A 118,956-nucleotide genomic window follows, 5' to 3' on the forward strand; every position below is an offset into this window, starting at 1 on the left:
CTAAGCAACAAAGTTCCCAGCGGACAGATGCTTCTATACCTTGCAAGTCTGTTATGATCAGAGCTCACCTTGCATGCGCATCATGCTTTCCTATGCTGCTTTCAAATTAAAAAGAGATTTTTTATATTTCTTGTATTTTTTAAATTCATATTCCTGCTCTATAGCGCCATGGGGTCAAATGCTAATGTAACTCTTAATTTATTGGAGACTTAGAAAAGCCAAGTGATTTTCTCAGAACATAGCATGAGGAAGGGCCCTTTTGCAGCATCTGGGAGCAAGCCTATCAACGTGCTAGTCAACCAAGAGCGGTGTCATGGTGCTCCAGCTTCCCTGGTGTTCCCTTTGAGGTTCCAGTGTCACTGATCTTCAGGTTTGTGGCCTGAAGCCAATGAATGATCTTGAAAATCCCTGTGAAGAACAATATGTAAGTGAAGAGACTTGGCTAGATGATGAGGGAGAGAAAGGGGGATAAGTAGCAGCCCCCATGAGGGCACCATGCCTTCTTCACGTTCCAGTTTACATTTCCAAAGGTCAAAATATTCTGAAACACCCAAACAATGGCAGCAAATAGAAGCTTCTTTCAAAGGCAAACATTCTGCAAAAACTAACACTCTCTAAAAGTCCTTCAAGAGTAGAATGGATTCATAAATGGTGATTTCTTCATACAATGGGATAATACTCAGCAATATAAACAGAACGACCTACTGGATAAAACTTAAACACTTTGTACTGAGTGAGAAGATAGTGAGACAAAAGAGCACGTGTGACTCCATTTCTATAAAGTTTTCTCCGAACCATTTATCTGAACTGATCTCTGGGGGAAAGAAAGTCAATCAGGCTTACGTGGGAGGACGGGGGGTGAGATAGCCTGCAAAGGGCACAGGGGACTTCCTAAAATGATGGGAATGTGCTGCATCTTGGTTGGGGTGATGGTGACATAGGTGTATACATTTGTCAAAACTGATCAAGCTGTATACTTAAAATCTGTGCATTTACTGTGTATAAATTTTACCTCAATGAAGAGTACACATTACAGCCTTTCTCTGTGAGGCGTTCTAAGTGCTCTGCATGATTTAACTTATTTAATTCTCACAGAAATATAGGAGAGGAGATATGTTTATTTGCATTTTACAAATGGGGAGACTGAGGCACAGAGAGGTTACCTAAATATCTAAGGTGATGGAGCTGGTGTTTAGGGCGAGAATTTGAACATTAACAGTTCAGCTCCAGAGCTGGACTCTTAGCTGCTGAGTTATACTTCCACACATGCCAGAAGTAGCCACCAGCTTGTGGTTTCCTGTTTCCTGTTAAGAGCTTTCCCAAATGTTATGAGACAATTGCCCATATAAGCATAAAATTCTGGTTATTTAAAATACACCTATTTATGTCGGATGTGGGATGCTTTTAAAGATTCTATTTAGCTTTGATATAGACAACACTACTAAACTGCAGGCTGGCTTCATAGACGATCAGGAAGGCCAGTCTCCTGAACTGTGTTTGCTGATCACTGTATAACACAGTTAATGTTATAGACAAGCAAAATCACATGGCTGAGGTTGCCAAGAAATGGAAGGAGGAAGTGATTGAGACATTGGGCTGGAAAAAAGACTCATCCACTCCAGCTTGATAGTTGTAGCTTACTGTGTTGTTTATAAGATGTACAGAAAAATTAGTAGTGACACCAAAGTGTTAACAGTGGCCAACTACGGGGAATGAGATTGACGAGCAAGGAAGTTTCCAAATTCTCAATTATTTGCTTGCATATTATTTGCAATTTTTATTATGTGTATGCATTTTAGATGAGAGTTTTAAAAAGTTTTTAACAGTGCACTAAGTAACTGTTCCTGCTTGTGTGAAGGTTGGCCAGATTGCAATATTCACTCATTCATTCACGGAGTAATCATTTACTGAATGTCCACCAGATGCCAGATCCTAGGTACTGGAGACAGATAGCAGTTAGTAGTCTAGTGGTGAGACAGACATATGGACAATTACGGAAGGAGGCAGGCACTCTGCAGTTGAAGGGATTCCGATTAGACCCAGGGACTCTGCCCCAGCTCTGCTGTTAGCCATGGGTTTGGTGGCTCTACATGACTGGGTGTTGAGAGGAGCTGAAGCATTTCTGAATGACCTAGGTTTCTGCCATCCTTTTATTTCATGAGTATTCCAGAAGCATGCCCAGAGCACGGAAGATGTAAGGCTGATTCTCCATGTTGACATAGCTTGTAAGTCATCAGTTTTTTTCCTTATCCTAGTTTCTCATTGTGAAGCAGTTGGTTATCACCTAAAATCAGTCACTGTCTTCGCATTTTGCAAAAGGCATAATGTGTAAGAGGGCTTTGTGCAGACTCTGTTTACTTTCTAGAGTCTCTTGAAATGAAATTGCCAAGTAGCCCACCAACAACCAGGATTGAAAGCAGTCCCCCTACATCCAGGGGGCAGTCACACTGCATTTGTAATGTAAATGAAAGGATAATTATTATCATAAGCTCCTGCTGTCTTTAGAGCCGGAAGAAGAATGGGTAAATGTGTACTTTTCTTCCTGCTCTAGCATAAAACAAGGTTTGTTTTTTTTTTAACTTTTATTTTTTTAATTAAGTAACAGTGGCAAAAAGTAGCTTCTCTCAGGACCATATGGGTCATTAGCTCCTCTTGGTGCCCCGTACCAGGTGTTTCTTCCTTAAGTCCTGCGCTCCTGCCTGTTTGAACGTGCGTGGTTGCCTCCCTTCCCCTGCTCTGGTGCACTCGGGTAGTTTACCCCTTCCCGGCACACTGTCCTGCAGCACCTTCCTCATGAGCGTGCCTGATTCTGAATTACTCTGTATTTGTATGTCGCCCTCACTGCACGTGTTAAGCTCTTCACAGTGGCCTACCAGCCTAGTTAGACTACAGAAATAGAGGAGCAATTAGTTGGAGGCATTTGCAAAATGAATGCATGTTAGTGATGTGTGTAGTTACAGAGACCTTCTCACAGAGATCTAACTGTGTGGATGTGCTGATTTGACCAATAGAAAAAAAATCAAAGAAAATTCTCCACATCCCATGACTCAAGTCTATTCTTGGCTGAGACTTAGAGTCCCTACAGGGTCAGAGAATTTGTGTATAACTATGGTTTCTGGATTTGGGAGAGAAACGCCACTTCTGCCTCCTTCTCCTTTTGCAAACCAGTGGAGAACAACAAGGAGAACAGAGGCAGTAAAGAAACTTCCTTCTTCATTGAAATTTGGAAAACATTGCATCTAGACCCATAATACTATGTTTGAAAAAGGGTTTTCAGATTAGTGGAAACTGTACCAGTGTGAATATAGACACAGAGAGAAGGCTGGGGGCTTCAAATGTCATGGGCAGACTAGACACATTACAGAATTCTTCAAAATAGATGTCACAACCTTGCCTTTAAACAAGGTCGGGGTGCATAGATGGACAGCAACCTGCTGTCAGCCCTGACGACCTCAGACAACAACCAAGCAAACACACAGGAAACACACACACACTCCATCTTTGCCATCCTAGGAGATGATGGCACATGGGTGGAGGATGAACTTGGGGGAGGAAACAGCCCTCCACCTTCTGTGTCTGCTAGAGAAGAGTGAAGACATCACCACCACCAAAAACCTCTATCAGGTGGTTTCACTGGGAAGAGGGAAACTTCTAGCCAGCCCAGAGCCACTCACAACATTCACAGGGGATTGAGAAGGTTCTGGAGGCCACAAGCCCAACGTGTTCACCAGCTCACTCACTTGGTCCTTACCCTTACTATCTTTTCATATATGGCTCAGGAATAGTAACACCATCCTCGGCTCAAGGATGGACAAAACTAAAAAAAGAAATCAGCATGGGACTTAGGTGATCATTTTGCATTAAAAATATCAGACATACACACAGAGGTACGTGAATAAAACACATCAGAAAGGTTATACCAGGAAGCAGATGAAAATTAAGACAACATATTTTTCTAAGAAGCAATCTGACAACATGTATTAATATGAAATATCTACACAGACATCAATTCACCTAGGAAATCATGCTGTAGAATTTCACCGCCCAATATGGTAGCCACTAATACTTGAAATATGGATCTATTTCATATATGGAACTAAGGACCCCAAATTTTAACCTAAAAGTGATACTCATTTTAGTTGGAAATGGAAGTTTCCAGTGGAAAACTTTTAAGTATGTTTGGAACAACTGGGATATGTAAATTTATTTTTCGACTGTAAATTTTATGAAATCTAAATAAAAATCAAGTATTGCCAATGAAAAGTTAGTCTCAACACATGCTTTGTATAAAATATGTTAGGTTTTATAGACTTAATAAATAGAATGTAAAATATCTTATTGAAATGATATCTTGGATATATTGAGTTAAATATACTGTTAAAATTAACTCTACCAGTTTCTTTGTACTTTTTAATGAGGCTACTAGAAAATTTTAAATTGCATGCGACTTGCAACATATTTTGATCAGACAGCACTGCTAAATAAAATCAAAGCAGCAGTATGTACAGTAAATGGACAAACTGTTCAAAGTAGCCAAAAAACAAAAACAAACTGGAAACAAAGTGGATCCTTGTGCACAAAGGACCGGCTCACACATATACATACACCACATGGGCTGTTATGAAGACTTTGAAAAGAAGAAAGTTTTGCCAGCAGACTTGACTATCCACACAGTATTATTATAGAAGAAAAGTAAACTGCACAGAAATGTGAGTAATCCCAGGACAGATGGTGCCCTCCAACTGAACGATGGTTCGAATTGTGATTTTTTGGCTTTATGATGGTGTGAAACTGATAGGCATTCAGTAGAAACCGTACTTTGAATCTTAATCTTTTCCCAGGCAAGTGATACTCTATGTGGTACGACACTCTCTTGTGATGCTGGGCAGCTGCAGCTCCCAGTCAGCCCTGCGATCACGAGGATAAACCACCGATACACATACAACCGTTCTGTGTGCATAAACCACTCTGTCTCACTTTCAGTACAGTATTCAACAAATTACACGAGATATTCAATACTTTATTATAAAATAGGCCTTGTGCTAGGTGATTTTTCCTAACTGTAGGCTAACGTAATTGTTCTGAGCATGTTTAAGGTAGGCTAGGCTGTTATAATGTTCTGTAGGTTAGGAGCATTAAATGCATTTTTGACATGATATTTGAAACTTACAAGGGGTTTATCAGGATGTAACACCATTGTGAATTGGGGTAGATCTGTATTGTAAAACTACCATCCCAATCCACAATAGATCGACATGTGTGTAAAATACCACCTGAACACCAAAAAGTAAAGAAAAAAAGTGCAATGACTTTAAAAAACATCAAGTTATTTAACCTGGGTTACCTGTGTGGTGGGCCAGAGGCAGGAGAGAGGAAGAGGGAAGCAAGTAGAAGGACAATAAAATGTCTATCTCCCTCCATCCCCAGCTTGTATATTGTCTCATTTATGTAGAATTGCACACGCGCACACACACACACACACACACTCTCTAGGAGGAAGGGAAGGATAGAGCTAGAACTATATATAACGACTTATAGGAATTCCAAAGTGTAATGCCAAGTGAAAAAAAGTTGAAGGTGGTACATAAAGAGGCTCATTCTATTTGTGTAGAAACAACAAATTCCTCATATTCTTACATAAGTTTGGAGAAAGATGCACCTGCTAATTAATAATAATAATCTAGGGGTGTGTGGTACTAGAAAGAACTGAGGTGAACAGGGTAGGGAGAAAGGTGTGTGTGTAAAACATTGTTACTTTTTATTAAAAATGGACATTACTTTTTGATGAAAAAGAAGAAAATAGTAAAAAAAAAAAGGGGGGGGCAGTAATTAAGTTTTCCTTGGGAAAAAAAAAGAAACAAAGAGCTCAGAGCAGAGCTACAAACATCCAAGGAACAGTAATGGCAACAGACAGAATTTGAAAATTAATTGGCCAGAGAGGCCCACTAGAAACAGCAAAGAGATTTTCTCAGAAAGAGAGTTTTAGGAATAAAACAGAGTAGAAAAAAGCAAAGAGTTAAAATGAGAAAGAAAGAGTTAGAAAAATAACAATGATAAAAGACAAAGGAGATCCAATATGTGAATAACTGGCATCCCTGACACACTCTGCCACAGGCTTTAATGAAGGCTGACGCCAGAGCACTGAGAACAGAGGGAAAGACAGGTAAATATATTTTCCTAAAACAAAGTCTAAATACTGAAAGAACACATTGAGTTCCAAGAAAACTTTGATACAAATGATCAATAAGTAGAAATATCCTAGTACAATGTACTTCCGAGATTTAGCTAAATCTTTGGGCCTTAGCTTCCTCCTTCACTACCACCACCACCATCACAAAACAGAAATCAACTATTTACACATGGATTTAAAAAAATTACTGTTGTGCATGAACAAAAGTGAAAAATATAAATAAATTACTTAAGAGTTTCCAAAACCTTTCTCACATGCATTCTTTTGTGTGAATCACCTTTTAACCCAGTCATTACTGTATGTGTTTTCTCACAAAATATGCTCTTTATGCTTTTAAGGGCATTGATGATGAGCATTAAAGGGCATCCCACCATTGTTTCTGGAACTTTCTTCCAAAACACACTAAGTCTCATAACCCGTTAAGGTTCTTCTTTGATACCCATTAAGCAAGTTGATGCTGATGCTCTTCTGGAGGTAGCAATGGAAAGTTTTCTTCTTCAAGTGGTCCTTACATGGCTTCTTGACTAATGAGTAGCACCATTTTCCAGTCTTGTCACCAGGAACGTAACCAAATTCCCGCATGAATAGGCTTACAGTTATGCTGTATACCAGGTTGACTTCTCAAAGGCAGACATGGATATTATGTACGCATGTGGAATGTCATATTATTTCTTCAAAATATTCTCTATCCCTCCCCACGACAGTATAAATCATCTGTGGACGTTGACTCACGCTTGTCACATGACTATCCTTGGGTAATGTAATGTAGTGAAAGTGAAGGGTGTCACTTCCTAGCAGAAGTTTTAAGAACCATAAGGTGGTCCTCATTTTTCTTTTCCCTCTCCCATAAGACCAACATGCCCCACATAGGGGCTGCTCCTTTAGCCTGGGTCTTGGAAATGAAGACAACATGGAATATGGCCAAAATTAGGCTTCAATAAACACATACTATGAATAAAAAATAAACTTGTAAACCACCAAGATTTTTGAATCATTTGTTACTGCAGCATAGTTCAGCTTAAGGTGACTGGTATAACCTAAGCAAACGGCATTTAAAACCTAGCTTTGGAATGGTCTAGGCGCTCTCCTGAAGGACTCCTGATTTCTGTGGGACTTCCTCAGGGCAGGTGATGAGTGGGTGATATGTGACTGGTCCTCCTCCACCTGAGATTAACGTTAAGGCTATTTCAGCTCAGCCAGGGTGAAAGCAGAGACCTCACCTGAGATGTTCTTAAAGTGGGTCACTCTGGATTACTCAGAGACTCACACTGAGTATGGCAGAGTCACAGCCCAGTTGTTGTCAGCTGTCATTTGTACCTGCATTCTGGTTAAATGTCCTGAAATTCTAAGGTCAGAAGACATTTGCGGGACTGGAGACAACACCTCACTTTGGGACACTATAGTAGTTCTCAGCGGGGACGGGGCTGAGGAGGGGAGGAAGATGCTCTAGATCTGAAGGGTGCACTCCTGTGTTTCTTCTTTCCAGGTAAAGCTGACTCCATGATGGAAACACCAATCTGTGGAGAATAACTTTTTTTTCTCCCCCAAGCGGAAAGTTCAGCATCTGCACTTACAGTTCTGTTGGAGAAGTGGCTGAACTCAGAGTTGATCAGGGATCCAAGTGCAGTTCAGTGTTGATGGCTTCAACAATTCACAGCAGGTCTTCAAAGAAGACAGGCTGTGGTACCCTCCTGGGATGACCTCCCCGGGACCCACGGCAACAGTGCTGGTAGAAAGTGGAATGAAACAGTTACCTGAGCCTTAGAAGATGGAAACAGTAGATGAGCAGAAGATGACATATTAAAAATAGCATAGGACAGGGAGCTGACTTCCCCCCTCACATTCTGGCTAGCGTGGGTTAAGGACAGAGGCCCTAGTGAAATAGTTTTGACTCTCAAACCCTCTTGGCCTCAAGGACTCTCCCTATATACTCCAGAATAAACAAATAAAGCTAGAACTAATCCTTATAAAACCCTTGCATGTTAAGAAGGGCAGATGGGCTAGGGGTATTGATTTTGCAAATAGAAACTGTACAGGGAGGGGGTGGCCAGCATGCGGCACTGGCAGCCCCTCATCCACCATGGCCCATCACCATCACTGTGTTGTCAGGACAGCCTGAATTGCTTGATCCCCTTGAAAGGGAGGCAGCACCTAGTAACTAGTACTAGAGTACTACAGTACTAGTTAAGGGAATGGGCTCTGTGAGCAAAAAGACCCAGATTTTCTTGGGTCTTTCTGTCTTGACTGTGCTTGAGCTCATTTTGCTTGGGTCAGTGACATAGCCTCCCCAAGCCCTGATCTTATATAATGCTTAAAAAAGCAACAGTACCTAACTTACACTGTATCTGCAAGGTGTGAGCGAGCTAATTCACACCAAGTGCCCAACACACAGTGGGGTCCTGTGAAATGCTTGAGTGACACTAGATGGCTATGGGTCCTAGTCTCAGCCGAGAAACGTCAAAATGAAAGGTGGTTAGATTGCCACAGAGGTTCTCATATTTAAATAAAGTAAGAGTTATGAAGTTTAAAAATAAGTAGAAGGGGTCTTTAGGTCTAATTTTTAAATTAATGATGGATACAAAGAAGTTATGATCAAGAATATAATACCTGCTCAGTAGGCTCTGGCAACACGACACCACGTCAGTTGTGTTTTGAGATAAGCCAGAGGCAAAGGTGTTCTCGAAAATGTGATGGCAGGTGATGTCTACAGGAGTGCTGGAGAGGATGCCTAGAAGTGGAACAGAGTGCCATGGATTTTATTAATTCACGAGGTCACTGAAGTCTCTTTCTGTTCTTAGCCACGCCACCATGCTCCACACATTTCACTTCATGACATGCTTAACACGGCTCTGCCTCTCAGCTCTCTGCACAGCATATGCTGAATGTGCAGGTTAGAGGCACCGCCCCCCTGAGAGCTGTGGGCACAGGGACACAGGACACAAAGAACAGAAGAAGTACCTGTGATGCAGGCGGTCATGAAGCAGGCGATGTTCCCTGCAATCAGAGCTCTCACTGCCCCTGCGGCGATGTCACGCTTCCTGGAAGGAGCCATGGATGCTGGAAACATGGAAGCAGATATGAGGTTAATGTTGAGGCTTATTGATTAGAATTCCAAATTCCCCACCTCTGATAACTATTCTGGGACTAGATTCTCAGAGCAGCTGACTTTTCTTTTTTTTAAACTTAGCTCAGAAATTCATGATTCAAGAGCTTAGTGATGAGTTCCATGTCCAGAGAAGTCCTCTGGTGTGGGAGGAAAAGAAGATTGTCCACACTGAAAGGCCCAGAGGCTTCCATTCTCCACAGAAGCAACAAGTCCTAAGGTTCATTCAAAGGGTGCACACAGCATATTGAGGGCACAGCAAGGCAAATGCAACACAAGGGAGGATCCCAAACATCTGCAACTCATCTGCCATCCACATCTGTGCCTATGGCAGGCATCACTCACTAATCACAGCGTTTTCCCTCTTAACTTCCACTGGACCTCAGAATCCTTCTCCACGTGGCTGTTATAAGTCTACTGGAATTGGCACGTGAAGTGAAAGCCATGTGTCACCCCTGGCTGGAGAGGCACCTGTGCATTTGGGCAGATTCTTCCCGATGTTAGCTTGGGTCTAACAGGGAACTGCATTGCAGAGCAGGGATAACAAATAGACCCCAAAGGATTACTGCTCTTGCAGCGCCTTCTTTTCCTGACATGAATAATGTGACAGAGCAACATGGAGATCTGAAGCATGTTCACATCACATTTGTTGTTGAAGAATATTCTTTTTACTTACTGAGAGTGCTGATTGCTAATCCTAGGAAACTGACATTGCCAAAGCCACAGAGAGCGTAAGTGGCGATTGTCTCAGAACGAATCTGTAAATAAGCATAAACACACAGATTCATACATGGTGTGACCAGCTTAGTAAATCTGACATCCTAACCTGTTTTTCTATTCCGATGACAGAATCAATAGGGAAAAATAAGTGCTAAGTGCATGGTGTCAAAGACCTGTTGCTTCCTAGACCCTTTTTTCTGTTTTCCCTTGAATTTAGATGGAGAGGGAGGGGCTGTGTGGATTCAGAGACTCTATAAAGGACTTGGAATTGGTAATCTTGGCCTTTACAAATGCTACTTTCTGCTCAATGACAACTTTTAATCTTCAATGTGACCTGGACACCTGCTACAACGTGCCAGGCACAGGACCAGCTGCTGAAGACACAAAATTGGCCCCAGAAAATATTCATATTTATTTCACAAAGGACTTATTCAAAATGCAATAAGAACTGTTGTAACTCAATAATAAGAAAAGTGCCTAATAAACAAATAAAAAGATTTCACAAAGGACACGCAAATAGCCAATAAGCACGTGAGTAGATGTTCAATAATATTAGTCACCAGGGAAATGCAGGTTAAAACAATGAGATCCCACTACACATCCAATAAAATGGCTGAAAACATGGACAATACTAAGTGTTGGTGAGGATGTGGAGCAACTGGAACTCTCATACATTGTTGGTGAGAATGTAACCTGACAGCCTGTTTGCAAAATACATACATACTTGACAGTTTCTTATCAAGTCAACATCCACTGCATGCATGACCCAGCAGTCCCACTCCTAATGAATTTTCCCAGGAGAAATAAAGACCTATGCCCACAAGAAGACTGTACATGAATATTTATTCCCAACAGTCCCAAGCTGGAAACAACCCAAATGTTCTTCAACAGACAAATGGATAAACAAATTGTGGATAACCATAAAATAGAATACTACTCTGCAATAAAAAGGAAAAGAACTAATACATGCAACAACATGAATGCTAAGTGAGTCCATTCATAGGAAATTCTAGAAGAAGCAAAGGTAATCTATCGTGAAAGAAAGATCAGTGGCCGCCTGGGACTGGGTTGGGGTAGGGGTAGGGGCTGTTGACAACAACTGGCCCTGAGGAAGATTTTCTAGGTGAGATGGAAATGTTCTACATCTTGATTGTGGTCGTGGTTACACAGGTGACACATTCGTCAAAACTCACATGTACATCAAAAATGGGCTGTTTTCTATGTAAATTATACTTCAGTAAAAATGATGTAATGTAAAAGGAATGCTATCAGTAGAAAGGATTCTACAGCTATCACAGGAGTCCCTTCCATCTGGCTGTGCTTGCCTTTCTTTGCTCCTCAGCTCTGAGCAGCCCATAGGAACATGAGGTACCCCTTGGAAGTAGGAAAACAGACTGTCCTCTCACAGGGCCTCGAGAGGATGGAAGGTGAATTCGTCCAAATGTGAGCACGGCCCTCCGTCTCTATTCTGAAGGCAAGAGGTGCTGCTCAGGCCAGATGGTTCTTTCTCAGGGTGAAGGACTGACTCCAGAGGCTTGGAAGAGCCAGGGCACTTCACTATTCACCGGAGGCACAGCCAATCTGGCAAAGGCACCCTCACAACTGAGGCAATAAGTATTTTCCCCCAAATCCTGAAAAATCTATGATTTGGCTCAAAAGATAAACCAGGCCAATGCTACATGCAAAACTGGTGGTGTCTTTTTTTTCTTTCATTAACTGGATTTTTTAAAGCTGTCATTCAAGACTCAAGTGGTCATAGTAAGTTTTTGTTGGTAAGGGCCCTCGTATTTTCATGGTTTCTGAGAACTCCTTTGTTGATGTTTTCAATCAGCATGCATATAGCAGGCAGGGAAAAAAAAAATCTTTCAAGCATCTGAGCAGTCCACTGTTTCTGGAAAAGCTCATCCTCGTCCCCTGCTCTGTCTAGTGCTTTTCATTTAGTTCAATTGGCTTCAAAAACAGGCAACTTTTTAGGGGACCATCGGGAGGGAGAGGGCATGAAGTGCTTGAGAGTCCTCTTTCTCCTTTCTGGGGATCTGCGGAGGGGGGCACACAGATGGGGCCACGTAGGGTTTTATAAGAAGAGGAAAAGGAGGCTGGGATGATTCCACTTTGTCTTTGCCCATAAACGTGCAAGACTACGTGATGGAAAGAACTGCACTAGGAGATTAATAGTACATCCTACAGCTCTCCTGCACATGAGCAAAGATGCCATATGTACAGGGACAGTCATTGTAGCACTACTTCCAATAGAAAAAAATTAATGAGTGTTCATCAACATGAGACTGGCTAAAATAAATTATGGTGTGCTTGTACATAGAATACGATGTCTCAGGCACTGATACGGAAAGGCATTTGAGCTATGTTGTTAAGAGTAAACAGCAAGGCTAAGAATAGTGAGCATAATATGGCACAGGGAGAAGAGCTAAGTGCCAGAGAAATAGGGAGGATGACTCACTTTTCTCTCTATACGTTTTTGTACATTTTGATTTCTGTGCCATGAAATATATTACATATAAACAAATGAGCAAACATGCAACGTATTATCTTAACTCTAAGAGAGAAAGAGAAAATTGGAGTAATAAAGTGTGACATATACAATCTGACCCTTACATCAGATGGAGTCAGCATTGAGCATAATTTAATGGATAACACGGGGTTTTTGCCTCATGGATCCAGATCTTAGACTTCAGTCATGTGGTACCTTTTCCAGGAGACTACGGGGACACCCCCACCAAATCTTGGTTGATAAACAGAAATTGCAGGGACTCATCTCCATTTTGTTGATTAGAAATAAAAATGTGGACAAACAAAATGCTTTTCTATTGTAAGCCATCAATGACAGAAGCCATTGAGCTCATATTCCTAAATGTCCTCTGTGCACCTGCCCCTGGTCGGGCTCACCCCCAACCCAAATCAGCTCTTGGCCTGTCTCTCTCCTCTTACTAACCTGCTCACAAATCTGCTCAGCATTGCCAGACCTGTGAGCCTGCTTTGCTTGTTAATAAAACTACTTTCTCCTGGCAACCAGCAGTTGGGAATGAAAAACATTTCACTTAATTGAACCTACAGTTTACTTTTGGCAGGGAAGCAATCTGCTTTGTGGTGGCATCCAGACAATGAGGACATTCGGCCAAACCCCGTTGTGTGGTCAGCTGAAGAATGAACACTTGAGAAAAAGGAGACCTACAGAGCCACTGTGCACATCAGATGCATGGGGCAAATGCCCTGATTAGAACATACAAATCAGCACTGTCCTTGGGTATGCTGTTATTTTGTGTAACACGTGGGAGTAAATGTGCATGTTTGGTTTTTGGGAGGCTGGAGAGAGGGGGCTGTTCATAGGTGGGCCGTCTCAGGTAGAAGCGTGGGCAGCATGCTTTCCCTCCCCTTTCCTTTTAAAGCCCAATATGTGCCTAGGACATTAATTCCAAATGGATTGTCTCCAGGAATAATGGTGGCGGTCAGAAATGTTCACCATTTCCCTGGGAGTTTCCCTGTGTGCCAATTCTGTTCTTTAGGAAAATAGAAGTTGGAGACTCAGCTGCAAATATGGCCCTAGGAAGAGCCTCACCTGAGCTCCCTTATCCCATCCAAGGCCAAGGGGACATGAGCATCTCCTTGCAGGCTATTGACCTGAAGTCCTGACATAGTTCTAGGGTGCTTGTCTCAAAGGTTCAGCCCACAGATCCTGCGCTGTTTCTCTTCCCTCATCTTTGTGGAGAGCAGCGATTGTGTCTCACTACTTTGTTAGGATGTTCGGGCATTAGGTTGCCTTTAGGCAGTTTCTCAGAGTCCATCGAATTCCTTAAGCTGAAAGGGAGAGAGCTTCCTGATCATTAGACTCTGAGCCCCACGAGGGCAGAGACCTCATCACTTGTTCAATGCTGTGGCCTCAGTTCCTAGTGCATTGCACACAGAAGGCACTAGATAATTGTTGATGGATTGATTCCAGTCCCAGTTCACATGACTTTGGCTTTGGATCCGGGGTGCTCAACAGTAAATGATTGCAGTGGTAAAGATTAGCTGTGCTTCTACACACACACACACACACACACACACACACAATGATTAATTCAATATAATTGAAAATTATGAGGTTCTATGTTTATTATGAGCTCCAGGTTTTGGGGTCTGTTTTGTTCTTTGATTTATCCTAAGCGCCTGGCCTCACACAGAGGCACCAGTAACTATTTGATGAGTATGTGTATGTGATAAAGAAGGGCACTGAAAAATCAAAATATTTACTCACCGACATATATTGCTGCACACCATCCACAAATTTGGGTCCAGCCTCTTTCCTTAAATCCACCAATTTTGAGAGGCGCTCATAGGCCACAAATTCAGTGAAGAATGTCTTATAACCTATGAGTTTGGCAACCATAAAACTGTCTTGCCAGTCTACGCCCATCATGAAGGAAAACGGCATGAAGATGTAGGAACATATTAGCTACAAAAACCAAAAATAGATACTTTATTAAAGTAGTGATTTGCTCCCATTCTTCTGCCTCACCCTCCTGACGAGATTGTTCCCACCCCCTCTGTGTGTCCTGCAGGCATTGAAATCCCTTCACATGCCCTTGTCCATCTTCGTTCATTAGGAGTCAAGGTTGGAATTAGTCATATGATTTAACCTGGATTTTCGGGATGGAGAGAATGACTGTACATTGGGGGAAGCAGGGTGACAGGAGACAGAGAAAGAGCTGTAGGAAGATAGGGGACACATGTTAGGTTTGTGCTGGTGTAAGAGTGCACTAGAGGCAGTTAGGGAAGGTGATTCACAAATCTATTTTATGAATTTTAAAATTTACTTTTGGTGAGGAAGATTGGCCCTGAACTCACATCTGTTGCCAATCTTCCTCTTTTTTTTTGCTTGAGGAAGGTTGTCACTGAACTAACGTCTGTACCAGTCTTCCTCTATTTTGTATGTGGGATGCTGCCACAGCATGGCTTCTTGAGTGGTGTGTAGGTCCATGCCTGGGATTTGAACCCACAAATCTTGGGCCACTAAAGCAGAGCATGTTAACTTAAACAGTATGCTCCCAGGAACACCCAAACCTAATTTGTTTTTAAACAAAGATGAACAGAAACAAGATGGAGAAAAAATGTGATAGAATATACCTCAAAACTCAGTTGTGGATAGTCAAACATGTTTCCAAACCAGGACAGAGCTGCATTGACAAAAGACAACAGGGCCAGGAAGGCAATCATATTCACAGCGATGTTTGCCACCAGGGAGATGGATGACGATGTTCCATATGATGCAGCTTCTAGGAGATTCCTCGAATCACTTTATCAAAAAATAGCAATGGCAGAATTACCAAGGAGCTGTCAGCAGATGGACATCACAGGTGCAGATATGGGGTAATCAGAGCTCATTCGGATGGAGAGACAAACTCTCAGGCCCACGCTTTGGTCAAAGCCCTCACCTGGATTCCATGAAATCATGACGGGATGTATAATTACTGAGTGTAGGTGATAGGCTTCTGGGTATATAACTGTTTTACTACTCTTTTAATTTGGGGGCACTTATAGTTAAAAAGTTGGGGAAAGATAAAATATTATAGGTTTTTAAAATTATATTTAATTAAAAGTAGCTACCAGAGAATATTTATAAAATATTCATGGTATAAGCTCTAATAATTCAAGGAAGGCCTGAACATCCATCACCTAAGAAATGGAAGGTCACCCTCACCTTTGGGCCCCCTCCCCCTCAGTGCCCTTCCTTAATCTCATCCTCTTTAATCTGAGGTAACTGGCTCCCTAGAAGTTGCTTCTCATTCCCTTTCTTTTCAATTTCCCTACATGTCTGCATCCATACATAATATGTCATGTAGGTTCACATATTTGCTAACTTTATAAGCGGAATCATACATATTCCACATATATATATATATATTCTTTGACAACTTGCTTTTTCATTCATGGTTATGACTTTACCCACATATAAACAAGAGGTGAATCTCAGAAACATGTTTGTTGATGGCTTCTGTTATTTAAGGAAACGCTTTTGAACATCCTAAATCCCTTAGTCTTTTCCACCCTTCTTCTTTCTTCTGCACAGGGCAAAAGAAAATGAACTAAAGAGGGATTAAGTATACCTATATCACACCTTATTTCTCTATCATATAAGACACTTCCAGAAATAGTCATCCAATGGTTTTGCAACAGTCTTAAATCAAGGCTAAATGAACACCACCCTATATTTAAAATAAAATATCTCAGTGAAGTCCAGGAAATGTAATGACATTCAGGTATTTAGAAAGGTTTTCAGCCAAAGCAATCTTTTGAAAGAAGAATAAAGCTGGGGGCATCACATTCCCCAATTTCAAACAATACTACAAATCTATAGTAATCAAAACAGTATGGAACTGGCACAAAAACAGACACAGAGATCAATGGAACAGAATAGAGAGCACAGACATAAAGCCCTGCTTACATGGTCAATTAATCTATGACAAAGTAGACAAGAATATACAATGGGGAAAATACAATCTCTTCAACAAATGGTGTTGAGCAAACTAGACAACTACACACAAAAGACTGAAATGAGGCCACTTTCTTACATCATACACAAAAATAAATTCAGAATGAATTAAAGACTTGAATGTAAGACCTGAAGCCATAAAACTCCTCAAAGAAAACTTGGGCAGTCAGCTCTTAGACATTGGTCTTAGCAATATTTTTATGTATCATCCGTCTCCTCAGGCAAAGGTAATAATAACAAAAATAAACAAATGGAACTACATAAAACTAAAAAGCTTTTGCACAATGAAGGAAGCCATCAACAAAACCAAAAGGCAACATAGTGAATGTGAGAAGATATATGCAAATGATATATCCAATTCAGGGTTAACATCCAAAACACATAAAGAACTCCTACAGTTCAATAGGATACAAACAAAAAATCCAATTAAAAACTTGGCAGAGAACCTGAATAGACATTTTTCCAAAGCAGACATACAGAGGGTCAACAGATATGGAAAAAGATGCTCAACGTCACTAATCATCAGGGAAATGCAAATCAAAACTATAATGAGTTATCACCTCACACCTGTCAGAATGGCTATTATCAAAAAGACAAGACATAACTGTGGGCGAGGATGTGAACACTTGTACCCTGTTGTTGGGAATATAAATTGGTGCAGTCACTATGGAAAACAGTATTGAGATTCCACAAAAAATTAAAAATAGAAGAACTATCCAATTCAACAATTCTAGTTCTAGGTGTTTATTCAAAGAAAGTGAAAACAGTAATTCAAAAAGATATATGCAACCCTATGTTCCTTATAGTATTAGTTACAATAGCCATGATATGGAAGCAACCTAAGTGCCCATTGATAGATGAATGGATAAAAATGATGTGTAATATTATTCTGCCTTAAGAAATGAAATCTTGCCATTTGCAACAACATGGATGGACCTAGAGGGTGTTATGCAAAGTGAAATGTCAGACAGAGAAAAACAAATACTGTATGATTTCATTTGTATGTAGCATCTAAAAAACAAATGAGTAAACAGCAAAACAGAAATAAACTCATAGATATATAGAACAAAGTGATAGTCACTAGAGGGGAGGGGGGTGGGCAAAACAGGTGAAGGGTATTAAGAGGTATAGTCTTCTAGTTATAAAATGAATGTCATGGGGATGCAATGTACAGCATAAGGAATACAGTCAGTAATATGGTAATAACTGTATGGTGACAGACGGTTACTAGACTCGCTATAGTCATCATTTAATAATGTATATAAAGGTCCATCACCATGTTGTACACCGGAAAATAGCACTGTATATCAGCTATATTTCAATAAAAAATGGTTTTCAAGGGTTGAAACAAGATTTTTTGGGGTGAAGTCTAATAGTCAGTGGGAATTAAATTCACTGTAATACCATAATTCACTGTGCTCTTTGTCAATTCTTTGCTGTTCTTTGAAGTTGGACCTGTTCCCCACCCCCCTCAGCTTGTATAGTCATTAATGAGGTGAATGTGTCTCACTTACCCCATTTCCATTTTCATGGCATCCTTCAGGGTTGTTTTAGGTGTTTCTGTCTCAGGCCAAAAGAGTTTAGCCACAGCCAATGACGCAGGCGCTGACATAACTGAAGCAGTTAATAAGTGGGCAGGTGAAATCTGTGATTTTAGGAGAAAGAAGGCCAACTTAGGTTTAGCTTTTCTGTTGTGTTCAGGAAGAATGGCCCAAAAGCCTCACTAGGGAAGAGAAGGGCAGGAACTGCGTCTATGCCAGAAAACACTGTTTCTTTGGAGGCTTGGAGGAGCTCAGGGAGCCAAGCTGGCATCACCATGAGACTCAGAGGGAGGAGGTAGGAATCTGTGAATTGACCACATCCTTGGGGAGAAGCACAAAACCAAAGTCAGATCATGTCAGAAGAGGATCCTTTGCTGTAGGAGCTTTCACAGATCCCTCCACCTCTCTGTGGTCCTTTGGAATGTTCAAACAGTCCATAGAGCCCGTATTTCATCACATCATTGATTTAGACGGGGATGTCTGGGGCTGCAGGCATGGATACAACCCTCTCCGTCTTCCTTGTGCTCTGCTGAAAGTTTGTGCCTTTATGTAACACTCATTTACGCAGAGTCCCTGTGATCTGTGAGCATCTCTGCTCTCCTCACTGCAGGTCCTCCTCACCCCACACCCTTATTGGTTCTGGATCCTCTTTCCTATCTTTTCAGAATTCCAGAATCAGCACCCCCTCCCCACGCCCATTCCACCCAGCCCATTTCTGCAGGTGGTGTTCCCACAGTGGTGGCAGAGTGGATCATCTGGGGATCCAGTGACAGTGCTGTTCCTGAGGTCTCCTTCACCCTTTTCCTTCTTCCCTCTTCCTGATCATCAACGTCCGAGGCCCAGGTGAAGTCCTGGAGTGAAACTCGCCTATCCTGTAAGAATGCCCAGTCGCCTGGGTCACCCGGCTGCTACTGATCTCATTTCTCCCATGGGGGTTACATCTATGTGTGGCTTGTTGTCTCTGTGCTTGGGGCACATGCACCAGTTACCATAGGCTCTCCATCCCTATGCTATTGACCACCAGCTCTCAACGGTCTGTACATTGGAATCTGAGGAGCTTTAAAAAAATGCTGACGCCTGGGTCTCACCCCAAGTGATTCTGGGTTAATTACTCTGGGGGATGGGCCTGGGTATTTGGGCTTTTAAAGGCTCCCAGGTGATTCTAATGTGCAGTAAGATTTGAGAACCACTGCTGTAGATCAGGGTCAGAAAACATTTACTGTAAAAGAGCAGAGAGTAAATATTTTTGGGTTTTTGGCTTACATTTACTCAACTTTGTAGCATGAAAACTGCCATAGAGAAACAAATAGGAGTAGCCGGTTTTCAGTGTAACTTCAGTTATAAGAAAAGAGGAATTATCTGGAATTGGCCCATGAGCCATACTTTGCTGATCTCTGGTTTAGATTACCTTTACTAGAGTAATAGGTTGTTTCTTTGCAGATATATATTTTCAGCCAAAGTAGCCTCACAATGTGATTGTATTCTGCTGTGGTCGGATAGGATTCACATTTAGGTGGCAGGGATATAAAAGTGAAGCCCCAAAGCTCCTTTGGGCACTCCATTCAAATGCCAAAGGAACGGTGACCAACCATATAGCAAAAAGGACACTCTTTTGGCCTCCTTATCCAGCAGCAATGGTAAAGAAAAAAAATGACAATAGCAAAGAAAGAAGAGGTTGTATTTCCCATAAATTGGTACCAAAACATTCTCACCCCAAAAGAAATGTATGGGCCTAAGACATTTCCAGCGATGGTAGCGAACCCAGCAGTCATGATTGCATGGAGTTCAGACCTGGTGGCATGTTGTATATACGGTTGGACCAGCAGTGGAGACTCCGTCTGGAAACACAGAGTGACCAGATTAAGCATTCCCTTTTAAGTCTTAGGAGGGTATGCCAATCTATTCAAAATTCCACCCTCTAAAGCAGTATTTCTAAGAGAAGACCTGAGACCAGCTCCATCAGCATCACCTGGGAACTCCTTAGACATGCAAATTCTCAGACTTACTGAATCAGAAACTCTGGGGGTGGGGCCAGCAATCCTGTTTTAACAGCCTTCCAGGTGGTTCTGGTGCATGCTGGAGTTTGAAAGCCTACACCCTAGCTGTCCGTGTCATTTGAACTCTAGGTGAGTGTGTGTGCAGAATCATGCATAAAGTTTGCAGAGTGTGCAAGGCCGATTCACACAAGGCCCCCACTTAGCCTGGGACTGGACTCTGTTGGCTGGGGACACTTTTCTAAGGTTGGAACACCATTGGCCAGGTAACTCTGCCCAGTGGCCTGGCCTTGAGAACTGGGGATTCCCAAGCCTCTGTGATGTCCTGTCTTCCAGCTTCATCTCCACAGACCTTAAACCTCTTTGCTGACACCACAGGGAAATAGAGACATGAGCAGAAAAAGCAAACAAGGACAGGTGTCCAGAGGCCTTTTCCTAACTGAGACTCACTCTTCCCCTTTGAGTGTAAAGGAATCAGGTAGAGTGCTGTTCTAAAGGCTTGAGTCCCCTCAAGTAGGGCAGGCGGCCTGCAGCCTGGGGCTCTTCATAAATAATAGCTGAACTTTAGCATATTAGGTATCAAATTGAGCATGTGTGCAATTTTACAATTTTCCCCTATTATTTCTAATTGTTCTACAAGAGTGAATGTGTTGAGCGTCAATTTTTGGACTGAATAGAAATTCAGTACTTGAGCCCTCTTATCCCACAGGTAGGAGGAATCAACTCAAGATTGTGCCCTAATTAGCCTGGAGAGATCTTACGACTGTAATTACAACAATTTGAACTCCTACAGAAGGAAGCATGGTCCCTGCTCTGAAGCCCGTGCTCCAGGTTAGCAAGCTGGGCTGGCCGATAAGAAGGCTCAGCTGTCTGGAGCCAGTCGTAAGCCTGGGATCTGGGGCCATGTGTTTTTCGGGGCGACTATTTTTGCTTCAAATCCAATTTCCTTGGGCAGCCATGCTAGCGAGCCGTCACACTTGGTTTCCTTGGTACGTGACTCCATTCTGCATGAAGCTCCATGTGCGGAGTGATGAGGATGATTATGACTATTTCTCACTCATCTGCCCCTTAGGAATGCGGCTGTTTTGAGAGACACCCCTTTTGCATCACATTTCTTTGCTTAAATGGACTTCAGGCAAAAGAGCATCTAACCATGGGATGGATCAGGGAGTGAAAATGCTTTTGCTCGTCAGCATTGTTCTTCAGGCTCAGCAAAGACAGACTGTTGGCCAGTTCAGACAAGTTGAGAATGAACTCAGGTATCTATCTATACAGCTGCACGGTCATCGGTGGGAGCCTTTCCTGGTCTCTTTCATCGCCCCAGCCTTACACTACAGCAGGTGAGGCTGCCTGCTACGGGTTTGCAGGCTCGAGATAGTGGTGAGCTCCATGTGAGTGAATGAGCTGCTCGCCTCTGAAGGGTGGGCCAGAGGCCTCAACAACTCTATAAGCTCAGAAAGGATTGGTTGAGCATCTATGCATAAGTCCGATACTTTGACAAAATGACTCAATCTTTCGTCCTCTCCATCAAATTTCCAGAACCCCAATGCCGCGTTCTTGCACTGAGACTCTTGGAAGGGATCTCTCTTTCTCTCTTTTATTTTTCTCTGGAATCTGGACTTTGTCAATCCTGAGGGCTCCTTATTTTGCCATACTGTCCTCTACACTAAAAGAAATAAAACCATCATACATTTTTATTCTACTTTGAGGAAAGAGAGTCCATTTCAGAGCTGTTTTGTTTTGTTTTTTTTTCTTGATATTACAACTTACATATCCGACGAATATATTGCCAGCAGCAACTACAGATTCAACAGGAGATGATCCCATAGTAACCAGCATGAGCCATCCAATCTAGACGGGGACAAGGGACAAAGTCAGTGAAGAGCTATTTATATACACAAAACATCACAGTAGGGACAAAATCTTTGCAGGAAAACGCTGAGGCTTCAATAACTGTGGGCACGCCAGCAATGTGCTAACTGTGAGGACATCTTACCTAGTCCTTAGAGCAGGCCAATCACACCCTCCTATGGGAGGGCTAAGTCTGAGTCATTGTACGTACTCTCAACATCATGCAAATGAATTTATATTGAAACGTTGTGGATGAGTTATAGTTTATAATAATTGCCAACAGTCACAGCAGGCTTATTGCATTCCAGGCAGTTTTGAGACCTTGATCTGAGTAATGCTTTAATCCGCACAGTAACTTTCTTTGAGGGAGGTCCTATAATTATACCCATTTGATAGAAGAGGAAACCAAGGCACAGAAGTTTAGTTGTTTTGTCAAAAAACACCCAGCTAATAAGTAGTGGGGTGTAGTTGGCATTTGGCCTTTTCTACTTAACACTCACTCGAACATGGTTTATGGTCCCACTTTTGCAGTGGCCCCTCCAACCGGAGACTGTGGTGCCCACCTCAGGATGGGGACTTCCTGTGACATTCCCTCTCCTTAGACATGAGCACAGTAATTCTGAATGTTTAAACAGACAATTGGAAAATTATGGGCCCTGGTGCTCTTGCTGAAACTGTGAATTCCACCAGTCTTCTGTTCTTTCTCTCTCTCTCTCCATTTTCTTTATTGACAGGGATCAAAAGATGTTCCCAAACCCTGTGTGCACTGTATTGCTCTCACGCGCATTCAAATTAGCTTAAAAATTTAATAGGTTTCTGATCTAATATATGACTGTAGGACTGATGGTTGCTGCAGCAGAAGAAATGATTTTGGCTTTTTAGACATTTAAAAAGAACTTAGTTTGCTTATAAAACTCCCTCAGGGGAGAAAAGCAGCTTCCCCTTGTTGCTCTGATTCTCTAGCAGCATCCAGACCAGAGTGCCCCCTTTTGGAACCTCCTGTGGAAAAGAGTGACTCTGCATAAGGCACAGGGTGCTCCCAAGGTTAAGGACAATGCTGTTTTCCCCGGCAGGTGTGGGACCTGTGGGAGTCAATTCTGTGGCTAAAGAAGCAATTGCTAAGGTTTCATAAAGATGTAAGTGGGTTGCAAGTCAAAGCCCTGTCAGAAGTCCCTGAGATAGACTTCCTTCTAGGGACACATGTAGGATTTTTGGGTATGAATCCAGTAACTTGGGGGAGGATGGTGAGTCTTGGTACGAAGATAAGGCACTTTGGAAAACCCTGAATAAAAGGTATTTAGGACTTTGTCCCTGAAATAATCAGCTCTACAGCTGTCACCCATCCCTCTGGTCCCGTACCTTTCTAATGATCCACTGCATCAGTCCAAGGTAGTATAGCATGGACGTGACGGCACTGAAGAAAACCACCATTGGCAGGAACTGGAGGGGGAGATGAAAGCAATCATGGGCTACCGTTGGCCTCAGGAGTATTAGTAGGTTTCAGATCAGTCTCCTTCTTTCTACCTCCTTTTCCCCTCTGAAACTTCATAAAAGTACTAGAAACTCCTCTGGAACTAAACAACACTTTATCAGGCAGCTGTTGCATCTACAGTCTCTTACTCTAATTTGCTCTGGATAAGCTTGAGTATATTTCATCAGAAATGACATTTTTTCCCCCTCTGCTATAATCATCTTTTCTTCCTTTAGTGTCTCAGAGAAGGAGTGAAGGTTTGGAGGAATTTGTAGTAATTAGGCTTATTAAACTGAAGGCCACTGGCAGATGTTCTTGTTCTGATATTAAACAGCCATTAGCTTCACCACTTATCCTTTCCTAGATACTATTTTCCTGATGCTCTTTGGGTGCCTTCAATGCAGGCTATGTGTCTACAGGGAGCCGTGTCTCCCCTGCAGAAACCACACAGAGCTGTGGTCTCAGTCCCTCCCCACCCCTACCTCTCCACACCCCTTCCCCTCTGCTCCCCAGCTAAATGGCCAGGGACAAGCTGCCACCAGAGACTCAGAATGACAGAGGACAATTTGTACAGGATCCAATTTAGGAAACTCTATTAGCACTATATGTGAAAAGACTTTCTGCGCCATCATTCAGAGCTCATGCACTTACGTGCTTTTCTTGGCTTTAATAGGCAGGCGGAGCCTTCCTGAAAGTATCAGGGAGTCAAAGGGGCTCATCTCTCGAATGTGCCCACAGGGATTCTGTGCTGGCAGAGAGGATGGAGGCTACTGCCCTGGGGGGAGTGGGAGGGGGGTCTGAAGACACTGGTGGAATCTGGGCAGCAAGTCACGCCTTCTTTGTGACTTTAGTTTTTTCCAATTCAGGATTCAGATCACAATATGAGCATATTTCCAGGTCAATATGTAAACACTTGACCTTTCAGAGATGGCTTAGTTATCTCAGCACCAAGGCATCAAAACAGCAGTTTAAGAAAATATCCAGCCTATCAGTTGGCCTAACTGAAACTGGGGTAATTTGGAGGTAAATTGGGAGTACCTAGGTGGGAAGACAGTTTAGAAGTGTAGGAACAATAATACACCTCAAAAAGGAAAGCTGAAGAACAAGCCAAATGCATCTTTCTGACTCATCGACCGGCATCTGTAGGGACTTCCCAGAGGACAGTGACTTCCTGGGGTTTGTGGGATCCTCAGGGGGGCAATTGATGAGGCCCAGGCACGGGGCAAGTTTGGCTTTCCTCTGCAAAATAACATCCCTCTTTGGCTGGGAGAAGGTCCAGCCCCCAGGCCTCCCTAGGCAAAGGCTGTGCTGAAGGAAAATGGGAATGGTTTAGCACGAGGATGGTTCTGGAAGAACAGAGGCTGATGTGGGTGACCAGCTGTCCTGGCTGGCCTGAGATTGAGGGTTTCCTGAGTGCAGACCTGTCACCGATCCTGGACCTGGAAGCCATTATTGGCCATATGCCTGTTCATGGCCAGGTATCTAACGTTCTTTTCCCTGAAATCTCAGATACTGTTGCCCCATATGACTTTTCATAAGTATCTCATACAGCACTAAAGCCCTCCAAAGGTATTTGAATATTTCAAACTCCTCCACATGTTTCCCTTAATCCTATAGTAACAAAGCAATATGTTTGCAATCCACCGACTTCAGATAAAATTGCAATGAGAACGGACAGTGGTGTGCTGTGCACCTATCACATGCCTAGCAGCTATACGCCTGGTTTCTGGTTGTTGGGTTCCATCCGAACATCCATGAAGACTGAGAAGTTACTGAAAAGGACGTGACTCCATAGAAAAGGGTTTGGCTTTACCTTAAATGCCAAGTAGTGGTCTGTGTAGTTCTCGCCAAAGACAAAGGAAGCACCAGCGTCAGTGTGCTCCAAGAAGGTCTGACATAAAGGAAGGGCAAGAGGAGACCATTATAACCCCTGAAGCGGTGGTTAATGTCCCCAGGACCCATCAGGCTCTACAGAGAGTGAGGACCCAGCAAACTTGTTGGATAGCCTTGGAGATTTAATTTTCTCAGCTTTTCTCCCTCCAGTGGGTGGCCTGGAAGTGTATTTTTGAACTAGAACTGTGCACAGATTTCCCGGCATTTCTAACATTTAATGTGACTCCAGGGTGCTAAAGAATAAGCTGGGTGTGGTGATTTGCACCAGAAGCAATAGGTGGCACATGGGTGTCACTGCTGACCACTGGATGCAAAGAGAGCTTGTGTCTCTGTTTGTGGAACCTCCTTAGAAGTGTGCCACCCTTGGGCAGGATGAAGGGGGCAACTGGGATGGGGGAGTGATGCAGTGGATGGTATGGGTGAGGGGCAACAATAATATTAATAAACTGGACAGATTAACATTTTTCACATAAAATTGTTTGTCTAACTCATGCCATGATATTAAAATTTGAGTCAACTCAAGCAGACATACAAACCTATTTCCAACATATATTGAGGATTATATTCAAATGTTGAAAGCACTATAAAAGTAAGATGTTCTTTTGAACCCAACTTACGTGAACTTGTTTGCCCAACCACTGAGAAGCCCTAAGTCCAGGGCCAGTCCTTAGTATTAAGAGCCCAAGAAGAAACTGTAACCCAATTCCCCAAAAGACAGGCCTCCAGTGTACCTATGGAGAAAGATGGAGAGAGACGTATCTTGTTAGAGGATGAATGCTGACCTGAGCATAAACGCCCAGAGCCTCACTGTTTCCTTGGAAGCTTCTCACACGTGGCCTTTGACCCCCCTTATCTGGGAGGCCCAAGCAGTCTTGATCAGAGAGTCCCTTGATAGATTCATATGCAGAAATCTCAGGGTTGTATTCCCTCTTTCTAAACCTGAGTTTGAAGCCATCACTCTCAGGGGAGTATGGAACCATTATGTAAAATGACTCAGACCCAAAGAGTAGTCTTAGCAGGGCCATAAGCAGGAAGGATCTAGCCTTGATGGTCATGCTGTAAATATTTGATACATATAATTATTTGCCCTTCTGGAAGATGGAGAGGCAAAATATGACTTCTCTGTGCATCCTAGGTTTGTTGATCTGACAAAATGTAAGTGAATCAAGTGAAAGAAATTCCACCCTGTCGAGGGGTTCTCATTTCACTGTAAAAGCAACCAATTATCTATAACACATACCCAGGAAGAGCAGAGTCATGGACAATCAGCTTCTTTCATTTTTGGTGCAGAGAGGAGCCTGCTGCAAAGAACTATGGGATTGGAGGCATAGAACACAGCGGAGATCTTCACAGGGCAAAGAATTTGGATCACATTAGGTGACTTTGGTCTCTGACTAATCCTTGTTTCGAGGGGTGAAGCTTTCAGCCAGTAAGTCTTCCAGGATTTGTCATTATGATTCATATGTGAACAATCAATGTCTCAGAATTTTGCCCATGTATTGGGTTACTGACTGACAGAACAAGGATGAGAAGGGAATTTAATGTGAACAAAACTGTTTAAGGACAAAGTTTTGGAGTAAAACAGCCAAAATTGCAAAAGGAAATTTGATAAACTGAAGGATCCAATGGTAGAATATTAGATTATTTGCTGGTGGGGGAAATCTGGACGAAAATGGGTGAGTTTTCTTTGAATGTGTATTTGACGGGGAGAGGAGGGTACAGGAGCAGAAATTGGACTTGGCGGACAGAACATCTCACTGAACGTGTGACTGGAAAATTACTGAGAATGAACAATAAGAAAGTGACAATTCTATGAAAGTTCAGGAAGAAGGGCCCCCTAGCCACTCAAAATATCACAGCAAGGTAAGAAAAATACTGAATAACAATTAAATTCTCTCACACTCATTATTTAGAGCAATTTACACATGAGAAAAAAGGGGGAAAAAACCCAAAAATATCAATTTGATACTTACTTTGGTTGGGTGCTTGGAAAATAGAAATAGCAGGATAACGTACACTATGAGTCCACCGAAGGACACCAGCTGCCATTTCCCCAATTTGGCGGTGTCAAAGATCAGCCAGAAAACAACTCCCAGGATCAGAGAGCTCCAAATCACCCTGAGAGAACCAGAAAGGGGGTATCATTTGTTGTATTTGTGGCAACATTTGTCACATTCAAGTACTAGCTTGAAAATCATAATCAGGTTTCAACTAACAAGCAAAAAATATTACGAGTAACAGACTCTGGCACCAGGAGGTTATGCTTCTAGAAATTGCAAGAGACCCTCTTTTGTTGTGGCTATAAAGGCAAATAGCCAAAACATTAAGCAATGTGTCCCCCTCATTCCACAACCCTTGGGCCCTTCAAGGACATCTAAAGGGGTCAGAGAGAAGAACGGATGTTTGGAAAGAAGTCTGATGATTTCTTTGAGAAATCTATGGAGAGTCCTCATCTCCAGTTTGGAAGATGGGTGAGGCGTTACTTTCTTCCCTTTAAGGGAGAGCTTGAAATGCATTCTCTGCAGTTGGGGGACCTCACCTGAGCCCCAGAGAGTCAAGTGGGTCTTTAGATTGGATTCAACTCCCTGAGGAATCAGGTGGGCATGACAAGGCTGATTCACAGCTTGGATGGCAGAACCAGAAAGGGTGCTGTGTTGGGATGGCACAACCCTGGTTTATTAGGCCAAGGATGTGTGAAGTTTCCTGGTAGATCCCAGTTGGGCAATGCTGGGGAGAATGGGTCCTGGGTCCTACCCAGCAGGGCCACCTGGAAGGAGAGGAGGTCCCACAGACAGAAACTGCTAGAAAGCCCTGAGTGGTCACCTGCAGGCCACAGGCTCCTGTAGGAGAGGGTTGACTTTAGTAATTCACAGACCTTTCCTCCCAAGGAAGCCAGCTTTGTGCCTAGAGCAGAGGGTTACCTCCCCAAGTGAGAACCATCCCATCCTTTGGAGAAGATCTTATAATTTAGCGGCACTTGAAATTAAGGCAGTTTGTAGGGACATTTGAACATATCTCCAATGAGTAATTACCTTATTGAGGCCTTGATTCCTGTTTGCAAAATGAAGGCATTTTAGCAGATTATTCCCTAGGTTGTCTCTAGCTTCAATATCCCACAAATGAGGAAGCAATTTCAGAACACAGTTTTGGAAGAGAGTTCAAAAAGTCAAAGATCCCTCTCAACGGCAGTAAGAGAACCAACTGCATTTACCACTTCAGCCAGAACCAATGGCTGTCCAGAAACCTTCTGCCAGGAGACAGGAGCTCTTCAATTCGATGATCATATTTGGCCATAAAGTGATCCCAGACCACAAAGAAGATGGCAGCCACAGTGATCACGAAGAGAGGAAGGGCTCGGTGAAAGTTGAGCCCACACGCGGCGATCACCATAGCCAGGTAACCTGCCAGGAAGCAGACACAGGTGGGGACCATCAGCACCAGCTGGAGACCAGCCACAGCACCAATCGGCTCCGCCAAGGGGAGGTTCAGTCAAGGGAGCATTGATGGCGGGAGAGCTCATGATAGGGCTATGGGCTCCTCTGACTATAAGTAGTGGATTTTGGGGGCTTCTGTTGTTTTTCCAAGCAAGTCCCTCACAGTGTCACCATGAACGCTAGGAGGACAGCATGCTAGGTCTTTTTCTCTCATAGAAACTTCTGAGTTCTCGAATCCTGACACTTCATCACCGGGCCTCTCACTCAGCACTAACCACTTTTTTCTGGCATTCAGACTCGGCAGGCGAGCTTCCGTCAGAGAAAGGCCAGGATTTGAAGCAACCACTGACTAGAGGTATGGATTCTCCTGGTTTGCAGCTCAGGTTTGGCCTAAGCTTGAGCAGGAAAACAGGCCCACCAACAATCTCTAAGTGTCCCGGTATCTCTACAGGAAAGGGAACGGGGTGGGGCAACTACCAAGGGGGCTGCTTTTGAAGAGGAGGTTGTAGGATAAGAACAACAAGGTTTCCTGTTAAAGGTCAGCAATAATGGTCCGAGGTTAAATCTGGCTGCCACATGCTTTATAGGTGGCAAGTACAGCTGTATTTGCATGTTTGTATCTGTCTTCTACAAATAAAGTCTCATGGGGACACAGCCACACTGTCTGTGTGCTTTTGTCCCATAAGGTAGAGTTATGTGGGTTTCACCATATTGCGTGCAAAGCCTGAGACACCATCTGGCCTGGGACACAGATAGTTTATGGCTGATCCCTGTTCGTGCAGTGTGAGCACCAGCAGTCCCACTGACCTCAGGGAGCAGCGGTCTTGGGTTAACATCTCTGGACTTGGGTGGGAGGGTCCCACCTTATAGACATGAGTGCTCTTTAAAATGGGCTGCAGATCCCTTTGCTTGGGAGGGAGAAAAACTGGGGACCTGTTCATCTGTGAGGACAGTACAGTCCTGCCTTCAGGCAAGAGGAGTGGGCTCCCTGGGCCCAGGCTCCCCCTCGTGTTGTGTTTGCGTAGAGCATTAATTGCTTATATTTCCCCTACTCTTAGGTTTCTGCCTTGTCATTATCACCATGTTTTCCACTTACCTGGATGTGATGAACCAGCCCTCAAATCCACACCACAGTCACAAAGGCCACAGCAGTAGGGAACCTAAAAAGTTAGCTGCTGGTACAAAAGCTGGATAGGGAACCCCTCTGAACAGGTGTCCCACGCTGAGACGCCCCCCCACCCCACCCCACCGCCCCCGAGGGGCTTCCTGATTGATTCTCTCCCTCTCTAGATGATTCCATGAAGTCCAGGGCAGTGGGAAGACTTATTTTTCTTTCCACAGAAAGCTCTTATTTTGGGAATCCTTGAAAAGAGACACTCGATCCCATCCCCTTTGCTACTTACCAGCTAATAAGGTGCCCCAGAGGATGTACCGAAGGGTGGTTTTGTGTTTTTGACAAAAATCCCGAACTGTACCATAATTCCTTTCCAGATACCTGAAAGAAGACAAAAGCAAAAAGGCAGGCAGAAGTCAACACCAAAATCATGAAATAAACTGGCAGCTAAGGCTGGATGGGGCATTGTACATCAAGCAAGCAAACGACCAAAGTCATGAAGTGCGTGTCCTACAATATAGAAATGGGAAACTCATTTCAGTTTAGACTAAAATCAGCCATGTATTGGATCCGTCTTTGCTGAATGGATGTGATTTGGTGAATTGCATGTGCCAGCCCTTGAGGGGTTACAGAGATGAGAAAACGTGCTCTGTGAAATGGAGCAGGGAGATGGAGAACTAACCAAAAGCTGAAAGCAAATTATAGGACAAGGGTGTTTCTCACTGGACTATGAGGGCCTCCATTAGCTTTTAAGACACTGTTATTAAATGTTGATTTAAAAAAAAAAGTAAAAATCCAATGAACTATCATCTCTTCTGTTTCCACAAAGTTCGAGTAAGCTGGTGGTTCCCTGTCCTCGCTCACCATACTTTTTAGCGGGAGGCTGACAGACTTCACTAGGTACTTGAAACATAAAGTTGAGAACTATTAACTAGTAGGTTGTAACATAGCTTTCCCAGAAAGTTCTAGAATTGTTAGCATGTCTTTGTTTCTGTGCAGAGTTTTGTTATGGGATGGTGGGTATGTTACTGGACAAAACATGTGTCCCCTTCTTGGCAAGTTAATCAACCTACACCAGAAGTAGTTGTCACACAAAGCAGAAATTTTGTTTGTGGCATGCAGGAAAGAAAATGGAGACCATAGGGAATAACTCACAAAAGTTATGATTCCCTGAGTATGGGGAGGTGGGTACTTTTATTTGGCGTAGGTGATGAATATTCAAAGGGGAAGTTTTATCATCACATGTAGAGGTGGGCAGAAGCTTACACATGCGTGGTTTGAAATCTTGCTTTTACATGCATCGCATGATCTCAAAATGGCTGCTTTGCCCCTCCAAGAGGAGAATTTACAATATAAATGAGAGCAGGTTACTTTAGTACAACTCTTCGCCTCTTGGCATAGGTGGAATTCCTGTGCTTGCGGTCTCCGCCGGTCTGGTCCAGTTCAAAGTGGTTGGGTCCAGGGTGGTTGTCATTTAGAGCTTCTTCCTCGTGCATAGCTGAAACCACATATGCTCAAGACCCCAAAGTTCTTGGAGAGAAGAATGTCTGTAACTTTCAAGATGACAAAAGAATCAGGTCAAACACAAAAGATTAGAGTTTAGGCAGGACAAGAAAAGCGGGTTCGAGTCCGTGGCTGGTGACAGAATCCCTCCTCTACTTTTACCCTGCTCCTCACTCTTGAGGGCATGGGTCAAAGGTCCGTATTCTGTAATTACTTCCTCCTGAGCATGGGCGTTGTCATAGGGGCTGGTAGAGGAGTAGAATTTTTCCCGCTGGTCTAAGGTAATTCTGTGGGTCACCAGCATGGCTCTAAGTTGTTCATATCCCTAACTAACAGAGAGGTGGCAGTCACAGCTCTCAGGCATGGAGGCTGTCTTTTTGCCACGGTCTCTAGCTGCTTTGAGAAACAGGCTATCACTCTCTTTAAGGGTCCCAATGTTTGTGCTAATCCTCCCAGAGTTATCCCTTGTCTTTCATGAAGGTACAAGTCAGATGGTTTGCTCAGGTCTGGAAAGACCAGTGCAGGTGCTTCTATTAGTAAGTTTCTAAGCTTATTGAAAGCTTGGTCACATAGCTCATCCCATTCAGAGGGGTCCGTTTCTGGCCCCTGTAATTTGTCATAGAGAGGCTTAGCAATCAACCCCAAATTAGGGATCCATGTGTGGCAGAACCCAGCCATCTCACGAATTCTTATAGGGGACTACATGTTCTTGGTAGAGAAGTTGATATATTACCATTTGCCTCTCTGAGGAAGGTGGTACTGCCCCTTCAAAATAATAAACCCCAAATACTTTACAGTCTCTTGAGATACCAGAGTTTTTCCCTTAGACACTTGATATCCCTTACTGGCTAAGAAGTTCAAAATGATCACCGTGTTCTCATCAGAGATTTTCTTAGAAGGACTAGCTGCTAGGATGCCATCCACATACTGTAAGACAGTGCTTTGTTTTAATTTTAATTCCCTTAAATCTTGGCCCAGGATTTCCTCAAAAATTGTAAAGGAATTTTTAAATCCTTGGGCTAAGACAGCCCAGCAGTATTGTTGATTCTGGTGGGAGTCTGGGTCCTCCCATTCAAAGGCAAAAATCTCTTTGGACTCAGGGTCCAATGGGACATAAAATAAAGCATCTTTTAAATCTAGCGCTGTATGAAACATGCTGTCCCAGGGAGATTAGCCAGCAGGTATAAGGATTAGGTCCTACAGGATGTGGGTCTTGGACTGTTTTGTTGACAGCCCTAAGGTCTTGAACAAATCTGTACTTCCCTTTTCCTGGCTTTTTAATGGGTAAAATGTGAGTGTTACATGGGTAGCTACATGGCCCGATTATTCCTTGTTTTAGAAGTTTCTCAATTATAGGAATTATATGGCTTCTGACGTTAGGGGGCATTGTTATGTGAGAGGCCAGTGGTCTATCTACTTTTAGTCCACCCCTACAGGTATGGCACCAGCTGCCTGTCCCATTTGTCCTTGTGTCCATACCTCTGAGTTGACTCAGCTTAGAATGTTTGGGGAATTTCTTCCTTTTCAGGTACTGGTGCGTTTTCTAACGAGGCCATGAGCTCGACCTCCCGATTTTTGGGAACTTGGATTTCTATTTTGACTTGTTCCGAGTTTATTGAGGCCCCTAGTTTTGATAATGTGTCCCTCCGAGGAGAGGAACAGGGCATTCTGGCAGATATAGAAAAGCACGTCCTAATGTTTTGGATCCTATTTCACAGGTCAAGGGCTCCAGAAACCTTCTGGTCTCTCCTCTACTGATACTCCTTTTATATCACACTTTCTTTTTTGAAAGGGTTCCTTTGTTGGGTGTTTAACACCAGGAGTGTGGCCCCAGTATAGAGCGAAAATTCAACATGCTCTCCTCCCACTGCTAAGGTTACCCAGGGCCCTTCTGGGAAGCTGAGGACTGGTTGCCTGGAGCCAACTGGGGAGCCCCATGGCCCCATCACATATCATCTGTAGTCATGGGAAGTTGCCATGGCTTGGTCTTGTCTGATCCCTTCCCTCTCTTGGGTTGGTTCGGACAATCCCCATGTCCCTCCTGTCTGCACTTGCCACTGATTAGGCCCCAACTTCATTGCTGGCCTTCTGGTCCCATGGTAGGGGCTAGGGTCACTCACCAGTAGCATCTTCTTCTTCTCCTTCAGGTGACCTCCAGCAGACTGGAGGGTCAACCAAAGCAGAGTAGCTTGCCTCTGCATCTCTTGGTCATCTTTCATTTCTTCTATCATATTTCTGGTGTTGGGCACCCTGAGGGCCACCTCCACTAACTGCACAGAACTGGTATCAGGCCCTATTGTCAGTTTTTGGAGTTTCCTACAGATAAATCTGGAGCACTTTGAGAAGTGAACAGGTATCAAGAACTACTTATATCAGTGACATTTACCCACATAATATAACCTATAAAGGTTTATTATTATTTATTTGATAATTTTGCAAGTAATTTAATACACGCAATAAGCCTAACTAGTCTAAAATCTCCCACTTTATAGAAAGAACAAATTCTTTGAGAAGTCTCAGAGTCCCACTGAAACCCCCAAAAAGACTTTACTTAGGATTTGAACCTTGGGGAAATTAGCCAAAAAAACATCAAGAGGTTTTAAAACACTTGGTCACATTGGAAATAATGTTTAGTTATCCATTTAATCAGGGTGATAACAGAAATTGTCACAGACAGAGTGGAACAGTCTAAAAAGAAGACTCTAAAATAGGGAATTCAGCCTCCTTAAGCGTAGGAAATTATTTTAACGAAACATAGATTTTCTGTCTTGTGAGTAGACTCACTCAAAGATAAACAAAAAAAAAAACCTTTCATAATCTCTTTGTCAAGAGTAGACCAAAACTTTCAGAAGATTATCCTTTTAAGAGAGAGAAAGCCAAATGTTTAATTGTTTTAACTTACTTTTGATATAGAAACTCGTTTATTTAATCAAATTTATTTTAATCTTAGTCGTCTTAACTATGTATAAAACTCTTTTATCCTAGTTTTTACTTTCACAAACTTTCTGTCACTTGCTTCTTAGATTTAGAATTTGTTTTATGTCTCCCTTCGTTTTTTTTCCAGTACTGTAGAACAAATTTATCTTTTTTAACAAAACAAATAAAAATATCTCTAGTCTTTATGTCTTCTTTACTGAAAACATACATTTTACTTTCCTTGAATACAAAGAAGTTTCCTTAGTAACTTTTAGTAGCTTTTTCTTTTTTTGGCCAAGGAAGATTTGCCCTGAGCTAACATCTGTGCCAATGTTTCTCTATATTCTCATATGAGGGACACCTCCACAGTGTGGCTGGTGAGCAAAATAGGTCTGCCCCTGGGATCTGAACCCATGAACCTGCACCAGCAAAGTGGAGTTTGTGGAACTCTAACAACTCAGCCACAAAGCTGGGCCCAAATTTAATCATATGTATTAATAGAACTTTTAGCAATTATGGACTTTGACTGTGTTTGCAAAAACTAAGAAGTAAGTAATTATATACTATCTTTTACATTAGTATTCTGTAGGTCGGCATATTTATAAATACTTTTTATAAGATTTAGGAACATGATACTTCATAGTATAATCTTTTATAACATAAGACGTGTTTACTAATAGACCTGAAGATCTTTTAGTTGTTTTGTAATAAGAAGGCAAAAGTAGATTAACCTTTATCTGACATTTTATCTCTTTTAGAAATTATCTTGCTATTTAATGAATTTTTTATCATTTAATTTAATCGAGTAAAACTTCAAAGTTTTAACTTACAAAAAAGATTTTGGAACTATTCTAAATACATATGTTATAAAATATAATTATTATTAAAATTCTATCCATAAACTCTTACCTCACTTACATTTAAGCCATTTGTTTTTAACAATCATGTCCAGATTACTCACAAAGTCTCTATGTGACACCAGAGCAGTTCACCATCATTTTAAGTTGTTGTATGTACGTATATTAAATCACCATTATTGTTAAAAGTTCTCCCCAAAGCTTTTACCATTTTACATCTATTTATTTTACCTGTTTCCAATGAATATTTAGATTGCCTATAAAAACCTTATGAATTAGACAAAATTAGCTATTATTTTAAGTTATTAGTTTTGTTGACAAATTCTGTAAGAGAGACAACATGAGTTTCTTTGACTCATAAAGGATGTATGTTTATATGACATCCTATGTTGATAACTTGTGGACATGTCTCTTTTAATGAAACCAATAGACTTAAACAAGTTTTTATTTACCAAAGATCATTTTAGATCATGTTAACTGGAAAGACATCTGGGCTAGTTTTTATCACATTTAGAAATAATTTACGTAAGTGCTTATTTTAAGTCAATTAAATACACCTCCTTTAGAAATGACACAATCCAGACACACAGACAGAGACATTTGGACAATCAGAAACAGAACTTTAAAAATTTCAGCCATGTCTCAGGAACAAAATATAAAAAATGCTGGATCCAAATTGTGACCTCTTCAGATGGCTAAAGATTTGTCTTAAAGATTTTTTTCTTTTTGCTCTAAGGATCCTTTTTTACAGCTGGTTTTAAGGTCATTTTCTCTTTTAGCTGCTTCTGTGTATTAATCAAAGAATGCATGCCATTGTAAGAGGTTTGGAATCCTCGCTTTTAAGGTGGAATTTTCTGGAACAAAATTTTCCCAAAATAGCCATTACAATTTTAAAATATTTTAAAAGTTTACCTATTTTCACTGCTTAGTTTCAGATATGGAATTTTGCGGAAGTTGAAGTTGGGGGGCCCAGCAAGAGAGGAGGGAGGAGCAGCAGATTGGGTCTTCTTTCCCCAGCACATTTGTTTATTTACTTTTGCTTAAAGAGGCAGCATGGGATTTTTTTTCTTGTTTAGAAGCCTCAAAAATCAAAATAGGCACGGCCAGCCTGGTGGCATAGTGGTTAAGGTCACATGCTCCCCTTTAGTGGCCAGGGGTTTGAGAGTGTAGATCCCCTGTGTGGACCTACACACTGCTTATTAAGCCATGCTGTGGTGGCATCCTGCATATGAAATAGAGGAAGACTGGCACAGATATTAGCTCAGGGACAATCTCCCTCACCAAAAAAAAACAATTTAAATAGACTTCCCATTGGTTGTTTAATTTTTCATGGCCCGCTTTGTTTCTAATTACATATGCAAATACACCAGCTTCAGTCAAATGAGCTTGCCCCATTTTGGCCAATATAAGGTGAGGTCTCTCTTACCATGGTTAATTAGCATTGCCTGATGGGTGGATTTATATGTGCTCACAATCCCCACAGTCTAATTTAAAATATAATTAGGCAAAAGAAATGTAATCATTTTAAATAAAGCTCATCATTTTTAGCAGGTCCTGTTGGAAAAGGTTAGTGCAAAGCAAAAAACAACAAAAAAACCCTGACAGATCCAATATCCAGTAAAAGAAAAACCGGACCAAGTGCTAGGAGGGCAAGTACCTTGGCCCCTGTCATGCACGAGTTCCGTGACTCACCACAGACGTCTTCTCAAGTTCCGAGCCTTGTTTCCTCCACCAGCAAAAGCCAAGCTGCCCTCTCGAGGAGGACGGTTAAGGAGACTAAGGACCCCAGGAAGGTCCAACCTGGGAGAGGAGAGGCCGACAGAACCTCTCCAGCAGGAAGTGAGGGGGAAAGAAGAACAGGGGCATCGAGCTTCCCCAAGGACGGCTGGTAAGGAAACTGAGACAGAGAGATCCCAGAGGCCTGGAAGCCTGTCTGTTGAGGAAACAGAGGGTTATGAGGATCCTCTGCTGGGTGTGGCCAGCTACTTTGTTCCACACAGCTCAAAGGTTAACATTCAGACTGTAAGGACCTAACTCCGCCTTGTTCCAGTTACAAGATAAGACTCAGTGAGTCTAGAGACCAACTCCTTCTGTCACTCACAAAATACAAAACACCAAAGGGCCCTCAAAGGGGCTTCAAGTCCCAGCAGTGACAAACTCAAATGGGCTTCAAGCCCTCACTGCCCAGTGACTAGTTAGCAGGGATGGCTCCTGTTGGCCAGAGCTGAGCATCGGTTCTTCCGGGGTGGCCAAGTTGCACAATCCTTCCAACCACTTTGGGACTCCACTTTCCTGAGCCAGGCCACCTCCAGACAAGGACCTGAACCCAGAAGCCAGGCTCCAACACACAAACCTTGGGACTCGAACCCAAGGCTGAGGCTGCTTTTAACCCAAGGTTGAGGCAGCTGACTTTGTGAGACAACTTAAAGAAATAATGCTTATAGTTGTGCTGTGGGGTTGGTGCCACTGACCTCCATCAAGAGATTCTCGGAGCAAAATGCTCAGAGTGGCTGCTGGGTCTCCTGATGGGGAAGCAATGGCAGGCTGGCAGCACCAACACAAAGAGGAGAGTCCCTCCCACTGAGGCTCAACCTCCAGGATCGTGAACATGTTCTCCATCTGTTGGAAAACGGATGTTTGCAAGAACAGGGGGACAGAGGTCCCATCTGTGTCGCCAATTTGTACAGGTAGTGTGGGAGCAATGTTTGCGTCTGATCATTTCTTCCGGGAAGAAAGGTGTCCACCAGTAAGTGAGTATGGAGAGGCCACAGGGCTGTACCCACAACGATTGTCCTCTATTTCTCTTGGGATGCTCCTCGTCCCCTCCACACCTGCTCTGAGACCTGGCTTCCCTGCAGGTGCCTCTTTGCTCAATGACACATCTAACAGAAGCCTCTCCTTCTCCTGCTAGAGGCTGGATGGAAGGAGTTTACTTGCACATTTAACCATTGCCACTTCCAGGCCACTGGACAGCATTTATAAAACAAGCACTTCTCATCCCATATAGAAGATTCTCAATCTGCAGGACCTCACAGGACCCTGGCCCTAGCTCAGACCACCCCTGCCCTTGGTTAAGGCCTCCGGTCCCCTCCTTCCCACAGTCATGCCCACATGTCCAGGTCTTAGCTCCCTTCAGGTTTCAGGGCACAGCTCAGTTCTTGCTTTCTATGACGCCTTCTTGCATCTGCTCAGGCGGAGGCATCTTCTGCACTTTCTTCCTACTGTCTTCTCTGATTGCGTTTTGTTATGGAGACTTTACTGACTACAACTTCCTGGAAAATGGATGTGTGTGAACCCTACAGCACCAGCACGTGGAACACTGAGGATGCTTGACAGGCATTTGTCGAATTACTGGATAAATGCAATGGGAGTATACATTGCTTTTCTGGAACAGTATTTTACAGCTGTCGGTTAGGACCCCTTAGTGGGTTATGAAGTTACTCAGGGCATGATAACCCTCATTAAAAGGGAGAAGAGGACATCTCAGAGGGTATCACACAGAGTGATGGAAGGTATACTTCATGAAACTTTTGTCATTATCGTGTGTGAATCTGTACTGAGAATTAGAAACACTATTCTAGAAGATATTGAAGGAATATTAGTGTAATAAAGACTAAGTTTTTCATGGTCTAATTGAGGAAAGGCTGGTGATGCATTATCCTCAGTCGTGGACATAGTGTTAACAAGTAGCAGTGGTGAGGGCAACATTTAATAGGGCGCTTTAGGGTGGATGTATGGGATTTCTTAATTGCAGGGAGTGTGTGTAGTCCAATACAGCAAGCTGACACTGCATAAAATAAAGTAGGCAGAAATAGACACTTGGCCATTTGGTTTTCTAGGCTGAACACCTCCCAATCCCGTGGGGGTTGTTTCCATCCCATTGACATTGGTGAAACCTGAGTGCCTCTGGACACCCAAGAGAATCTCTCAGGCCCCAGCGTTAGAGACTCAGAAAGTCAAGTGAAGGATGAAACTAAGCTCAGGTTTCTGAGGTGGTAAGTATTCTTGATGGTGTATATGTGATAGGAGAGTTCAATCCTAATTCTGACCAACTGCAGAGATATCTTCTGATACATGAAAACAAAGTTCCTCAGACTTAGGAATTAAATCAAATTTAAATAGGAATTTAGAATATTGGCAAATACTTTGGTGTTATGGTAGAGTACCAGACAATCTTGCACTAGGAATCAGAAGCTGAATTGTAAGTTAGCTTTGTTCCACTCTAGCTGAGGAACCTTGGGCAAGTCGCTTCTCTGAGCTTCATTTTCTGGTCCAAAAAATAAAGACAATAATTTTGCCTCTCCCACTTAATGAGTGATAAGGACCTGGAATACCTTCAGGGTACTACAAGGGAAGAGCAAGTTTGTCGGGATTTAAAATGGACTGGGCTTGGAGAAATTACTTGCTTGTTGATTGACACTGATAAGATGAATTAACTACTTTGTATGGACTGGGGCAACTAGTTGTTACTTTATATTTTGTACCCTTTGACCAAGTTCACCCATTCCCCAACCTCCCACCCCACCCTCAATCCTGGCAACCACCAATCTATTCTGAATCTATGAGTTAGTTTTTTTTTTAGATTCCACAAATAAGTGAGATCATGCAGTATTTGTCTTACTCTGTCTGACTTATTTCCCCTAGCATAATGCATTTAACCCTCCTCCAGGTTGTCACAAATGACAGGATTTCATTTTATTCATAGCTGGATAATATTCCATTGCATTGAATATACACATTTTCTTTATCCATTCATCCATCAATGGACACTTAGGTTATTTCCATGAGGTGGCTCTTGTAAATAATGCTTCAGTTAGCATGGGGGCTCAGATATCCACAGATATATTCCCAGATGTGACACTGCTGGATTAATGGTATTTCTGTTTTTAATTTTTTGAGGAACCTCCATACTGTTTTCCATAGTGGCTGCAGCAGTTTACCTTCCAGCCAACAGAGCACAAGTGTTCCCTTTTCTCCACATCCACGCCAGCACGTATTATCTCTTGCTTTTTGATAATAGCCATTCAGAGAGGTATGAGGTGAGGTCTTATTGTGGTTTTGACTTGCATTTCCCTGGTGATTAGTGAGGACTGATGTTGGCAACAGACTTGTTGCTTAGCTCTCTGCTGCCTTCTCTCTTGGGTTAAGTGGACTTCTCAGGTTTAAAAGGCCTTCAGGGAAGGACTCCCTCATGTCAGGTGTCATGCAGACCACTTTTGTGACAATCCCCTGACTAGCATTGCTCTGCCAAGGCTAACTGTGTTTGTATCATATCCCCCAGGATGAATACATCAGTCAGTCAGTCTACAGGATAACAAGAGAAGATTTTTCTCTCTAAACTAGGAAGAAAACTGCCACCCAGCACGGCAGGATGGACAATCACTTCTCTCTATGTCCATCTCTGCTCATCTCTATCACTATCATCGAGATCTAGGTCTACCTCCCTCTGAATCTAGTTTTCTCTGCAGCAAGGCTCAAAGGCTTATTAACTTGAGCGCCATCACAGAAACCAGGCAATACTTCCTGGTGTCACTCCAGGTGTGGAACAGAGAGAAAAGAGAGTGGAAAATAAAGCAAAAGCCTCAGAAATGGGGTAGAATGGCAACAAGTGAGGAAATTGGGAGAGCAGAGAAAGGAAGCAGAAGGAATGGCCATTTACTGAGCCACTGTGTGTGCACTTTACACACATCCTCTCATTTAGTCTTCACACCAGTCCCATAAGGGATGAATCATTTTCTCTCACTGTAGAGACATGGAAAGCAGGACTCTGAGAGTTACTGTATCTGTGGTTACCCTACCTATAAGCAGCACAGCTGGGGTCTGAAGGCAGGTCTGACTAGCAAGCCAACTCTGCCAGCCTGACTCTCAGGGAGAGAAGGGAGGAAATGAAAGGCAAGGGAGGAAGGAGGTATTAGAAGAGAATGGTAAGATGCCAACAAAGATAACTGACTGAGTGTCAGGGTCATTCGTATCATACATTCTGAGCTACATCTTTTCTAATTTTCCCTTGTGTGAGTCATACTGATTCGGAGCAATTAATAAAATTTAGTTAAGATCTCAATGTGTATTGATTAAGTGATGTCACTGAGGCTGTTATGTGTGTCTTTGGAAGCTTCCCGTGGAGTTGCTGACTTCCTGGAAAAGTCTACCCATCGAATGCTCTTGAAGAGAAAGAGAGAGGGGAAACAGCTCTAATATTTCCCAGGTTGATAATCACTAACCTGGGATGGCCTGCTTATCACCTGAAGAATAAGAAAGTTCAAGGGTAGCTCCATTATGTTGATGTTTAAGGATGATTTGGGACAAATTAAGATGAGATAAATTTCAGTTGTATTCCACAGTACCTACTCTGAAGAACCCAGAGACCAAAACATTGACCAATTATAAAATCTAGTTCCAAAGGACACAAAAAAGAAGATATGTTTCTTCACAAAAGACACAATGAATTCTCAGTCATCATTTTGGAGGGAAGAGAAGTGGTCATCTGAGAATCTTGGGAAATAAGTGATCATTTTTGATGTGAAAATTCTTCCATCCATGCATACACACAAGCACACAAACACTCACTCACACATTTTTATTTATTTATTTAAAGAATTTTTTTTTCCTTTTTCTCCCCAAAGCCCTCCGCACCCCTGGTACATAGTTATATATTTATTTATTTATTAAAGATTGGCACCTGAGCTAACAACTGTTGCAAACCTTCTTTTTCATTTCCTGCTTTTTCTCTTGAAATCCCCCAGTATATAGTTGTACATAATTTTTTAGTTGTGGGTCCTTCTAGTTGTGGCATGTGGGACGCTGCCTCAACATGGCCTGATGAGCAGTGCCATGTCCATGCGCAGGATCTGAACCAGTGAAATCCTGGGCCACTGAAGTGGAGAATGTGAACTTAACCACTCGGGCACGGGGCCGGCCCCCACTCGCACATTTTTAATCTATGAAAGATGTAAGATTTGTTAGAGAACATATCCCCCTAGTATTTCAAGCTATCTTGTCAATAGAAGTTTGCAAAGAAAGTCTTGATAATCAACTGTAAATGAAGAAGTAAGAGAAAAAAATAAATGAATGAAGTGCACACAGTAGGCAATGAGTGGGTGCCAACATTTAGCTAATGTAAAATTATAGAGATTCTATTTTGAGCAGGAAGGGAGCCCAGATTACCCATGAGACCTTATCCAACACTGTAATACCATGAACCACTTCAAAGGAGACTGATTTGTTGTGTCTTTCCCTACACAGGCATTTTGGGAAAACACCAGCCTTGTCATTCTTCTTGTAAAACCAGCAATGGACCTACAACCCTGTGAAATACATGTCCAAAAAGTTTGTTGGGAGCATGACAGGAGGTGGCCGAGGCCAAACCAATGCATTGTGTCATGTATATGAGCACCTTCACTTAAGGTGTTTGTAAGAATTGATCTAGTCCCATCACGTGTTCCTATCACAGTGGCCACACTCTGGAGAAACACAGAGACCCAAATACTGACCTATAATAAAAATGGGCTTTCAAGAGACCAAAACAAAAAAGAAAAGAAATATTTCTTATCTAAAAGTATGATGAAATTACCAATTGACTTGGCCACAGAATAAGTTAGGGTCTCTGGGTACCTGACATTTCTAGAGGTTCCATTGTTCTTTTAAAGTGCATTAGCTGAAACAAGAGAACTTAAGGTAGAGAATTTAAGTGTGGATAAACAGTCTACCTGTTACTTCCTTCTTCATTTCTGGTACTAAATTTAGGGGAGAAAAAACCCATGAGCAACAACTTAACAGCTCAACAAATTAATTGCTTTATTGTCTATAAAACAAAACATCAGAAATAGCAACTTTCTTGAATTAGAGGGATATTTTATTAACATGTTACATTAACATAAGAACTAAGAATGTTATACTCTTTCTACAATAAGATGTTAAGGCTGTTATATATGAACCTTGTGGTAGCCACTGACCAAAACTCTAATAAATACACAAAATAAAGAGGAAGGAATCCAAACATAATGCTGAAGAAACTTATTAAATCACAATGGAAAAGGGCAAGAGAAGAAAGGAACAGCAAAGAACTACAAAAACTTCCAGAAATCTATTAAAAAAAAAGTCAATAGGAACATATCTTATTACTTAAAATGTAAATAGATGAAAAAGTCCATTGAAAAGACATAGGGTTGCTGAATGGATAAAAAAAAATGCTGCCTATAAGAGACACATTTCAGATCTAAAGACATTCAGAGATTGAAAGTGAATGGATGGAAAAGACATTCCATGCATAAGTAAACAAAAAGAAAGCTAAGGTAGCAATACTTACTTTAGTCAAAATAGACTAAAACAAAAACTGTAACAAGAGACAAAGAAAGGTATTACACAATGATAAAGAAAAAAATCCAACTAGAGGAAAAAAAACTGGCAAATATCTATGTGCCCAACATAGAAGCACCTACATACATAAAGCAAATATTAACAGACACATAGAGAGAAATCGACAGTAACACAAACATAGTAGAGGACATTAAAACTCCATTTACATCAAGGGATCATCCAGACAAAATCAACAAGGAAACATTGCCCTTAAATGACACATTATACCAAGAGATTTCATAGATATATATAGAACATTCCACCCAAAAACCTCAGAATACACATTCTTTTTGAATGCACATGGAACATCCTCCAGGACAGATAACATGTTAGGCTGCAAAACAAGTCTCAGTAAATTTAAGAAGGCTGAAATCATATCCACCATCCTTTCCAACCACAATGGCATGAAACTAGAACTCAATTACAAGAAGCAAATTGGAGAAAACACAAAACATGTGGAGACTAAACCACATGCTACTGAAGAACCAATAAGTCAAGGAGGAAGTCAAAAAATACTTTGAGACAGACGAAAACAGAAACACTATCGCCCAAAATCTATGAGATAAAACAACATCACTTCTAAGAGGGAAGTTTATAGTGATACAGGCCTATCTCAAGAAGCAAGAAAAATCTCAAATACCCAATCTAACTTTATACCTGAAGGAAGTAGAAAAAGAACAAAGACCAAAGTTAGCAGAAGGAAGGAAATAATAAAGAGCAAAGAGGAAATAAAAGAAATAGAAACTAAAAAAAAAAATCAGAGAAGATCAATGAAACTAAAATTTGATTCTTTGAAAAGATAAACAATATAGGTAAACTATTAGCCAGACTCATCCAGAAAAAAGAGAGGGCTCAAATTAACAAAATCAGAAATGAAAGAGGAGAAATCACAACCAATACGACAGAAATACAGAGGACCATAAGAGATTACTACAAACAATTATACGCCAACAAATTGAACAACCTAGAAGAAATGGATAAATTCCTAGAAAAATTCAATTTTCCACAACTGAATCATGAAAAAATAGAAAATTTGAAGAGACTTATTATGAGTAATGAAATTGAAACAGCAATCAAAAAACTCCCAACAAACAACTGGCCAGGACCAGATGGCTTCACAGGTGAATTCTACCAAATATTTAAAAAAGAGTTAATACCCATCTTTCTCAAATTGTTCTAAAAAATTGAAAAGGGTCACTCCCAAACTCATTCTATGAGGCCAGCATGACCCTGATACCAAAACTAGACAAAGACATTCCAAAATAAGAAAACTACAGCCCAATATCCCTGATGAACACAGATCCAAAAATCTTCAATAAAATATTAGCAAATCAAATTCAACAATACAATAAAAGGATCATACACCATGATCAAGTGAGATTAATTCCAGGGATGCAAGGATGGTTCAATATATACAAATCAATCAACATGATACACATTAACAAAACAAAGGATAAGAATCATATGATCATCTCCATAGATACAGAAAAGTCATTTGATAAAATTATATATCAATTTCTGATAAAAATCCTCAACAAATTGAGTATAGAGGGAACATACTTCAACATGATAAATGCCATATATGACACATCCACAGCTAACATCATACTCAGTGGTGAAAACCTGAAAGCATTTCCTCTAAGAACAGGAAAAAGACAAGGAGGCTCATTCTTGTCACTCTTCTTCAACATAGTGTTGGAAGTCCTAGCTACAGTAATCAGGAAAGAATAAGAAATAAAACGCATCCAAATTGCAAAGGAAGGAGTAAAACAGTCATTGTTTGCAGATGACACCATACTAAATATAGAAAATCCTAAAGACTCCACCAAAAGATTATTAGATCTAGCTAATAACTGAATTCAGTTATTTGAAGGGTACAAAATAAATATACAGAAATTGCTTGCATTTCTTTGCACTAACAATGAACCATCAGAAAGAAAAATTAAGAAAACAATCCTGTTTATAATTACACCAAAAAGAATAAGATTCCTAGGAATAAATTTAACTAAGGAGGTGGAAGACCTGTACATTGGAAACTATAACACATTGAGGAAAGAAAGTGAAGCGGACACAGATAAATAGAAAGATATACTGTGCTCATGGAGTGCAAGAATTAATATTGTTAAAATGGCCATACTACCCAAAGCAATCTACAGATTCAATGCAATGCCAATCAGAATCCCAATGACATTCTTCACAGAAATAGAGCAAGGAATACTAAAATTCATAGGGGGCAATCAAAGACCCCGAATTGCTAAGGCAATCCTGAGAAAAAAGAACAAAGCTGGAGGTATCACAATCCCTGACTTCAAAATGTACTACAAACCCAGAGAGATCAAAACAGCATGGTACTGGTACAAAAACAGGCACACAGATCAATGGAACAGAACTGAAAGTCAAATTCATTTTAAGAGATTGGTTGGACAAAGTAGCAATGTCTTTGTTCTTCAAGTGATCTCCATCGTGGTCCCAAAGCTAAGGATGCCATTGTGTGAGGAAGCTTGGTCTTAGCTTTCATCTGGTTACTATTCAGTTCCCCCTCTTCGACCTAAACTGCTTCTTCCTCAATTTTCCCTTCTTAAAATGACATTAGAAATATGACTTTTATTCACCCCTGTCCTATTTCTTCCTGACGCATCCAATACATTTTTGTTTACTGAATAAACACAAGAAATTAATGACTGAAATAGCGGTTAAATGGATGTGAATGAGTTGATTAAAACATCAAGTACAGATGCCGTAGAGGAGGAGCCCCGTACTGGCTCTAGGATTCACAGAGGACTCTAGGAGATTGAGTTATTCCTTGCAATTCTTCACCCCTCCCTGCAGCCCTGCCCTCTGCCTGTAACTTTGCAGCACCTCCCAGGAGAGGTGGAATGGCCTTCCCTGACCCTTGGCTGTGGGCTGGGCTGTTTGATTTGCTTTAGCCAATGGGATGTTAGCAGGAGAGAAGCAGATTAAAATGTGTTGGCCATGTTGAACTTGCCCTCTTGTGCTTCTGTCACAGCTAAGAGAAGAACATGCCCCAGTGGTCCTCTGTGCCGAGAGGATACAGGGACGTGAAGATCAGACCCAGTGTGCAGCTTGCAGTCAGGCCTCCTTCCCCAGAGCGCATGCCTGAGTTCTTCCTGTACAAGGACGTGTGCCTCTCTGAGTGCAGGCTCAGCCTAGTTCTGCCTACCCACAGATACATGAGTGAGAATGAGTTTGGGGTGTTTTCTTGCACAGCACTCTTATGGCAACAGCTGAGAAATACAAGGAGAATGATAGAAAACATTTGGACTAGGTACCTATGATATCCGAAGTCCATCTTCTCTAAACTGGTTTATGACTGTCCTGCTTCAAACAAGCTCTTCTCTTCAGTTTTCCCTCCAAAGAAACATCGTCTGTATGTCCCTCATCTTTCAATTACATTTGAGAGGGCTGGGCTTTTTCATATTTACTGTGTTCACACAGCAGGGAGTGTTATCTATAGTGTGACAGGTCAATACACATACAGTCCCCACATTCCACCTGGAAGAAAGTCAGTCACACAAATACAAACTCCACTGACAGGTGCTCCAGATGTGGTTGATGCTGTGTGTAAACATTACATGTGTGTTTGAAAGAAGCCATCAGACGCTGGCTCAGAGCATCAAGAAGCAAAAGAGGTTCCCATTTTATAGGGCATTAAACCTCTTGAGGCTTTTAACAATAATTTTTCTAATTTGTTAAATTTTTCATTATAAAAGTATTACATTGAATAAAAAGCATTTTCTACTTTAACCAAAAAAAAAGTAAAATGAAAAACAAGAGACAAAATAGGGAAATCAGAAGGTGACTAAACTAGATAGGCATTAACACGAGTTGTTTCCAAACAAACCGAATTTCCCAGGATGACACCTGTCCCTTTCTTGATTTCTGCAGACGTGATCTCTTACCACACTTCCTCGGGAGATCCAGTGGTTCGTCTGGGTCGACAGCAGCAGCAGTTCGTGCTCACAGCCCTGACTCCTTTGCCCCCAGGTGGGAATCATCTCCTGGGCTGGAGGCTTCCCCAGTTGCTGTCTCCTCCCCACAGGGGCTTCTATGCAGAAGACGGCACCTGTGAATGCTGCAGCTCTCCTTGCAGAACATGTGGAGGAAATGCCACCAACAGCCACTCTTGTGAAGGGGGCCTCATCCTGGACCAGGGAGGGGGACAGGAAACCTGCTTCAACAGTCACGTGGCTGTGGAGGGGGTGTGCAAGTGTTGCTCAAAGATGTGTCAGGACTGCACCCACGAGAAAACATGCAGAGGTAGCTGGGAGCATCCCAGGGGAAAGCGTGGCTCTGCAGAGCCTCCCCAGCTGGGGGCTGACTCTCTGAGGGTGGGGTGTCCGAGCAGAACTGGGGGAACCAGTCTCCCTACCTTCACAGAAATGTGTCCATCATTGTGTACATCACTGAGGAAGCTGAGGAGGAGAGAAAGCCTTTCCATTGTGGACTCTGCAGGTTAAGACAGACAAGAGCCCCTTTTTGCACGATTTCTTCCACACATGTGTACTGAGCACTTAGGGGTGCCAAGCGCTATCCCAGGTGCTGGGGGAAACTAAGACTCTGAGAATAGTGCTCTGGCTAGGAACTTTCTCTCTGGAATTATCTCCCAAGAAAGGATGGCTAATTTCCTACCAAGGATAAGACTGACTCATAACTGGTGCTGTCCTATCCAAGGGATTCTCTTGGTCTAACCAAAGTGTTTTCTGGAATTCTCCCCGAAATAAGAGAATGAACACAAAGAAAATATACCTACAATGCATTTATCATGCTAATCAACTATGCATATTTCATTGGTCTACCCTACCAGTGAATGAAAAATTAACTAATCCAAAAATTCCTAAACTGCTTTCCCTACTAAAAAGAGCCTAAGGGGCTCGGTACAACTTTAAAAATCTGTTACTGCTTCTTGGGATTTCAGAAGAATCCCTCCAGCATCTCAGCCCTCACTCATCTGCCACAGCACCACAAGTTGTGCATCTCCAAGGGGAAGATCATTTCAGGATGTAAACCCAGCACCATGCAATCGGGCCACCATATGTGGTCTCCTCTCCCAAAGCAGGCCTGTGCCACGCGGAGGAGGAGCCCCAGCAGGGTGGGGAAGGGGCAGATGCAGGTACACTCGTGTCTGATGAGCCAAAGTGGGGAGGAGAGGCCAGCCCTCTGCAGAAGGAATGAATTCCTTTCTCCTGTCCCTCTGGGGGTCGCTTGCTGCTCTCCCCTTCCCCAGAGTGCATGCCTGGGTCCTTCCTGTGCAGGGATATGTGCCATCAGTCCTGTCCCCACCACTCCTATAAAGATGCATGCCAGGGTGTCCTCTGCCTTGAAGACTGGAGGGCAGTGGCCCCTCAGCGGATGACTGCGACATCTGTGCTGAGGCGTCCTCAGTTCTCCACGACGAGCGGTGTTTGGATGAGTGTGCAGCAGGAACTTACTATGAAAAAGAGACTAAGGACCGCACGGGGAAGACTTCTGGGCACAGGGCTGAGCGCTGCATCCCACGGATCCTAACAGGATTATGGGATTCTGCTGAGACAGAGCAGGTTCCTGGGTTCGCACAGTTCCCGCTCCCGAGCTGTCGTCCCAGCCTTTCCCTCCTGCTCACGGAAGCATATTGTGACTCTGCCCTGATTCATTATTTATTTTTAAAAGGCATCATTCTTTAGCTTTGATCATGTAACTGTTATTACAATGGCTAATGCTGACCCTCCTCACAAAAGTGGCTGATCCAAAAGGATCCTCAGGTGAAGATTTACAACGGAGATGAGGAGCCTTCAAAAGCCCACCCCAAATGGAAGATTTTTCCCAAAATTTTAAGCCATAATAGGTTCCAGCAGCCTAAGGAAAGCCAAGCCACAGAGGATTTTCTTGGTGTCCCTTGTCCCCTTTCACCGTAGCCTCCCTAAAGCTTCCTCCATCCTCCTCACCTTCAGCTCTGCTGCCCCGGGTCCCTGTTCCATCCCACTTGGCACCTCAGTCCCTACACGGTCAAGAGGGGTCTGCTCTTCTGATGCCTCCTCATGTTTGAACTGGGTGTGAGTTCTTGCCTCTCACTAGGTATCAGGGAACAGAAAAATTAAACAAATTGCCCATTACCAGAGGAATTCTCCAGCAAGTGAGAGAAGCATCCTGGGGAAGGGAATTTTCTCCACTCCCAACCCCACCCCAGTTTTAATGATGTAGAACATTGTAAGTTCAAGGTGTACAACATGATGATCTGATACACATGGATATTGTGAAATGATGACGACAGTAAGGCCAGTGAACACACCCATCACCTCACATGGTTACCCTTTGTTTTGGTGAGATCATTGAAGATCTACTCTCTTAGCACCGTGCACGTGTACAATCCTGTCCTGTTAACTACAGTCACAGCATCCACTCCAGCTCAGCACTCAGTGGTAATCTAACCCCTTGTGGCCTCCAACCAAACACGAGATAGACACCCAGAGGCAGGCCCTTAACCTGAGCGAGAGCTTGAGGGTGACTCCCGGGGCAGGAGAGACCTTGGGCCACCCACGTGCTAGGACATCTCAGGGACATGTGTTGGGAGGACAGGAGGACACAGGTTCCCTGGAAGGCTATCTGTTCTAGCCTGTGGGCTGGATCTACCTTTTTCTGTGTTTCATGTGAAGCTTCTAGTGTCACTGTCCCAGCTGACAAGCTGTGAAGAACACAGGCTTGGAGACAGGCGGCTGTGCAGTGCAGCAAAGGGCGGAGGGAGCCCGGGCGGCAGGCTGTGGAGCTGGGCTCCGTTTCCACGAGAAGTTCAGAGACTCATCAAGGCCTGCAGGACCATCTTGCCTGCACCATGCTGGGAACTCAGGACTGACTTCGGGCCCTTCTCTGGGGCTCAGTCACAGACGTAACTTGCCATCGAGAGAGCTTTACAGGTCTCAGAGGATGGTTCCTTAATTTACTTGATTTGATTTTCCCATTGAGAAAGGCCCTGGATCTCACCCCTGGCTGCCCATTAGAGTCACCTGCAGAGCTTTAAAACCACAGATGCCGGGGCTCTCCTCAGACCCACCCAATGCTGGAAAGTGACTTGAGTCTGTCCTTGCAATGCTGTTGCCCCTTCCACCAGTCCACAGGGAGGCTGAGGGAAGAAACAGGGTGACCACCTGACTTTCCAGAGAGGAAAAGTAACAAAGGACCTGACCTGAAAATTAAGGTTTGGCTGGTGTGGAGAAGCTCCTGGAACCAAGCCATCTCCAAGCAGGACTTCCTCTAAGAAACACAAGGACTGGGAATCCATTCTCATCACCCCAAATTATCCCCTACGAGACAGCAGAGACACCTCTAAGCGTCCCACAGCTCTCCCGGGGAACGAGGGCAGAAATAGCGAGAGCTCTTCTTAAGGTCCTGGGTTCAACTCGTGACTCTGCCCTTTTCAGCCAAGTGACTGAGCTCCTCCAGCCTTTCCTGAGAAGGAATTTCCTGGATAGATAAGATGAGATGATGACAATCACAACGATAACACCAGGGGTCTATTCATTCAGTGAGTGCTTCTTGGGGGCCTCCTATGTGCCACATGCTCCTCCAGGCCTGGTAACAGCAGGGAACAATACACACAGAACCCTGTCCTGATGGAGCTTGCATTCTACTGGGCAAGGCCAACTCTACAGAAGATAAGTCAGAAGGAAAAATAAGGCAGGGAAGGGGGAGAGGATGTTGGGCAGGATGCAGCTGAAATTCGAGAAGGAGGCTGGAAGATGTCTCTGAGAAGGGAGGGAACAAACCAGGCTATACCTGGGAGAAGAGAATTCTAGGCAGAGGGAGCAGTGACTACTAAAACCCTGAGGGGGCGTGAATGGTTCTCACTCATTTGTCTGACAAATACTCACTGACTGTCTGTCACACGCCAGGCCCTCCCATAGGTGCTGTGCATTCAACAGGTAATTATAACATATCTGGACAATGGCTACATTAATGATAAGTGCAAGGCATTCTGGGAGGTCAGTGGAGGACGGCAGAACAGGAGTCACGGTGTGAAAAGGCCACCAACCAGTGTGTGGCCATGCTGCCACAAGGCCTCTTAGTGTTCCTTTGCTGCATCTTGGGTAGTTGCAATGAGTCTTAAAATTTCTGAGGGGCTGTTGCAGGAAGGGCCTCTAGATATTACGGAGAATACAAAACACACATTTTTTCTCTTTTTGTCACAAGAATGCTCCACTCAGAGCCCAAGGGCTGTCCTCAACTCATGGCCCCATACCCTTGGCACAGAGCCCTGGAAATCTCTGGAAGAAACGAGGAAGGCTCATGCCACACTTTCCAGTGAACTGATTCCCTAGAGGGGCGCATGGCCTCTCCTACTCTGTCGGCAGCCCCATCCCACCCACAGATTGCCACAAGTCCTGCAGGACCTGCCCGTGTCTGGGACCTGCATGCCCTGCCAGGACGGCTTGAGGCTGAACCACCACATGGACTGCGTGCCCACCAGGAACGCACCCCCAACGAGTGCTGGGGTGAGGGGCTCTGGGATGCAAGCCCTGTCCCGCCAAGTGCTCTGCTGCATGGGGCCCTCGGAGGACCAGTGTCACATGCACCTGTGGGGCAGCCTTCTTCCCAGTGAGTTGCTTTTCCTCATAGAAGGGCTTTGTCCTTCTCTCCATCTGAGAAATGACCTTGCACGATGCTTGGTGCCCAGTAGATATTGGTGTCTTTCCTTTTAATTGTTTACTGTGTGTTTGGAAAACTTAAAAAGCCACAGAAAAAATGGAAGAGTGAGAACAGTGCGAAGAACAGGCACACGTGCCCTTTACCCCGTCCCCACCATTCACCTCTGACCCCCCTCTGCTTTCTCATGTGCTTGCTCTTGGTCCCCTGCTCTCAATGTATCTGCAGACAGAATCTACGGTACAGTTTTTTCAGAACCATTTGCAGACATGTTACATACATCATCGCCCTTTTCCCAAGAACACTTTAGAATGTATTTTCTAAGAACAACATACTTTCTCACATAACCACAGCCCAGTTGTCAAGTCCAATGAATTTACAATTGATACAATATTTCAATATCCCATCTGTATTATAATTTTGTCAATTCCCCTTTAGGACAGGGTCCAGCCGTGGGGCAGGTATTGCATTTAGTTACCATGTGGCTTTAGCCTCCTTTAATTTGAAACACATCCACAGACTGTCTTCATCATTTATAGTATTAACACTGTAGAGGAAGACAGTCCCTACCCCTCCATGGGGGGTCTGTGTGAAGTTTCCCCACGATTAGATGGAGATAATGCATTCTCAGCCAGAATTCCTCACGGGTGATGTTGTGTCATTCTGGAGACACCACATGTGCAGCTGCCTCTCATCAGTGATGTTAATTGTGGTCATCTGTTGAGGGCGCTGTCCCATTTCTCCACTGCACAGTTATAATTCCCTTGTGATTAATAAGCAGTCTGTGGGGGCTGGCCCCGTGGCCGAGTGGTTAAGTTCGCGCGCTCCGCTGCAGGCGGCCCAGTGTTTCATCAGTTCGAATCCTGGGCGCGGACATGGCACTGCTCATCAGACCACGCTGAGGCAGCGTCCCACATGCCACAACTAGAAGAACCCACAACGAAGAATACACAACTATGTACTGGGGGGCTTTGGGGAGAAAAAGGAAAAAATAAAATCTTTAAAAAAAAAAAAATAAGCAGTCTGTGGAGAGACGCTTTCTGGAAATGCAGGTGGTCAGCTCCTCATCAAAGTTTCCCCTTAATTTAGTATCTGTTGTTTAATGAATCTTCTTGAACAGAGTATGGCCCATTCTGAGGTTGGCCGCCTCCAGCAGATCCCACATAGTGGTTCCCGCTAACGTGGGGCAGTGCCCTCAGGTCTCCAGGGATGCCATGATTAGTCTCAGCACATGAAGGGGAGAAGGAAAATGAAACAAAATTCAACTCAACTGAAAGAAGGAGCAGTGGAGGGTATAGGAGAGAGAGAAGGAAGGACGAACATGCTGAAGACCAGGAAAGTGCCAGCATTGATCTCCCCAGCCCAGCAGAGTAGACCTGAGAAGCAAGACCCTCAGGGTAGAAATGTGTGGCCATTTTTCCTCTTCTTGTTGAGGAGTCATTTGCTAGGACACCATTTCCCTGCAAGGCACAGGGATAGCTATCCTCCTCACCATTCCTGGTCCCCTCCAGCAGAAAACAATCGAAGATCCCAGTCTTCTTTGTCCATCCATCTCAGCTCCTCTTATACAAATCTCAGTGACCATCCTCCCCAGAAGCTGCTGCTTCATGAGAACATTCCAGATCTCCCATATCATCCCAACCCCAGACCTTCTTTCCTAATTGCCCGAATCTAGAGTGCCTCCAGTGAACTTCTCAGGAGCCTTCAGACAGACAGGAAGACGTCATCACTACAAGGTGGTCCTCCCTTAAACTAGGGATGTGAGTTAGACTAGAATGAGACTTCGGTGCTGGTGCATAACACAGAGCCGTAGTCCCCCAAGGGCTGGGCACAGGATGTCTCAGGCCTGATCTTCTCACGTTCTCCCACCCTGCCCCTCACCACCACCCCACCAGGGTTGGTTTTTATAAACTGGGTAATTCCTCTGGAGGTTGTGGTAGACTGAACAATGTGGCCCCTACAAATGTCCACATCCTAATCCCCAGATCCTGTGAATGTCACTTACACGGCAAAAAGGGTTTTGCAGGTGTGATTAAATTAATGGTCTTTATATGGGAGAATTATCCTACATTTTGAGAAGGGTCCTCCCAAGAGGGAGGTAGGAGGATCAGAGTTAGTAGTTGATGCCTATGTGATGACAGAGCAGAGGAACAAAGAGAGAAGATGCTGTGCTCTGGCTTTGAAGATGCAGGAAGCAGCCACAAGCCAAGGAATGCAGGTGATCTCCAGATGCTGGAAAAGGCAAAGAAATAGATTGTCTCCCAGAACCTCCAAAAGGGACACAGCCCTGTAGAGCTGTTTTAGACTTCTGACCTCCACAACTGTAAGATAAGAAATTTGTATTGTTTTCATCCACTAGGTTTGTGGTAATTTGTTACAAGAGCAATAGGAAACTAATCCAGAGGTTTTTCATCTTGAGGAGATTAGGGCTCCCCCCTGGTTAACCAGATACATCAGCTGGACAATGAACTGTTGCTAATATACATCTTTAACACAAGAACCACCAAACAAGCATTCACTGGAGCCCTGGCCTTTGCTGGGTGCTGGAACTCAGAGTGCACGACATGGCCCTGTCCTCAGGAGCTCAGAGAGTCTCCCAGCAGAGTTTGAGTCCACAGCACTTTCTGCAGCAGCCCTAATATCACTTAGCTTTCCCATCAGCGCCTGTGCTTAATGCTCACTAGAGTTATGGACACAGCCTGGCTGCTGGTCTAGACTTGACCAGTGGCTCACACTAGAAATGCAGGAGAGCCTGGCTGCCAGTCCACGAGGTTGAGCAGAAGCTGGGGAAGAAGTTGCCTCTAAGGACTGAGTCCTAAACTGCAGAGCCAGCAAATCTCAGTTTGTTACTTTCTAATCAACCTGCCCTCACCTTCCACCCCTAAATGTTCCTAAGGAAGAAGGAAGAATCAGAGACTCCACTGGGGTGAGTGGAGAAAGGACTGGGGTGGTGTGGGGCTGAACAACTCGACTCCAGCTCACCTTGCTTTGTAGAGCAGAGAATTTAAGGTTTGATCTACTTTTTAAACACCCAGGTAAAACAGAGTCACTGTCCATAGCACTTTCTGTCATGATGGAAACTTTCTATATCTGTGCTTACACAAATGAGGAACTGAAGTTTTAATTTCCTTTCATTTTAATTTCAACAGCCACACAGTGTGGGCAGCACAGCAGAATCGAGGTCAAAATCTTATCTTGGAGGGAACACATTCAAGGCTCGAAATAGAAAGTTGAAGTTGTGGGGACAGGTCATCACGTTGGCCCTGAAGTTTGTTTTTTTCAGTGGAGCCTTGACACTTGCTGCCCCAGCACTGCCTTATGTGGACTCCCACTCCTGGGATGCCCCGTACATCCTCGGGCTCATATTGACAGACTGTGGTTTCTGTCCTGCCCACCAAGGCCAGTCCACTCTGACCTCTGTTTCCTCTCAACTCCTAAAGGCTTTGTGGTCGATTCTATTTCCTGGACATTCATCTCAGCTCCCAAGGATATCCATCAGCCCACAGGGACATTGTCTCACTCCTCCTGCATCCTGTCTCCCCCGGTACACACTGTACCAGGTACACAGTGTGTACCAAGGGGTACACAGTGGGGAGTATATAGAGGAGGGTTGGGAAACCTGTCATACTTCATACCAAGACAGACACTTTTCTTCCCTTGGCAGATGTGGCATGCATGCAGGACTGCCCCAAGGGCTACTATGTCGTGAGCACAGGTAGAGGTGCCCCTGCCACAGCTCTTGTAGGACACGTGAAGAAGACACAGCACACAGCGCCTCTCCTGCCCACTGGGCTGGTTCCAGCTGGGAAAGGAGCGCCTCCTCCACCTACCCATCTCCCTGTGACAGTAACCTGGCCATTATCCTCTGCTCCTCCTCTCTCAATCCCCACAGTCAGTTTGTCCTCAAGTCCTGTCAAATCTACCCCCTAGATATCTCCTAATCCCATTTCCTCCTTGGCTTTCTAGTATCACTGCCTTAGCTTACACTCTTATCTTCCCTTGCCTGAATTATTTGCCAGTTCTTTAACTGGTCTTCTTGCCTCCAGTGTTAGCCACTCTATAACAAACCAGCCCTCCATTATGCTCTCAGGTTCATCTTTCTACATCACAAACTTCATAATGTTGCTTCTCTGCTCAATGCTGACTCTCCATTGATTTTAGGATAGAATCTTAAGTTAGTAGTTTTGCATATGAGGCTCTTCATCATGGGAGTCTCTTCATATTCTCATGATCTCCTCTGCCAGCCTCTAATCCAGGCATAACTGTTATGTACGCCTGAGCCAATCTTGCCGTTTCTCCTTCTGGAATACTTTCTCCAGTCTGCTCTTCCGGGCTACCTCTTTCTGACCATTGGAGTCAGCAATTCCTCTAGAAAGCCTTCCCTAACCCTCCATTCTGTGTTCCCGTAGTGCTCTGCATTCATTCATCTATTTATTCAACAAATATTTATCCAGCATACGGCCCAGACATTGTCGATACAACTGTGAATGAGACAGTCAAGTTCCCTTTAGCCCAGAGGGCATATTTGTAACTGGCTACTTATTCTTTGTCTCTCTCTAGATCGAGGTTCTCAAAGGCAGAAATTAATGTCTTACCTTCATATCTCCAGCACTTAGCACCATCACGGAAGAGGGTGACAGAGGTATGGATCCCTTCAGGCGAGCCTCTGGCTGACACTGGTGATGCCTGACGAGGAGGCTGTGCCTGTGGAGGTCCTTGGGAGAAGGCAGCGAGCTTGGGCCACATGGGCAGTGGCTTGGAACACAGCTGAAGCCCTCTGCCAGACCAATGCCCCAGCTATGGCAGCAGGTACCACAGTACACCACATGTCTCATGCAGTGGAGTTCTGCTTTCTGTACAGCCTCTACGTCAAGACCATGGTGAAAATGACCATCAGCCTGGCCCTCACACAGCTGCAGCAGCCCGGGAGTCCATCTCCACCTGGGAGGTGATGGAAAGGCTGAAGGGAATGGTACACAATCACTAGTTCTCCATCCTCCGGATTTCTAAGAGCACCCCGGACTTCAAGGGCGAGGGGGAGAACAAGGTCTGGTCAAGTCTTTCCTGGCCTGCCTTGGCGGCCAAGATCATCCAGCTCAGGGGCTTCTTTGACACACTCCAGGTACGGGCCACTGAGTTCAAATCGACTTCGCCATGTACCACAACTGGGATGCCTTCTTCCACAGGTGGATATGAATGAATGCTTCCAGGAGAGGCTGGACATGATTCGCCTGGAGGGGCTGCCCTGCAAATGGTTACCCTGAAGGAGGCAGGCTCACAGAAGCCCAGCAAGGAGGTTCTAGTCAAGGCGTTTGAGAAGTTTAGGGAGATAGGGAAAGTGGACATCCCCTTGCTGGACCCCTATGGGGAGGAGATGACCTGCCTGAACTTCCACACCTTCAGTTTCAGGGGACACTTGAACTTCAAGGCATATGTCCAGTACCGTGGTTACGTGGGCTTCATCCAAGCCCTGAGCGTCTTGGGTGGCTAGAGCTCACATTACAGGCGAGGACGGCGAGGCTGTGACCTGCAACACCAACATTTCTTTTTTTTGTTTTTTTTTTTTAACGATTGGCACCTGAGCTAACAACTGTTGCAAATCTTTTTTTTTTTTTGGCTTTTTCTCCCCAAATCCCCCCAGTACATAGTTGTATACTTTAGTTGTGGGTCCTTCTAGTTGTGGCATGTGGGACACCACCTAGACATGGCCTGATGAGCTGTGCTTTGTCCGTGCCCAGGATCCGAACCGTCGAAACCCTGGGCCGCCGAAGTGGAGAGCAGGAACTTAACCACTCGGAGATGGGGCCAGCCCCCAAGGTTTCTTTTCACTCAACCAAGCACCTGAATAATGCCTCAATTAAGAAATAGCAGCAAAGAGGAGAACAAAATGGCAGAGAAGGAGGCAAAGAGCAGAGAATTGGAGAAAGGAAAAGAGAGGAGAAGCTATGCAAGAGGGAAAAACAGCAGCGGGACCATGAACTCTGTCGGAATCAGGTAAAGCTTGAGAAGCTACAAGCTGCAGAGCAGAGAAAGCTACAAGAAAAAAAACAAAACTAGAAGAGCGGAAGCTGCTGCTGGCTCAGAGGAACCTGTGGTCCATCAGGCTGACTGCGGAGCTGCTGGCAGAGCCAAGGACAGGCCAGGCAGGGCTGGTGGTGACCTTCAGCAGGGAGCCGCCTCTTCCTGCTCTGGGCTGCTATCTGTGCATGTCTCTGGAACACAGCCAGTGGCAGGGCCTGCCTTCCTCAGCTGTTTGCCACGGTAACTGAAAGAAGTCAGTCTTAATACTGAGAGAAAAAACACACCAGGAAAAGAAAAACCTGGAGAGTGCACAGTAACAGTTTTTTATTGTTTTAGAGTGACTCTCAGTAACACAAACGTGATATTACTCTTAGCTAGAACGTGCTTAGACTAGTGGACAATCTAAACTAAGCTGCGCGTGGGAACGTGCTAGTCATACCAGTCCTAGAGTTTCTTTGATCTATCTCCCAGCACGGGGTATCAGCATAACCCAACAGAAATATGACACAAGCCATACATACAATTTTAATTTTTAGCAGTTGCATTGAAAAAAATAAGCAGGTCAACTTAATTTTAATAATATATTTACTTAATGACTATATACAAAACATCTTTTGGACATGTACCCAACATAGAAATTAGAGATATTATACATTCTTTTATGGTATTAAGTCTTTGAAATCCGATGTATCTTACATTCATAGCACAACTCAAGTTGGACCAGTCCCAATTCAAGTGCTCAACAGCCACAGGGGGTTAGTGGCTTGTGTACTGGACAGCACATTCTAAAGTAGAACAATGGCTTCAGGTGGTATTTTAGCAGGAGACCATTTTCCTCAGATGCCATCTTAGGCTGAATCTTGTTATGCAAATGAATCAGGGAAGGGTTGCTCAGATTGGAGCACACCCCGGCTCTTAGAGCCCCATTGATGCCCACCTTTGTCCCTCCCACCACTTACAGGCAGTCCTTGCAATTCCAGCATACACTGGTTCCCACTCTTCACCCATCTGCTATTGACTCTCATCTTTGAAAGAATTAGCCTTCCAAAGAGACTGCATTTAAGCAATCATTAATTGTCTCTTTTTCATTTCAGAGGGAAACATAGCTGCTGCTCAAAACTTCTAATCAGGATAAGATAACAAAGGAGAGAATACATTGACTAGTGGGTGGGGTGGGAGAGTGGTCAAAAGTTGGCATTGTCATTGGCCATGCCATCGTACATATCGACTTTCTACTAGGGTTTTTGAAAAACTGAAGGTATCTCTGATACCACCATTATTAGATGTCTGGGCCCTTTATGCCAACTAGGATCGCCAGATAAAACACTGTATTTTAATTTGCTAAACAGGAAAACCCTAGTCCCAACCCCCTGGTGTAGTGCAGTGGGCTTTGGGGGGGGGGGAGCCAGGGGCAGTTGGTTTCTAATCAAGATCAGGTAAGTTCATGTCTCTTAACGTCAGTCAATGAAAACAGGACAACACTAGCTTTTTAAGATTGTTGTGGGGATTGCAGAAATTAGGAGTGATGTTGTAAGCAGTTTGAAAAATTATAAATTTCTTTAATTGGGTTTGAGATTTCCTAGGTGAATTAAGGATCATGGTTTTGAGCATTCCCAGTCTCAAAAGTTCACCAATACACCCAGACAGTGGAATATTATTCACTGCTACAGAGATATGAGCTATTGAGCCATGGAAAGACACGGAGGAAACTGGAATGCATATTACTAAGTGAAAGAAGCCAATCTGAAAAGGCTACATACCGTATGATTCCAACTATAGGAAATTCTAGAAAAGGCAAATCTATGGAGACAATAAAAAGGTCAGTGGTCACTAGTGGAGGGGCATGGGGCACAGATGAATAAGCACAGCACAGAGGATTTTTAGGGCAGTGAAACCATTCTGGATGATACTATAACGATGGATATATGTCATTATACATTTGCCCCAACCCACTGAATGTACACCACCAAGAGTGAGCCCTAAGGTAAACTGTGGACTTTAGTGATTGTGATGTGTCAGTGTAGGTCCATCCCTGCTAAGAAATGTACCATTCTGGGAGTGATGTTGATAATGAGGGGCTGTGCATGTGCGGATGCAGAAGGCATGTGAGAAACCTCTGTACCTCCCTCTCAATTTTGCTGTAAACCTAAAACTGCTCTAAAAAAGTCTTTAAAAAAAAGCGTTCACCAACGTTCTCCCTGAGACTGTATTCCAGGGATCGCTGGGCATATTCGGGTGAATCTAGAAGCCATCCTGAGCGTTTGTGCCTCCCCCTACTGTGTTTGACTGGAACCCTGCTAGAAGCTCTCTATTCTGGACACTCATTTCTTCTGCCCTCCTTTCTTCACCCGCCACACCATCCTTTGCTGCTCAGAGAATGCTTGTGCTGTCTTCTGGATTTGCATTTACAGATTTCAAAATCCGGGGAGAGGTTTTCTCTTGGGTTATAAACTGGGTGAAAAAAAGGATGAATTCCTTCCTTCTTAAAATATTGGCTGTCATATGAAGAAGAAATGAGGATACACGAAATATATAGGGAAGATTTAGCTATTTAAATAGGGAATTTACCAGTTAGAACGTATTTCATTCCCATTTGACTCCCCAGTAATATCAGGGTGTCAGTGAGGGGTTTTGGGGAGGCCAGCATGCTAAGGCTGAATATGTCTCTTTGTTGCAATGTTTCCTGGGCCTTCACACACCTAACATTTTATTTATCCTCGTCACAAAATTGTTTTAAATAAAAATCCAGGCTGTGGACGTGAAGCCTCCTCACACCAGATGAGACCCAGGGGTTGCTCTGCTGCCCCACCTGGCTGAGACCACCCCGCTGCTCTCGTGCCAACCCTCCGTCTGGAGGGTCCCAATCAGGACCCAGTGCCTTTATCGGCTGGCTTTTACATGGCGCAGGAGAGGTGGTATCCAGTCCAGCAGGCCACGCGCTCCCCTCAGGGGATCCTCCCCTTGGTGAGCTAGAGCTCGTAATCCCATGATGTCTGGAAACTTGAGAAACATAAGGATCCCTCCTCCAGGGTGCAAACTTACTCTCCTCTGTTCACCACCTGGGCAGGTCGTCAGGGCTATGAAGCCAGCACCATCCAGTCACCTCTCACTTCCTTGCCCAAAGGAGACTGAGGTGAAGGCCCAAGAAGAGCCCAGAGAAGGAAAGGAAAAGGAGGAGCATCACATAGAGAACAAAGGACAAGACGGTGGGCACAGGGGCCCACACAGCAGTGGGGATGTAACATTGACACCTAGTCCCCTGGAGACCAACAGAGTCCTCACTTCCCGCAAGTGCAGTCCTGGGCCTCCGGACCTCCATCCCAAGCACCCAGAAGACAGCGTGAGTGAGAACACCCAGATGTCTCCAATCAGCTCCTCCTGGGAAAGCCATGTCATCACCATCTCACACAGCCCTGCTGGAGATGTCCTGCCTCCTTGGAAGCCTGATCCATATGCAATGGTGCTCTCTGACCCAACCTCATGCTGCTCCCTGCTGCCCAAGAGGTCAACAAAGGAAGTGCCAGGTGAAGACCCTCTGCCCAGCTCCCCAGGCTCACTGATGTCAGGGAAGATGTGGGATGAAAGCCTGCAGACAGCCCATCAAGGAGCTCTTCTCCCCAGGGATCTCCCAGCAGTAGGTCCTGCAAACAGAGAATCATCATGCCACTTGTGCTCCCCCTGCCACTGCCACTGCCACTGCTGTGGGGCCCAGGTGAGCCACTCCCACCTCCTCAGCTTCCTTGCACAGCTATTGCCAAAAACCCGGGCACCTTGTAAGAGAACAGTGAGTGTCAGCAGAACAAGATCTTGGAGTATAAAACAGGGGGCATGGCAGACCACAGGGCCACTTGGCCTGCCCCTTCCTTCTCCCCACCTTCACCCCTCCGAGTTGCCTCGGAGACTGCAGACTCCCTGCCCCTCGACACTCACCCTTCACAGGTCGCTGCTCCTCCCACTGACTCAGTTGACCTGTCTGCCAGACCCAGGATCCTGTCTGTCCCTCCAGCTCCCTAGACCCCAAATACTGATCAGGAAACAAGATGCACAGTCCTGAACTCTCCTCCTCCTGCTGTTCCTGCCCATTCTCTTCCCCCTTTTAGACCAAGTTCCATTTTGGGAATTCCATTTAGTGAGAATGGAGGCCCTTTTCATTCAGTCAGAGCGACAGCAGCTACTATTTCTGGCCTCCTCACACCTCCAAGCATGGCCACCTTCTCCTTCAAGCTGCCCTCTTGCCAAAAAGAATCCCCAACAGCCACGTGTTAGCTTCCCCCCTCCTTTTCTCTTACCTACTGCTCTTCCACTCCCTTCCTCCAGGACTCCTGTTTTCACAGGCCAGCCCATCCTTTCTGTGGCAGTCCCTTCCACCGTGACAACCACAATATCTGCAGGTCTGACCTCCCAGCCTACTTTAGAGCCTGGCATCACTGACATGGACACGGCTCTCCCTTCCCAGGCTGGCATTCTCTGGTCTCCTGCGGGCTCCAGTGTGAGATCGCTCCCATTTCCCCAGGTTCATTGCAGTGTGGAGCAGAGGGACCTGCAAAGGGACCAGTCTCCACAGCCCACCTTCACTGATGCTCCTCTTCCCCACCCCAATTTTTATCTATCCCTTGGCCCCCAAATTGCCCCTCAGTCCACATGTGGGGCCCCTGATGGGCAGCAGCAGAGAGCCCTTCTCCCCAGTGCTCCTGTTTTCACTGGCCAAGCCCTTGTGGTCCTGTGTCCCCCACACTCCCCCAGGAGGCATCACCTCTGCAAACCTCAAGCATGCCTCTGACACAGATGTTCTGGATCCCACGCCTCCTTCCCAGGCTGTCACCTTCCAGTGTCCCCCTGTCTCCAGGGACAACCACTGCCCATTTTACATGGTGCTTCCTGGTTCTGAGAACACACCACCCAGTGACAGCACTGCCTCGGCCCACATCTCCACCTGTTTACCTGCACAGTCAGTCAGCAGACAGACCGCAATTTCCAATCTTCTCTTTGACCCGGGAATCACCCCTCTGCCCACATTTGGGGCCTGTGGTGGGCAGCAGCCTGACGACTCTTTCCTGTTGGGAAAACTGGCAGCCCTAGCACAGGCCGTAGGCCCCACCCCTCCCGCAGCCCAGCCTCCCAGAGGCAGCATAATGCAACCAGGTTTTACAGTTTTGACATCTCCAGCTTCCGCATTTGGCACCACTGTCAGCACCCACCTGACTCTGAGGGACACCTGAGGTGTTCTCCCCAGTGGCATATCTACTACTACTGGCTTTGGAGTTGCCACCAGGATGCCCAGCATATGGGACAGTAGCTCACTGTTGGCCAATATGGCTCCAGGCCCACTTGTGTTCCTGGGACCTGCAGCCCCCGTGGAACGTGGGAGCTTTGGGGTCAGTGTGTCCACCCCAGGCCTCACCCAGTCACAGGTATCCAGTGCTCTCAACTTTGGGGCAGGACTGAGGGGCACCAGCACCACCTCTGGTCTCCCTTTTGGTCAGATAACTGGGGTCCATCTGGCCACAGCACAGCTGCTGCAGTAGGAGGGCAAGCACCACCCCTGTGTTTGCACCCACTTCTAGTTCCACCTCATTCCGAGCACCGGGGGCCACCCACCCAGAGTCCAGGTGGCACAGAGGGAGGGGATACACCATTCCCATGACTGGAGGACCTGGTATTCCCACTTTCCATCAGTGTACCTGGGGCCCACCTGGCCAAAAGAGAGCAGGTGCAGTCAAAGGGAACAACTCCTTGCCTGTGATGGGAGGCTCCTGTGTCACCAACTGCCATCAGAACACTTAGAGCCCACCTATCCAGAGTGATGGTAGACAGCACAACACCTGCTGAGACTGGATACACTCTGGTTCCCTGTTCATATAGAGCCCGGGGACCGCCCTGGCAAAGCCCAGGTGGTGCCATGTGGACAGCACCATATGATTTTAGACAGAAAACTCTACGCTCAGTCCAAACACCAGAAGGCCCCTCTGACTGTGGAGGAGCCAGCCCTGTGTCTGGAGGCTCCTGGTCAGAGCAACTGTGCCTGTGCTCAGGGCACGGCCAGTGGTACCATTGCCTCTGGGGCACCCTCATCACCTGCCAGGGCCTCATAGGAGCCACCCACAGTTCCTTTCTTCTAACACAAACCTCAACAAATATGGAGGAGATCTTGCTATGCAGACTGTGTGTAACCAGGAACAGGTTTTGCTCCATGGGAAATGGGCTCAGATCCTTCAAGGGAAGCTTAACCTGCTCTCTTCCTACAGCAGCCAGAGGACCACAACTCAGGGGACACATGTGTGGTTGTGTGTATACGTGCAGTATGGGGTATGTATGTGTGTGTTGTGTGTGTTTCTGTATGTGCAGGGTGTGTGTGTCATGTGTGTGCTGGAGGGTGAGGGGCACAGAGCCCACTTCAGAACTGCCCCAGACTTGGGAAGCTCCAGTGTGGAGAACAGAAGCAGCTGCATGTAGCACCAACTGTGCCGTCCCCGGCTGGACTGTTAACGTGGCCGACCCAGGCTCTGGGCCGGTTCTCTCCAGTCTGGGCACTGGCAGGATGCCCACTGCTGCTTACAGGGGCTTCCTCTCCCCCTCCCCATTTGACTCTGTGGGTCCTTATTATGTACATATACATATATATACATAACCTTGTTCTTGTTAATCTCCCTCTGCTCGTGTTCTTTACTCAGCTGTAGGGGAAGAATGGACATAGATGAGTGGTGGTGTGCTGAGCCACACTTACTACGCAAAATGTTCTGTGTCCCAGTGACTGGGTTGCAGAAGCAGCCACACTTCATGACTGCACGTGCTGACCCTGGACTCTCGGTTTGAGCGTGAGGTGACACTCCAGGAGGAAGGAAGGTCCAGAGGAGGGAGAGACGGGGACTCAGCCTGGCCTCTTCCCTCCACGCTGCTCTCTTCTCTCCCAACTCTGACTCACTGGAGGCCACATAATCCCTGGTGTGTGACAGGAAACCACACTTTATGGTTTTAGTTTTTAACATGTTTCAATGTCTTTTTTGTGCATCTTTTTATTTACTTTACACTTAGGCCAGTTGTCCTCACACATTCCCATTTCACCCAGAGAGGATGGATTTGCATCCGGGTTCTCGCATCTGGAGGAAGCAAGAGCTCATGCCTGCCCTTTACCTACTGAAAATGTAAATTTACTTAGTAACTTATCATGCTGCTTAAAATTATCAGAATAGATCTTTAGTAATGGGCCTGGCTCTAATCTAAACCACTAAAATACCAAATCACAAGAATTATAGATGCACCCAGCTCTGGCTGACCCTACAGTTCTGCTGGGTCTCCCTTAGACTTAATAAACGCAAATTCCTGACCTTGTGGAGCCCACATTCTGGTTGGAGGGGAGAAAAGAAACAACAAGCATATGTACATGATCTGGTGGGTGAGCCAGGAAGAGATGCTCTGGAGAATAAAGCGGCAGATGGAGGACTCAGATTGTGGGCAGAGAGTTAAACAGTGGACAGGACGAGCCTCACTGGGAAGGCGGGACTTGAATAGTCTAGAGCGAGCAGACTGAGTCAGATGTCTGAGGGAAAAGCATCCCAGAGCGTGGGAATAATCATGGCAAAGGCCCAGAGGAAGGACGCCCAGTGTCCTCAGGGGGAGCCGGTAACTCAGGTGGCTGGAAAAGTCAGTAAGTGGGAGGGAGGACAGAGAAGGTGTGGGTTGAACTCTCTGCACCACCATTTGTTGGTTGTTTGATCACAAACATCACACTCAACCTTCAAGTGTCTCAGTGAACTCGGTGCTTAATCTGTGGCCTGTTTACTTGGCGAGAGTTTTGGAAGGATCAAATAAAGTAACGCAGGGAAGTGACTTATAAGCCATGTTCTTATTGTTCTATACGTAACGATAGGGGGATAGACAGACAGATAAATTATATATAAATAGATGGAGTGAGTTATTGATTGAATTTTGTGCCCCCCAAATTCATATGTTGAAGCCCTACCCCCCAGCCCCAATGGTGTTAGAGGTGGGGCCTTTGGGGTGATTAGGTTGAGAAGAGGCATGAGGCGGAGCTGCCACGATGGGATCAGAGCTGTTAAAAGAGGAAGAGATGGCAAAGCTTTCTCTGTCCACATGTGTTGGCACAGCAGGGGGTGGCTGTCTGCAAGGCAGAAAAAGGGACCTCACCAGGAACAGAATCCGCCTTGATCTTGGACTTCCAGCCTCCAGAACTGTGAGAAACAAATGTGTGTTGTTTAAGGCCCTCAGTCTATGACATTTTGTTAGAGCAGCCTGAGCAGAGTAGTACAGGTAGGTAGGCAGATGATAAATAGGTACAGAGATGATGGACAGAGGTAGAGCAATAGTGCTTTGATCCCCATTTTAAAGGGAGCATAGAAGCGCTGACTTTTATGAAGTAAACACATGGAAAAGTATGACAACTGAGCCTAAGAATGCACAGCACTGAGCCTAGCACCACACTGATGCGAGCAGCCCTGTAAAGCAAATAGCTCCCCCGAGAGAGGCCACTGGACCCCTCCAGGCCCCTGCCGCCCATCACTCACTCTAAGCTGTCAATCACTGTCCAGAGAGCCATGCCCCTGCTCCCTGGCTCACAGCATCACTGCCCTTTGCAATGGAGCCGCCTCTCAGAGGCAGGGCTGAAACCCAGTTTGCTCCTACAGTCCCACGCCCTGTCTCTGCCATGCCTGCAGTGTCATTGAGAGAAATTTTGAAAATTCATACTTCTTGACATTTTTTTAAATGCTTTCAAGCTAAAAAGAATAATCCTGATAAGACAAATGTTTAACAGATGTGTCACAGATGTAAGATGATTTTTGAATTTCACGTTTTGATGCACTTACACAGCTGAAACGATTTCTAAATAAACAGAAACATTCTGTTATTTTTATGAAAATACATGAACACAATAGCAACTCGAATAATACTGAAATTCAACCCTTCTCACCCTATTCCCCTCTCCAGAGACAGTGTCTCGCCACTTCGATGTTACCCCCATAACCTTAAACATGGTGCTGATCCTGCTGCCTCATGACAGATCCACTTAGACAGTTTCATCACCTAACATGAGGGGGAGGACAAACTCCCTCTCCCTCTGCTTTTCCTCCCTCTTCCTTCCCAGTCCATCATATTCATCTCATCAATTTGCTGCTTCTCTCTTGTGACATCATGTAAATTTGCTCCCTTTAGTGACAAGGGAAGTGGCAGCACAGGGGCTGAAAGCACTGCTTCTGAGATGGACCCCTGGCTTGGATCCTTGTTCTTCAGTTTCTTAGCTCTGCATCCCTGAGTAATTCACAAAACCTTCCTGGGCCTCTGTTTCCTCACCTGTAAACCCAGGAAATGGATAATACCTCTCCCATGGGGTTGCTCTGACGATAGAAATAATAATGCATTTAGTGTCCCACACACAGAAGCTCCCAAGAAATAGCTATTATTATTAATTTCTTGTTTTATCAACTTTCACCCTAATCTCAAGATTTCCTCTATGCCTGATACTGTTTGTGTCCCCACAGTTCCTCTGCTTTTCCTTTCTCCCCGCATGACTCACGTTCTGTCAATAATATATTTGCTTTTGTTTGTCTGTGCTGCTAACATTTACACTTTGTCATGCAATTGAAGCACTGACCCGTGTTTATCCACAGGTTGGTTCTAACAGTTGAAAAAACAATAAATTGTATATATGTGCTTATATATAAGTGAAATGAATGGCAGCAATGACATAAGAGATAGTAGGGAGAAATTAGGAGTGTTCTGTTATTATGAAGTACTTGCACCACCCGTGAAGCAGTATAGTGTTTCCTGAAAATGGACTTGGATTTACTGTAAATGTATATTGCAAACACTAGGAAAATCAGTAAAAAAGGGGAAAAAAAGAAGTACACCTGATGTGCTACAAAGCATGAAAAAATGGAACCATAGAAAATGCTCAATCAAAACCTAAAAAGGCAGAAAAATATTGAAAGACCAAAAAAGGAACAAAGGACAAGGGCACCAAATAGAAAATGGTAACAAATATAACAGATAGTAATCAAACTCTATCAATAATCGCTTTGAATGTCAATGATCTAAATGCACCAATTAAAACCCAGACATTGTCACAGTAGATTTTAAAGAAGACCCACAAGCAACCCACTTTACTTAAAAAAACTAAATATATAGTCTTAAAATATATAGCTTAAAAGTAAGTGAATGGAGAAAGATAAAGCATGCTAACACTAACCAAAAGAAAGCAGGAATAATTGCATTAATTCCAAACAGAGCAGACTTCAGACCAAGGAAAGCTATCAGGGATAAAGAGAAGCATTACACAATGATAAAGGGGGCAATCCTCCAAGAAGACCTAACCACCCATTTTGTGTATGCGCCTAACAACAGACCGTCAAAATACGTGAGGCAAAAACTGAGAGAACTGTAAAAAGAAACACACGAATCCACGATTACAGTTGGAGACTAAACACTCCTCTATCAGACATGGACAGATCCAGCAGGTGGAAAGTCAATTAGAACACAGCTGAACTCAGCAACCCCATCAATCAACCGGAGGTAATGGACACCGACAGACGACTCCACGCAACAACAGCAGACACACATCTTCTCAAGCTCACGGGCACGATTCACCAAGGCAGACCACATTCTGGGCCATAAAATGCACCTTAACAAATTTAAAAGAATGGCAATCATACGTCTACTATTAGACCACAAAAGAATTAAACTAGAAATCAGTAACAAAAAGATATTTGGAAAACCCCAAAATACATGGAGATATAACACACTTCCAAGTAACACGTTGTCAAAAAAGACATCTCAAGACAAATTTTAAAATATTGGGAACCGCAAGAAATGAAATGAAAATGTAATTTATCAAAATTTGTGGGATGCAGCGACAGCAGCGTTTAGAGGAAATTTATAGCATTGAATGCACATACCAGAAAAGAAGATCTGAAATCAATAATCTAAACTTCCACCTTAGGAAACAAGAATAAGCAAATTAAATGCAAAGTAAGCAGAAAAAATTATAAAAATCAGAGCAGAAATCGATGTAATTAAAACAGGAAGTCAATACAGGAAATCAACAAAACCAAAAACTGAGTCTTTGAAAAGATCAATAAAATCGATGAGCCCATAGCCAAGCTAACTAAGAAATGAGAGGCCAGCACTACAGACAGATCCCATGAAAATTAAAAGGATAACAAAGGAACGCTATCAACGCTATCAACTCTACGCAGACAAATTTGATAACCTAGATGAAACAGACCCATACCTGGAACGACACCATCTGTCAAAACTCACAGAAAGAAACAGAATATCTGAATAAACCTATAACCATTAAAGAAACTGAATCAATAACAACCTTCCAAAACAGAGCACCAGCGCAGAGGGATTCACGGCGGCCTCCACCACGCATCGCAGAGACTCTCAGCTCCCCGCCCCCCGCCCCCAAGCCCGCGCAGGGTCGGCCCCGGGCGGACGAGCTCCCGCAGCCCGACCGCAGGTCCCTGCCGCGCAGAGCGTGCCGGGCGGGGGCGAGGGGTCCCCTCTGCGCAGCCCCGACCGGCCAAGCCCCGGCTGAGCCCCCGCCCCACGATGCGACCCGGCCGGTGGGGGCTCCGCGCCCCGCGCTCGCTGTGGGGAACCCCGCACCGCTCGGCCGCAGGGCCCCGCACGGGCCTCAGGCGCCGTCCGCTGGGGCGCGGGGGTGGCCGTCGGGCGGTGCCCGGACCCATCAGGGGGCCACGCGCGGAGCTCGGCGGCCCCGCGCACAGACGGCCGGAGGCGCCGACCACACGCCGCGAGGAGGCCTCACGCCGCCGCCGACCGAGGCTGCTGGCGATCACAGGCTGAGTCTCTGTCCCGGGACCTGCGGCGACGGTGGAAGTGAGTGCGGGCGTGGGCGGGAGCACGGCGACAGCCACGCCTCCTGGGAGAGGTGACAGCTCCCAGGCGCCTCCAGCCCCAGCGCTCGGCCTCCGCCAAGGGCTTCTCCGGCTCCGTAGCCCCGCCCCCCACTGTGGCCCCGCCCCCGATGTACCCCTCCCCGCCGCGGTCCCGCCCCCAGCTGTGGCCTCGCCCCACCGTAGCCCCGCCCCCAGCTGTAGCATTGTCCCCCAGTTCTAACCCCGCCCCTCAGCTGTGGCCCCAGAGCAGCAGGTTGGTCACTGCCGGGTTTTCTTCTGCGCTAGACACATTCTCTTTTTGTGTGTTTTGTATAGGTACTTTTTGTGGTTACTGGGTTGCATTTAACATCCTAAGGTTGTAAAAGTCTAATTTGAATTAACACCAGCTTTAACTTTAAGTATACAAACATTTACAAATTACTTTTTTATGCATTGTGTGCCCAGTAACATAGATTAATAATTTTTATGCATTTATCCTTTAAATCATGTAGGAAATAAAAAATGGAGTTATAAACCAAAATTACAATAATGTTAATTTTTATAACTGCCCATGTATTTACCTTTACTGGCGATAAAAGTGAAGTGTTTAAGATACTGTTTCACAAAATTGAGTTTGCCACAGTTAACGCAGTTCATTAACCCTTTAATTACTTGGTCACCTTGTTAAGATAGAACTGCTTACCACGTGCATGGTGCTTTCTGATGAAATTGCGAGGTGTTTTTTTTTTTTGTCTTTTAAATCACTTTGAGGTTATGTTCTTCTGCTCTTTTCACAGGACACACACAGCTTAAGTGCTTAATCTGCTATACACAGCTGAATCTTTAGACTAGCTCAAGTGTGAGGCAAAAACAGAGTTACGGTTGATCTAAATTTCATCTTCTTTGAAGGGTTCATAGAAGAAAAGTGTGTCACAGCTGGAAAACCACAGGGCTAAGTGCTGGTGGTATAAGCAATAGGAGAGGCCTGGAACTGCTTAACTTTGTGCTCAAAGGTTCTCTTATTTTTGAGTATTGAGGACATGAAAATTATTTACTGAAGTAGATAAGGAAAGAAGTGATGGAAGAACACGAATTATTTTTCTGTGGAACGAGGGAGGACGTGAAGGGGAGGATGTCCCATGAGGAGTTTCTCCTTGTGAGCTACTCAGATGACAGAACTGTTACTACAGAGCCAATCAGGGAACGCCTTGGAAGGCCTTCCACAGTCAGGAGAAGCTCAGCTTTCCATTGTAGGAGGGTCATACTTTTCATAGTTTTTCTTTTTCCTTTTCTTTGCCAATGACAAATATCTATGATGTGCTTGTTCTTTTCCTCTTTTTTAAACAAGGGAATGGCTGTCTTATCGACTTAAAGAAGTTCTTAATATATCCTAGATCCAATTTCTTTGTTGGATCTCTGTATAGCAAATATCTGCTCCCACTGTGTTGCTTTTTTAAAAAAATTCACTTAATGGTATGGTGTTTTGAATAACAGAGTTTCTTAATTTTAATATAATCCACCTTATCATTTTTCTTTTGTGGTTAGTTAGTGCTTTTTATATTCCATTTAAGAAATTTTTGCCTACTTCAAAGTCATGAAGCTATTCATCGAGAATTTATTCTAAAAGCTAAACTGCTTTACTTTTCACGTCAAATTGATTTTCGAGTATGGTATAAGGTAGGGCTCAAAATGAACTTTTCCCCACATGCCTGTTTACTTCCTGACAGCACTGCAGCGTCAACTTAGTCATAAATCAAGTCACTTTGTATGCATGAGAGTCTAAAGTACACTCATACATACTTGGTCTCCTAGTCTATTGTGGGGTCATTTCCACATTGTCTTAATTTCCATACCTTTATGATAGTGCTTGATATCTGATTATAAATCTTCCAGTTTTGTTTCCAAGATTTTCTTGGATGACTTTGGCCTTTTGCATTTCCACACAAATTTTAGAATCACTTGTCAGTTTCCATCATAAAAAGAAACTTGCAAGGATTTTGGTTGGGATAGCCTTGAATCTGTAGATCAATTTAGGGAGAGTAGACATCTGTACCATTTCTCTCAATAATGTTTTGTAAAGGTCAGTGTCGAGCTCTTACATATCTTACTTTCCTTTTTGTTGAAAATTTTACAGAAAAGAAACAATGCAAGTCAAATTATTGGTGTGTAGTGCAAAGCCATGGGCACCTTATGTCTTCTGCTCAGACCTCTCAATTACAGCTGAGACAGCTGAGCCCCAGAGAGGCCAGGTGTGCCGTTCACCAAGTGTGGACCCAGGCTTGATTCTTAGCTCAGTGCTCTTACTACAGACCTGCCCTGCTTCTCTTAAAAACTTTGAATTTAGCATAGTATGTCATTTCCACTCTTCTATAAGCAATTTTAGATTTATTAATCTAACAAAACCGAAGCTCTAAAAAGAGCTATGTTATAAAGAAAAGTCCTGTTTCGACAATCCGTATTTTCTTCTTTTAAATTGTTTAAATCAGGGTTATTTTTTTAATGGACTTTGTAAAATGTATAAGTCCCTTAAGCTGCATGCAAAGTTTTACATGGGGAGACCTGGAGAGATCCCATTTTAATCACCTCAAAGGATTATGTCCCTCACCCTAACAAAACAAGAAGGTTATGAAAGACTAGGTTATTTCATTTTTTTAAGAGAGACAATAAAATTTATCTTAATCTGAAAGTCTTGTGTAGTATCTCCTTCCTTTCTTTGGTCTGAATCATTTGAAGTGTCCATGGTGAACTTGCCATGTTAGGTAAAAAAAGGATAAACACTTAATTACTGAGTTCAGATTTCTGTGTTTGATTTCTTTTAAATAGGCCAGTCTTATTAGGTATAAGTTGCTCTTACTATCTCTTTATTGGTTTTATTACTCTGAAGGATTTAGCTGTACTCTTAGCTGATTTGGAATAGACGCTTCAGTTTTGAAGATCACGTCACCACTCGCAGGTTAGTTTAGATTGTCCACTAGTCCAAGCACTTTCTAGCTGAGAGTAATTTCCTGTTAATGTTACTGAGTCACTCTAAAACAGTAAAAAATTGTTACTGAGCACTCTTTCCAAGTTTTAAGGGTTTTTTTCAGTGTATTCTTTTTCATGGGTATTAAGACATTTCTTTTGGTTATGGTTGTAACCAGCCGAGGGGGCGGGCAGAGACACTGGCCCTGATTTTGAGAGAAACGCACAGATCGTAGCCCAGAGCAGGAGGAGGCAGGTCCAGTGCTGAAGATCAAGCCCAGCCCGCCATGCCTGCAGGTGCCTTGGGTCCACCCAGCAGCTCTCAAATGAGCCTGATGCACCGCACCTTCCTCTGAGGCAGCAGCAGCGTCCCCTGTTCCAGTTGTATGTTCATTTTTGGGGTATTTTTGGTGAAGAGGATCGTCCCTGAGCTAACATCTGTACCAATTTTCCTCTATTTTGTATGTAGGATGCTGTCACAGCATGGCTGATGAGCAGTGTGTAAGTCCATACCCAGGATCTGAATCTACAAACCCGCGAACCTGTGCACCCCTGGGTGCCCCTTCTAATTTTCGTAAAAGTGATGCTAGCTCATGGAAAAATATTCAAACACTAAGGAAAAATATGAAATGAAAAAGCAGGTCTTCCTCCATCTCTTTCCAGCTTTGCCCTGTCTCACTCCCACTACCCAGAGGTAACCACCCTTGCCTGATCCTTGTGGGAAATTAGGCACCTGATATCAGTGTATATAAATACCCCTTGTAAAATATATAAATTAGATTATCTTATAAATAATACTTTGCACACTGCTCATGTCAGTAACAAAATACTTTGGAAAGCTTTGCAGAACAGCACTCATTGCTCTAGGTCATCCTTTTTTTATTTTTGACCACCTTAACCTTTTATTTAATTGAGGTAACACTAGTTTTATAATGTTATAAATCAATGTTACCTCATTTTATTTGATGACAGCTCTTTTCCAAAAGAGTCAAAAATGGGACTTATTGTTAACCGCTGTCCTTCATACCGTGTCAGGTTACTTTCTTTCTTAAATTCAAAAACTGGAGTGAGGGCTGTAGTGTGCCATTGATTTACACACTAACCCTGAAAAGGTGAGAAGACACTTACAGATCTACAAACAAGAAACTACTTGCATTTGCACAGGAAAGAAATCTCGGCCTTAACTCTTCATTGTGCATGGTGGATTTTGAGATTGCAAATATGACGCAGTTTGACTACTTCTACCAAATGCACAGATAAAAGTATGCTGGTTTCACTTTTCACTGTGGCAAAAAATGTCTTCTTTGGATCTAACACGTGGGTGTATGACAACGGAAAGAAACACCCATAAATGTGTATCCATGTTGTCTGGACTTCCCTTTGTGCCTTTAGAAGATGTAAGGAAACTTTTGAGCACACTGTGGAGAACGCAGAAGAAAACTTTAGATGGCCTAATGGGTTAGGTGGAGAGATTGTCTGTGGCAGGCGTGGCAGAGGCAGAAGAACAGAAGCTCCGAGATTTCCACCAGAAACTTGGAATATTTATCCATCAGTACTGAATGGTGATCAGACCAACTTCCCAACACCAACAGCATCAAATTTGTATAACAGAAGTTAACAGATGTAGGGATATACAGCCAATAATCAGGGCAATCCATACTTGGGAGCAATTGCTCGTTGACTTGAGTAAACCTGCCAAACTTCATGATGAGGATGAATAAGAATAAATGTGAGATCAAATTTATTATGAATTACAATAAAAATAGAAAAATTTTAACAAAGTTAAATTTTTGTATTATTTAACAAATAATGGACCAAATGTCTTTATGGATGTTTTGGACAGAACTAAATTTCAGGGACCTTTTTGGTGTAGACCAAGCAGCTCAATGGATGTTTTGGAGAGACCACTCTTGGACAGAGTGTGTGAACTTAACCACTACGCCACTGGGCTGGTCCCCAGTTGTATTTTTTTCTTTGAGCTTTTTCTGCTTCTCTTCATGTAGCTTCTTGAGATTTTTCTGATTCCAATGGAATTCATGATCCCTCTGTTTTCGTTCCCTCTTGTGAAACTTCTTTTTCTTTCTCTCTCCAGTTCTTCTAGCTCTTTCTGTTTCCTTTCCTCCGCTCTCTCCCTATTCTCTGCCTCTTTCTCTTGGTGCTTTTGTTCTTCTCTTTGCTGCCCTTTCTTCACTAAGCTATCACTCAGATGTGTGATCGAATCAAAAGAAACCTTGATGTTGCAGGCCACGGCCTTGCCACCCTCACCTTTATACGTGAGCTACATCTTGCCCAAGGCACACACAGCATGGACAAAGCCCACGTACCCACGGTACTGGACATATGCTTTGAAGTTCAAGTGTCCCCCAAAACTGAAGATGTGCAAGTTCTGGCAGGTCACCTCCTCCTCGTAGGGGTCCAGCATGGGGATGTCCACTTTGCACATCTCCCTAAACGTCTCAAACACCTTGACTAGAACCTCTTCATTGGGCTTCTCTGAGCCTGACTCCTTCAGGGGAACCATTTGAGGGCGGCCCATCCAGGTGAATCATGTCCAGCTTCTCTCCTGGCAACAGTCATTCATATCATTTGCCTGACGAAGAGGTAGTCCCAGTCATAGCAAGTGGGGAAATAGATTTTGACCTTGGTTATGGGTACCTTGAGTACATCGGAGAAGCTGCTGAGCTGGATGGTCTTGCCACCAAGGCAGGCCAAGAAAGACTTGACCAGACTCTTGTTCTCCGCCTCACCTTTGAGGTAGATGTTGTCCATGGTGCTCTCAGAAGCTGGGAGGATGGAGAGCTGGTGATGGTGCACCGTGAACTTCAGCCTTTCCATCACCTCCCAGGTGTAGATGGACTCTTGGGCTGCTGCAGCTGTGGGAGGGCCAGGCTGAGAGTCATCTTTGTGGTGGGCTTGAGGTGGAGCCTGTACAGAAGAGAGAGCCCCACTGCTTCAGAGGCATCATGGACCACGGTACCTGCTGCCGTAGCCTGGGCATTGGGCTGGTGTGGAGCTCTGCCTGTGTCCCAGGCTGCTGCCACTCTGGCTTAGCTTGTAGACACCTGTGATGACCCAGCAGATGTGGCCTCCCCACTGCCATCACCAATGGCAGCTGGTGCAGGCTCCCCTGAAGGGACCAACACCACTGCCACCTGCCCCTGTGACAGAGCTAAGTGCTGGAGATACAAAGGTTAGTAGACACATTAATTTCTGCCTTTGAGAACTTCAGTCCAGTGAGAGACAAAGAACAAGTAACCAGTTTCAAATAGGCCCTCTGGGCTGCAGAGACCTAGACTGTCTTATTCATAGTTGTATCTACGATACCTGGGCCATACCGCTGGATAAATACTTGATGAATAAATAAATAGAGGAATGAATGCAGAGTACTAAGGGAACACAGAATGGAGGCTTAGGGAAGGCTTTCTAGAGGAAATGCTGACTCCAATGGTCAGAAAAATGGTCAGGCAAAGCAGGCTGGAGAAAGTATTCCAGAAGGAGAAAGGGCAAGGTTGGCTCAGGTTTACATAACAATTATGCCTGGATTAGAGGCTGGCAGAGTAGGTGATGAGAGATGAGGCTGAATATGAACAGAGTCCCAGGATGAAGAGCCTCATATGCAAAACTACTAAGTTAAGATTCTATCCTAAAATCACTGGAGAGTCATCTTTAAACAGAGAAGCATCATTATGGCATTTGTCAGGTAGAAAGATGAATCTGAGAGCATAATGGAGGACTAGTTGGTTATAGAGTGACTAACACTGGAGGCAAGAAGACCAGTTAGAGAGCTGGCAAATAATTCAGGCAAGGAAAGATAAGAGTGTAAACTAAGGCAGTGATACTAGAAAGCCAAGAAGGAGATGGAATTAGGAGATATCTAGGGGGTAGATTTGACAGGACTTGAGGACAAATTGACTGTGGGGGTCAAGAGAGGAGGTGCAGAGGGTAATGGCCAGGTTACTGTCTCAGGCAGATGGGTAGCTGGTGGAGTCATTCATCAAAATAGGGAGCATAGGAAAAAGTGGTCTAGGGATGGGGTGAAGTGGGCTGGAAAATAATGAATTGCATTTCAAGTTTTAGGTGTCCACTGGGCATCCAGTTAGAGATATTAACAGGCAATCCGATGTACAGAACTAGAGCTCAGGAGAACCATTCGGGAAAGAGAAGGAGATCTGAAGCCATCAAGACTGATTATCACCATCAAAGTGATCATGGAAGCCACCTTCAATCTGGAGACAGCTATATTCATATGTACTTGGGGAGCACTTGGGAAGAAGGCATTTTAAAATATCATCAAGATAGTGCTCAGGCAGTTCAGCTCAGTAGCTAGACACAAAGGTGGCTGATGGTCTTCTCCCAGAGTGGGGAAGGAACTGATTTTTCATCTTGTCATCCCCACTCCCTGACATTTCAATGTGGTCAACTTACTACTCCAAGGTGAATCATTATGAAAGGGAAAGGAAGCAAGATTAAAAGTGGGCTCTAAGAGGATGGGCTTTGCTTGTTTCATCCAAAAGTCTTAAGGGCCACAAAAAAGAAAAAACCCAACTCTAAAATATACTACCCCACTCCCCAGGCACTTGGATTGCAATGAGGCTGGGCAATAGTTTAGGACATAATGCTCTTCTAAATACCTGATTATCCATTAGCAACACATATACATCAAAAATCATATGTAAGTTCAGGTTCTGACGCAACATTTTCACTGTGAACATACTGAAATGGTAGAATAAATATAAATAGAGGCAACCAAAAAAAGAGATAAGTGGCCTCAAAAATAAGATGAAATCTCTTTGGACCAGGAAGGAACTATAAATGCAAAATAGAGGTCAGATTCAAGCCACCCACCTCCTTTGCTCTGGGCCTACATGAGGGCTATGGTGGCTGTGAGTTCAACTTTTCTACCATAACAAGAACTGAAAGTGTTTCATATGAGACCTGGGCCAAAATCCAGGCTTAGATTTTAAAACAGGAGGCAGAGTGGGGCTCTCTGCCCATATTGATATCACTTCTGCATTAGGAACACTCTGAGCTGTGGATTGGATTGCTGATGGGGTCTGTATTGTCATCAGTTTCACCTCCAGGAACACTGGAACACAAAGCGTCCCATTCGAAATGAGCTTAAGACCAGAATTCTAAAGTGTGTGGACAAAATGAATGCTAAGAACGATTGCAAACACAATTAAGAACTAGAACATGAATTTACTTCAGATAATATTAATTTTATAGAAAGTTTGACATTTTTAAAAAATTAGCATGCTTAAAATGCTCAAGAAATAAGTAAAGACGTAATATCCCTAAAAAATAATAAATTATGATACACAAAAAGGAAGATATGAAACAAAAATAGATGGAAATGAAAAGGAAACAATTAGAAATCTTAAAAATAAGTCATCAAATAACTAAAATAATAGGTGAACTGACTTTAGGTTAACACAGTCAGAGAACAAATTAGGGAAACAGAGTAAAGTACTGAAGAATTAATGTAGTATAAACCACAGAGAGTCAAAGAGATAAAAATATGAAAGAGCACGTTGGAGACATAGAGAGCAAGAGTAAGATCAGAGATAAGAAACTCTGAAATACATTTAATAAGGAATTTCAGAAAAGGAGATTGGAGGGAAGGAGAGGAAGCAACATTTGAAGATCGAATAGCTGAAAATTTTCCAAATTGCAACAAGACGTTAGGATGCATTCGTTTTCTATCCCTTCCTTCATTCAGCAAACAATGAGCACTCACTGTGTTTTACGCTCTAGACTAGGAACAGGGGTACAGATGAATGTGGTACAATCCTTGCCCTGAGGGCCCACAATTAGTAGGAGAGATACACATGTTTAATTAAAATGTAATGTAAAAAGAGCTACGATGAAACGGTGCATTACAGAATCAAGAAGCAAGAGCATTTCTGAGAGGACTAAGAAAAGCTTCATAGAGGAGGTGACATTGAAGCTAGTCTTCAAGTTGAGAGTTCCCTAGAGCATTGCTCTCCAGGAAAAGAAAGGGCATGGGCAACTGTCGTGGAGGCATGAAAGAGCACGACGTGTTTGGTGGCTGCTGAGTGTTTCCAGGTGGGTCTAGGTTCTGGAGTACATGGAAGGAGAGTAGACATGTAAGCTAAAAGGGCTGCCTGGGGAAAGAATGGAATCACTTTTTAAAATAGAAAACATGAATTGAAAGTTTATTGAAGAACAGTAAGTAAATGCATAGATTGGAGAGAGATACCATGTTCATAAATGTGATGACTCAGGGTCATAAAAATGGATTTTCCCCCAAAATAAATTTAATGCAATGCCAATCAATAGTCAAAAGATTGTTTTTTAATGAAATGTGACTGATTATAAAATTTATGTAGAAGACAGGCTAGGGAAAAGATCATTTTGAAAAGGATAATAGGTATGTCTCCTACCAGGTATTAACATTAATCTAATAAGTTTTAACAAGTAAAACACTGTAGAAGATATTTCTTTCTTGAATATTGAGAAGGGGTCACCGTAATCACCTTTCTATGGCAAGCTATGGAGGAAAATGATCAGGTTTGAAGTTTAGAAAGATCACACTGGCGTTATCCTGCAGGATGACTTGAGTAGGGCAGAGGGCAAGGCCAGACATGAGGTGATGTGCTGGTAACTTCAAAAAGTCTGCCAAGGAACCAGCCCAGTGGCGCAGCAGTTAAGTTCATGTCCCACTTCTGCGGCCTGGGCTTCACCACTTCGGATTCCGGTCACAGACCTACTCACCACTGACGAAGCCATGCTGTGGCAGGCGTCCCACATGAAAAATAGAGGAAGGTGGGCACAGATGTGAGCTCACAGCCGATCTTCCTCAGCAAAAAGAGGAGGATTGGTGGTGGATGTTAGCTCAGGGCTCGTCTTCGTCAAAAAAAGTCTGCTAAGAGATGCTGAGAGTGGCAAACGTGCATATTGAGGATGCGGAAAGAGATCTGAGTAGAGAAATGTTGAGGAGAGAGAATCAATTGACCTCGAGTTTACCTTCATTGGAGGTAGGTGGGTTGGGCAGGATGCAAGGGAAAGAGAAGAATCTAGGAGAACTTCAAGGTACCAAACCTGAGTAACTGATTGGACAGTGGGTCCACGAACAGAAAGAGTGACTGTCAGAGGAAACTCAGATTGTGTTTACTGTGGGGTGTGTTGATCTGAAGGGTCTCTGGGACAAGAAGTAGGTATTGGGAAAATGAGAATGGGGCTTGGGAGAGTCTGAGGCAGATGTCTTAAGTAGTTGTTGAAGTAGTAAAAATAACATTCTCTAGGCAGATTCCAAGTTCAACAGGCAGAGAAGGAAGACAGAGTAGGCGGAAGACACTTCCTGGAGGAGGACGCTGTATTTGGGCCTTGAAGGATGGGAGTGTCTGAAGAGACAGCAGTGTGTGCAGGAGAAGCCGAGGTTAGAGGGGAGATGCAGGAGCTGAGGGAGAACAGAGGATGCTGGAGGGGACTGGATATGAGGTTGGCAAGTGAGAGGAAACTCCAGAGATGGTGACAAGGAGAGAGGGGCTGAGCAGGAAGGAAACTTTTCATTTTTCCATTCACACACACAAAATGAGACAAGCCCTGACCTTTGCCTTGATTGCATGGGATGGCATCTTCACAGGTCTGTGTGCTTTGATTTGCGTAGTAACGCTCTGGGCAGGGGCGATGACGCTCTCCCTTGGAGTGGAGCAGAAAGAAAAATGGGTCACAAGACAGGCAGCCTGTGGGCTGTGGGCCTGGCAGGACTTGGAGCTCTTGTTGCACCTCTCACACCATCTGGTGGAGCCTTCTGTGTAGTTCTGAAATCAAGGAGGGATTTACTTTGCCCCTAAGTTGAATGTAGTGGAAAGAACATAGTCAGAAAGGGTTTATTTACAGGGTGGGTGACTTTAGACTCTTCACTCATTAGATTCATTACTAATTATACTAATAAATCTAACGATTCTCAGTTTTCTTATTTGTGAATTGGGCATGACAATCCCTCCTCTGCTATCCGTGAAGATTAAGTTGACAACACACCTGAAAGGATCTAGTTCTTGCCCCAAGTAGTAGCACCACAATAATTGTCACTGCCTCTGCCTTCTGTAGACCCATGTGCTTCTCCACTGTTACACAAGCTTTAAGTTGTGTTGAATGAGATCAGAAAATAGAAGACATTTTAAATGTACCTCTGACTGGTTCTTCTAATTTCTGAATTTAAAAAAACATCTCAAGGGGCTGGCCTGGTTGCATAGTGGTTAAGTTCACGCACTCTGCTTCGGCAGCCCAGGGTTTGCATGTTCGGATCCTGGGCAAGGACCTACACACTGTGCATCAAGCCATGCTGTGGTGGCATCCCACCTACAAAAATAGAGGAAGATGGGCACAGATGTTAGCTCAGGGACAATCTTCCTCACCAAAACAAACAAACAAATAAACCAAACATCTTGAAATAGGAAGTGATGTGAGTGATGTTGGTGATTATGTAATAGTAGGTGTAACCTCTTTTGAAAAGATTTTTTGATGCTAAATATAGTAATAATTGCCATTCATTCGGTTTCTGTTATCTACCTGATAGTCCACTAGGAACTTCAAAAACATTATTTCAACTTGAACCTAAAAATGAGACACTAGAGCACAGAGATTAGGAACTTGTCCTCTAGAACAAGACAGCATGGGGTACAGCCCAGTCATACCGCTGATGAGTGGTGTGACTTTGGGCAATCACACAACATCTCTGTGTCTCAGGTCTGCAATATGGGGCTCATGTTCATAGCTAAAATTAAACAAGTTATTCCTGAGAAAGTTGTTAGAACAGTGCCTAAAACATTATAAATAATTAATATGTGTTATTGACAATTATGAACTGTATGAATAATCCTCATAACAAGCCTTATGATTTAGATATTATTATCACTATTTTATATATGTAAAAACTGAGGCTTAGAGAAGTTAGAAAACATACTAGTTCAAACAGCTAGTGAAGTGGGGTGATGTGATTTGACCTTATCTGTGAAATACCACTATAACAAAGCAGTGAATTAGTTGAAGGTCAACACAACTTTTTAAGTAAGGTAGGAAAGCAAAGAGGAGTCATTGTCAAAGATGGACTTCTAGAGCTCATCTGACCCTTCTCGGTGTGTCTGGACATCAGTGCCCTGAAACAACCCCAGAAACTGAAGGCTCAGCCTTGGCTTCTCTGGTACAAAACTATTGGCCCTATAGTGTTTTTTAAAGCTTATTTCAGTTCCACTAGGTTGTTGAAGACGAGAGCCAGGGCTAGGTGATGCTGGGCCTGCCTCTACCTGGCCACCTGGCAGTGGTCTGACTGAGGACATGCATCCCTCAGTGGCCCAGCTTGCAGCAAGTGAAGCCTATCTCACCTTCTGCAGTCAGGAGAGGAGCAGTTACTGCTCTAGTCAGTCAGGAAGACTCGGAGGTACTTGAGAGACAGGGAGATGAAAGGAGAACAAGAGGAAGCACCCGCCGTGACCTGATTGTTGATAAACACCACATAAGACTCAAAGGAGAAAGCGACATGGAGAAGTGAAAACCACACTTGTCCACAGAGGGAATACACAGGATTGATGTCAGAAGATCTGATTTTTAGTCTTGGCCCCACCACATATTAGTAGCTGTACATGGTAGCTTTGGGCAAGTCACTTAAGCTCTCTGAGCCTCAATTTCCTCATCTGTAAAGTGTAAAGAATCATGTGAATCTCATAAGATTGTTATAGAATTAAATCATAGTGTAAAGATACCTTGTGAGAGGAAATACTTTGTCAACTCTAAAGCAGCATAAAGTTTCTTTACTGATGTTTTTATAGATTGTTATCAAGGTGAAAAGCATCAATAGGAATTGTGGGGAAGGAAGCTTATCAATATCGAACAGGTTTAAAAACTATCAAAAAATAATGCTAAAAGAAAGACATGGAGAGTTCAGTGGATCAGATTAAAAGAAGAGGAGTCCAATGCCACTGCTGACTTCGACGACTCCTGTGCATGAGGTGACTGAAATCTCTTGGGCCTCATGGCCTTGAAGGGGACCTCGTGCATCAGTACAAATAGTACCTGGGAGCTTAAAGAACCTGCTCTGAGGTTAAACACCAAAATAACCATGTGCACTGGAACAGGGTGCAGAGGATTATATACCTGCCTTTCTAAGGCAAAGAGATTTAATGTACGAAGTTTATGCAATGTGTGTGGAACATTGATTCTACAAAAGGAACTAGTTCCGTTAAATGTCTCCACTTATACCTCATTAATACCCCATTTATTTTCCATTAGAGATTCTTGGCAACCTGTACCTCTCCTCCCAGTGCATAACTTCAGGCACCATGAAACGATATTCTTCTTAATTCCATAGTCTGCAATATATTTAGATCACAGGATTATACCCTCTTTTGTGCATAAAAGTATTTAGTGAATTGATTTTAGGAAGATGGAAACTCTTTATGTGGGATCCAGATCTTTTCAGGCCCTTATTGGATGAAGATGAAGGGCTATGCTAGGTAGCCCCATCCCCTCTCTTGTCTGGCAGGGCCCTTTCTTCATTGATCGCTATGGCTGGTGTTTTTTGAGGGCTGCTAATGAGTGTGGCTCAGTGCTGAATGTTGTAGTAACACCTATGAAAGATAAGAGGTGTTTTTCTTCCAGGAGCTTATCATTTTCTTGGGAAGAGATAAATAAGAAGAATAAGCTCTTGAAGGTCAAGGTCTTTGTATTACTCATCTTATACATACAAGGTGCTCTCCAACAAACGTGTGTTGGATGAATGATTGAATGAGGTAAATCAGAACACGAGGCAGTGTGTAGCTCTGCAGTGAGTGATACAAGCAGTAATGATACAGATCTGAAGAGAAGAGAAGAGATGTGCTGATTTGGGCAAAAATATTGGGGGAAAGTCCAAGGTTATGGCCCTTCAATCTTGGTCTGGAAACTCTCAGCGCCTTAGGCTACTGACTGGGAAGGAGGTCAGCAAGAGGCCTGTAGTCAATCTTTCTCTTTACTGGGGATGCCTGAGGCAAAAAAAGGATGACCCAGTCAAATCCTCTTCCAAATATGCTGATAACCAGACCTTCTGATAAGCACACTAACAGTTTTTCCAGCAGAAAAATAATAGTGAGTTCTTATCTGTGAAATGTGCTTAGTAGGATGCATCTGTGTCTAGGTTTCTCATGGAAAGTAAACGTGGAATTTGTGGATTTTAGGGGGCATGGCAGGTTGGAGAACTAGTGGGGCATGAATGGAGATATTTAACTGAAATTGTTCACTTTGTAAAATCAATGCTCCACATACATTGCTTAGACCTCACATATTAAATCTGATCAGAACAAATCCTAGTGCAGAAGAGAAAGAACGTACATCCACAGTCTTGGACTTCTCTGAGGGAAGAAAGCTTCACATCTGCCTTGAGATTATTTGTAGTCCTTGAATTGTTAGTGAGGTTTGGCACGTGAGTCTGACTTGACAATTTGCCCTTTGTGTTATCTCACCAGGTTGCTCTGCCCCTCCTTTCCTCCAGCCATTACTGTGAACTGGCTGAAATCCTTTAGAGACCATTAGACCAGGGTTGGACACTCATCTTTGTTCCTTACTTGCTATGAGACTTCATTCTGGTTATATAAGCATTCTGAGCCTTAGCCTCCTCATATGCAAAATGGGTTTGCTAATAGTGATATCCAGAGTGGTTATGGGATTAAATGAGGGAAAATTGTGTTGAGCACCCTACTCTTCCCTGCACTGGAGCAGGCGCTCCTTTCCAAGCTGGAACCAGCCCAATGGGTAGGAGAGGGAGTACATGCTGTGTCTCCTTCACGTGTCCTACAAGAGCTGTGGCAGGGGCACCGGTAGCTGTCCTCACGGCGTAGTAGCCCTCAGGACAGTCCTGCATGCAGGTCATGTCTGCAAGGGAGGAAAAGTGTCTGTCTTGGTGTCAAGTATGACAGGTTTCCCAACCCTCCTCTATATGCTCCCCACTGTGTACCGGGGGAGGGAGGATGCAGGAGGAGTGAGACAATGTCCCTGTGAGCTGATGGATATCCTTGGGAGCTGAGATGAATGTCCAGGAAATAGAATCGACCACAAAGCTTTCAGGAGTTGAGAGGAAACAGAAGTCAGAGTGGACTGGCCTTGGTGGGCAGAACAGAAACCACAGTCCGTCAACATGAGCCCGAGGATGTACGGGGTGTCCCAGGAGCGGGAGTCCACTTAAGGCAGTGCTGGGGCAGCAAGTGTCAAGGCTCCACTGAAAAAAACAAACTTCAGGGCCAACGTGATGACCTGTCCCCACAACTTCAACTTTCTATTTCGAGCCTTGAATGTGTTCCCTCCAAGATAAGATTTTGACCTCAGTTCTGCTGTGCTGCCCTCACAGTGTGGCTCTTGAAATTAAAACAAATTCAAATTAAAACTTCAGTTCCTCACTTGTGTGAGCACAGATATAGAACGTTTCCATCATGACAGAAAGTGCTATGGACAGTGAGTCTCTGTTTTTCCCAGGTATTTAAAAACTAGACTAAAACCCTAAATTCTCCTCAATAAGAAATTTTAAAAAGAAAACCTTAAATTCTCTGCTCTGCAAAGCAAGGTGAGCTGGAATCGAGTTGTTCAACCCCGAACCACCCCACTCCTTTATCCACACACCCCAGTGGAGTCGCTGATTCTTCCTTCTTCCTTAGGAAAATTTAGGGTTGGAAGGTGAGGGCAGGTTGATTAGAAAGTAACAAACTGAGATTTGCTGGCTCTGCAGTTTAGGTCTCAGTCTTTAGAGGCAACTTCTTCCCCAGCTTCTGCTCAACCTCGTGGACTGGAAGCCAGGCTCTCCTGCATTTCTAGTGTGAGCCGCTGGTCAACTCTAGACCAGCAGCCAGGCTGTGTCCATGACTCTAATGAGCACTAAGCACAGGCACTGATGGAAAAGCTAAGTGATATTAGAGCTGCTGCAGAAAGTGCTGTGGACTCAAACTCTGCTGGGAGACTCTCTCAGCTCCTGAGGGCAGGGCCATGTCGTGCACTCTGAGTTCCAGCACCCAGCAAAGGCCAGGGCTCCAGTGAATGCTTGTTCGGTGCCTCTTGTATTAAAGACGAATGTTGGCAACGGTTCATTGTCCAGCTGATGTGTCTGGTTAACCAGCGGCGAGCCCCAATCTTCTCAAGATGAAACACCCCTTGAATAGTTTCCAGTTGCTGTTGTAATCAATTACCACAAACCTAGTGGCTTAAAACAATACAAATTTCTTATCTTACGATTGTGGAGGTCAGAAGACTAAAACGGCTCTATTGGGCTGTGTTCCTTCTGGTGGTTCTGGGAGACAATCTGTTTCTTTGCCTTTTTCAGCATCTGGAGATCACCTGCATTCCTTGGCTTGTGCTTGCCTCATCCATCTTCAAAGCCAGAGCACACCATCTTCTCTCTTTGTTCCTCTGCTCTGTCATCACGTAGGCATCAACTACTAACTCTGATCCTCCTGCCTCCCTCTTGTGAGGACCCGTCTGATAATACAGGATAATCCATATCAAGACCATTAATTTCATCACACCTGCAAAATCCTTTTTGCCATGTAAGGTGACATTCACAGGGTCTGGGCATTAGGATGTGGACATTTGTAGGGGCTGCATTGTTCAGTCTACCACAGCCTCCAGAGGAATTACCCAGTTTATAACTAGCCGACCCTGGTGGGGTGGTGGTGAAGGGCAGGGTGGGAGAACGTGAGAAGATCAGGCCTGAGACATCCTGTGCCCAGCCCTTGGGGGACTACGGCTCTGTGTTATGCACCAGCACTGAAGTCTCCTTCTAGTCTACCTCACATCCCTAGTTTAAGGGAGGACCACCTTTGTAGTGATGACGTCTTCCTATCTGTCTGAAGGCACCTGAGTGGGTCACTGGTGACACTCTAGATTAGGATAATTAGAAAAGAAGGTCTGTGGGTCAGATGATACAGGAAATTGGGAATGTTCTCATGAAGCAGCAGCTTCTGGGGAGGAAGGTCACTGAGATTTGTGTAAGAGGAGCTAAGATGGATGGACAGAGAAGACCAGGATCTTCGAGCGTTTTCTACTGGGAGGGGACCAGGAATGGTGTGGAGGATAGCTATCCCTGTGTCTTCGCAGGCAAATGGTGTCCTAGCTGATTACCCCTCAATAAGAAGAGGAAAAATGGCCACACATTTCTACCCTGAGGGTCTTACTTCTTAGGTCTTCTCTGTTGGGCTGGGGAGATGAAAGCTGGCGCTTTCCAGGTCTTCAGCATGTTTGCCCTTCCTTCTCTCGCTCCTACACCCTCCACCGCACCTTCTTTCAGTTGAGTTGAGTTTTGTTTTGTTTTCTTTCTCCCCTACCTGTGCTGAGACTAATCATGGCATCCCTGGAGACCTGAGGGCACTGCCTCACATTAGCAGGAACCTCCACATGGGATCTGCTGGAGGTGGCCAACCTGAGACTGGGCCATACTCTGTTCAAGAAGATTTATTAATCAACGGCTGCTAAACCAAGGGAAACTTTGATGAGGAGCTGACTACCTGCATTTCCAGAAAGTGTCTCTCCACAGACTTCTTATTAATCACAGGGGAAAATGTAACGATGCAGTGGAGAAATGGGACAGCGCCCTCAACAGATGACCACAATTAACATGGCTGACGAGAGGCAAGTGAACATCGTGTCTCCAGAAGGACAGAACATCACCCGTGAGGAATTCTGTCTGAGAATGCATGATCTCCATCTACTCGTGGGGACAATTCACACAGACCCCCATGGACGGGTACAGAGTGTCTTCCTCTACAACGTTAATATTATAAAAGACAATGAAATTCAGTGGAAATATTGCAGATTAAATGAAGCTAAAGAGATACAGCACCTAAATGCAATACCTACCTTTGGACTGGACCCTGGCCTAAACGGGAATTGACAAAATTATAATACAGATGGGATATTGAAGTATTGTAGCAATGGTAAATTCACTGAAGTTGACAACCATGCTGTGGTTATGTGAGAAAGCATTCTGTTCTTAGGAAATACATTCTAAAGTATTAGTGGGATGATGTTTGTAACATATCTGAAAGTTCTTTGAAAAGAAATATATTGTGTATTATGTCTGTATATAGATTGAGAGTGAGAGACCGAGAGCAAGCACAGGATAAAGCAGAGGGGTGAGAGGTGAACAGTGGGGATGGGGTAAAGGGCACATGTACTTGTTCTTTGAATGTTCTCACTTTTTTTGGGGGGGGAGAGGAATTGTCCCTGAGCTAACATCTGTGCCCATCTCCCTCTATTTTGTATGTGGAACACGGCCACAGTGTGGCATCATGTACGGTGTGTAGGTCCAGGCCAGGGCTCCAAACCCATGAACAGTGGGCCACCAAAAGAGAGTACACAAACTTAATCACTACACCACCAGCGGCGCCTGTACTCTTCTCAATCTTGTGTCTTTTCTGTAGATTTGAAAGTTTTCCAAACACAAAGAAAAGAAAAACACCAATACCTGCTGGGCACCAAGCATGAAGCAAGGTCGTTTCTCAGATGGAGGGAAGGACAAAGCCCTCCTCTGAGGAAAAACGACTCACTGGGAAGAAGGCTGCCCCTCCGAAGGGTGTATCACTGGTCCTCTGAGGGTCCCGTGCAGCAGAGCACTTGGCGGGACAGGGCTTGTATCCCAGAGACCCTCACCCCAGCACTCAGAGGGGGCCCGTTCCTGGTGGGCACCCAGTCCCCATGGTGGTTCAGCCTCAAGCCATCCTGGCAGGCCGTGCAGGTCCCAGACACGAGCAGGTCCGGCAGGTTTTGTGGCAATCTGTGGGTGGGATGAGGCAGCCGACAGAGTGGGAGAGGTCACGCGCCCCTCTAGGGAATCAGTTTCCTGGAAAGTATGTCACGTGCCTTCCACGTTTCTTCCAGAGATTTCCAAAGGCTCTGTGCCAAGGGTGTGGGGCCATGAGTTAAGGACAGCCCTTGGGCTCTGGGTGGAGCATTCTTGTGACAAAATGAGAACAAAAAAATGTGTTTCATATTCTCTGTAATATATAGAGGCCCTTCCTGCAACAGCCCCTCAGAAATATTAAAAGACTCACTGTAACTACCCGAGCAGCAAGCAGCAAGAGCACACTAAGCGGCCCTGTGGCAGCATGGCCACACTCTGGTTGGTGGCCTTCTCACACTGTGCCTCCTGTTCTGCCGTCCTCCACTGACCTCCCAGAATGCCTTGCGCTTATCACTAATGTAACCATTGTCGAAATGTTATAATTACCTGTTGACAAAAAGCCCTCTTTTGCATTCGTTTGTGAATGCACTGCACCTATGGGAGGGCCTGGCATGTGACGGGCACTCAGTGAGTGTTTGTCAGACAAATGAGTGAGAATCGTTCACGCCCCCATCAGGGTTTTAGCAGTTGCTGCTCCCTGTGCCTAGAATTCTCTTCTCTGGGGTATAGCCTGGTTTGTTCCCTCCCTTCTCAGTGACATCTTCCAGCCTCCTTCTCAAATTTCAGCTGTATCTTGGCCAACATCCTGTCCCCCTGCCCTGCCTTATTTTTCCTTCTGACTTATCTTCTGTAGAGTCTGCCTTTCATGGTAGAATGCAAGCTCCACGAGGACAGGGTTCTGTGTATTGTCCCCTGATGTTCCTGTGCCTGGAGGAGCACGTGGCACATAGGAGGCCCCCAGGAAGCACTCATTGGATGAATAGACCCCTGGTGTTATTATTGTGATTGTCATCATCTCATTTTTTCTGGATCAGGAAATTTCTGCCTGCGGTACTAGGTCACCTGCCCGGAATGGAGCAGGGTCACGGGTTGAACCCAGGACCTTAAGAAGAGCTCTCGCTATTTCTGCCCTGGTGCCTCGGGAGAGCTGTGGGGCACTTAGAGGTGTCTCTGCTGTCTCGTAGGGGATAATTTGGGGTGATGAGAATGGATTCCCAGTCCTTGTGTTTCTTAGAGGGGGTCCTGCTTGGAGATGGCTTGGTTCCAAGTGCTTCTCCACACTCCCCCAAATGTTAATTTTCTGGTCAGGTCCTTCGTTTCTTCTCTCTAGAAAGTCAAGTGGTCACCATGTTTCTTCCCTCAGCCTCCCCATGGACTGGTGGCAGTGGCAACAGCATTGCAGGGACAGACTCAAGTCACTTTCTAGCGTTGGGTGGGTCTGAGGGGAGCCCCAGCATCTGTGGTTTTAAAGCTCGGCAGGTGACTCTAATGGGTAACCAGGGATGAGACCCAGGGCCTTTCTCAATGGGAAAATCAAATTAAGGAAATTAGGGAAACGTCCTCTGAGACCTGTAAAGCTCTCTCGATGGCAAGTTACGTCTGTGACTGAGCCCCAGAGAAGGGCCCGGAATTGGTCCGAGTTCCCAGCCTGGTGCAAGCATGACGGCCCTGCAGACCTTGACAGTCTCTGAACTTCTTGTGGAAACGGAGCCCAGCTCCACAGCCTGCCGCCCGGGCTCCCTCCACTCTTCTGCTACACGGCACAGCCACCCATCTCCAAGCCCATGTTCTTCACAGCTAGTCAGCTGGGACAGTGACACTAAAGAAGCTTCACATGAAACACAGAAAAAGGTAGATCCCGCCCACAGGCTAGAGCAGAAAGCTTCCAGGGAACCTACGTCCTCCTGTCCTACCAACACATGTCCCTGAGACCTCCTAGCACGTGGGTGGCCCAAGGTCTCTCCTGCCCTGGGAGTCACCCTCAAGCTCTTGATGAGGTTAGGTGCCTGCCTCTGTATGTCTATCTCGTGTTTGGTTGGAGGCCACAAGGGGTTAGATTACCACTGAGTGCCGAGCTGGAGTGGATGCTGTGACTGTAGTTAACAGGACAGGATTGTACACATGCACGGTGCTAAGAGAGTAGATCTTCAATGATCTCACCAAAACAAAGGGTAACCATGTGAGGTGATGGGTGTGTTCACTGGCCTAACTGATCATCATTTCACAACATCTATGTGTATATAATCATCATGTTGTACACCTTGAACTTACAATGTTTTATATCATTAAAACTGGGGTGGGTGTGGGGGGTGGAGAAAGTTCCCTTCCACAGGATGCTTCTCTTGCTTGCTTGAGGATTCCTCTGGTAATGGGCAATTTGTCTAACTTTTCTGTTCCCTGATACCTAGTGAGAGGCAAGAACTCACGCCCAGTTCAAACATGAGGAGGCACCAGAAGAGCAGACCCCTCTTGACTGTGCAGGGACTGAGGTGCCAAGTGGGGTGGAACAGGGACCCAGGGCAGCAGAGCTGAAGGTGAGGAGGACAGAGGGAGCTTTAGGGAGGCAACAGTGAAGGGAGACAAGGGGCCCTGAGAAATCCTCTGTGGCTCAGCTTTCCTTAGGCTGCTGGATGGTATAATCGCTTAAAATTTTGGGAAAAATCTTCTATTTTGGGGGGCTTTTGAAGGCTCCTTATCTCTGTTGTAAATCTTCACACAAGGATCCTTTTGGATCAGCCACTTTTGTGAGGAGGGTCAGCATTAGCCATTGTAATAACAGGTACATGATCAAAGCTAAAGAATGACACCTTTTAAAAATAAATAATGAATCAGGGCAGCGTCACAATATGCTTCTGTAAGCAGGAGGGAAAGGTTGGGACAACAGCTCAGGGGTGGGAGCTGTGCAAACCCCGGAACCTGCTTTCTCTCAGTTGAATACCCTAATCCCCGTAGGCTCCCTGGGATGCAGCGCTCAGCTGTGCACCCAGAAGTCTTTCCTTTGCAGTCCTTAGTCTCTTTTGCATAGTGAGATCCTGGGGCACACTAGTCCAAACACCCTGCATCGTAGAGAACTGAGGACGCCTCAGCACAGAGGTCACAGTCATCTGCTGAGGGGCCACTGCCCTCCAGTCTTCATGGCAGGGGACACATGGGCGTGCATCTTCATAGGAGCGTTGGGGACAGGACTGATGGCACATATCTCTGCACAGGAAGGACCCAGGCATGCATTCTGGGGAAAGGGAGAGCAGCAAGTGACCCCCAGAGGGACAGGAGAAAGGAATTCATTCCTTCTGCAGAGGGCTGGCCTATCCGCACCACTTTGGCTCATCGGACCCGAGTGTACCTGCATCTACCCCATCCCCACCCTGCTGGGGCTCGTCCTCCGTGTGGCACAGGCCCTGCTTTGGGAGAGGAGATGACATATGGTGGCCTGACTGGATGGTGCTGGGTTTACATCCTGAAATGATCTTCCCCTTGGAGATGCACAACTTGTGGTGCTGTGGCAGATGAGTGATGGCTGAGATGCTGGAGGGATTCTTCTGAAATCCCAGGAAGCAGTAACAGATTTTTAAAGTTGTACCGAGCCCCTTAGGCTCTTTTTAGTAGGGAAAGCAGTTTAGGAATTCTTGGATTAGTTAATTTTTCATTCACTGGTAGGGTAGACCAATGAAATATACATAGTTGATTAGCATGATAAATGCATTGTAGGTATATTTTCTTTGTGTTCATTCTCTTACTTCGGGGAGAATTCCAGAAAAGACTTTGGTTAGACCAAGAGAATCCCTTGGATAAGACAGCACCAGTTATGAGTCAGTCTTATCCTTGGTAGGAAATTAGCCATCCTTTCTTGGGAGATAATTCCAGAGAGAAAGTTCCTAGCCAGAGTACTGTTCTCAGAGTCTTAGTTTCCCCCAGCACTTGGGATAGTGCTTGGCACCCCTAAGTGCTCAGCACACATGTGTGGAAGAAATAGTGCGAAAAGGGGCTCTTGTCTGTCTTAATCTTCAGAGTGCACAATGGAAGGCTTTCTCTCCTCCTCAGTTTCCTCAGTGATGTGCACAGTGATGGACACATTTCTGTGAAGGTAGGGAGACGGGTTCCCCCAGTTCTGCTCAGACACCCCACCCTCAGAGAGTCAGCCCCCAGCTGGGGAGGCTCCGCAGAGCCACGCTCTCCCCTGGGATGCTCCCAGCTACCTCTGCATGTTTTCTCGTGGGTGTAGTCCTGACACATCTCTGGGCAACACTTGCACACCCACTCCATGGCCACATGCCTCCTGGAGCAGATTTCCTGTCCCCCTCCCTGGTCCAGGATGAGGCCTCTTTCACAAGAGTGGTCGTTGGTGGCATTTCCTCCACATGTTCTGCAAGGAGAGCTGCAGCGTCCACAGGTGCCGTCTTCTGCATAGAAGCCCCTGTGGGGAGCAGAGAGCAACTGGGGAAGCCCCCACCCTGGGAGAAGATTCCCACCTGGGGACAAAAGAGTCAGGGCTGTGAACATGAACTGCTGCTGCTGTCGACCCAGACGAACCAGAGGATCTCCTGAGGAAGTGTGGTCAGAGATCACGTCTGCAGAAATGACACGAAAGGGACAGGGGTCATCCTGGGGAATTCGGTTTGTTTGGAAACAACTCGTGTTAATTCCTATCTAGTTTAGTCACCTTCTGATTTCCCTGTTTTATCTCCTGATTTTCATTCTTAATTTTTCTTATTTTGTTTAAAGTAGAAAGTACTTTTTATTCCATTTAATACATTTTTAATGAAAAAACTATTTTTAATTTAAGAAATTAGGAAAATTATTATTAAAAGCCTCAAGAGGTTTAATGCCCTGCGAAATGGAACCACTTCTGCTTCTGGATGCTCTGACCCAGCCTCCGATGTCTTCTTTCAAGCATGCATGTAACGTTTGCATACAGCATCAACCACAGCTGGAGCACCTGTCAGTGGAGTTTGTGTGATTGACTTTCTTCCAGGTGGAATCTGGTGACTGTATGTGTGTTGTACCTGAGTGGTTAACCTGTCACACTATAGATCATACTATAGATAACACTCACTGGTGTGTGAACACAGTAAATACGAAAAACCTCAGCTCTCTCCAATGTAATTGGGAGATGAGGACAGTATAGACAATGTTTCTCTGGAGGGAAAAACTGAAGAGAAGAGCTTGCAGAAGCAGGACAGTCATCAACCAGTTTAGAGAAAATGGACTTCTGATGTCATAGGTAGTTAGTCCAATTGTTTTATACATTTATCTTTCTATTAATCAGCTATTGCCATAATAGTGCTATGTAACAAAACACCCCAAACTTATTGTCACTCGTGTGTCTGTGGTTGGCAGAGCTAGGCTGAGCCTGCACTCAGAGAGGCACCTGTCCTTGTACAGGAAGAACTCAGGCATGTGCTCTGGGGGAAGGAGGCCTGGCTGCAATCTGCACACTGGGTCTGATCTTCACGTCCCTATATCCCCTCAGCACAGGGGACTACTGGGGTATGTTCTTCTCTTAGCTGTGACAGAAGCACAAGAGGGCAAGTTCAACATGGCCAACACATTTTAATCTGCTTCTCTCCTGCTAACATCCCATTGGCTAAAGCAAATCAAACAGTCCAGCCTACAGCCAAGGGTCAGGGAAGGCCATTCTGCCTCTCCTGGGAGGTGCTGCAAAGTTACAGGCAGAGGGCAGGGGTGCAGGGAGGTTGAATGATTGCAGCAAATAACTCAATCTCCTAGAGTCCTCTACGAACCCTAAAGCCAGTAAGGGACTTCTCCTCTACAGCATCTTTACTTCATGTATTAAATAATTAACTCATTCACATCCATTTAATCATTCTTTCAGTCATTAATTTCTTCTATTTGTTCAGTAAACAAATTGTATTGAGTGGATCAGGAAGAAATAGGACAAGATTGAATAAAAGTCACATTTCTAATGTGGTTTTAAGACAGAAAAATTGAGAAGGGAGCAGTTTAGGTTGAAGAGCGGGAAGTAAATAGTAACCAGATGAAAGCTAAGACCAAGCTTCCTCACACATTGGCATCCTAAGCTTTGGGCCCGCGATGGAGAACACTCGAAGAACAAAGACACTGCTGCTTTGTCCAAGCAAATCAATCTCTTAAAAATGAATTTGACAAGACAGTTGATAGAAATGTATGACTTCCTCACCAAGAGTTTGATTGAATTCGAGAAATTTGAAATTAAGGAAATTTAGTGCATTCTCAAACACATCACATCTTCTACCTGAATGAGAATTTGGTGGACTCATTGTTACTAAGTTTGTAGTGAGAAATTTGGCCTCGAATGAAGAGAGGTCTGGCCTTTCCCCTTGTTAACTTCTAAACTCTTAGAACTCCTGAAGTGGTAGGAAGGTTCGTGTTATCCATTGCAGGCCCTCCTACCACACAGGACAGTCCCTGCTAACAAAATGACTCAGGGTGGGGCTGGCCACACCCTGCAGCTTTAGGATGAGGACTGGTAACATCAGGAGGACCAACTCTGTGTTTAGAGGTTGGGGTTGCCGGGCCAGGTGATGTCAGTTGACCTCTGGGGAATTTCCTATGCTAGGCCTGGCCAAGGTCGCTATAGAATAGTTTCTGGACACTGAAGATGAGTAATTCCATTACAGAATTTAAAAAGATGCAGCACGAAGAATCCTTTTTCAGACTCTTCTCATCAGGGAGTCAGTGGATGTAAGATGAGATGCTGCAATGAAAGGAATGGATTCAAGCAAAATAGACTGAAAAAGTATTGAAGACTACTGCTAACTCAGAAATACGTGAATCTCAGAAACTTGTCGGGAGGCAGCTGGGAGGCAACGTGAGAAGGTATTTTTTTTCAGAGAGCCACTTTGCTAAAAGCAGCCTTCTCCACACAGATCTGCCCAGCAATTTGTCCTCCTGCCTTCTCCCTGCAATTACAAAACTCTTCTGTTAATGCTTTATTTCACCGTTACTTCTGTTTCAGAAGACAAGCATTTCCTTTGAGAAGAAATGGCCACTTTCATTAAATAGTTAAATTGAAAGTACTTTATGTTGAAATCTTTCTGCCCAAATCAATATATGTGATGCAAAGCTGTGTGGGTCTGGAGCTCCACCTGTATCTTACAGACACCAAGACAGTGGCAGCCAGCGCTTAAAGGAAGACTGACTTTTCTTCTACTGGAGCCTCAAATTCATTCACATTTGGGGAATTTGAGCACAGGTTGAGTGTGAATTGCATTCTTTCCCTTTGAAGTCCCTGACTCTCCACCACCCTCAACACTACTTTTCCCTTTAGTTGAGGATTTTATTTAAGGAGAGGGCTTCAGCGATTTTGGCCAGTTACACGGTTTTCTGGGTTTCTCCCATGTATATGTGTTATTAAACTTTTGTTTATTTTTCTCCTGTTAATTAGTCTTACGTCAACTTAATTCTTAGGCCAGTTAGAAGAACCTAGAAGGGTAGAGGAAAAATTCTTCCTCCCCTAAAGAATTTACATAGATTTAGATAGTGAAGCCTACTTGGTACCTGACTATATCACGTTATATGTCAATCATATCTCAGTAAAACAAGAAGAAAAGAAATCTAACCTCATAATAATAAAAATACCCGTGTTTCATCTTAGAATATCGGATTCAATATTTTCCTCACCATAAAACTGTCACTTTTTGGTCATGTGTTTCCTTTCTGTCCCCTTTCTGATAGTCTTTCTTTGGAATAACAAATAGCTGGAGCCAGGAACTAGATGAGGTCAGAGTCAATCTGGAATTTGAGTTCTTCCTTGTGGGCTGGAAAAGAACTTAATCTTCGGCTATATTAAATTTCTGAAGAAGACTTAGAAAACTCACTATTTCCAACAACTAATTGTTACATTATGTAGAGATCCTGAGCCATGCATCCATGCCCTGAATTTGGGCAACTCTCAAATTCAATTCAGCAAACATTTATACATTTATTGTGCCTTGATTATGTCCTCAGCATGCTGCTAGTTCCTGTGGAGGCAGAGCAGAAAAGTCATAGAGTTTCTTCTCAAGTGGTTTAGTGTCTAGGCAGAAAGATGAGTAGGTACCAAATATTACACAAATCAGCTGTAAAAAGTATTATTATTGGCCTACAAACAAGGGGAAATAAGAACAGAGAATTAATTCTACTAGAGATCAACAAAGGCTTCAGAAATAAGGTGATAATTGAGTTCAGCCAAGACAATCCAAAAATACTGAAGGTATTTTAGAATTTAATTTTAGAATTTACAATTAGAAATGAACAGCATTTGGAATGTTCTAGTCACCTCTCCTATGAGCCAACTGAACTTTGTGCCTCTTTCTACCTTGGTCTCATCTTTAGCCTGGTCAGCTAAGGGAAGGGTGGGCACAATGCAGATCCTCAGTGAGGATTGGTGTCAGTGTCCCCACCTCCATGCCAGGATCCTCGCTGATCCTGAATGAGTCCACACACATTCATACATCCCATTAAACCTGAGAACCAAAATTTCAGGTTTAAGATATTACAGACACACACACATATTTCCATGATGCACAAAGATGGACATACAACTCCCAATAGCAAAGGTGCAAAAGGAGACCAGAAAAATTAGCTGAGTTGAGAAACCTAATGGGCAAATATGATCTGAAATGTGCAAAAAGGGAAATCAAGAGAGTGAAAACATTGATCCTCGCTCCCTGCAAGACCAACCACCTTTTATCACTTCACAAGAGACACTGGCATTTGCTTTTTCTTTTAAATTTTAAATTTAAATCTTTTAAATTTTAGTGCTTTTATTACTTCTCTTTAGGTCTATTTTTGCTCCCAGAAAATTAGCATTTTATCCTTAAGTCTCTGACTCTCAATGTTACCCTCTTAAGTACAACTTCGTTATTTTATTTTCCAGTTATATCTGCCCCAATTCATAGTGGAAGGCATGAGGCAGTGGTATTCAATTCCTAAAAACACTATTTTGTTGTTACAGATATTGTAGAAAATACTTCTTTTCCGTTTAAGGCAGAGAGACACAGTGACAACCCTCAGATAAATTATGATTCATGTATCATACTTAAGAATTAAGGAAATCCATGAGGTAAGGTCAATAAAAAGTCTGCTTAATCCTGGCACAATCTAACCCCTTTCAACTTCGTGAGTGCTTCATGAAGCATTGGCTTCACTGCAGCTGGTTAGAAATGAAAATTCTGGGGCCCTGCCCTGGACTCCTGAATCAGAATCTGCATTTTGACAAGTCCCCCATGTTATTTGTGTGCACTTTAAAGTTTTAGAAGCATGAGTTAACCAATCACAGGGCTTCAAGGAAACTCAATGAAGAGAAATCATTGCATCCATCTTTAATTTAGGTTAGCTTTCCTCCCAAAAATCCATAGAGCCAAGTACTAATTATTTTCAATGTCTTACCTAAATTTACATTAAGATACATTCTTGGAACCTGGTGGCCTCTCTATTGTTTATTTTACATCCAATCCAGTGGTGCTATGTGTCCCCACCACCCCTGCCACAGCCACAGGAGAGCCACATGTGCAAGGTGGGGAGAAAGGAGGAGGCAATGATTTGAGTTAGAGAATTACGTGGAAGACTGACAAGAGCTTTTCCTTGTACGATGGGATTTCAAACTCTGCTGTCACCACATTGCTTTATTCTCAAAGGATTGTCTTAGGACAAAGCAATAGAGTCACTTTGAAAAGAAGATCCCCAAGCTCCTGACAAGCTTTTGTGTTTCACATCCGGAGTGAGTTATAATCATTAGGTGTTTCTTTGCTTGAGTTCTTTTCTATCCCACCATTGATCTTCTTCAAATTTGTCACCTCAAGAAGGAGTGGCTGAGTCCCAGGCACCCTGAAACATGCTTGCTGTAGGTCTCCCCTGCCAACTAGCCAACAGCCAAAGAAGATGCCACTGTCCCTTCCTAAACTTGAGTTTCACAAAAACAAGTGAATTATCCATTGCCTCAAATGGGAGCATCTCTCACTGTGACCCTGTTTGCATGGGAGTGAGCCCACTTAATGGATGTTGATGATGACACTGATGGTGACAGCAATGACAAGATTCCCTGCTGAAGCCATGACAGCATGGTGATATGTGGAAAAGGACAAGCTATTTCTACTCTAACTGATAGAGGATGATGGCATACCCAACCTGCATCCCAAACATCCTTCTTCACTAGGCACGTGCTCTTCAGAGTCTGGGCCTTGGACTCCACCTACACAGCGAGAGGAGTGAAAAACACAATCCACTTTAACTAAGCCAAGACACATTAATTGCTATGAAAATATGTGGGTGTGTCACTTATTTTCAAGCAATTCACAGAGCAATTATGAAACCCAAATCATCCGTGAAGACATATGTGTCACGCACATTTTTACCTCCTTCTATTAATTTAACAGATTGGGTCAGCTTGATTGGGTACAAATAGAACAAAGTTGAACTATAAGCCATGCAACTAGTTTTGAAGTCAACCTGGTAGATTTTATTCATTAAATAAGTCAGTTTTGCTTCTGGGAATATAGACTTGAGTACAAATGTTGAGGTTCTGTCTCTTTCCGTCAGTCTTCCTAAACACTTTTTTTAAAAAAAGTTCTAGATCCTATGCTACATTGGTAAACACTAAGAAGAAAAAGGAATGACTGTCTTAATTATTCTAGAAACCTCTTGGAGCTCTCTTCAGCATCAGACCAGGCATAATTCTTACAAGGAGCAGAAAAGGTCTGCTGCATTCTTACGTGGAAGAGAACAAAAACTGTAGGTTTTTCAATCTCCCTCTTCCCATATATGCCAAAGAATTGGAGAATAACAATAACGCATATGATTCACAGAACATTTTAATATTTCCAAGTAGTACAGGTGGGCTGATTCTCATTGGCTTCTCACAGCAACCATCTTGGTGCTATGCTCTCCCTTTCACAAATGAAGAAACCCAGGCATGGAGAAATTAAGTTAATTTTGCCCAGAATCTCATAACTAGTAATTGGGAAGGAGTAAATTGTCGACCAGGGCTTTTGATTTTAATCTAATTCCCTCCCACTACACCCTGCCCACAAACCCTGTACTCAAGATCACTTCCTATGTGACTAGCTGCATTCCTGTGTCCCTGGATTGTGTCTGGGGAAACCAGAGAAAAATTGTGTAGGGGAAGAGAGGGGTAGCTGTCACTGTCCGCACTTGACATATAGAATCACACAAAGTCATCCCAGATGCTGACATTAAAGTAACGAAGAGAATTCTAATCCCCGGGGCATCAGGAGTACAGCTCCTCATGCCAGCTCCTAGTACAAGGCAGTGGCCCCAGAGCAGCCTTACTTCGTCCACACTCTAACTTCTGGCAGGTGTGGTTGGTGGGCACTATGAGGTGGCCACCTATGCATTGCCTGCAGATATGTGACAAGGCTCACAGTTGTCTGGGCAGGGCAGGCAGGAGTGCCCCTCATAGGGTGCTGGCCCACTGGACAGCTCTCCAACTCTCTCCCTGGTACAGGTAGTGCTCCCAGCCATACTGTTCTGAACAGATGGAGGCCAACCAAAAGATGGAAAATGTACCTAATTAACCATGAAGCTAGTTTAATTCCGCTTATTTGATTTAAAAAAGATATAACTGAGTGCTTTGGCTCCTAGGGGACCAGGAGCATAAGAATGGATTTAATGAAAAGTACATATCTATATACTTGCAGTTGAATAGGGAATCATTTTCCAATATTTTATATATTGAGAGAACAGTGACTACTCTCTGGGCTGTCACTGCAAAAGCACGAACCACGCCCTGCGGATAACTCAAGTCAGAATGTGCATGACTTTCCCAATGGCTCCTTTCTGTGTCTGTGGAAGCTCGCAGACTTGGGGGCTGCAGAGATCCCATGAGAATAAACAAATGCTCACTGATACACATGTTTTTATGACAGAGAAATCTTTTAGACTGATTCTGAATTCTGTTGTCAAAATCACACGCTTCTATTAACTGTCTAAGGCCTGAATTTTGGTACAGCTGCCGATTCCGATGATGACAGCCTACTGAAGCAGCAGACCAAGCACACCCCTGTGACCCTTTACATGCATTCTGGAAAGTTCCTGAGCTTCTGTCAACATTGGACTCTACAAGAATCAGCAGTAGCCCCAGAGTGAGACTATGGGAATTTGCTCCTGGAGGGAATGGAAAATTCTAATCAATTACAAACTATCACAATTAGTGGAAAACGATTATAATCAGTTACATATATAGATCAGCGAGATGAACATAGATGCACCTAGAGGTCTCCTACCCCGCCCCCTCCTGGGGTTTTTGTTAGTGCTGTGTGTGTTTAGGGTACACGTCTTCTCTGAATCAGGTCTCTCAAGTGTCCCTGCCTCTGAAGAGCAGCTGATCTGTGTTGCCCAAAACAACTGGGGTTCAGTGTTCACTCATCACGTGATCTACCACATGAACATCCAGAACTGCTGATCTTCAAGATGCAAGGCTGCTGAGTCTGTGGGTAAAGATAGCACTAATCCCGTGTTGCAAGTGCAGAAACACAAAGTCAGTACAATATCAAATTGAACTGCATGAAATTGCCCACAGTTGACTGTCTCCTACTCATAAACTCAGCACTCTCCAATGGTATAACGTACCGTTTCTTATTTAATTAAAGCCCTAGTTCAAATAAGATTTAAAGAGCACATCCTTGGACTTTGCACTCTGAAGGAAGCTTCTGTTGGTGATTTCATGCCAGAAGTCTGCTGGTTCCCGTGGGACAGAGAAAATAAAGAGGGCTTCCATAGAGGTGGGGAACAGTGTCTGCTGTCTCCAAGTTTGACTTAGAACATCACCCTCTAAGGCAAGGAGAGTGTTGGGGGGATGCAATCACAACAACGTTTGGTGAATCTACAGCTAAAGGTCAGTGCTGTGGAGCACAAACCCCTGATCTGGTGGAACCTGGAATCTAGGAGCCCATGGAGGATCAACCTTCCAAATTGTGCTCTTCTCAGGCACTTTATGAAATCCTAGACAGCCTATTTCCACCAAGACTCATTCAGAAAAGATCCTGTCCTTCAGAGGGCAAACATCTCAGACGTCAGTGGGAAGATCTGAGGGAGAGCAGGGGGAGTCCTCCCCTCTCCTCCATCCAGCAGTTGCTGTGCCTCCCCCACCCCTCACATGACGTCAACTCAGGCTCCAGAGGCCAGGGGCAGCCTGGCCTAGAGCGAGCTCTAAATACCCATCTGATGAATGATTGAGTGAGTGAGTCAGTGAGTGAATTAATATTCGGCAATAATCATATTTTTCCAACATATCCAACTGGATCAACAATCTTAAAATAAAAATTAATGATGATGGCTTCAGATATCAGAGGAAATGTTCTCCAATCATGTTTTTATTGTTCAGCTGTGTCTTCATTATTTAACCCCTTTGGGTATTGTCATTTGGATTTGAAGGGCAGAGATTGGAAGGGTCTTAGTATCTAAAATACAAGGACCCTGCAAAAGGAGGCCCCTTAGATGCCTTGACCGTGGCCAGCTTTTCCCATGGGTTTGGTCCAGGATTACACCAAGACTTGCTCATATCTCCAATAGCCTGAGTAGTATGACAGCTTACTTAGTTTTAGCTGATAATTTGGGTACCCCATCAGTTTAAATACCATGCATAAGTTTTTGGCTATTTGCCCAGAGTCTCAGAATTTGAATTATTGTAATGATCTGCAGGAGAAGCTGGTTCAGGTAGAAGGGCTGATATTTTTGTTAGGTGCCAACCCTTCCATGTGAGAATATGAGATGAGAGTTAAAATGTAAGGAACTCCCAAAGAGGGTCAGATTGGCTTCATTTATACTGAAGAGTAATCAACTGTTTCCAGAGCATTTCTGGGCAGCTGGTTTTGTTAGGAGAGAAGGTGGACCGATGTGAAGGCATTGGATGTCTGCAGGAGGAAAGGAGGGATTAGGGAGGAAGGGAGGAGCTGAAAGGATTGCTGGAAGGGATGAAAGAAAGAAAGGCCCAGGGACTCTGAACAGAAACTCAATGATGTTTACTTCAGCGTTCTGCTTACTGTAGCTGTGGTGTGATTGGTAGAAATTAGCTCTGGGTCCAGGTTGGTAGAGGATAAATCTGCACGAGAATTTAGAGTGAATCTTCACCAACATAGCTGGGGATCAGCATTTCCGAAAGGATTCGGACCTGAATCTTAACAAAATGACAATTATTCAGAAAGGGAAAGTCCTACTGATGGGAGAGGCGTACGTGTGTGGATGGGACTCCCCAGCCAGAGGATCCAGCCTTCAGTTAAAGCCTGTTGATGTGGAACTCCATCATTCAGTCGTCTTCTTTAGCGCTGCCTGCTGTACGATAGCTGTGCTAACACGTGACCTAGGGACATCGTGATCTTAGGAGGAGAGAACCCTGCTAATCAGAGCTTCTCAGCGACATCCTCTCCAGGAAGCCTCCTCTGCTCACTACGGCTGAAAGCCATGTTTCCTCTCTGACCTGCGGTAGGATTCCCACCATCATTTGGTCTTTAATATTTTCTTGTTTTATAACATGAGGACACACCCCTCTGTCAGACTGTAAACTCCTTGAAGCAAGTTTCATGTTATCATTTATTGCATTTTCCACATCAACTGTTTATAGAACTCGTACATGGGAGCGGTACAATGAATTTTTTGAAGATAATGGATTAGACACATACTTGCAAACAGAAAGTACAGAAGAAGGGTCAAAGCATTTTTGTGTGGATTGTCCAAGTAGCTGTGGGATGCCTAGAGCATTTTAGACATTTGTTTAGCATTCAACCCACTCCTTAATTTTGTCCTATGCATGAAGATTGAGTGTGTTTTAAGTGTGAACACGATTTCACATGCCATCTTGTCTCTGCTCCCCTTTCTACAGACAAGGAGAGACTTAAAGAGCCAAAATGACTGGTTTGACATACATATACTTTGCTTACATGAGAAACACAAAAAAGTAATTTTAATTTTTCAAAGAAATGTATTATCTCCCATTTTTCTGCAAATACCTGATACACTCAATTTGTTCTTTGTTTTTCTGGGTTTTATTACAAGAAGAATAAAGACAAATAGTTCTCTTCCACCAGGAAAATCCATGATGACGGTGGTAACCGACAGCCTCAAGATCAGGCAGACAAATGGGGGTGGTGGAGACTGTGGAGAAATGGAAAGCAGTTGCCTCTGGTCTCCAGTCAAACATTTGGGGCATGTAGGCCTCATGTTGCCAGATCTTCCAAGTTTTCAGGAGAAACAAAAAACCCAAGTTTTTATATGAAATTTCCCAATTTGTAAATTTGGTTCAAATTTTAGAATTATTGTGCAGTTCAAATAAAATGTGAGTCTGTCCCACATAAAGGCAAAGTGGGGGACATGCGTATGAAGGGATGCTGGAGAGGAGTCAAGGGTCAAACCACAGAGAACATTTGACATCATGGAATATAATCCAATGGCAGCAGAAACTTTTAGAGTTGTTAAAACTGGGACAGAAAAGGTCATATTTGTGTTTTGAGATGATCACTTTGTTCCCACAGGGCTCTGACAACTTCTAAATGGTGTAGCTTAGGCCAGAGGAGACGCTGACACAGCCTCTATTATGATATTTCTCCTAAAGACTGAATGTGTCTGCCTTAATTCCCTAGCTTTTCACTTTCACCTCAACCAATCTTAGCTTTACTGTCCACCTCGTGTCTGCATCATGTTTGCCTGCCCTTTCTTTCTCCTTCTCTGGAAAGACAGCTCTTAGCTTCCCTCTCATCTCCTAAGGGGACGCGAGTCTGTGTCCACAATAATGTGAACCTGTGTCCTGACAACAGGCAGAAATGTCAAGGTTGTACACACTCTCTAATGAACAGCTGTCTAATCTCAACCCCTCGTCCCCAGAGATGAAGCTCTAAGTCAAACCAAATAAGCTTCAGCGGGAGAACAGGTTTGAACAAGGAAGGACGAGCGAGCACCAGACTCCCTCACCTGCTCCACGGGAGGAGCAGTTGGAAGGCTTGTTTCCTCGCATCCTTGGCAGGTGTAGTGGCGTGGATGGCATGGGCTCTTAATTTCAAATTTGCCTGAGGGACAGTTCAAAACGCAGTGGGTATCATCAAAAATCCTAGGGGAAAGTGGACTTTTTGAGTTTGTAAGGGTGACTTTCTGGAATGGCCTTAAGTATAAACACGTGGTGTTCGTGTTTTGCTGCGCAGACTTGGTTTCATTGTTCCAGGATCAAGGTGAGTGCCTGGGACTGACCATCCCAGAACATGTGGACTCTTAGTCACGTGTCCATCCTTGGCCCAAGACTTGGACCCACCAGCAGGCCTGCCAGAACCGGCTGGGGATGCAGTCCTGACTCTGGTTCCAGAGGAACTAACCGGTGCCTGCGGGGACTGAGCCCATACTGTAGGCCGCAGCCACACCCAGCGACAGGCAGATAGAGGCCTGTGGCCTTCCAAGACACTGAGTGCGCTTTTGAATCCAGGGGCCTTGGAGAATATTCTTCCTTTACTTATCAGCAAGCCTGCGCTTTGCAAGGGAAGTATCAACTCCAAGGGCTCTCGAAGGGCAGAAGGAAGCAGCATCGTGCAGCTTAGGCGCAACTTATAAAGCTGGCATGTGCATTGGCACGTAATCAATAAACTCTGGTTTTGTGGGTCATTTCTGCGAGCGTTTCCTGATGTGTAGGGTACCACGGTCTCTCTTTTCTGACCACGTTTACAATCACCTACAAGGGCACCACCAATGAGTTTCAGCATGTGGGCTCCTAAAACCTTTGGTTTTATACACATACAATACATATCCTGATGTCATTGTCAATATTGTCATCGTTTGGCTTCCCTTTTCCCTTGCAAAGTAATCCCAAGAGCAAATGTGATTAAATAAATAGTGTCCAAGAATTTTGCTCAGAAAAATACCAACTGTTTCACAAGTGCAAGAGTCAGATAGGTAATGCAAATAGACAGATGAGCTGGGGGGCTGCATCCCTGGAGTTCCTAATTCAGTAGGTCCTGGGGGAAGAGAGCTGGTAATTTGTAGTTTTGACAGGTTCCTGGGTGATGCTCACACTGCTGGTCCAGAGAACACAAGTTGAGATCCGCTGCTCAATCTTCTGTGCACTGAGAGTCTGGATTACTGTGGCATTCCCTAAATGATTCCCGAGTGATGCGGCTGGTGCCAAATTGGTGTCTTCCTTAGGGTAGTAGTTACTCTATTAGTAGCAGGGTTAACTGAGCACTTAGCACCCACATGACCCCGAGGGCATATGCTGCTGTCCAGGCCAGGAGAGCTGAGGCCTGCAGACAAAGGCAGGGCTTCCTTCTCTCTCTCCCTCCTCTTTCCACTCAGGCCAGACATCACACAGAAGGCTGGGTGTGGGCTTTGAGCAGCTTGGTACTGGGGTGCCCCTGGCCTGTCCTAACCTTACTTTTTCCATAGCTAGAGCCAGCCCGAACCTGGGGAGAGGCATCTCAGTCCCAGGTCTGGAGGAAGTGGGGTGGGGAAGGCGTCCTGGAGAGTGTGCTGCTTGCAGTCTTCCATCTCCTTCCCTCCTGAAAGTCTGTCATTTTCACCTGCTGGAGACAGAATGGGGTTAAAGCCAACAACATAAGACAGAAGAGCACGGCATTCATGGAATCTCAGGCCCTCAGGTTCTGGTCACCACACCCAGCACCACTGGAGGGAACAATCCTTTCGGCCCCTGCAGAGCCTGGAGTCCCTGCCCTGACAGACACGCCCATCTGGCTGTCCTTCAAGACAGATCCCTGCGCTGGGTCGGATAATGAGGACACTGTGTGTCCAGCCCGGACTTTTAGCTGATGGCGCTAAGCCCGACGGGGAAAGTCCTGGCCCCACCCTGGTTCTGCTTCTTGAGCTAGATTTTTCAAGGAATAACTTGGAGATGGCTAATTAAAACAATAAAAATAAAACAAAAATCTCCCTTTAAGTAAAACTGCATAAAAGTTTTCTGAGGTTTTTAAACAAGAGAGCTACCCCGGGTCACTGAAGCAGAAGGTGCAGACTTAACCACTGTGCCACCAGGCCAGCGCCCTGGGGGAGATATTTTGTTCTTCTGCCTGAGTCTTATTTGGTTTCCTGTCACAGTTGAGTGGCTGTGCCCTGCCAGGTTCCTTTTCAGGTTCTAGAGAGACTTCCCCTGGATCATCCATTAGGCCTTTTATTTTTTATTTTGGGGCTTTACTATGGTAGTAATCACAGTGCTTCTCAGACAGCTTTGTCCTAACCACTGCTGACTCTCTCACACGCAGCCCGCTGAGCTGCCGAAGTCACACGGCACGGCACTGGACTGGTATTTCTCTCCTAGTTATTGGTTTTTCAATTCTATAGGGTAAAGGAAAATCATGACTTTCCGGACAGTGAAAAAAAGATTAAAATTAGTCCAAACTATCTTGAAAGTCAGACAACAAAAGTTCGGGTCTCAGTTCTGAACTGATTCTCTGTGTTACCTTGGGCAAGTTCATTAACTCTTGGCAATACTAGTTTCTTCCTTGGGAAAATGAGGGCATGAAAGTAGCTGATCTCCTGTTACCATTGACCCTAGAATAATGTACGTCTATATAGAACCTTGTATATCATTAGGCTATTATTTAAATTATTGTATAATCCTTAAACATTCAGTTTTGTAGAGAGTGAAAGAGAGAAGATAGCTCAGAAAAAAGTAGTTTGCTAGGAATATCCAGGTCTTAAGATGTTGACCATAACTGAGCTATATAGAAATAATTTAGATCTGAAAATTTCTTTTTTACATATTGTTATTTTTACAAGAAAAAATTATAATAAGAGGATTCTGGGGATTCTGGACAGCTGCTCCTGACACCTAAAGTTTCTCAACTGCTTTCTACATTTGAAATTCTGCAAACAAAAGTAGTCATTTGTGTTGGAATAAGTTCTTGATCACCTTGAGGTTCCCTTTGGTGTGTGAAGATTGAGGAGGTGCCCATTTCGCTGTCTTGAATAAGAGACAGAGAGCTTTAGGCAGAAGAATGGCATCTGCAGAACTTTGGGCACTAACTTAGGTTTAGGGTTGATGTTGGTTGGAATGCTTCAGTTTGTGGTCTCAGCGTCAGACATCATCAGCTCCTGGGGCCTGATTTGCTCCAGCCTGAAGTTTGGGCTTGAGCATCCTTGCAGGTGACCGCCTGCCCCCTTGTGGCCAATTGTAGACTTGATCATTGTGCATTGTCCCCTAGGTGCACAGGCCACCCTAGGCTGAGCCTGGGCGGAGAAGCAACATGTGGCAGGCATTTCCAGGCTTCTGGAGTCCAAGCAGAATTCTGTGGGTTCTGTTAATTATTTATAGAGTCTTCTATTGATCATCAAATGTTTGCGTTGCATCCCAGCCCCAAAGGAGAGTCAGCAATCCTCTCATTCTTTCAGAGCGCTCTCCTGCTGAGGGGCTGGCAGAAATGGGAAAGGTTAAGTGCTTGGAATGTCCGATCTTGATTCTGCTCCTAAATCAATTCTCGCCTCAGGTAAGCCCCAGGTTCTTCCTGGGTCTGCAGATTAAACTGTTCATCCTTGGGAAGATAGACTCGCCCCTCTGTCCTCCACTAACAGAGTGTTTTACCCCGGGTTACCACATGTCTGTTACTGCTTATCACAGCGTCCATCTGTGGTAGATACTATTTTTATCCTCATTTTATAGATTTACTGAGGTTCAGAGACATTAAGTAGCTAGTTGAAAGTCACTCAGGTGATACACGGTAGAACTGAGACCCAAATCAAGTAACTTGACTCACCCACAAACCCTTCTGCCCTGTGTCTGTGAAATGAAGTAAAAACACCTCCTCTACTACACACAAAGCAGATGCAAGATCAAAGGAGAAGATAATGCAACTGAAAGCATTTTGTACTGAAAACGATCTACCCAGATGTGGGTTGACATTTTTAAAAATTACCATTATTACTATCATTATGCATGCTGCTGAGATTATTGCCAATGGCAGGCCAAAATTTTCTATTTCCTAAATGGAAGAGAAGAGCGGCTTTGTGGAGAGACATATCCAGATTGATTTAAGGGTTATTTGCAGCTGTTAATTAATGATGCTCTCTAATCTTCTCATTTTCCCATTTACTGCACAATTTCAAATGCAGCTTTGAGATCCCATTTGTGGGAAATGAATTTGTCTGTGAATTCAATATATAAATGAAAAGGTGGCTTTGGACCATTGAGGGACAACAGCTAGACCAGAGTGATAAAGTGTTGAGACTTTGGTCTGCAGTTAGGTAAATGGGAAGGTTAATTTAAATTAAAGGGAGAAGAAAAGGTGTTCAGTGACCCTCTCCAAGGGATAAAGAGAACTTCATGTTGTGTCCTGTGTTGGTGAGACTTGAGTTACTCGGAATGACTGGGTCTCCCGAAGGCATATCCTCATCTGTATTTTACAATGTAAGTGCAGTATTTTCATCCTGAAAAATAGTAACACTCATGGTAGAAACCAAGCAAACAAAAAGCAATGTATCCTTTTCTCAAAGCCAATATTGGGTTTTAGGGAAGCGTACTTTAACAAAACCCAGCTATACATTATAAGGGACCATGTTGGATGCAAATATGTAATCCTCTGGTTTAGGCAGCGCACATTCACCACTCATTTCCCACGCACTGCTCTCATAAATCGTCCCTTCAACAGGGTAAATCCAGAAAGAGACCCGGGGTTGACCAGCAAGTCTGTGGAGGGCATGATCCTGCTTGAAATGCTATAGAATCAATGGCGCAGGCATGAGGACCCATCGGTAAGCATCTCACTAGAGAGTCTGAAAACGTGTCCCTGTGGCTTCAGGGGTGCCCGCCTTGCTGCCCTGGCAAAGGAAGGCTGTGCTGGAAACCACCGTGGTTTCCTCTGTGAGATATAAATCGCTGACATTCACCTCTTTGTCTTCACAGTTGGGACACGTGACTCATAAGTTCAATATTTACATTTTGGTCCCTGTGTTTTATGGGTAAATGAGTGCCTTACATAGCTGAATTTTATTCATTGTCTACTTGTATTGTATATTCGGGATATGTAGTGACTAGAGGTTGAAAAATCACACATTGAGTTTCTCCCCCAGTACACACAAATAAACGCACACAATTTTTACTCGATTTGAAATAACCTATAAAATTTAAATTCAAATTAGTTCAAGCATGTATTGAAGGAGAAATTAAGTCACAAGAAGAAAAGTTGAATGGGGCATGTAAAAGGGAGGGCGGATGAATTCTGCCCATTTCTCGTGGATGGTGTTGGTCCTGATGGTAGACAACTTGGATGGGGGTTCAGTGTGTAACAATTTGGCTTTATAAACTACCTTCTGATTCTTGAACACTTACCTCTCTAAGTCCTGCCTAGCTAGTGTGTCTGAGGATGGGAAAGGAAGCATTCAATCTAGTGGACCACAGCCATGGGTCACTCAACGACGGGGATATGTTCTGAGATGGATCATTAGGCAAATTTTTCATCATGCAAAGATTATAGTGTGTGCTTACACAAATCTAGATCACATAGCCTACTACATACCTCGGCCATGTGGTACTAATATTTTGGGGCTAACATTGTACATGTGGTCCATTGTTGACTGAAATGTTGTGTGGGTCATGACTGTAATTGTATGTGTTCTATTTTTATATGACTGGCAGTGTGGTAATTTGTTTACACCAGCGTCACCACAAACACAGGAGTAATGTGTTGCACCATGATGTTATGACGGCTATGATGTCGCTAGGTGATAGGAACTTTTCAGCTGAATTAAAATCTTATGGGACCACCATTGTATATGAGGTTTGTTGTCGACCTAAACATGGTTATGCGGCTCACGACTGTGCCTTAAACCGGTAGACAGGGCAATTTCAGATTATCCACACTCAGATTCTCCTGGTCTATATTGAAGAACATCATGAAACACATTGTTTGTACTGTAAGAAGTTGTTGCAGTTGTTGTAAATTGCATTACATCATGGATGTCCTCTTTATGAAGACTCTTAGGATAAATTAATTTGTTCTGAGCATCAGGAACAGTTGTGTTTCTCCTGGGAAATTAAAAAAATAAACCTTAAGACACTGAGAATTGTGTCCATAAAATTTTTACTATAGCATTAACTAATAGAAAGCTTGGAGCTAAATTTGAAGCTTATATAGCAAATATATGACTTTATGGTATATATTTTTTAGTGTTGTGTATTTCTGACGCTGTATGTTTCTATTTTTTTTCTCATTTGCAATAGTTGTAAGGATTAGGATTGGCTATGAGGAGTGGAAAACCCAAAATACCAGTGGCTTAAACAGGATAGAGGCTTCATTTTCTCTCAGGTAAAATTCTAGGTAGGTGGTCCCAGTTTGGAATGGCAGCTCCATGGTCATCAGGAACCCAGACTTCTAATGTGTTACTCTGCCATCCTCAACACACAGCTTCCAGCTCATGGTACAAGATGGCTGCTTGAGCTCTCACCATCATGTCTGCATCCAGTCAGCAGGAAGAATAATAGGAGAGAAAAGGGCCCAACCAAGCCTCACTTTGAAAATTACTTCCTAGAAGTTGCACACACAACATCCATTTGCATCCCATTGACCAGGCCTTAGTCACATGACTATACCTAGCTATAAGCATGACTCAGAAATGTGGGCAGCTATGTATTTTAGCTAAAAATGAGGAGTCTTAATACTGTAGAGGAAGGGGAGATGGGCCATTCGGAAACAAGTAGCAGGCTGTGGTACCTCTATTTGTAATTTAGATTATTTTATGGATCTTTGTGAGCTATTTTAAATTCTGTCCATACTGGGGGAGGGGTGATGATAAGTAAATGAAGGAATAAATAAGTTTATATTCTTCGAAGGAGGCTGGCTCTTGTTATTGATTCTGTTTAACACGAGTCTGAATATCAGAACGGGCTCTGAGGCCATGGAGGTCTTAACCGTTCCCACCTTGGGATGCTCAGAGGTGGTCCTGGTGAGCTCGAGCTCTGCATCTCTGAAGCCTGAGGAACAACATACACTCGCCGGGGCGGAGGCTGTGAGGGCGGATCCACTTTCCTTGATTTGAAGTGAATTTTCTATCAACACAACATCTTAACACTGCTTCTCTCTGCCAATCAGTTGGGGATTACATAAATTTTTGATAAAGAGGGGAAAATCATTATTATTCACTGAATGCAATTTGCTGGGAGACAAATCTCTTTCAAAGAATGTGGCTCTTGAGGTGCCATGGGGACGGAAGGATGTGACAAAAAGACCGGGAATAGTGAGAAGGCTGGGAGGTACTGGCTAGAACGGTTTGTCAGGAGACTTTATAGTTCTATAGCTCCACTGGAGCTGTACTTTCAAACTTCAGTTTGCCCAGGACCTTAGGGACGTGGTTAAAACTGCAGTGACCTGGGCCCCACCCCCAAGATTCTGATTCCATAGCTCAGGGAACAGCATTTTGACAGATACTGGACTAGAGGATGCTGATTGCCTAAAGAGAAACATTTAGAAATGGAGTTAGGGGCCCAGGCCTGTGGCTGAGTGGTTAAGCTCACGTACTCCCCTTTGGAGGTCCAGCGTTTCGCTGGTTCGGATCCTGGACGCCGACAAAGCACCATTCATCAGGCCATGCTGAGGCGGCGTCCCACATAGCACAAGTAGAAGGACCTGCAACTAGAATATACAACTGTGTACTGAGAGGCTTTAGGGAAAAGAAGAAGGGAAAAAATTAAAGAAGCTTGCAACAGTTGTTAACTCAGGTACCAATACTTAAAAAAAAAAAATGGATTTAATTAAACTTTCTTTTGAAAAAGAACATGAACAAGTTATTTAAAAGAATACAGCGTTTGCTTTGGATACCTAATTTTCCAGGTTTCTGAGGGTCCGGCAGTTCTCCTCCCTGTCACACTCTCTTTTGTGGAGCAGGACCTCAGACCAATAGCGCACAGCAGCCGTCCTGCCTAAATGTTAAGGATTTGAGGAGGCCAACTAGCTGTCTGGCAGCTTGGGGCACCTGACGTGCCTGGCGCCAAGGGCCTGGAAAAACCACCCTTAAACCCTGCTCACCATGACAACCAGCGCACACTGGTCCCCATCTGTCAGTGTGCAGGCTGGCCCCTCTACAGGGTCGCCTGTGTCGTGGCGACAGGAGAAGCTGGTGTTGTCTCCCGAGTTCCAAGTGCCTGGAAACAGGGCTTCAGTCCCAGGCCCTGACTTCTCTGTGGTTTTCTGGGTGGGAAGCTGTGTGGACTCGGGGAGTTGGGGCCTGAGAGAAAGAGGATGAGCGGGGGGTCCTGGGACCTGAGTGATATTGGTGGCACGTGTGTCAGTTGGAGCTGTCAGCTGGACCAGCAGGAAATAAGAAGCACGGATCTGAGGGGAGAGGAGTGACTCCCAGTCACAGAGACAGCTTGATGTTTCGGCCTGGAGGGGAGTTACGAGGTCTTGACTCTACAGAAACATCAAGACAGGAAAATCCATCCTCCTTTGTCTGTGAGTATCTATGGGGGTTACGGTAAAATGAGGGTTAGGAGAGCGGGCTGGTAGCCTTCAATTTTTCCCAACATTTTACTATAAAAAATTTTCAAACATACACAACAAACTCGAAAGAAACACACTGCTTAGATTCTACTGTTAGCATTTCATTTTATCTGCTTTATCACATGCTGTCCATTTGTGTGTCCCTCTGTCCCTCCATGAATACATCTCATTTTTCTGGATACCTTTGCTTTTAATATTCTGATTGTTATTTCCCTCTTTCTTTCCTTCCAATTCTGGTGTTTATTACCCTCCTTTTATTTGTCCTCAGCCACCCGAAGCCATCGTCTTTAATGATTACAGCAAAGAATGCGGTGATGATAACAATGAGAATAGCTAACATTTAGAACACACATTATGTCACAGGCGCAGTGCTGGCCACTGTTGTGATGTTACCATCTCGTTACCTGTCAGAAGGAGGAGGAGGCAGGATTATCCCTCTTCTGACGGGAAGGAAACAGAGGCTCAGAGACGAGCGGCTAAACTGGAGTTCAAGTCTGCTCTTATCTGACATTTCGCCTCCGCAGGCCAGTTTCAGGGAAACAACAGCCCAGGGATTCCCTTTCAAACTGGGTTAGTGAAAAATTCACTAAGGTCCTCTCAAACCCATTATGAAAATCATTGATAACATCACTTTCTGCATGTAGAGAAGTCGTTAGTTCAGAGGGTAATGGAAAGGCTAATCCTTGAACCGTCATTTTCTGTTAGCCTTCTGGGTACCTGCATTTCTTTGCACAAGAGTGGAGTAGGTAGTATTCTCCTTCTCTTCATCATAATTGCTGGAATTTGTGGGCAAAACATTCCATGTTCATTTAATTCTTGAGGCTCATTCTCTGGGGTAGATATTATAATCTCCTTTTTAGAGACTGAGGGAGAGGGAAGGGATCTTTTTCTTACCCTTTTAGGTTTGTGACTGGGACCCACGAATTAAACTGATAAGACAGGTTAGCAGAAGAAAAGGTTTATTTCACATGTATATGGGAGCTTCCCAGGAAAGAAATGAAAACTCAAAGAAATGACTAGACCGGGGGACTTATATACCATTTTAACAAGCATTGATAAATTGTGACATAACTGGACAAAGTAATGGGGTAAATGGTAGGAAGTAGATTGTGCTTCCAGGCTCCTAGGGACAGTAAATTGTGGGAAGGTAAATGTATGAGGGAACGATAGGAAGAGAATTATGCAGTAAGGTGTGTCGTACAGACTCCAGTTGGTGCCTTCTCCTTTGATGAGTCATCTCCAGTGAGTAAGGGGGAGAGTAAAGACCTAAGTGCTTTCAGCTCAAAACAATCCTTACACCAAAGCAACATCTTTTAGGGCAGCACACTTTGATCCCCTCAAGAGCAACAAACTGATCCTCACTGGAGCAGATAGACAGATAACAGAACAGAACAGAAAGTCCACATGCACCCAAATAAATGAAGCTTTAGGATGGGATAAAAGTGGCATCTCAAGTAAATGGGGAAAATAGAAATTATCAGTATTTGAGAAGTGATGTTGGGACAACGTCTGTATGGAAAAAAGCACCCAAAAAGTAAAAATACAAATGACAATATGGGAAAAATATTTTCAATTCATATCACAGACATAGGGTTATGCTGCCTAATAGACAAATGGCACCTACAAATGTCTGAGGAAAAGACAACTTACCCAACAGAGAAATGGATGAAGGATAGGAAGAGACTATTCCTAGAAGAAGAATGCACATGGCTCTTAAATACACAGACAGATCCTAAGCCTCGTTAAACAAGAGAAATGTGAATTACAGCAACACTGAGAGACCGTTTCCTTTGCATTTGAAAAAATCTAAAAGTTTAACAGGATAGTGCACTGTGTTTGGCTAGTGACAATATCAGTCAAACAAAGCTCTGTGGAGGGCAATTTGTCAACATCTTCCAAAATCATAAATGTACATGGCCTACATTTCAGCAATTCCAGTTCTAGAAATTTCTCCTGTAAGTGTCCTCACACATGTCTGCAGTGACATAGGTAGAGGCTGTTTACTGCAGCACTTTTTTTGTTTGTCTAGAAAACACGGGGTATAACATAAATAGAAGAGTACAAAATAAGTTATATGATGTAAATCCACATGATATGTACAAAAGAATGAAGTTTTTATGTAGTGATTTAGAAAGAGCCCTAGGACATATTATTAAGTGAAAAGCCCAGATACAGAACAGTGTACAGTAGGTTGCCCTTTGTGAACCATGAGTACAGGGAGTCGAGCCCCTCTCTCCACAAAGGGGAATCCACAGCTGCTCTCCTGGGCAACCTGAGGAGATGGGACACACAATTGTGGATCTTGCCTTTGCTGGTGAAATTGCTAGCCCTCCCTTGATGGGGTGAACAGACCCAGTTCCTCAGGGACCCATGCTGTGCTCACCCCTTCCCCGCCATCAGCACGCCCTGTATCCAACTGTGCTGGTGGAGACCATACTTCTTTTTTTTTTTTTTTGCTGATGAAAGTTCACCCTGAGCTAACATCTGTGTCAGTCTTCTACAATTTTGTATGTGTGTTGCCACCATAGCATGACTGTTGAGTGGTGTAGGTCCACACGTGGGATCCAAAGCTGCAAACCTGGGCCACCAAGATGGAGTGTGCCAAAATTAATCACTAGGCTTTGAGGCCAGGCCTGGGACCATACTTTATTATTCTCTGTGAACTAACGCTTCTTTCCTCCTGCACTGGGTCTAAGAATGGTCGGGAGTTAGCATTCAGACTTACTTTTGCTTTATTCATATCAATGAATCTGTGTGGGCAGGATAAAAGCCCACTGAAGAAACAGAGAAATCAATCTTAGTTCCAACTCTGGAACTACAAAATGCATCTTTCATTAGATGAAGATAACCTGGTACGTCCTTTACCAAGGATTTTTACAAAGTGGTTTTCACTGATTTATATGAAATCCCACAAAAGCCAAGGCTTGCTGTCGTGTTTCAACCACCTTCTTGATGGCTAGCAGAGTCTAGGAGTTTGATCATAGGTAGAGTGGCTTTGTGATGGAGAAATGTCCATGCAAAGATGGATCATTTGGCTTCACCCTGAGTCTTAGCATAAGATAGGAAACATTCTGTTGAGAGATAAATCTCTACTTGTCTCTAGCATTTTGGTATATTTTATAAGGAAGTAATCATGAATTTGTGTAAATATATGGATGCAAGAATGTTTATTGCAGATGTGTTAGTAATCATGAAAAATGGGAAATGTCCATAACAGCCAACCATAGGAGATGGGATAAATTATGGTACAGTCACACAATGAGATGCTCTGGAGCCACTTAAACATGATGATGTAGAAGAACATTTAACAACCTGAAAATATGTTAATGATATATTAAAGGGGGAAAAGCTGGCCACAAAATAAATCACAATAGTTATCTCATTTTAAAAGTATTATACACATATACGCGCCCACACACACACATTGAATGGCTGCACAACACATGATGGATATGGAGATGGGTCTAGTTTTTGTTTTCTTAAGATTATGCATATTTTTCTACAACAAATATGACTGATACCTTTGCAGTAAAGCATCTTACAAAAGCTGTTATGAGAAGGGTAGAGACAAGAATGCCTCTGAGCTCCTGTTCTGGTACAGTCACGGCGGCCAACGCAGGGAGCCCCCTCTGGAACCTGGACCCCTGTCTTGTTGCCCAAGGCCCATGCAGACTCTGGTCAGTTTCTGGGGAAGCTCTCTGGGTCTGCCCTGTTCCTCGCTATCGATGTCTGTGCCATCCACCTGAGCAGAGGCACTTGTAGAAACCTATAACCACAATAAAATTCCCCTCAAGCATGTTATTGGTAAGAGAGAGGAGAAAGCATTTAAGAAATTCACTTTATCTTCAGGTCACGTAGATGATCACCTTCTGCCAATTTTAGACATAATGTTGATTGAATTCTTTATGAATACTCCAGTAGCTTTTAGGAAAGAACTATCTGATGGGTTCAGCTGCAGCCTCCGTGACCACATTGTGCTTGTTTGAGGACTCTGGATTCTATTGGGATGAAAACAAGACTGTGACAGGAGGACTTTCCTGAATCCTCCAAAATATATTGTTTCCTTCTGTTTGGTTCCGTCTGGTTTGAGTAGATGCAGAAACCCTCACTTTCTGGATCAGCTGTTTTTCGTGGCCAGACACTGAGGAATGGATGGTCAAGAGAGCAAATAACTCTCAACTGTTTGGGATGTCCCTCTCAGAAAGGGCAGATTGAATTTTGATGGGTGAACTCTGATGAGAATTAGGGTCTTTGCTACTACACACAAGTGCTTTTAAGAACTGGCCAATCTTTCCTGTAAATAGGATTAAATTTATTACAGCTCCTAAGTGACAAAGTTCCCAGCTGACGGATGCTTCTATACCTTTCAAGTCTGTTATGATCAGAGCTCACCTTGCATGCGCATCAGGCTTTCCTATGCTGCTTTCAAACTACAAAGTGGTGGTCTTTTTCACATTTCTTATATTTTTTAAATTCACATTCCTGCTCTATAGCCCTGTGGGGTCAAATGCTAATGTAACTCTTACTTTTATTGGAGACTTAAAAAAGCAAAGTGATTTTCTCAGAACACAGCACAGTGAAAGGGCCATTATGCAGCGTGGGGGAGCAGGCTCATCAACGTGCTGTTCAACTGAGAGTGGCCTCATGGTGCTCCAGCTTCCCTGCTCTTCGCTTTGAGGCTCCAGCATCACTGATCTTCCAGTCTGTGGCCTGAGGCCAATGATCTTGACAATCCCTGTGAAGAATAACATGTAAGTAAAGAGACTCGGCAAGATGAGGAGGGAGAGAAAGGGTAATAAGCAGCAGCCCCCGGGAGGGCACCACGCCTTCTTCACGCTCCAGTTTACATTTCCGAAGCTCAAAATATTCTGAAACACCCAAACAATGGCGGCAAATAGAAGCTTCTTTCAAAAACAACAATTCTGCAAAAACTGAACACACTCTAAAAGTCCTTCAGGAGTAGAATGGACTCATAAATGGTGTTTCTTCATATGATGGGATAATGCTCAGCAATATAAACAGAATGACGTACTGGATAAAACTTAAACACATTGGTCTAAGTGCAAAGAGCGCAAGACAAGAAAGCATGCGTGACTCCATTTCTATGAAGTTTTCTCTGAACCATTTATCTGAACTGATCTCTGGGGGAAAGAAAGTCAATCAGGCTTACGTGGGAGGATGGGGGTGAGATTGCCTGGGAAGCAAGCATGGTTGCCTCCCTTCCCCTGCTCCAGCGCACTCGGGTAGTTTACCCCTTCCCGGCACACTGTCCTGCAGCACCTTCCTCATGAGCGTGCCTGATTCGGAATTGCTCTGTAATTGGAAGTCAGCCTCACTGGGCAAGTCCGCGTCTTCAGCTCTTTACAGTGGCCTACCAGCCTAGTTAGACTACAGAAATAGAGGAGCCATTAGTTGGAGGCATTTGCAAAATGGATGCATGTTGGTGATCTGTGTAGTTACAGAGACCTTCTCACTCAGATCGAACTGTGTGGATGTGCTGATTTGACCAATGGAAAAAAAGTCAAAGAAAATTCTCCACATCCCATGACTCCAGTCTATTCTTGGCTGAGACCCTAAGGCCTCTGCAGGGTCAGCGAATTTGTTTATAACCATGGTTTCTGGACTGGGGAGAGAAATGCCATTTCCACCTCCCTCTCCTTTTGCAAACCAGTGGAGAACAACAAGGAGAACAGAAGCAGTAAAGAAACTTCCTTCTTCATTGAAATTTGGAAAAATTCGTATCTGGACCCATAATGCTGTGTTTTAAAAAGGGTTTCAGATTAGTGAAAACTGTACCAGTGTGAAGATAAACACAGAGAGAAGGCTAGGCGCTTCAAATGTCATGGGCACACGAGACAAAGAACAGAAGTCTTCAAAATAGTGGTCACAGCCTTGGCTTGAAACACGGTCAGGGTACACAGACGGACAGCAACATGCTGTCAGCCCTGAGTGACCTCAGACAACATCCGAGGAAACAAACAGGAA

At 44.1% G+C, this 118,956-nt stretch overlaps 2 protein-coding genes, 1 long non-coding RNA gene and 2 pseudogenes across 8 annotated transcripts; 1 reads left to right on the forward strand and 4 right to left on the reverse strand.

Annotated features, from left to right (window-relative positions):
* Positions 1-4,999: 4,999 nt before the first annotated feature.
* On the reverse strand, positions 5,000-36,902 carry LOC103564431 (solute carrier family 28 member 3-like). 4 transcript variants are annotated; one of them, XM_008540188.2, is made up of 17 exons: positions 36,767-36,902; positions 31,170-31,351; positions 30,088-30,179; positions 28,462-28,651; positions 27,224-27,368; positions 25,868-25,981; positions 25,171-25,248; positions 23,246-23,326; positions 21,806-21,886; positions 19,754-19,879; positions 18,015-18,145; positions 15,135-15,303; positions 14,266-14,463; positions 9,970-10,051; positions 9,149-9,247; positions 8,798-8,918; positions 5,000-7,916 (listed from the first exon to the last, which is right to left on the reverse strand). In XM_008540188.2, exons 2-17 carry the CDS (start codon positions 31,292-31,294, stop codon positions 7,790-7,792), a joined length of 1,959 nt encoding a protein of 652 aa, XP_008538410.2. In that variant the 5' UTR covers positions 31,295-31,351; positions 36,767-36,902; the 3' UTR covers positions 5,000-7,789. The 4 variants fall into 4 exon arrangements, with proteins under 4 accessions (XP_008538410.2, XP_008538411.2, XP_070446891.1 ...); XM_008540189.2 differs by lacking the exon at positions 36,767-36,902 and adding an exon at positions 36,732-36,750; XM_070590790.1 differs by lacking the exon at positions 36,767-36,902 and having other exon boundaries at positions 31,170-34,704.
* A 4,845-nt stretch (positions 36,903-41,747) lies between these two features.
* On the reverse strand, positions 41,748-56,940 carry LOC139078769 (uncharacterized). Of its 3 annotated transcripts, XM_070590844.1 has the most exons (4): positions 56,659-56,940; positions 47,820-47,896; positions 47,350-47,592; positions 41,748-42,012 (listed from the first exon to the last, which is right to left on the reverse strand). In XM_070590844.1, the coding sequence occupies exons 1-4, from the start codon at positions 56,807-56,809 to the stop codon at positions 41,881-41,883; spliced, it is 603 nt and encodes a 200-aa protein (XP_070446945.1). In that variant the 5' UTR covers positions 56,810-56,940; the 3' UTR covers positions 41,748-41,880. The 3 variants fall into 3 exon arrangements, 1 of the variants encoding a protein (XP_070446945.1); XR_011531821.1 differs by lacking the exons at positions 41,748-42,012; positions 56,659-56,940 and adding an exon at positions 49,372-49,499 and having other exon boundaries at positions 42,844-47,592; XR_011531822.1 differs by lacking the exons at positions 41,748-42,012; positions 56,659-56,940 and adding an exon at positions 49,372-49,499 and having other exon boundaries at positions 42,844-47,638.
* On the forward strand, positions 56,863-57,645 carry LOC103564435 (A-kinase anchor protein 17A pseudogene; annotated as a pseudogene).
* A 746-nt stretch (positions 57,646-58,391) lies between these two features.
* LOC139078784 (uncharacterized) lies at positions 58,392-63,839 on the reverse strand. Its single transcript, XR_011531898.1, has 2 exons — positions 63,026-63,839; positions 58,392-61,725 (listed from the first exon to the last, which is right to left on the reverse strand). It is a non-coding gene; the product is annotated as an uncharacterized lncRNA (long non-coding RNA).
* A 3,119-nt stretch (positions 63,840-66,958) lies between these two features.
* On the reverse strand, positions 66,959-75,800 carry LOC103564434 (A-kinase anchor protein 17A-like; annotated as a pseudogene).
* Between the last annotated feature and the right edge of the window lie 43,156 nt (positions 75,801-118,956).

This window comes from Equus przewalskii, chromosome 22, assembly GCF_037783145.1.
Source record: "Equus przewalskii isolate Varuska chromosome 22, EquPr2, whole genome shotgun sequence".
Taxonomy (NCBI): Eukaryota; Metazoa; Chordata; class Mammalia; order Perissodactyla; family Equidae; genus Equus; species Equus przewalskii.

Bases quoted from the DNA above. Each gene is read 5' to 3' on its own strand.
- LOC103564431 (XM_008540188.2), bottom strand. From the start codon at position 31,294: ATGCACGAGGAAGAAGCTCTAAATGACAACCACCCTGGACCCAACCAC. The intron at 19,880-21,805 runs GTAAGTTGTAAT...CTGTGTTTCCAG, and splicing joins GCAATATATTCGTCGGATAT to ACGGAGTCTCCACTGCTGGT. The intron at 8,919-9,148 runs GTACTTCTTCTG...TTCCACTTCTAG, and splicing joins CATGACCGCCTGCATCACAG to GCATCCTCTCCAGCACTCCT.
- LOC139078769 (XM_070590844.1), bottom strand. From the start codon at position 56,809: ATGTGGCCCAAGCTCGCTGCCTTCTCCCAAGGACCTCCACAGGCACAG. The intron at 47,897-56,658 runs GTAAGACATTAA...CTTAACCTGCAG, and splicing joins TAAGTGCTGGAGATATGAAG to AGTCCACAATGGAAAGGCTT. The intron at 42,013-47,349 runs GTAAGAGATCAC...CATCTTTCATAG, and splicing joins GGATCTCCCGAGGAAGTGTG to ATTAAAAATGTGCGAGTGGG.